This window comes from Balearica regulorum, chromosome 25 (assembly GCF_011004875.1).
Source record: "Balearica regulorum gibbericeps isolate bBalReg1 chromosome 25, bBalReg1.pri, whole genome shotgun sequence".
NCBI lineage: Eukaryota > Metazoa > Chordata > Aves > Gruiformes > Gruidae > Balearica > Balearica regulorum.
The window spans coordinates 379,752-510,733 of NC_046208.1; the positions used below are offsets into that span (position 1 = coordinate 379,752).

General features: G+C 46.7%; 5 protein-coding genes across 11 annotated transcripts in view; 2 read left to right on the forward strand and 3 right to left on the reverse strand.

Moving 5' to 3' along the window:
- MYBPH (myosin binding protein H) overlaps positions 1-10,958 on the reverse strand; it is an 11,109-nt gene extending 151 nt beyond the window's left edge. Inside the window, exons 1-11 of one of the 3 annotated variants that reach the window (XM_075775986.1) lie at positions 10,448-10,958; positions 10,064-10,198; positions 7,961-8,128; positions 5,330-5,418; positions 4,124-4,319; positions 3,660-3,799; positions 3,346-3,505; positions 2,392-2,528; positions 1,774-1,960; positions 604-645; positions 1-43 (exon numbers count right to left, since the gene is read on the reverse strand). The exon at positions 1-43 is cut by the window's left edge and continues 151 nt beyond it. In XM_075775986.1, coding sequence (XP_075632101.1) covers positions 635-645; positions 1,774-1,960; positions 2,392-2,528; positions 3,346-3,505; positions 3,660-3,799; positions 4,124-4,319; positions 5,330-5,418; positions 7,961-8,128; positions 10,064-10,198; positions 10,448-10,730 — 1,506 coding nt within the window. In that variant the 5' untranslated portion in view covers positions 10,731-10,958 and the 3' untranslated portion in view covers positions 1-43; positions 604-634. Of the gene's footprint in view, positions 74-603; positions 646-1,773; positions 1,961-2,391; positions 2,529-3,345; positions 3,506-3,659; positions 3,800-4,123; positions 4,320-5,329; positions 5,419-7,960; positions 8,129-10,063; positions 10,199-10,447 lie in introns of all 3 variants that reach the window. The other 2 variants (XM_075775985.1, XM_075775984.1) reach the window with 2 other exon arrangements.
- Positions 10,959-24,631: 13,673 nt separating this feature from the next.
- DENND2D (DENN domain containing 2D) lies at positions 24,632-38,205 on the forward strand. Its single transcript, XM_075775981.1, has 12 exons — positions 24,632-24,786; positions 28,390-28,574; positions 29,036-29,148; positions 29,262-29,331; positions 30,467-30,544; positions 30,636-30,776; positions 32,686-32,834; positions 32,993-33,170; positions 33,623-33,664; positions 34,045-34,135; positions 35,140-35,379; positions 36,535-38,205. Exons 1-12 carry the CDS (start codon positions 24,732-24,734, stop codon positions 36,594-36,596), a joined length of 1,404 nt encoding a protein of 467 aa, XP_075632096.1. The 5' UTR covers positions 24,632-24,731; the 3' UTR covers positions 36,597-38,205.
- A 3,478-nt stretch (positions 38,206-41,683) lies between these two features.
- On the reverse strand, positions 41,684-72,189 carry CEPT1 (choline/ethanolamine phosphotransferase 1). 2 transcript variants are annotated; one of them, XM_075775979.1, is made up of 9 exons: positions 72,099-72,189; positions 70,065-70,466; positions 66,259-66,406; positions 65,122-65,263; positions 50,166-50,250; positions 45,764-45,895; positions 44,734-44,892; positions 43,392-43,517; positions 41,684-42,613 (listed from the first exon to the last, which is right to left on the reverse strand). In XM_075775979.1, exons 2-9 carry the CDS (start codon positions 70,458-70,460, stop codon positions 42,494-42,496), a joined length of 1,308 nt encoding a protein of 435 aa, XP_075632094.1. In that variant the 5' UTR covers positions 70,461-70,466; positions 72,099-72,189; the 3' UTR covers positions 41,684-42,493. The 2 variants fall into 2 exon arrangements, with proteins under 2 accessions (XP_075632094.1, XP_075632095.1); XM_075775980.1 differs by lacking the exon at positions 50,166-50,250 and adding an exon at positions 57,905-57,989.
- Positions 72,180-88,138, forward strand: DRAM2 (DNA damage regulated autophagy modulator 2). Of its 2 annotated transcripts, XM_075775982.1 has the most exons (9): positions 72,180-72,248; positions 76,614-76,710; positions 79,101-79,258; positions 79,946-80,013; positions 80,578-80,717; positions 83,114-83,291; positions 86,318-86,400; positions 87,362-87,454; positions 87,795-88,138. In XM_075775982.1, exons 3-9 carry the CDS (start codon positions 79,128-79,130, stop codon positions 87,900-87,902), a joined length of 801 nt encoding a protein of 266 aa, XP_075632097.1. In that variant the 5' UTR covers positions 72,180-72,248; positions 76,614-76,710; positions 79,101-79,127; the 3' UTR covers positions 87,903-88,138. The 2 variants fall into 2 exon arrangements, with proteins under 2 accessions (XP_075632097.1, XP_075632098.1); XM_075775983.1 differs by lacking the exon at positions 87,362-87,454.
- Positions 88,139-103,161: 15,023 nt separating this feature from the next.
- LRIF1 (ligand dependent nuclear receptor interacting factor 1) lies at positions 103,162-114,778 on the reverse strand. Of its 3 annotated transcripts, none has more exons than XM_075775664.1 (4): positions 114,643-114,778; positions 107,262-108,777; positions 105,430-105,708; positions 103,162-104,107 (listed from the first exon to the last, which is right to left on the reverse strand). In XM_075775664.1, exons 1-4 carry the CDS (start codon positions 114,705-114,707, stop codon positions 103,640-103,642), a joined length of 2,328 nt encoding a protein of 775 aa, XP_075631779.1. In that variant the 5' UTR covers positions 114,708-114,778; the 3' UTR covers positions 103,162-103,639. The 3 variants fall into 3 exon arrangements, with proteins under 3 accessions (XP_075631779.1, XP_075631781.1, XP_075631780.1); XM_075775666.1 differs by having other exon boundaries at positions 114,474-114,760; XM_075775665.1 differs by lacking the exon at positions 114,643-114,778 and adding an exon at positions 114,474-114,610 and having other exon boundaries at positions 107,262-108,769.
- Positions 114,779-130,982: the final 16,204 nt, after the last annotated feature.

The window sequence follows — 130,982 nt, forward strand, 5'->3', positions numbered from 1 at the left end:
ATCACCATGTGCCATGCTACCCAACAGAAGCTGCAGCATCCACCTGGGGTAAAGGAACAAGATCTGAGTCCTGCTGAGAGACCAGTGGTCAGGGATGAGATAACACATCCCAGTCATGGCTCTAATGCAAGACAAACCCAGCCCAACTCTTCCACCCTTTCCTGCCCCACAAAATTCAAATGCAACCTTTTAGCTCTGCTTTTCCACCCCCAGCTCCATTTCATACTCCTTTATACCTGCCCCCAGTCCCAGTACCTGCCCCCCATGTGCATCCAACCCCTGTGCCCCACATCTCTGAGCCCTGTCTGCAAACTGGGGCTCTGCCCACCCGCTGCCCACACGTCTGCCAGACACATCAGTCTCTCTGCTGCATCTTCTTTCTCTTGTCCATATTTACAATCGTCCCTCCACCTCGCAAAGGGGAAGGTTTCTCTCAGGTATCCCAGCATCCCAACCCACAAGTGCATCTCCAGCCATGGGATGAGGCACCCCCAAATTGGGGCTCCATCATCAGGTGACAAGAGCTTATGCAGGACACTCAACCCACTGCATCCCTGAAGTGATCCACCCTCCCTCCATCCCACAGCCACAATCCAGACCTACCTTGCTCTTCATCTTGCCTTCTCATCTGTCCTCACTGGGGCACTGCAGGAGAGTACAGCAAATATAAACCCCCTGAACTCCCCTCACCTCACTCCCCTTTTGACTTCCAAAAGCAAGCCAGGGCATGATCAACCTGCCTGTGTGCACACACCAACATGCACCTACGCACACCATCCCTGTGCACACATGCTCCGAGCAATCATGCACACCACTGCCTGCTACTGGCCCGCCTGTCCCCAGGATCCCAGCCTGCGCAACTCCCAGGTGCTTTGTGTCCCCAGCACTACAACAAGCTCAGTCTCCTGTCTGCCTTCACCATGCTGCCTGCATGGCTGCACCGACAGTCAGGGCTGGCTGGGTCAGTGATCGCTGCACCGGCTGGAAGCCCTGGCACCAGCTGCTGCAGAGCCAAGCACCGACCCTGTGCCACGCCTTGTAGCTTCAGCAGGGACTGAGGGTGCTGGGTGCCTGCTGGATTGGAGCCCTGCCTGCATGGGAAGTAGGGCAGAGCATGTCTTGGGGCAAGCATGTGCTGGGAAGCCACGGGAGGAGAAATAATAAAAATGACACGTGTCTAAGGGCACACTGCTACTTGAGGAACATGCGTATAGTGTGTGTGGGTGGGCATGCGTCCTCCTGCATGCCGAGGCAGGTCTGCAGCACACAGGAGAGGTGTCTGTGGGGGGAGCAGAGTGGGGCACCTCCATACAGGGTTGGGCTGGGTGCTCTGCTGAGGCAGGGAAATGTGAGCTGGAAAGTCTGGGCAGGATCCCGAAACATAAATCAGAACAACCCAGGTGCAAGTGGAGGGGTTACAGCACAGCCCCCATACACATGGCTTGTGGATGGCTTGGGACACAAGTGCTGGTGGATGCGGTGAGGAGCAAACGACTGTCCCATCCTACACCACCATCCCTGCTCCTTTGGCTCTGCAGCTTCTGGTTTCCTTCCCACTTTTTAGCCAAGAATGAGGGAAGGACATTTCAAGATGCTTTAAGACCATAAATGCAAGAAGCCCAAAGCTCCAGCTCCACATGGCTGCGCAGTGTCTTTGGACTCCTCCATCACCAGGAGTCAACACAAAATGGGACAAACTGCACCACTGTGAGAGTGAGAACAGGAAAAGGCAAGCAAGGAGAACTGCTCCTCTATCTCCTCGGCCAATCTTACTTTTCACATCAAGTTTGCAGTCTACCGAGGCTTCCCCCAAGGGGTTCACAGCTTTGCAGGTGTAGATGCCCCCATCGAAAGGGCTGGGCTTGCGGATTTCCAGGGAGCAGACACCCTGCTCGATCATTGCTATGTATTTAGGGTCTTCCCGTATCTCCATCTGATTTTTCATCCAGATGATTTTGGGCTGGAAAGTAGCAGGATTTATTTATTTGTTTAAAGCAGGGAGACAAATGAGAAATCTAACTGACCCCAAAATTCAGCTACCTCCCTCTGCCTTGGTCTGCCTGAAACTGGTGGCCATGGTGGGATTCATCATCAGAAGCAATTTGAAGGGCTAAATTTCCCGTTCTTGAGCCCTAATCACTGCCCCAGACTTCCTCCCCTAGTGCAGAAGGAAACTGGACATGGCTGACGGAAGACCAGTCTCCCATCTCCATGCAGAAACACCCTCAACTCGCCCCAGTTTGACTCGGAGGGCAGCTGCAGCCGCCTAACCTCATCCAACCCTAACACAACATGACCAACCACCTCCCAACACCTCCAGCCACCTTGCAAAAACCCCACAAGTGGCTGCCTACACATGGAGGCAACGCTGTCCATGGAGGAACCACTGACCTGCGGAAAGCCCCGGACACAGCAGAAGAGATGTGTGTTGTAGCCTCGGGTGGTGGTTCGGTCTGTCAGGGGCTGGGTGAACTTTGGGGGCTCCATCATGTCCCGTTGGGGGATCTTCTCTGGCTGGTAAGCAGTTTCTAAGAAAATAATCAGTTCTAGGTTGAGGCAGAGCTCAGTCTCCTGGGCTGACCAGCATATGGTTACAGGAACTCAGCCCAAGGTACCCTAAATACTTCTGCTCCCTCACAAAATAAACCAGACAGCATCTAGCCTGACCTGAGGACTTGGTCTTCAGCTCAGACCAGCCCTGTCTATAAATCCCTTCTCATCCAACCATGCCACATTAGTGCCCAGTCTCTGCAGGGTTCAGGGGAGATGCCAGTCTGCAAACCAACACCACGATACATGCTACGTGCAGCTTGTCAGATCCAGGCCAGGCACCTCTCTGGATCTCCTAGTCCATCCCCAAAATTCAGTGCACAGAAATAGGAGGTGGAGTTAAGCTCTGCAGGTGGCAGAGACCCAACTCACTGTGTGCTACCAGGGAGCAGGATGGAAATAGATGGAGGGAGAGTGGGGCTAAGGGAGGCTGGATTGGAGATTTGGCCCTGAGATGGACCACTGCAGGGGCCTGAGCTGCAGGGCAAAATCCAGGGCTGTCCTTCACCCCTCCCAGCTCCGGCTTCAATCTCACCCAGCGATATCCCTGCCTTGATCCCTGCAAGGGGGTTGACCATGGCACAGGCCCTTCCCAAAGGAGAAAGAAGGTGTAGAAGGAGGGCAGGGGACCTCTGGATCTCTGCCTTGGGGATGCACAGCCTCACCCCTGCAGGGCTCATCCTGGGGACCAGCAGCATCACCACAACACCGAGGAAGCCCCACTAGCCCCCGTGGGGACAGGACCTCTCTTGCCCACCACCACCCTCAACCCCCAAGACAGGCCCTTGTCCCTACTTGTCTTCTTGATGTGGGCCACCCCAGAGGTGACGGCTGCTTTTTCGCTCAGCCCGCAGGCGTTTTCTGCGAACACCCGGAAGGAGTAGGTATTGCCAATGATGAGGTCAGAGATGGTGCAGCTGGTGCGGGTGCAGCGCTCCAGTGCCGTGAACCATTTCTGGGAGGAAAAAAAAAAAAAGAGTGGTGAGGAAAGGCAGGCTGTCCAAAGAATGGAGAAGGCGTAGGGGGAGACAGGGGTGTGCAGGTCCCACTTGCCCATCAGAGCGTCCCCAGCACCAGGGCACTGGGGGCCCAGGAGTGCCTGGACTCACCCCGCTCTTCTTGTCTGACTTCTGCACCATGTAGCCCTTGATCTCAGAGTTCCCGTTGTCCATCGGTGGGGACCACTCCAGGGCCACATTAAAGCCCCACACATCCAACAGCTTCAGGTTCTGGGGGGGGCCCGGCGGCTCTGCAAATACAAACCCTCACAGGGTGGCATCCTAAATTGGTCCCCCAAAATTCTGTGCCTTAACAATACCTTGCACCTCGCTTCTAATCTCTTCTCACCCTGTTGCAGCACACGAGGGATGAGAAGCTGCGATGGGCATGGGCTGTCAGAAACCCTGCATCCCCAACCAGAGGAGTTCACCTCCCTGATCCTTCACACACTGTAAGAGGGACCCCAGAGTCCCTTGACTTGTTGATGGCTCTGTCCATCCCACACAGAACAGGAGCTACCCCCAACCAAGGGGCAGAAATGAGCCCCAGAGCAGGACCCCATCCCCAGCCTTACCAATCACTCGGATGTCCAGGGTAGCCTTGTCCTCGGCTCCGTTTATCTGCACAGCAAGCTCGTACTTGCCCGAATCGCTGCGCTGTGCCTCACGGATGTAGAAGATGGTGTCCTTCTCTGTGTTGCGGATATTGATGCGGCTGGTGTCCAGGGGCTGGTCACCCTTGGTCCAGATCACCTTGGGCTGAGGCTTTCCCTGGAGCAACCCACACAGGCAGGTTAGGAGCCACTCGAGTGCACGGTCCCAACTGGTCCTTGTGGGAAGGACGGGTGGGCAGAGCCACCCTGTTTTGTCCAGGCAGTGATGGCCTGGATACGGCTTCTCCCATCCAGCAATCCCCAGGGAATAAACAGCCGATCCCTGCCAGCCCCACTGATGGGAAGTCATCAGGCTCCAGGGATGATGCTGGACCATGCTGGTCCCCCAAAGTCCTCATGGACCAAGCCCAGCTTTACTTGCCCAGGGCTTTGCAGGCAGAGCTGTGCTCCTGTTGCCCAGGCACTGAGGCCAGGTTCAAGCCTAACAGCAGGTGCTTGAATTCAGCATCCACAGGCTTGAATTCAGCATGGTGAGTGCAGGCTCCCAACCACCTGTGAGACATGGCATGGACACATCCCTCATTGCAGGGGCAGCTTTCTGCCTCTTGCTTCTTCTAGAGTGTTTAAGGGCTGGTTTTCTCCATCCCAGATGCCATGGTAGAGATGCTTTGGAGATGCCACAGACAGATCAATCGAGGAGAGGAATTCTAGCTTGGCCCACCAGTGCCAGCATTGCTTCCCCCATCACACAGCCCTGGGGCTGCCTTGCTCCAAAGGCAGCTGCTTTCCCCAAGGAGATTCCAACTGTTGTGCTGTGGGCTCCTGTGGTATGTGCCCAGATCTCTGTCTGGCTTGGCCAGGAGCATGAGTTGAACAGGGTTTGTGGGCTGAGACAGCAGCAACAGCTAGCCCATGCCCTGGTGTGTTTGGGGTTGTCCCATTGCCAACACCATCAATAAAGATATAGCAGGAGAAAAATGGGAGCTAGGCAGGAATGGGAGGGGGGGTTCCCACCCCATCTCCCACTCTCAACCCATGAGAGATGGGGATCAGGACATATCAGCCCACGGCTGGCCCCTGGCATGTCATGGTGGCTAGAAAAGTCACTGCCGAAGCCAACCTGCAGTGAAAAATCCTGGCGGATTAAATCCCAAATCACCCACCTACCTGGAAAGGGATCATCACGTTCACAGCATCCCCAACATGCCTGACATAAGTCTGCCGCAGGTAACGAGGCATGCGGATCCTCGGGAGCTCTGGGGACCAGAAAGTCATGCCATGGGGCCAAGGAAATCACATCCCCCAACTCGCTGACCCACCCCACTCATCTGCTTGCTTGGCCATCAAGAAATCCCACCAGAAACACAGTCACCTCTTCCCTCTCGTGTCCTGGACAGTGCTTGCTTCCCTGCAGGGCCATGCTAGCCTACCCATTGCCTGCATCCCAAAATTATATCCATCCTTGAGATACCAGGTCACCAACCCAATAGCACCACCCCAATGGACCATTCACCCCCTTCATTATAGGCAGGTCATGGAGACCAACACGGGCTTAAACAGAAGAGCCACATCACAGCCTACATGGTAGCAGGGCAGAGGAGAGCATCTCCCAGTTGGGAAATATTTCGGCACGCAACCCAGTTTCCAGTAAGGACAAGGCTCTCCAGATCTCCACCTTCACTGTGTGCTCAAGGCCATCGAGAGACCAAGGTGGTGCATGGTTACTCACAGCAGAGCTGTGAAAGCCCCAGGCTTAAAATGAAGGCTAACGTCCCCAAGGGAACATAACAAAGATAAGCAAAAAACCCACTGCAGAATGCTGATGGAGCGTGTGTCTCCTTCCTAGGGTGAAAATAGCAGCCATGTAACCCTACCGGCTCGGTGCCACTCAGTGATCCTTCTGGAGAGGTATTGGGTTTACGTGAGCACCTCATAAAAAGAGCTGTGTGTCTCTGCCCGGATTAAACGTGCTGGAGCTTAGCTCTGGGGAGGGGGCATGGCCAGAATTAAACCGGGACCGAGCAATGCCTAAACAGCTGTGTGTGAAACGCCGGCGGTGGGCTGGGGAGGGCAGGGAGATGCTCAGAGGTCCCAGATGGCCCCACTGACAGCTGAGATGGTCTTTGCTCCACTCATGCTGGTATTTGCTCCAAGGATCCACGCATCGATGCTGCCACTTGGGCTCATCCATCTCAGTGGGGCAGAGAAACCTGACCTCAGCGGAGGAATGTTAATTCATGGGTGTTTTTCCCGGCTCACACATGCCTTGCTCAGCCGGAGAGGACTGGCCGAAGTCGGTGGCCCAGGTGACGTGCTGCCGCGGGTGAGAAGGCATTTTTCCTGCTCCAGCTCCCTGCAAAATGCAACTCCCACACCGAATCTTCATCTGGTTACTCCCTGTCTCTCTCCACTTCCCAAACCCACTCATCCCACCTGTTTTTAAACTCTCTGCTGTCTGTATTGCTGCTATTTAAAATCCCTTGTGATGCCATAAAGGAACCGGTGAGAGGTACAAAATGCAGTCCCAAATAAAATGTGAAGACCAGAAGGTAACAGATGGGGCAAAGAGGAACGGACATGCACACCTGACACACACCAGGGCCGCTGGGGTGGACGCGGGGAGGCAAAGGGGCTTTGAGGGCTAATTTGTTCCTCAGCAAAGCCAGGCAGCGTGCACAGGGCTGTATTTCAAATGAAATGCAAAAATACATAAGCAAGTTTCAATTAGCAAAAAGAAAAGAGAAAAAAAAAAAACAAAACACCATGCTAGCACAGAGCAAGAGCAAGTTGTGCGTGGGTCTTTCAGCTCTCTGGGTTTTACACCTCCGAGCTGGTACCTGTGGCTGGGAGAAAGCTCAGGCAGCAGGGACAGGAGGTTTGAACTGGTGGGTGCAGCATGGGACTGGAGTGGGAAACATGAGCTGTATATTTGGCATCTCATGCCAGTTGCCCCTGCCTCAGTTTGCCCAGTCCCCAAAGGTATGGTGGGATGCCCTTGAGATCAGGAGGTGAACACAGCAGTAGACACCAACCACTAAACCATGTTCACCTCCTCCGAGCACATTGAGACAACAGACCCTGCAGGACAATTTCCAGATGGTGATAGCCTTCTCCAAGCCTTTTCCTATGAAAAGTTGATGGTTCCTGGAATAACTTTTGTTATTATTATTATTACTATTTTTAAGCAGCTGAAAAATTTGAGTTATAGGAAAACTTGTGCATTAATAATGCCTTATAAAAGGAAAATAAGTCTATATTTGCTGTTTGATAAATGAAAACCAGCCTTGCAATCATACATCAGCCTCAGCACATTCACAGCACCCCGGGAGGAATGTGAGTCTTGCTAAGCATGGGAACAAGCCATTCATTAGCGAGTTCAGCATGATTAAAGTTCCCATGCTCCACACTACCAGCTCTTGACTTTCCTTAGCTAAATAAACAAAGCTGTCTAACGTGGTGGCATATTAGAGATGTAAGCATGGCCAAGGAGAGGAGATCTGCTGAAAGTGAGACTGTTTCTGAGGTCTTGCAAAAAAAACCGGGAAAACGTGGCTCTGCATTTTGAGTCCTTCACCCCCAAAGCCTCACCATCTGCAAGATCAGTGTCTTGAGGTCGGGAAGCTACTTCATCATACCCCAAGGGAATTTGACAGAGACATTAAGAATAACATCTTTGTCCAAGGTTGGATTGCGACGTGCGAGAGGGCAGAGGCTGCTGAGGGTACAGGGATGGACTGTGATTTCTTTGTACTGCTGACAAAGCACATGGGAATTATGCACGGCAGGAGCAGTACTTACGGAGGATCTCTCTGATGAGGACTGGCTGCTCCAAAGTAGCTGGGACACTGGCACCACTGGTGCTGACAGCCTTCACCCGTACATGGATCTTGTCACCGGAGTTGAGGTCCTGGATTGCGTACCGGGTGGAAAGAAAAGGCTCCTGGTTCACAGCTGTCCAGTCTGTACCTACGATGAACCCGGCAGAGCAATTCAGGTGTGAAATGGACAGACGGACACACATTCCCAACAGCAGAATCAAGCCACAGGGGGTGAAACCCAGAGGGAAAGAACCCCTTCCTTGCAAAGGCTGAATGATTTGGGGCACGAGCAGAAAAAAGTATCGTATAGGGGAGGTTGGCCACCCTACCCTGCCAAGGAGCATGGGGTACAAAATGCTGGCAGAAGCTCAACTGTTGAGCATGAGGCTATTTGCAAGTAAGAAAAGGCATTAGGCCAACAGACATGGTCCCTGCTGACCTTCCAAGTGCATTTCTGGAAGTAGTTAAGAACCTCTGACCACCCTGCCAGCCAGTCTGCTCCTCTTACTGCTCCAGGAGAACTTGTTGGGGCTCACCATGCTCCCCAGCACATCCTCCACATCAGACAAGTTCTGCTCATCACCTGCCACCACCCAGCTAGACCTCTCCAACCACTCTTCCTGCTTGGAAGGGGCATCTCAAACTCACCCTGCAGCCAAGATGTAGAAGCCCTTCCACATGACCCAGCTAACACAGCCTTGCAACGTGCTGAACCTCGTAAGAAGTTTCTCAGTTAGAAAAGAGACTGCCCCAGTCACCAAGGACTGAGTGTCCCAGGCAAGCAACTAGAGCAACCCACGTTCACCAAGGTTTGCCAAGGCATCATGTGCACCTTCACACCAAGAAGGTTTTCCTGTCAATATTGTCAGACCACCCAAATCCCACCATCTCCTCTTTCCTTTCACCACTGGCATTACTGAAACCAACCCTCACTCAAATCTCACTATATTTTAGCCAACGAGGGTCTTGCACCAGCCCATATGTAGTAGCCACGGAGCCCATGTGGTTGTCACTGAATGACTAGAGCTCTCCTGTCACCCAGCCAAGCCCAGAGCAAACTAGGAGAAGATCCTAAACTGTGACCTTTGGGTGACTGTCAGTCAGCACCCTCAAAGAATGGCTGCATGTTTCCTTGTCCCACGCAAGGGCCTCCTCACACATCCCATCCAGCGGTGGTTACCTCCCCAGTCCCCAGCCCAGTGATGAAAGCCTCCCACAGCCAAGCATGTGTTGATTGTGCCTGTCACAAGCTAAACAGCCAAGGGTCACAGATCAAGTTCCCCAAGGCCCACAGACCACCTGGTTCTCTCAAACCACTCCAGCCTCAAGCAATGCGCAGCCCACCAGCTCCAGCCTCCCCTTGCAGATGCCCCCAGCCACACAGGTCATTCACTCTCACCCCAAAGTCAAGCAGGGCTTCAAAAGAATGCCCAAAACACAAGTCTTATCCACCTACCCCATTCCACTAACCAGCAATGAAATTGGAGAACCACAGATAATTGTTGACACCCACCAGCTCATCTCCATCCCCCATGGCCGACCTCCTTCCAGGCATCTCAAGCCCCATCTTGCTTGGGCAGGGCTTGCCTGCTGATGCATGCCAGCCTCTCTTGCACTGCCAGCATCCTTTCCTCCCTCATCTTCCCACCTTATCCCCATTCCTTCTGCACTTAATTTTGGGCAAACATGGGAGAACTGCATCTTCTTCGTCCTGAGGTTTTGCATCATCATCCCAACCCCAGGTCTCTGCAGAGCTGGAATTCATCAAACACCACCCTCAGTGGGTATGCTAGTCTCTCCTCCACCCTCTAGCTGGACATGACAGCCAGACATGACATTGGACATGACATTAAACCCAGGCCAGACTCCCACTAAAGACATCACTACTATCTGAAGCCAATGGGAAGCCCCTCTCCTCCATGGAAAAAAAAAAAAAAGACCATTTAAAATTAACCCGTTTGGGCAAGGAAAGGGAAATGGTGCCCAGGGAAACATGCTGTCAGGTTCTGCCCAGCTCCATCCCATGCCTCTGCAGCAACACATCAACTCTCCATGCTTACAAGGTAGGAAAGCCCAAGCCTACTTCCATCTTTGCAGATCTCCACAACGTATCCATCCAGACCCGACCGGCCTGTCTGCTCCGGGGCTTTCCAGGTCAGCGTAACCGAGTTTTCACTCACTTCTTCCACAGCCAAGGACAAGGGGGAGCTGGGCGGCTCTGTAACAAACCCACAGTGGTGAGGACAGGCTCTCAAGTACAAGGGCTGTTGGAGGGCAATCAACCAAACTCCATGTTGGTCTTTAGCCCCCCCATCCTCCTAATCCCTCAGCCCTATCCCACTGCAAAAATATCCTTGATGACTCCATCCCTCCGTCCCTTCACTCCACCACCCCACCCCCCCCGCCATGCCCCCTCCCAGCCTTGCATATCTCCTCTCCTCACTTCAGTGTCTGGTCCCATCCTCACCTGCCTTTGGTTTCTCAGGCTTAGGTTCAGGGGCTGGGGCTTGAGGTTCAGCTGGAGGAACCGGAGGACCTTCTTCAGGAGCTGGAGTTGCTTCTGCCGTGGGGACAGGAGCAGGCTCATCTGTGGGGGCTGTGGGCTGCTCCTCAGCAGGGGGATGCTCAGGGGCTGGGGGCTCTTCAGCAGCTGGGGCTGGGGCTGGCTTTTCCTTTGGGGCTGGCGCTGGCTCCTTCTTTGGGGCTGCCGGAGCTGGGTCTGCAGCTGGACGTGTGGTTTTTCCAGTCATTGCTGCAAAGCCTGGGGGCTGGGGAAGAGGATGTTTTGGGGTCTCCGCTCCTGGATATCTGCTCTGTTTTGGGGTCCCTGCTCCAGACCAAAGGTTTCTCCTCCAGATCTGGGATCTTGACTCCGAAGCTGAGGTCTCTGCTCTGCACCAGGCGTCTCCACTCTGGACGGACAGTCTCTGCTCTGGGATGGCTGTGCTGGGAGGGGGGGGAACCAGGTCACTGAGCCAGAACAGGGGCTGGGAGATTTTTATAGGCTTTGGCTGGCACTTGTCACATCCCTGCAAACCAATCTGCCTGCGCAGGCGGGGACCGCCAGGAATAGCCACCCAGGACCTGCACATTCAGCAGCATGCCCCTACCCCCTCCTATGGGACTGCAGCACATGGTCCTGCCCCCCCCTCCTCCCCGCGCCATCCCCCCCAGGCTCGCACGGGACTTGGCAGGCCAGGGCCAGGTCACCTTTCTTTGGGGACATGGCTCCTGTCTTCAGCACCAACACCCCTCTAGCTAAGGGCCTCCCAACCCCACACTGCCACGTCCTCAGCCGCCCACTGCCCCCCAAGTCCTCCCCCTAGCCTCCCATTGATCCTGCACCCCACATGCCTTCCCCCAGCCCCTGCATTAACACCAGACCCCCTCCGCCCCAATCCTCCCTGTTAACCCTGCACTGACCCCCCAAACCCTCCTGCGCCCTCCCATGTCCTCCCATAGTCCCTACTGTAACCCTAGACCCGTCTGCTCCCCCATGTCCCCCCCTACCCTCCGTATCAGTCCCAGAACTGTTGGGGTTGGAAGGCAACTCTTGGGATCACCTGGACCAACCCAGCCACCCATACCCCTGACCCATGCTCCTGGAGAAGACTAATCACTGGCCAGTCCTGCACCATGTCCTCCAGCCTCTGCCCTGCCCATACAACTAGAACCTTGTCCATGGAGTCTGGTCACCCCAGAACTTGTCACCCGCCACCCTTCTGTTAGCCCTCAAAATCAGATTTGCCCCAAAGCCCCCCCACTGACCCAAGAAAGCCCCATTAGAATATAACTCCACTCACCTCCGCCTGTCCTCACTTGCCATGCTATGCATGAGACGCTACTAAAAATGTCTCTGTAACCTATGGTCTAATTCCTTAACTTTCACAGAATCACAGACTGGTAGGGGTTGGAAGGAGGGAGGATCTGGAGATCCTCTAGTCCAACCCCCCTGCTAAAGCAGGATCACCTCAAGCAGGTTGCACAGGATGGCGTCCAGGTGGGTTTTAAATATCTCCATAGGAGATTCCACAACCTTTCTGGGCAGCCTGCTCCAGTGGTCTGTCACCCTCAAAGTGAAGAAGTTACTCAAATTCAGGTTGAGAGAGTGTTTTGTCCTGTTGCCCAGCTACTTGCCTGTCTCCAAGGATGCTGCTATGGAGAAGCCAAGCAAGCCTGGTTCTCCTGGGCGTTGGTCCAAAGGCTCACAGTTTCGTGGTCCCTAGGAAACACCTCCAAGCATGGACATCTTGGGTCAAGACACATCTCTGAGACAGCCAGAGCATGAAGCTATGTATTCTTACAGGGTCAGATGATCTGAGGTGGTTTTCCAGGTGGGGGGAGATGTGGTCACCTAGGAAAGGGAGGGAGAGGAAAAAAAGAGCAAAGCCCCATTGGTCAGGCTGGTCTTTAAAGGGATGGTTACATCCCAAAAAAGAGCCACAGGGCTCTGAGGGATGCATGCCAGCTGTAGTAGAAGTCATGGACCAGGTGGGAAGAGGAGACAGGGAGAAGAGGCCAGGGCAGCAATGCTGGCTCTTTGGTTCATCAGGGTGTCACAAGGGTGCTGGGCTTGGCCAGACACCGGGCTCAGCTCCTGCCTGTAAGACAACAACAGGCAAGCACTGATGGCTGCGTGGAGGCATTGCCCCAAGGAACCCTGCCCATGGTCCTCTACACAGACAAGACAGCGAGACGTGCAATTGCCAATCTCCAGAAAGAGCATGAAGGAGACCCCGCACTTTCTGCTAGCCCTGCTCCTTCTGTAAGCTAAGAAAGCTCATCACAGCCACCAGCCTTGCAAGTCACATGGAGATCAGGTAACATGAGCACAGACCTGGTCCCCTGTGGGCTCTGATCCTGCCTGGAGGCTGCAGCCTGGCAGCAAGACCCTACTGCTCCAGGGAGGGATATTTTTTCTCCTCTGGTCATTTCAGAAACAGCGTTTGGCAGCAGGGTGAAGCCAAGACACCAAGAGATGGTATCAGTATCTCAGGGAGGGCATATTTCCTCCAAAACTATGTGATAACCCAGATGTTCCTCGATTACTTTCACCAGTGAGGAGGAACATGACTAATAAAGGCTCCTCCTTCCCCAAAATACCTTTGGGATGCCTGAGGGATGAGCTCCCTGAGGCAGGAGAGGTGACATGAGGCTCCTGGCCATTTTTGCTGCCTGTGGGCCATGGACGGGACTGGCAGTCCCTCCTACTCCCCAGAGCAGCTTGGAGTGGCTCAGATTTGCCAAGTGGGTTATTAGAAAATTTTCTGCAGCTGCTCTGGCAAAAGAGGAGAATGGCCTCCTTCCCAGCACAGCAATGTAGGGCTAGAGGAGACTGTTCATCTGTCCTACAGCTGCCTTTGGCTCCCTGATGGGTCTGGCACCCAGAGGGGAGGACTGGAGAAGCTCTGGTTTCTCCATATCTTGAACCGCAGGGATTTCATCCTGTCATGGGTGATCTTGGCACCTCCTTGACCCCTCAGCATTCACATGGCCCATGCCTTGATGGCTTTTTCCATCAGCTCACAGGTAGCCTCCTCCAGACTCCCACAACCAGCTACTCTGCTCAGAAGTCTTCTATGTGCCTTTCCCAAAGGCAATCATAATGTCTAATCTAAATCAAAATGCTTTGCAAAAAGAGGGTTTCTTATGATTACATGATAAGAAAAGCAATTTAAAGAGCTCTGGGGAAAAAAAAAAAATCAATACCAAAACTCTAGTTCATAAGGAAATGAGCACTCAGATTTCTCTCCTATTTCAATTTGGGGTTGAAAATTAAACACTTTCCCCTGGAAAAGAACATCAATGCAATTATTTCACTCTAAGTTCTTGATTTGAACAAAACTTGAGTTTTTCAACCTGCTGGATGACGTTTAGATGCTGTTTTCTCTGTTGACTCACAGGATGACTCATAGGTTAAGAGCAAGTGAATCAACATGGTTTATCATCCAGACTTATCTGGGCCACGTTACTGTAGTATATTGGCATCTTGTTTATTCACACATTGCCGGCAAGACCGCCGTACGTTGAGCAAACTCAAGCATGGAAACACTACGCTGCCTGCTGTAGATGACAAAGGCATTGTGGCAGGTGGCCCAAGTCCAAAGTCAAAGGGTTCCCCTTAGGGACCAGACTCAGGAGCCGAAGGTTTCGTTACCCACCACGATGGCTTCACTTGTGGATGCACAGGGAGGGACGAAACTGCTCCCACGGGGTCATTTCACCAACCAGGACAGGAGCGGGGTGTCTCAGCCCCCCAACTTTGGGGTGAGGGAGCTAAAAGAAGTCTGGCATTGGAAACAAAATGAAACACCCACCGCTGCGATTCTTCCACCACGGCATGAAAACAAAGAGCATGCTGAGTGGGCTGTGCTGGCTGTTCCTGCAGGCAACTGGGAGGGTTGAACATTAAAAAGTTAGTGATAATTTAAATATCAACACATTTTTTTTGCCTGAAACTCCACATATTTCAGGATTTAGCTGAAATACTGGGTATTTGTGTTTTCCAGTGAGAAAAGATCTCTTCTCTACAGGAAGCAGATACTCTTTATAAATTCGTTTTGACCCACATTTCCAGCCCACTGCACCATTGATATTTTGCCTTACTTATCTTCCAGGTAAAATATAGGTCTAACTAATGAGAGCTTCATTTCTTCCTTAAAGGATCAGATTGTCCTCACAACACTGTAATTCAAACCCCTCAAAAGATGCAGCATGGTCATCATTCAGCTGGACTCCATTGCAAAGAGATAAATCTGGCTGTACCCCAAAAGTATCAGGTCTATCCATCACCCAGATCTGCCAGTTTAGGAAATCACAGCATCGGGGACCCGCCACGTAGGATGGGGGAAAGCCTCGTCAGCACCATCAACACATCATGACAGCTGATGTGTTGGTGCAGGAAGACAGAAGATGCCTCCGACAGCTGGGGCAAATCCTGGAGGCTTGCAGAGATTAGGACCACCCCCTAAACAGGGCTCCAGGATTAGACAGGAGGTGGCAAGACCTTCCCACTTGCACGTCATAAAGCAAAGCGGAGATGCCAAAAGCCCAGAATAAACAATGGGTCCATGGCATCCTGGTAGGAAGGGCTCCTTGAAACTGTAACATCCTCCATGCTCGTCCCCTTTTGCCCCTACCCTTGTGAACATCTCTGGAAGGCCCGGGTGGGCTCCTTGCACCCCAAGAGGACTCTGAAAGCAGCAGGGTGGATGTCACACGCTGTTACCTGGGCCACCACTGATTTTGAGCATGGTATCATGAGGTCCTTGACACAAGCGATGTGCTTCACTAGAGCAGAGGATGGAGCCAGGTTCCAAGGGATGGTATCATGAGTGCCAAGAAGGAGCTGTCACCCACAGCCTGTATAGCATGGGGAAGGGGACACCCAGGACTGACAGGGTCCCCATTGCCATCCCAGTGGGATTTACTCAAAGCCACCCAATGGGAGAGAGCAGGAGCCATACTCACCTTCCTACAGCCACATCCAGCCCTGCACGCATTGTGTGGAATATGAGTCCACAGGAGACACCACAAATGGCTGGAAAAATGGCCAAACTCCCTGGGACTTCAGTAGAAAGGAGGTGCCCAAACCCCTTTGGGGGAGGATATTGCCACTGGTTACTGATGCAGCTGGAGATGGTTTCTGTGTGGGGCTGTCCCCTCCTTTCAGCTGCTTCTCCCCCCCCATCCTGCCCTTGCCCGTTCCCTCTCCAGGGGGGTTAAGTCAGACCTCCAGAAAACCAGGGAGGTCATAGGGAAAACATACAGTGGCTGACCAAAAATGCCAGCAGTGCTGAGGCTCGGGGCGGCTCAGCGCCCTGCCTGTCGCGTCACATCTCCCGGCTCCCAGCAGCATTTCCAGCCTCCGTGTCACCATGATATTCGCAGCGCGCTGAGTCAAGCAGCCGGGGCAGGCGGCAGGTGGGCTGGGACATAGGCAAGCTTTCCATCTTGTGTATCGCACGCAAGCAGACACTTACTTCACCCCAAAGCAATGACTGCAGGCAGGGGCTCCCAGGGCCGAACCAGCACACGGGCTCGACTCCTCTCCCAAAGCCCTTGGGGTAGTGCCTGCTGTGGTGCCACCCTGGAGCAGGAGTTTTAAGCAAGTATTGTTTTAAAATGTCCTTGTCTGGTCCAGAAATCACAGCCAGGCAATAAAGAGACATCGTCAGTGTGATTCAGGGTATCTCTGAGGTCCCATTGGGCATCCCGTGCTGGGCGCAGAAGTAGGGTTCATGCAGCCCAGCCAAGCGCTCCAGAGTTATCCCCATTGCATGGATGCACATCAGCTCACACCACCAGCACTCAGCATCACCAAAGTTTGATTCATTGAATCATCAAATCATTGATAACCCTTTCTTCACCAAAAGAGTTGTCAGGCACTGGAACAGGCTGCCCAGGGAAGTGGTTGAGTCACCATCCTTGGAGGTATTTAAAAGATGTGTAGATGTGGTGCTTAGGGACATGGGTTAGTCGTGGACCTGGCAGTGCTAGGACAAGGGTCTTTTCCAACCTAAATGATTCTGTGATTCTGTGATCAGTTGGGGCAAGCAACAGGTTCACCCACCACCGGGTTCTGCAGCATCGGCTCACGGAGCAGCACAGTGGGTGCCTGGACCTGCAACCTGCACACTGGGATCAGGAGCTGCCAGATGCGGGCAGGACTCATGGATGCAAACGCTCAGTGCTAACGACCTCTTTGGGGTGTTATTTTGGGCCTGTCATGGGATAATTGTCCTCTGAGCTGTCAGGGGGACAGAAACAGAGAAACCCATGAAAGATGCCCCAATTTTGCCCGGTGCCTGGAGCTGAGCCAGGGAGCTCAGTGCCAGCTCCGTGACCCCTCCAGCCCGGGGACAGCACTGCAGAGGAAAACCACCGTGGAGTGGCATCACCCAGTGCCCTCAGCTGAAGTGGTCCCCGCAGTGCTATCCATGGGGCCATCGCACATCAGAGCGTGTGAAGTGGGCAGCACCCTCCAAATCGGCAGCTGCACCCAGGGCCGGCCGGGACAGGACGTGACGGGGCAGCAGAAGCACTCACACACCTTGGCACCACATCAGTCACTTCCCGTGTCTCCAGCACCCAGAAGCAATGCCAAACCCGGGGCATTGATCTGCCTTTGGTGGGGTTCTTTTTCCAATCCTGCCTTACTTCTGGGGCTGCCAGCAGGAGCTTACCTAGCACGGGGAGGCAGAGAGCCTTCTGGGGCTGAGCCCATGCCAGTCCCGCTGTCCTCAGCCTGCCAGGGGTCACCTCTACCAAGGGTTGGGGACAGCAGCTGGGGACGCCAATAAGGCTCTGTCACCACCTGCCCTGCTCGGTCCCGCTCTGGGGCAGGGAAAGGCTGCAAACAGCAGCTTGGGTTTTCCCTTCTGCATTAAAAGCGGGGTGCTGAGAAAGTCTCAAAACGTTGCAAGCCACCTTTGCTATTTCATTCAGGACATTTACACACAGCAGTTGCACCCGGGGGACGCAGCCACACACCTGACTGCTTCTGTCCCTGAGCCATAGCAACGCTTGCGCCAGCAAGTGGGGAGCTGGGAGGCTCTGCAAGAGAAGGGGGAGGAAACAGCTCAGCCCTGGCCTCCACCAGCACCGAAGGTGAACTTCTTTATCATTTAGTATCAGCAGGGAGGTCAAGTGTTTGCTCTTTACTGCACAGGGGCAAACACCATTACCCAGACCCCCATTTTGCTCCTCTCCATGTCCACAGTCCCAGGCAGCAGTGTCCCAGTTCGCCCAGTAACCACTGGTCCCCAGCAAGGTGTCTAGCCCTGATGTGAAGACTTCAAGGCACTGAAACCCTGCCAGGGTGCACTGCACGGTTGGCCAGTTACACCCCGAGCACACACTTCTGGTCTTACTTGACTTTTGGCATCCCCTTGGGTCCACTTACCTGCATCGAGGACTAAGGCCACCTTAGGTGTCCTCAAGGCCATTGCTCCTCTCCAGCCTCTAGTCCCTCCTGCAGGATCAGCACTGGGGGCTGCTGTCTCCATTACCCTCCCAGCTCCTCCTAATTTTCTCACACCCCTCCTTTCCCTGCCTTAAATGCTTTTACTTGCACCCTCACCTGCCTCCTTTCTGCACCATCCAACCTCCTCCCCACCTCATGGGGAGTCTCTGCCGTGCTCCACCCCACCGCAGCCAGAGCAGCCAACAGCTTGTCCAGCTGAAGGCATCACAGCAGATGGGTACAAGCATGATGTCCTGCAGCCAGACCCATCCCAGCCCTGGTGGCACTGGGACCAGCTGTGTTTTGGATGGGGCAGCCGATATCCCAAGGAGGTCCCCAAGGCCAGCATGGTGGTGGCTGACACCGCAAGGGCTGTCTGTACCCTGCCATGTCCAAGGGGTTTGTGGAGAGCTGTCCCTTCCCTGGATGCTCTGAAGCAAACAGGATCTGCTCCCTTAATTGAGCAGCATGTCCCAGACCCACCCCACATCCCTCTTTTAGCCTCGCACCTTCATTTGGTGCAGCAGCCTCCCTGCTGTGCCCCTCTCCCTGGAGAGTTTGCTGGATTAGAGGGACTGTGAGAGTGGTTGGACCATCCCCAAATCCCAGTGACTCCCTCCATGTCCCAGTAAACTGGGAAGACAAAGCACTTTGGGGTTGTTCAACAATGGCCCAGCTGCACCCTTCCCTGCTGCCACCAGGGAGCATCATGGGGACATTTAATCAGGCTGTCCTCGCCCTGGGTGGAGCTGAAATCCTCCAGATATTGTGCCAAAGCTTTGGGAAGATGCTGTTCCCTTTACACCTGGTCCTTAGTGTCCCTGGTGTCCACACAGCCAGATTTGACCCAGCCCTGCTTTGGATGCATGGGCTCGATTTGCTGCAGGGTGCCTGCTGCCATGGTTGAGGCACCCGGGTGCTGGTCCCTGCCCTGCCCCATCTCTGCTGTCCCCATTCATCTCAGTGTGACAGTCCTGTGCCTTCCCTGGAGGTAGCATCACCCCAAAGCACTTCCGGAGCAGCTGAGCCAGGACATGGGCTTCAGAGATCAAATGGGTTTTGATCTGTTGACCCAATAACCTGCAAGGGAACAGCCATGGAAGAGGATGCTCCATCCTCCTCCTCCTTGTTGATGTGCATGTCAGTGCAGGAGGGACACTTGTATTTTTGCAGGGGAAGGCCACCGCATCCAGCCTGCCATGACCAAGGGCCAGCAAGGGCCAGGGCTGAGGCTCACCGTGGCTTTTGCCACAACGCATGTGATGTGTTAGGAGGTGGCAGAGAGCCCAAGAGATCTAGGGACAAGAGGGAGAGATAGGGGGGTCCCGTGCCTCCCAAAATCTGGCCCTTAGGAAGGAGGAGGACTTCCCCAGCGAGCAGCGAGCTGGATGGAGGGACCCACCTCCAGCTCCATGGAGCAGCTGACACATGGAGACAGCCCATCCCTTCTGCAGGCTGGAAATGCCCCGGGATCCCACTGGGTGACAGTGGCTGGAGGGGTCATTCCTGCCCGGCACCTGTAAAGCCCTCGGGGATCCCACGGGGTGGTAAAATGCTGCAGGAATGTGAAGCGATGTGCAGGGCTCTCGCCCAGCCCTGGGTGCCACTGAAGGTGAGAAGCTGATTTAATTCCACAACCTGCAAAGCCCCTGGGGAGGTGGACACAGCCAGGCCAGGCACCAGGGCTGGTTATTTTCTGTCCCTGGCAGTGTGACTTGCAAAGCAAAGTGTTGGGGCTCTCCATGAGTTCACATCTTTCTGCAAGCCAGTCCATGACCCACATCCCACCCCACCCCCTGACAAGGAAAAACAGCCTTGGTGGTCCCTATTTTTCCATTGCTCATGACTGTGGTCACCTCTTCCTTCCAGGGCACAGGAGAAGCTGATGTCCTTTTGCACCGCGGCATGGCAACCAGGAGGGACGGGGAGGGGGAAGGATGGAGGGAGCCGCCAGCAACTGGTTATCTGATCCCAGCAGCTCCAGTGTAAACTTAGCATGGCCTTTCGGAAAGTACTTGCTGTGGCAAAACACGCAGTAAATCACTGTTCTGAATGCCAACAATATTTTGAGATTAGCAAATCTTACAGAGCTCCTTGGGTTAAAGCTCGTTTTGGGGTCGTGGTTTGCAGCCCTGCCAGTGTAACTCAGGGGCTCTCACCACCCCGGTACCCATCAGCCCCCAGGGATTACACCAAGCTGTAAATGCTTCTTGGTCTATGGAGGAGACGGGGCAAGGTCTGGGGTCAGCACTGGGTGTGGGGCTGCAGGATGCCCATGTTCACATGGCTGCCCACCCTGTGCTGCCGAGGAGCAGGACCAACCCTCTGATTTCCCTGCCCTCCCCTTCCCAGCCTGCTCATCCCAGCTTGGAAAATCCCCAATTTCCTCCTTTTTTTATCAAGTAGCAAAACCAGCTTACTAGTGGCTGCCCTGACCCTCTCCAGCATTGTCCCATGCTCCCCGGGGTGAGCCACCGTGACCCCCAGCACCATCACCCCAGCCCCTGGTCCCCACTGTCCCCAGCACCCCTGGCACTGGCAGGTCACCGAACCACAACACTTTGGGATGAGGATGCCCAGGACTTTGCAAAAGCCCCCCAGAAGGTTAGACCCCGGTGCCACCACCTGCCTCCAGACGTGCCATGAGTTTCCCAAGCTCAGCTGAGGGATAATTCTGCACCAGGACCCTGCCTGTGGGACAAAGAGGAGAGAGGAGAAGTTTGAATTGGGCAGATGAAGGGGCAGCAAGTACCTAGAAGCCACATCCAGGGGCTTCCAGATGGAAAATCAGCCATAGGCTTTGCAGGTGACTAAACCCTGAAACATGCTCCTAAGGCCAAAATGGCCCAAAGCTGGCATTTTAACCCAGGACGAGTCACTGGCTCAGTAGGGACAGACTGGGGAAAATCCTGTACTACACCTGAGGCTGGGCCCTGCGGCTCGACCCTTTCCATCTATGGATGCCCGCTTGCAAACAGCGATGCCAGCCCAGCCAGGAGCCTGTAAACTGAGACGTCTTTGCACCTCCTGACCACTAAATGGCCTCGGAAAGGAGCAGTTTCCCTGCACTATATTTGCAAGGGGGCTGCAGCCCAGCACCCATCCTCCCTGCCCACCCAGCACTGCCCAAGCCCCTCTGCTAAACACCACCTCCACGAAATCCTAAAGGTTGATTGAAATGCTTGGGATTAATACCCTTAGGTGCAAGGAAAAATGGCCAGATTAGCTTTGTTTTCTAATCCCCAGGGGGTTTGCAGCTCCCCTGCAACCACCATGCAAGAAATGGTCCCTAAACCTTTTTTTCATGCAAAAATGTGCAACCTTTGGGGTCTGTGACTTGGACTTGGGCTCTCTGCACCGCAGCAATTGGAGCAGGGGTGGCTTTGGGGGATCAAGGATGCACCTTGTTAAGAAGCCATGATTTTGGTGACCTGTGAGGGTCGACATGTCTTCTCCTTGCCGAGCGTGGGTTTGCTTTGCTTCTGGTCGTGGGCCAGAGTGTCCCAGCTGGCCTTCAGCCTCCCTGTTCTGGCAGGCCCCCTGCACCCACAAGCTTTAAGGGGAAGGGGAGCAGGCAGAGGGTGTTACCTGGCACCCCATTTTGGGGAGGTGGGAGTGATCACCAAGCACTGAACACGGCAGCGAGCAAAGCATCAGTGGCAGAAACGGTACAAACACAAGTGAACTGAACCCACACATCCTCGACCCAAGTGCAAACCTCCCACGAGCCAGATAACCAGAGAGAAAAGTCTCTCCGGAGGAAGGTCCCCTCTCCCACAAGGTCTCCCGGAGATGTTTCTTTGCTCTAATGCTGCCATCCAGTGGGAGAAACTCCCTGGCACGGAAAAGGCTGGAAACAAGGACCGTGGGGTCCCCAGCCCCAGGGGGGGGACACCCACCACCTCCATCAGCCTCGGGCTGCCCTGGGGACCTCCCTGCTAGGGGTGCTGCAGCCAAACCCAACCTTCCATCTCCAAGCCCTGACCTCAGCCTGGCTGCTATGGGCAAAATAAAAACCATTTGCACACCACATGCTCGAGCTGCTCCAGCACCCCAACACTCTCCCAAAACACAGCACCCAGCAAGGGGACAGGGAAGGGGTGAGGATGAACCAGGATGAGGCAAGGGGGAGCAAGCCAAGCCTTCCTCGAGTGGAGGAGGAGGCTGAGGAACTGCGGTGCAAGCAGGGTCCCAGCGGTGAGGACACCCCAGTCCCAGTGCGATGGGGTCCCACGGGATGTTCACAACGGTGTCCCCTGGCCATCGGATATTTGCAGTCCGAACACATCACGCCTGCAGAAAGCCAAAATTCCAGCATGTATTCATCAGCACTGGGGCTGGAAGGAGAAAGAAAAAAAAAAAAAAAAAAAAAAAAAAAAGGAAAAAAAATCAAACACAAAACTGCCCGGGTTTTGTTCAGGAAAGCCGAATGACTTTGGCAGTGGCAATGGAGCAGCGCAACGGCAAGTGTTGCATCCGCAGTGGCCAGCAGCCCCAAGGATCCCACAATGTGCCTGTTTGTTGTCCCGGTGGGTGGCTGGCTTCCCGCAGAAAGGAGCTTTCAGTGGGAATATTCAGAAGTTCAACCTCTTTCAGCAGCGCAAGGTTTGCTGGATTGTGCGATGGGCACAAAGGGACAGTGTTTCCTCGGGAGCGGGGAGGTTTTGTGGCTGGGAACACGGCTCTTTTCTTCCCCGCACAAAGGCCGTCTGAGCGGAGGCAAGGCGTTATCGAGGCGGGATCGTAGTCAGACTCTTGCCTTAAAGGGAGAAAGCAGAAAAGATTTGTGTATATGGGAAAAAATAAAAGAATTTGGGGATTTCTTTTGGCTGAAGGCAGCAGCTGTTTTCCCAAGGTGGCTCCAGTTTCCAGGAAAGCAGGGATTTTCCTCCAAAATCAAGGGGGAAAACCCCTAACTTTTTATTTTCCCTTTGTGCCAAGAGGAAACTTCTCCTGGGAACAAGCCCTGTGCACAAATAAACACACTGCCCTCTCCTCCGGGAAGCACAAGTGCTCTTCCACCCACTCCAGATCAGCCAGAAACCATCCCCCGGACCAGCAGTTCCCTGATAACCCCAGAGAGGCAGCAGCATCCCAGCCAGGTCAGAGGCATGTGCCCTGTGGGGAAGTGTTCCAAAAGCATCTGCCACCTCTCCAAGCCGGCAAAGGCCATTTCTCTCAGCTGCAAACTCACCCTCAAACGCCAGCCCACGCTCCAGGAAGGGGATGGGAGATGTTGCAAAATATGAAAGGAGGATATTTGGTGTAGGAAATCTGGTCTACATCTGCAAACAGCCACAGTCCAGTGTTAGGGCTGAGAACAGTGCACAGCTCATCACACCTTAAAAGCCCCGTAACCCATAGCTGTGCCCAAAGCCCCTTCTGTGTGTTTCATTAGTGCATAAGCACTGCATAAAAATGGCAGAGGAAATATTAGGGATGTGGACAGGCTAAGTAAGGGAAAAAGGGGATTTTTTTTTTTTTAAAGATATCACTGGTTTTAAAGAGACTTTCCTTGTTGGTGGGTCTGGAGTGGTAAAAGCACCCCGCAAAGGTGAGCAGCTCCGCAGGCGTTCCGGCTGCGTGCCCGGGATGGAGCAGCAGTATCACAGTGCTAACGAACTCCTCTCCCTTCCTGTAACGAAGACGGATGGCAACCGACCTCGAGCCCAAGAGTTGGCCGAGGCGCCTCTGAGTCACTCTGAGAGGGGGAATAAATCTCTGCCCGATGGAGAAACACCAGCCCAAGGGAAAGCACAGCCCGGCCGGCGTTCCCAAGCAGAGTCAAGACAAGCTTGCAGCCGATGGCCATGGAAATGAAAGCACGGTGGCATCGTCAGGGCGGCTCGGCTCACTCCCCATCATGGTGCACAGCGGGAGACCTCAAAACCTCTGTCCCCAAGAGGGGATGGTTAAGTGACATCCCTGGCCTACGGCAGCTGCACTGGGCACCATCCCTGGGACCAGGCAGGTTTCTGGGGAGAAAAGGGCTTGGAGGAGGCAGGGAGGCCAGAGCAGGGCTCAGGCAGGGATAGGGAAGCTGGAGATTTGGGGCAGGGCACTTTGTGCCCTGCGATGTAGGGCAAAGCCACCCTTGTCCCCGTGGTCCCTGTCCCGTTTCCCACCCTGTGCCCAGGGGTGCCCCGTGCCCCTGCCTCGGCTGTGCCCGGCTCCCCACCGGGATGCCCAGCCCCGTGTGCGGGGGTGCTCAGCTCCCCCCCACACCCGGTGCTCCTGGAACCCCCGTATCCAGGTCCCTCCCGGGAGCTCCGTGCTTGGTGCTCCTTGCTCCCCCGTGCCCAGTGCTCCCGCTGTCCTCACGCCCGGTTCCTTCTGCTCCCTCATGCCCAGCTCCTCCTGGTATCCTCGTACCCAGGGGTGCTCCTGTCTCCCCCATTCCCGGTGCCCCCGGGACCGCCGTGCCCGGGTGCTCGCGGTGCCCGGTGTTCCCGGCAATTCTGCAATCAGGTGCTCCCGTTCCCCCCCCTTTCCGGATGCTCCCGGGACCCCCATGCCCAGTTCTCCCGGCTCCCCGTGCCCGGCGCTCCCGGGGCTCCCCGTGCCCAGGTGCCCCCGCTCCCGGGGCGGGCTCCCCGTGCCCCGGCCGGTGCCAGGTGCGGCTCGGCCCCCCCCCCCCCCCGCTCCTCCTCTCCTCTCCTCTCCGCCCCGTCCCGTTCCTCCCCTCCCCCGGGAAAGCGAAAGCGCGGCGGAAGAAGCCGAATCTCCTCGCCGGGCCGCACCGCTCCGCACCGGGGCCGCTCCGGGGCCGCTCCGCGCCGGGGTCACCATGGCCTCCATCGGCAACTTCTTCCGACGGAGCCTGCGGCGCTCCCGCCGCAGAGGTGAGGGTCGGGAGCGGACGCCGGGAAGCACAGCCCCGCGTCGGGCTCCGGGAGGTGGCGGTGCTGGTGGCGGTGCGGATATCGGTGCGGGTATGGGTGCGGGTATCGGTGCCGGTGCCAGCCCCCCGGACCGCGGCTGCAGGAGCCGACGGCAGCCGGCGGAGCGGGGACTTTCCCGGGCAGCGCAGCGCGGCCACGCCGGGTGGAACCGCCGGTACGGGGACCGGCACCGGCACCGGCTCGAGGTGCCTCCCCAGCGGAGCCCAGCTCGGGCCGTCTGCCCCCGGGGCTTACCCCACCTCCCGGGGCTTGCTCCATCCTCCAGGGGCTTACCCCAGCCCCCGGCAGTGCACCCCATCTCCCAGGAGCACACCTCATCCCTGGGGGTTCAGCCCATCCCGGGAGCTGCACCCCACCCCCTGGGAGCCTTTCTAGTCCCAAATGAGTCTCCCCCATCCCCGGGTGGGGGTTCCCAATCCCCTGGGGGGTGCCCCATCCCAAGGGCAGCCCCCCAGGCTCCCTATGACCACATCCCCCAAAGCTTTCCCAGCTGTTTGCCCACCGAGCACAGTGTTGCAGGGCATGGAGCGTGGCATCGCGGACATCCGCGGGGGGCACGGTGCCCCCTGAGGCGGGTCAGTGTTGCGGAGCCTTTAGAGGATGGTACAGAAATCGGTCCTTTGGGAATTGTGAGCTTTTCCGAGATACAGGATAGATTGTCGGGGTTTTCTCGACGGCCATATCTCAAACCACAGCACAGCAGGTTGGAACAACCTATGGATTTGGGGGGGCTCACTGCAAGCCGCCCCCTCAGGTCTGTTTTGTGCTGGCTGGCTCTTGCTCAGGGTATGATATATATTTTCCCAAGCTCAGCAGAAAAGGTTTGATAAAGCAAAAGCCATTTCCTCTCTGCTGGGGCAGGTGGGTGGCTGCACGGCGTAGGAAGCAAAGCTCCCCTGCAAACCGTCACAGGGGCCAGGAAAGTTCGGTACGCTGCGGCCTGGGACTTTTCCGGGAGTAAAGAAACTGGTTGTGCTGCATGACGACGTGGGTCAGAGCACAGCCCTCGGCTGATAAGAAAACACAGCCTGGTCAGGGAAGCTGGTTGTGTAGCAAAATGTCTTTTTCTTTTCGTGCTGGTGGCCCCGGTGCCGTTTCCGCATGAGCCAGGATGCACTGCAGCAGCCTTTGCCCTCTCTGTGCCTGGGGAAGGGAGGGGTGAAAATCCACAACACCGGCAGCTGGTTGCCATCCAGGAGCTGTGTGAGCCCCCACAGCTGCCTGGCTCATTCCCTTCCTCGCAGGGGATGCTCCCACTGCTGGGGGGGCTGTGGGCTGGTCCCCAAGTCTTCCCGCTTGGGCTACAGGAGAGTTGTTGGCCAAAGCTCCTGTGACAGTGGCTTGTGTCCCCCGGGGCATGCAAGGGACTGCAAATCCTGCCAGTTTGGGGGAGTGCTGGGACCTCTGATGCCACATTAAACCCATCCAATACTGCTTGATGGTGCCTGGCCCCATCTTCCAGCCCAGAGATGGGGTATTACGGTCTTGGAGGGATTTAGACTCTGCCAGAGAGAGCTTTGCAACCGGATCCAGCACAGGGGAGCCCCGCCAGGTGATGCCACTCTTTCAGCAGGGCTTGCTGTGCCAGGGCGTGCTTTAGACAGGCGCATGGGTCCGTCTATGAGAGGCAAACCCACAGCCTGGCATGACCAGCCTGCCCGGAGCGGTGGGTTTTACTTGGCTGTTTGAAAACGCCATGGACATGATGTAAATCCAGCCCTTGCTTGAGAGCATGTCTTGTATTCTCTGAAATACAGGATGGGACTGGATAGGCAGGATTTAACCAGACTTTCACCTTACCCTGGCAATCTGCGATGGGAAAACAACTGACACCGGTGTCCAGTGAGGCTGGGGGATACCAGCAGCCCTGCCTGCTGCACAGCCCGATTCCCTGGGGTCCCCCCAGCAACAACCTGCCCCAGCCCCGTAGGTGAGATTGGACTGAAGCCATTGCTGGAGCATCCGAAGGAGGAGCAGGAGAAGCAAAGCACGTCTTGTCAACCTTTATTCCCTGACCCAGAGCACTTTGCTGGGCTGTCATCTGAGTGATCCCCATCGAGAACAAACCAGAGGTGTCTGCACCTGGGTCTTATCCTCGAGATGCTCCTGGGCTTCCCCCTGCAGTGAAGGGACCTCTTCTAGATGAATTTCACCTTGCCAAGAGGAAGGGCTTTGCATGTGGAGGTGGAGTGGCCTCAGGGTGCACATGGGGGGGGGGGTGGCTTCGTGCATCTCCCTGTCCCAATCTGGGAAAGATGTTTCTGGTCTCTGGGAAAGGACATCCCATGATGGGACTGCGAGTGTCACCTCTTCAGATGAGCTTTCTGCTCCTCTTGGCTTCCAATGACCTAGAGCAAAGGCTGGAAAGGTGTTTCCAAACTAAAGGAGGCGGCTACGGAGCCAGGGGGGGATACACGGGATGGGATATCCACCAGCACTGCTTTCAGAGGAGGATGTCATGCACAGGGGAGAAGGATGATGGAAGCAGCCACCCATGGTCATGCCTTACCCTGCTGAGCTGCGGGAGAACCAAAAGAGCCCAGGTTAAACTCTGGGATGCAGGGACAAATTGCAAGAGTCAGTTGTTTCATCAAGCCATGTGTTTATTTTCCTGGCTGTTATTCCTAGGAGCAGCTCAAGCATTTTTGTTACAGCTCCCCACTGTAATCAGAGCCGAGACCAAGCCCGGGCCAGTTTTGGTGCCAGGAACCTGGGATTTAGAGTTGCAAGTGGCTTCTGGGAGAGGGAAGAGCTGTGGCATGGCCTGGCTGCAGCCTCCTGATGGCATTTAACTCCTCTCCTTCCCATCCCTCAGATCTCACTGCCCTGCTACGATCATCCTAGGGCCCTTGGAGATGTCGGTTTGGGCACTTTTCACTCTTATTTCTAGTTTTTCAGGTTGTGGCAGCTGATGCTCCCCAGCTGTGCTCCCCAACCAGCCAAACAAGAAATGGGATGTAATCTCAGGGAATTGCTTTGCTTTGGGAGCTGTGGTTTAGGGAAAACCCTCGAGTATCTCATTTGCAAACAGCAGTTCCCAGGACTGAGGACATCTGGCTGGGAGAGGTTGGGATTCATCTTGGTGGGCCTTTGGAGGTGCTCAGACAAGATCTGTGCTGTTTGTTTGCTGTTTTTTCCCCTAAGGGAATAAAATTAACTGCTACAAAAGCATTCACACTCCTTTCTGCAGATGCTTTCTGCAGAGACTGTCTGCTCTCCGCCATCCCACATGCCAGCTTTGCTCTGGGTGGCCATCTGCCCTCGCTGGGATGGGGCAAAGGAGCGCTGGGGGTGTCTGATGGCATTTCAATTTTTCCAAAAGATTCATAAAAGCCATTTCTCTTTCCTTTCCATGTCCTGTGCCCACATGTCCCCAGCTGTTCACTGTCAGGGACCAAAACACGCTGTGCACCAGGTCCTGGTTCCCTCCAGCCACTTTGGCCAGTTCATGTGTAGCTCTGCATCTCCTCTCCAGCCATCAGGACACCTCCTGGCCTTTCATTTCACTCTGCTCTGGTTTTTGGGCTTTATTTTTGGCTACAGAAGGAAAAGAGGAGGCCTCTGCTGCAGAGAACAACCCCTCACGGGTGCCGCAGGGGAAACCAAGAGAGCGGATCTCCATCCTCTATTCTCCTGGACAGTTTTTCTTCGAGTACCTGGTGGTGGTGTCGCTGAAGAAGATGTCAGATGGAGGTTATGAACCCAAGATCACCTACCAGTTCCCAAAGGTATTTAGTCCCGTGTTTCCAGGAAGATGAGTTTTCTGAATTTAGATGAAAAGGGGATGTTGCTCCTTCCCCATCACTAGAGCCAGGGGAGGAGAACAGAAGAATACCCCCGTGCCCTGGAGCTGCAAACCCAAACCCCAGGAGAAAAATCCCAGGGGTGCTCCCTGGTCTTCCGTCCCAAAAGGGGAGACCAGGGCAGCAAAATCACACCTTGGGGAGGTGGCACAGGAGAAGACCCCATGTTTGCAGAGCGGTCCCTGGCTGCCTCTGCTTTGCCCCTCTATCCATGGAGTAAAAGAGTCAAAAATTGGATTTTTGGGAGATGCTTGTCCAGGGCTGTGCAGGCACCCTCTGCATCAATCTAAGCAGGGGGTTGCTTTCAGACACACCCCATCCCACCCCATCCCCTGGGGCTCTGGGCACCCTCCATCACCCTGACTCTTCGCATCACTTTGTTCCAGCGTGAGAACCTGCTGAAGGGCCAGAAGGAGGAGGAGGAACGTCTCTTGCAAGCCATCCCCCTCTTCTGCTTCCCCGATGGCAACAACTGGGCCCCTGTCACTGAGTTCACCAGGTAAGTGCCCCACCGTGGGGTCTTGTCCGTGGTTTCTCACCTTGTGCTGTCACACCCCTGAGGGCTGTGGGCTGGAAAAGCCATCTGTCCCCATGTGTTGTCTCTCCTTGCAGCGAAACCTTTTCTTTCGTCCTGACCAATGTGGATGGCAGCAGGAAGATCGGGTACTGCAGGCGGCTGCTGGTGAGCATCCCATCGCCCGTACACCCATCGCTGGGTTGGTGGTGGCTGTGCCACCCCATCCCCATGGTGGGACACAGTGCCTTCTGCCATCCCCAAAGTACAGCTCTCAGGGACGTGCCTTAGAAAGCCACTTGCCTTGATAAAGATGATGACAAGCAGCAAGGGGGTGCCCAAAGGGATATTTTTTTTTTTTTAGCTTTGTTTCTGCTGGGGCATCAGTTGGACGCTGGATGGAGGAAAGCAGCCTTTGCTGTAGCCCAGGGCTGGCCTGAAATGCAACCAGGAGATGGGACGGTTGGGAGGTGCTGTTCCCCATACTGGTGGTCGCTGCCTCCCCACCTATCTCCCACAGCTTCCCCGGCTCCTTTCTCTTGGCTGCAGCGGTCAGGACAGCTGCAAATCCCACTTGGGATCAAGATGGGGACACGCCTGTGCCCATCCAGGTGCCAAGGAGCCGGGTGCCCTCAGCCCTGTCCCCAAAAATTGCTTCTGAACAATGGCTGCTTTCTCAACTCATGGATTTGGCCAGTTCGGGGGCTGCGAGGTGCGATGGAGATCTTCCTTGGCTGCTGACTTACACACAGCCTGCTTAGATAGGGACATAAAGCCACAGGGCCATACGGCACGGCTTGGTGATGTGCTGGATCCCACCACCCTTCCATTCCCTGGCAAACCTGCCCACTGCTGCATCCAGGGCTGAGCTCTGGCTTTGAACTGGGTGTCGGGAGGGCTGAAAGCACAGAGAGCAAACAGACCCAGGATAGTCCAGTTGGAAGGGGAAAAAAACCACCTGGGCGCTCATCCTGCTGGTCCCTCGTTTAGCAGGAGGTAGGATTAGCCCCAGGGATGGTGGGGCAGGACGTCTCGGAGGACGCATGTCTGGAGGGGAGGAAAGTTTGGGAATATGCCAAAGGGCTTCGCACCAAAATTATTAACAGCTTTGGCATATGAAGTGCCTTCTCCTGGCACCCTCGGCTTTTACAGCATCAGCTGCACCCTTGGCCTGAGCCCCAGCTCTGAGAATCCCCCAGCGAGTGATTGGGTATCCTGGGGGGAGCGAGTGGGGTCAGGGGGGATCTCTGGGGAGAGCACGGAGGTGGTGAGATGCTCAAACCCTTTTCCCACCCTCTTCCAGCCATCTGGCCGCGGTGTCCGCCTCCCTGAGGTCTTCTGCATCATCAGCTGCCTGGGCTGCTTCGGGCTCTTCTCCAAGGTAGGGATGTGGCTCTGTCTGGCACGGTGGTGGCCCAGGCAGCAACTGCGTTGCCTTCCAGGGTTTCACACCTCACTTTTTTGTCTCCCAGATCCTGGATGAGGTGGAGAAGAGGCGCCAGATCTCTATGGCCGTGATTTACCCCTTCATGCAGGGCCTTCGGGAATCACCCTTCCCAGCTCCAGGGAAAACTGTCACCATTAAAAGCTTCATCCCAGAGTCGGGCACAGAGGTTGGTGGGGGTCTTGGGGGCTCAGTGGCACCTCCTGGACTGCTCCGACATGGGGAGCCTGGGATATCTCTGGAAGCATCCTCCACACCTGCAGCACACATGGGTGCTCGCTGGAGCAGTGGGTGGTGGGTTGGGCTGCCGGGGGCCTCGTGCCCTGGGAATACGGGTGTCACCTCCCTCCTCGTCTAGGAGGAGAGCAGCAAGCAGTGAGGATGAGGATGGAGCCCGTCTACAGGTGATGCTGCCCCATTCTTGCAAGCAGCATCTTTGCAGCTCCATCAGCCTCGAGCTGGAGCTGCCAGCACAAAACCTCCCCGGACGCCATTTAACACGTCGGTGCTTGCACAGCCTTTATGTCAGGACGGTGCATCACACCGGGGTTCATGGAGCGGGGCTGGCTGCACCCCGCTCATCAGCCAGCGTTCGTACCTCTGGGTGCAACACGTGGGGCTGTTGGGGTGCGCAGTGGTGCTGGGGCCATTGTGGGGTGTCACAGGCTGCAGCTTCCCCTCCGCACCGCAGCGCTCAGCTCTCAGCATCGACACCCGCCCTGGTTTAGCATCATGAGCAGGCAGCAGCATGGCGCAGGCGTGCAGCAAGCCCAGCCCTTACCTGTGGAAAGGAGATCTGATACGGGCACGGTGCCCACGGGGCTCATCTCACCCACACACGGCCCAGGCTCGCACAGGCAGAGCCTTTTCTTTTGCTTTTTTCTTTCTCTTGTGGCAAAGCTGGGGGTGGGAAAAGGGGGAGGATCTGCCTTGGCACCGGGCAAAATAACCTCAGTGCTGAGCATCCCAGGGATGTGTCCTGCCAGAGTGGGTCTGAGAGCAAGATCTCTCCTCTGTAGTGCAATTTAGCAGCTGGCTATCAAATTGCAAGAGATTTCTTCATCCAGGAAGGCTTGTGCAAGGGCTTTGCAGGTTGCTCAATGCTCTGGCTACGGGCCGTGGGCCAGGCTGCAGGGAGTGCTGCTGGGAGTGACGGGGAGGGAGGATATACGAGGACGTTCTTCGAAAGAGCTGCACTTTAGGGCTCCAGGCAGGGGCTGGAGCAAGTCAGAGAGATCAGTGAGAAAACAGGGAAGGGGGTGAAAAATAAATTCTGGGTGCTGCGCAGGCTGGGAGCTGGGGATTGTGCAGGATTTGTCCTGGAAAGGGGCTGCAGAGCCCAGCCAAGCCCTATGCTGCTGGCTGGGAAGATGCTGCTTTGCTGGAAAGGCAGCCTGGCACAGGGAGGAGGGGGATTTCCCCCCTGCAAAGCTGGGGAGACGGGCCAGGACTGTGTCATGAGCTGCACGGTCCTGTTAACCCTTCTGTGGTCACCGTCTCGGGGCTGTCCCCAGCAGGGCAGATGTATCGACCAGGTTTGGGAGCCTGTTGTCTGGGGCAAAGCCAGCAGAATAGACAGACCACCTGCAAATATCCATTAGATAATTCACTTTTGGGCCATCCTAGCTAGGAATAGACGAGCTGGTCCTCCCAGAGAGACTTTTGAGGAAGCTTTTGTGGTTTTTATAGCAAAGTCCTACCCTCTTCCCTCCTCCCTTTCCTGGAAGCTGCTGCTCTCAGACAAGCTGTCAGATACTGAGATGGGGGCAGTCCCTGCCTGTCTCCTACCAGGGACTTGTGAGCACTGGAGAAAAGAGGCATTTTGGTTAAAAATCCAGTGCCCCAATAAATAAACCCCACAGCGCACATCACCGATGGCTTCCCCTGCATCCTCAGCGCTGTACAGCTCAAATCCCCAGGCAGAACAAGATGAGGTTTGTCCCTTGCAGGAGGACATGATGCAGATCCTGCAAACTCTGGGTCATTAATTGCTCCCAAATCACCTTCTCGGGGGGTCAGGGTGGTGTGGGGGACTGTTGCACCTCCTAAGCCAGGGTTTGGTGGCTCTCCCTTGGCAGCTCATCGAGCTCACGCGGCCCGTGGATGCCCATCTGGAGCACGTGGAGTTTCAGGCTCTGCTCCAGCGGCTCAGCCCCCACCTCATCCTGCACATCTTTGCCTCTGCCGTGTTGGAGCGACGGCTCATTTTCCTGGCGGAGGAGCTGAGGTGAGTCCTCATCTGTTTATTTAAAAATAAAACCAAACCAAAACAAAAAGCCTTGAAGCAGCACAGGATGCAGCTGAGCTCAGGGTGGGGTGTTCCCTCTGAGCAGTGAAGTTCCCTTTCCTCATGCAATGCCACCGTGATGGCTCCTTGTCCTGCAGTGTCCTGTCACAGTGCATCCACGCAGTGGCTGCTCTCCTCTACCCCTTCACCTGGGCTCACACCTACATCCCCGTGGTCCCCGAGTGCCTGCTCGACACCGTCTGCTGCCCCACGCCCTTCATGGTCGGCATCCAGATGCGGCACCTGGAGCGGGTCCTGGACCAGCCGATGGAGGAGGTATTTCATCTGGGCAGGGAAAAGCATCTGGATGGAGGCATTGGTTAGTCCGTGACCCTAGGTTTGGGTTGGTTCTGGAGCTGAAGGCTCTGGTTGTACCCTTTTCCCATCCAGGGAGGCTGGAGATTGGGGCTTCTTCCCTGTCCCCTCCTGTTGGTACCTGGGGCAACACCTCCACGTCCCCCTGGGTGCTGCCGGCCACCCCAGGACACGCAGCCCTGACCCTGGGGGTGCAGGGACCTGCTGTTGGCTGGGCCAACCATTGGCATCATCCCAACCTTGCAGAAGCAGAGAAAAGCTGTGTGGGGACAAGCCACCAAGCCTGCATCAAACATGGTCCCTCTCCTGCCACCCTCATGGGCTACAGACACACTGGTCTGATCCCAGAATGGGTGGGAGGAACGTGGCTGCCTTGGTAGGGCTAAACTTGGTTGCCCTCTGCTCTCTTTCAGGCTCTGATAGTTGACCTCTGTGAAGGGAAGATCCTCCGAGCGGTAGGTCCCCCCGTGCAGGGGGTGGGGTTGGGTTCACCTGGCCTGGGTCACCCTGGGAAGGGCCCCTTTCCACCCCTCAGTCCCAGCTACCTGGCTGCTTTCACATTTCGGGGGCAGAGACATCTTGGTGTTGCCCATGCAGGGATAATGTCCCATGAAGGGAAGTCTCCATCAGCTGCACCTCTCCTGCCATGAGCCGGAGCGGCAGGGTCCATGTGTTGGGCATCCCACTCCCAGCATCACTGCAGCACCCCACAATGATAATTAATTAATGAGCTCTGCAGAAAGCGCCACTGATGGGCTGCACTAACTGCTGCCTGTGACCATCTGAGATGGGTTCCCACTGGTGCCATGTGTTTCACAGCCCCGTTGCCTTCCAGGTCGGCGATGAGGAGGAGATCTTGCCCATCAAGCTGCAGAATGAGATGCTGACGTCTCTGAACAGGCACAACAACAACAACAACATACAGAGTAAGGATGTCTTTTTATATACAGTAAAATGGATGCAAGCTGCCTTCCACAGATGGCCAGAGTCCTCAGTGAAATGGTTTTCCTAGAGACCTGGCCTGGGATGTTTCTGCCCCAATTTGCAATAAAATGCAGCCACAGGAGACAAATCCCTTGGCCTTTCCACTGTCCTGTGAAACATGAGAGCAGGAACAATTGATTCTGCTGAAAAAATCAGGTCTTGCCAAAATTTGGCCTGCAAAGATGCTGCCACCCTGAAAAGCAAACACAGCCAGTGCTCCCTCAGCAAAATTATCACAGAACGGTTTGGGTTGGAAGGGACCTCACAGCCCATCTAGTCCCAACCCCCCTGCCATGGGCAGGGACACCTTCCACTAGCCCAGGTTGCCCAAAGCCCCATCCAGCCTGGCCTTGAACACTGCCAGGGAGCCAGGGGCAGCCACAGCTTCTCTGGGCAACCTGTGCCAGGGCCTCACCACCCTCACAGGGAAGGATTTCTGCCTCAGATCCCATCTCTATCTGCCCTCCTGCAGCTTCAGGCCATTCCCCTTGGCCTGTCACTCCCTGCCCTTGTCACCAGCCCCTCTCCAGCTTTCCTGTAGCCCCTTTAGGTACTGGAAGGGGCTCTAAGGTCTCCCCGCAGCCTTGTCTTCTCCAGGCTGAACAATCCCAACTCTCTCAGCCTGTCTCCATAGCAGAGGTGCTCCAGCCCTCGGATCATCTCCGTGGCCTCCTCTGGACTCGCTCCAACAGCTCCATGTCCTTCTTCTCCTGGGGACTGCAGAGCTGGATGCAACACTGCAGGGGGGGTCTCACCAGAGCGGAGCAGAGGGGCAGAATCCCCTCCCTTGACCCAAGATCCTCCGATCTTGGTTTACTGGTACACGGAGGTTTTAAGTCTAATTTCTAAGGATGCAAACAGATGAACCAGCCACGTTAAAATAGGACCGTCCTTTCTGTGTCCAGAGGTCCCATCCCCACCTCTCGTGCTCCTTGTCCTCTTCCAGCATCTGAGCAGGTGAACACACTCGTTTCCGAAGCCTTTGTGCAATTCTTCGTCCGAATTGTTGGCCACTATGCCTCGCACATCAAGTGGAGTAAAAACGGCTCGGGCACGTTCCAGGAGCGAGCTTTCTACAAAGCCATCACCTCCAAGAACAACCGCAAGTTTGTGAAGAAGTTTGTGAAGACAAACATGTTTTCCCTATTTATTGAGGAAGCAGAAAAGAGCAGGATCCCACCGGAAGGTAAACGTCCCCATCTCTCCTTCCCTCTCCGGTCAGGTGAGCTCTGCAAAGCCCTGGGCTGTTCGGTTAAGGGAAAGAGATGCCCCGTGTCCAGAGAGGGATGCAGCTCGAGGCTGAGGATGCTCAGTGCAGTGAGTAGCACCCATTTGCTCTCAACGGCTGCATTTTTCTACTCCTGTCAAGCAAAAAAACAAAAAAAAATAAATCCCAGGGCTCATTTTAGATCTCATCGCTTAACTGGGGATGGGGCAGGCTTACTGAGAGCTCAGTGTTTAGGCAAACATACCAGTAGCAGCACAAATATTTGGCTTGGATGCAGGCAGCAGCTGGGAGCTGGCTCCTGGCTGCGCCGCCTGTGAGCCCTGACTCATCTCTGCCACCAGCTCTGGCGCAGACCCGTGGTGGCTGGGTTGGTCCTTTTCTCTTCTTGAGGATTTATGGGGCGCTGGGCAGAGCTCAGTCTCCTCCCAGCCTAGGACGAGGACAAACAGGGGAGATGGAGGTTGAAGAAGCCACCCAAAACACTTGCCAGTGGCCAGAGACATCCTGGCCTGGGACTTGCCACCCCCAAGGTCTTGCTGCACTTGGAGAGTGCAGGAGGGCGCAGGCATCGCGCTCTATCAGTGACTGCCGTGTCGGTGCAAAGCAAATGTCCCCTCAGATGGCACCATGTGGCAGTGAGTGGCAGATGGTGCCCATGGTGGGTCCCTCTCCAGCCCATCTCCAGCCTGCCCAGGGGACTCGGGGACCGGCACTACCTCGGTTGCTGCTTTCTCTGCCCTTTATAGGGCAGGCATGGACCTGGGTCTGCCTCGGGATGGGAGAGAGGGATGGCACAGTCCCAGCTTTCCCGTTACATTCCCGGTTTAGGTCAGCTTTTTGCGTATTTGCATTCCCAGGGTCTCACGCTTTCTCTCTTCTTTGCCGGTTGGAGAGAAAGCACAAAAACTGAACAGGAGAGAACATGTGGGTTAGAAACTTACCCTAACCCAGCATAATAAAGCCCATTTTGGGTGGGTCAGAGGGATGGGTGGAATTGCAACAACCCCAATTTCGCCTGGGTCCTCACCTGGGTGCAGCTGGTGGTGGTGCAGCCCTGTATCCTCCCCAGCCCAAACGCTTGCATTTCACTAACTGACCTTTTCTCATCCACAGCATATTTCCAGCAGAAAATAACAGAGTACCACGAACAGAAGAAGCACCGAAGGGACTCCTGAAGTCCAGCCTGAGAACACAGGAGCATGGCTGGGACCAAGCAGTTTCCTGGCAGCAGCACCACGCTGTGCAGACTCGATCCATGCCCTGTCCAAGGACAGAGCACGCTGGACTCTGCTGGATCGGTCCACTGGTTCCTACCCATCTGTGACTTATGAGATGCGTGGGCAGCACTGAACACCAGTTTCTCCCCTTTCTTTTTTCCTCAGGGCATCATTGCACTGGAAAACTCTTTTGCACAGAGCTAGAGCAGGCTGTGATTTCTTTTCCAATCTTGCTAGCAACAGGGACAAACTGTGACTCACAGTGCCCGACCCTGTGCAGAGTCTTTGGCCCTATCTGGACCTCACACAGGGAGGGAAGGAAGTCAGGGAGCTGGCTGCAGGACAACAGAGGTTGTAGAGTAATTGTTAGAGAAAAAAAAAAAATATGAGTAGGAAATAGCGCTATTTCTAATTAAAACAAACTTAGGTTTTGCAAATAAGTAACATCCTATCGATTAAGTTTCTGAGGTTTCTATTATTAACAACTGTTTCACTTTATTTTCTATCAAGATGTGTTCATTGTTAAGTACCGGCAGGAACAGTTGCGGTGGATTTCAGCGGTTTCCTCTATAGCAGCTATCTGCTTCATCAGTACCACTTTAGAGCCCAGTTTAGCTCTTTAAAGAAACAGAAATATTCTTTTCCAACAGGTTATTTATTTGTTCTGGAAGCAAACTGTGAAGGCCACAGGGCTGTGCTTTGTAGCGGAGGGAAACAGCCGATCAACAGCTTTGGATAGGGAGGAAGTATTTGTTAAACTCAGTAGTAAAGCATGTCGACATCCTCCTTGTTTCTGGTTTTGATGACAACTTCTTTTAAAACCTTGCAGTTCATTGAAGCACCGTTGCTTAAATGTGATGCCTGCAGGAGATTTAAAGCTAAATTACAGTTCTCCCCCTTTCCCAGCGCACTCATCCGGGGAATAGATATTGCAGCAGGGAAAGCTGGTGCTGGCTCCAGATCTGCCTGGTTCCTTCCCAGACAAACCAGGGCTACATACTTCTCCCAGCAAGGGCTGGGGTTGAAGGCAGAGCTTCATCCTTCTGGCTGGGACGTTCTAGCCAAGCTGCTGTATCACTCGGTACCCACTAGACACATGCAGATGTTATAAAAAATACGGTTTAACACAACTTTTGCAGTGGCATTGAATATCACAGTGAGAGACTTTACATGAACACTAAAAAATAAGCAGGCTGACTGCCAGACAGCTTTTGCTTTCAGAGCTGTTGAACATCTAACGAAAATGAGACGAGTTAGAAGGGTTGGTGCTACCTTGTGCAACTGCTGAACAAAGAATAGATTGAAATAGGATCTTAAGTTACTTAAAGCACTTTTCCTTTTAGTATTGTTATGGAAAAAGGGACCTAGATCCATTCCCAGTGACCAGCCCAGAAAAGCATCCTTTGGGAAGCACATCAGCTCTCAGCTCAGCTTCTCAGTTGGCTACAGGACAACAAAAGGGGACAGCAGGAACAGGAGCAACCAGGCACTTTTCTGGCACTACCTTCTCTCCCCACCATCCAGCAGCAGCTTCAGAGCTACAGGTGGTGGCTGGAAAGAAAGAAAAACAAGCCCAGGGGCGTAATCTGTCCCAGGACCCCCAAATCTCCCCCCCATTCCTCTTCTATCTTTTCCCTTTCGGTATGCTGTTCCTCTTCCCAACAGCTCTGTTCTTGTTTCTTAAGCCTGCATTACCAATGTCGTTCCTGATCAACAAGTTTTAAGGGTTTCTTGACTTGGGTTGGCCTGAACATTGAAAAGCAGCGTGATATTATCACGCTTGCTTACTCACCTGACCGGTGCAATCTGGCAAAAGCTTTAACGCCCTCCCTTTAATGCCCGGAGGGTGGGCACACTGCCTATTGCAAGAAGTATGTGCATCCCTATGATCAAGATCGGTGCAGAAAGAAGACGCTGTGCTGAAAGGGCAGATGCTGAATAAAACACCCAGTTTCTTTCTTTGAACTCAGTCTGCCTCTCTTAAACCACCTGCTTGTGGGTGGGGGCACTGTGTTTGCTGCTAGAGACACTGGGGTAAACTCAGCTGCTGTTTGCCAGGAGCACGGACACATCCAGCTGGGCTCAGGTCACACTGCAGCCTATCAGCAAAACTCCCAGCATATTTTTAAATCCTTCTTCCCGCTCAAGATTTGTCTAACACTTGATCTAAATCTACAACAGTAAATAAAACAGTGCCAAGAAATGTTTCCCTGAACTGGAAAGTGCTCATCTATTCTGCTAAATTGTTAACATAGTTCCCAGCACAGTATTAGCCAACTCACGCTTGTACAAACAACTCCCAGGCACGGTTTGGGAGTCAGCTCAGGAATGGCTCCTGATTTGCGTTTCAATTCCTGCTACGCAGCTTCCCTGCTTGGAAGATAAGTTTCATGTTATGGCATGTGTCACCCTCCGCCAGCTGGCCTCGGTGCCAGCAAATAGTCCTGGGCGTATTTAACCTCCCAGAGTCAACACAGTTGTTATTGTTCAGCACTTTTGGATTGCTCCAGTACAGTAATAGACACAGCTCCTACCTCTGATCACTTCCCACCTGGCTATAACCTCTGAAAATCGCTGCAGCCTTCACCTTCTACTCTCTGGAAATGACTGAACTTCTCTGCAACGCCATTCCAAACTCAAAGACGGGGCACAGCAGCACTAGATGTACCTGGTGTATGCGGGGTAGGAAGGAAAGAGCAGAAAAATACTAGTGTGAAACAAAACTGAGACTCAGATGAAACAGCACCAGGCCCCGAGATATCTTGACCTGTCTCTTTCTGTGTTAAACTCCTTACCAAGGCAAGGGAATTCCTTTACCAGTTCTTAGAAGAGGCAACACTCCAAGTAGAAATTTTCAGCTTGCCTTTACAGTTTTAGGGGAAAACTTGCTTATCAGAGAACAGTTTGTATTTGTTTTGAAGGAAGTACACTCGGGCACAGGTGTTCCAGGAAGCTCAACAGGCTGCTCTTGCAAAAGCTCTTCCTTCTAAGTGTCTTCTGAACGCAACAGAAAGTGAAAAAGCATGTCACAAGATCAGGCTGAGCCCACAAAACTTCTGTCGCCCTTCTCAACGCCTTGAGCAGCCCTAAGTAACCTATGATCAGCGACAGTCCATAATGTACAAGTGCCAGGGGTAAAGTTCATTTATTCCATTATTTATTACAGGCCTATGGTACCTGTATCCATAGCAACACTTTACATGGCTTGGACTACCAGCAGTAGCTATTCCCTGGTAACACTGAAACTTTAACAGGATAGAAAGGGGAATTTTTTTCGTGGCTGATCACAGAGGGCATTCAAACTTCCAAGCATGAAAAGCTGAGGAAAAGGTGCCCTATTGCATTTCCTGAACATCAACAGACTTTAGCTTAGACATGTTTTGTAAACAAAAGTTTGGTCCTAGACAACCCTTTAAAGACTTCAATTCTTCAGTCTCAAGCATCAGTGACAAATTATTTGGAGCAGCTTAATCATAAAGCCCTGAAGACTGACACCATGATTCTCCTTGTTTGCATGTCTAGAAAACCGCTTGCACACCAGGGAGGGACTTTCCAAGCGACCAAGTTTTGCACCCACTTCATCCTGATGAAAAGAAACACATGGTTTGTGAATGGGGAGACAGGCTCTCAGCACCTTAAAATCCTTCCAGTCTTTTGCCTTGCAGACTTTGTCTTGCTCACCTCTTGAAGGGCAGCAGCAGAGCCTGGACTATCTAGATCAAACCTTCACCCAGCTGAATATGGTTAAAACTAAACAAAGTAGTTACCTAAATTTCAGTTGTATCTAAAACTGCGATACTAGAGAGACAGCTGCCACCTTACACACTGGAGATGCTCCCAGTAGCAAGGCACTTGGACCGTAATCTATGCAGGACATGTAAAGAGCTATGCCCCAGGTATGTGGTCAGGGTGTAGGAACCAAACTCTCCCCCAGGCTTCAGCCTGGCAGGGACCCTGTGCGGACCCCCAAAGAGCCCTCAGCTGTGCTTGCTGTAAAATAGCCACTCACAAGCATGCACATGCCTGGGAGTTCAAGGGCCAAGCAGGAAAGCCTACATTAGTTCCCTCCTCGTCCTGAGGATGTTCCTCCTTTCCCCAGTGCCCCAAACCCGAGGCATGACCTCCAACTCACTTGCTGAAACAGCATCACGCCACGTGAAGGAACCAAGGCTCTTCTTGGTTGACAAGACAGAGCATGTCCACGTGCTGAACACTCAGCTGAAGAAGTCGGCATCTCAGTTCCACTTCCTGCAGCATCTCAAACAGGGGCCAGCCCATTCTTTCCTTGCAAACACTTCAACAACCAAACTGGAGCCATGCTCCTCCTGTGCTCTCTCTAGCTCAAGCAGTCTCATGTCTCTGCACGGACACAACTCGGGGAGACTGCTCCCTCTGTCCAGGATAGCTCCCAGTGAGATGGAAGCAGATTAAAGCTCTCCAGTCACTGAAGGAACCAAGTTTTCTCTCCACTTCCTGAGCACATTTTCTAATCACAAGGGTATCACAGGAAATATATGTCATCACTTCCTGTAGCCAAGTGGTTTGATTTATTGGTGGTGGTGTTTTCAAGTGAGCTGTGCTTAATTCCTTCAAAGAAGAGACACATGCAGTTGTCTTCAGGTACTGCTGTGGCTGAGTAGACAGAGGCATTTTCCAGACATCTTCAGCAAGATGCTTCATGGCCAGAGGGTTAGAATTGCAACCACCACGTTCCTAGAATTCCCCACCAACCGTCTCCCAAGCAGCTTCCTGATAGCCATGGCAGATCCTGCTCTGGAAACCCTCCCTTCGCTCCATACAGCAAGCCGAGGCACTCCATTCAGGGTCATTACATCTAACTTAGCCTCCCTGATGCAGTTCATCACATTAAAAAAGGTATTAGAACAACAGCAACAAAAAACCCCACCCACCCCAATCTTACTGCACTATGTAGCAGAAAAAGCTCAGAGAACACAAAGCATTAGAAATCTGCTTTCTCAGTAACAAGCAGCATTGTGCTTTATAAGTCTACGTAGGACAGAGCAACACACACATCTGAAGACAACTGTTGCTCTCAGAATTTTTCTTTATTAAGAGCAGAAAGGAAATTTTGCTTAAGTTTTATACATAAAAAAGTAAACAGTAAAATTTTCTTTTTATAGTCTTTCCACTGAAGAAAATTGAGAAATAAGTTGTCTTTTTAGATAATGTTTATTTAAAAAAATAAAATTGACAAAGATACCACACTATTTTGCATGCTGGTCATCCCTTCTGCTTGCAGAACCCTGTTCAATGCATTATTCTTTAGCAAGAAACTGCTTTATCAGCAATGCATAAGCAAAAGAACCACACCAGTCTAGACTCAAACCTTGACAGCTGCTTCAGCTACACAAGCTAGTGCGATATCTCTGTTTTTACCAGCTCAGGTCTTTAGTAAATAAATTTCAAGTGGACACTAAACAAGTATTTCACTAAGAGATGATGAAATATTAAAATTAAAAGCAAGTCGTATTGCAGCTGTAATTATACTACATTAGAAACTTCAGTTGTTGGGGATCCATTCACCATATATAGATTATTTTGTAATCAAGGTAATTACAAAGACAGAGCGTTACTCCCTGCATGCTTTCCCGGGCTTTGAACCAACAGAGTTGACTACATGTAGAGTTGACTAGGGTGTACTTGGAATTCACTCTCTCAGGCAGGAGACTAGTTAAGGAGTGTTACTGATAACAGAATAAAAGTTATAGAACATTTATTATTATAAATTACTTTGTTCTTATCTGCTTTTTGCCTTAGTCTCCTAAGTATCTCCACATCCATTCATGTAGAAAACCAACTCTTTCTTACTTCTCCTTATGGCAACTCCCTGTTTACTAATGGTGGTTAGAATGCGCGGAGGAGGACTTGATTCGGAATACATAGATGTGCAGGTGGGCAGCAATCTGATTGCACACACTGACACAGTATCGCAGCAAATCAAAGAGAGAAAAGATCTGCCAAGAGAAAAAAATCACAGACATTTAGATTTCTGTTTTCATGGAGTATAACACAAAAGTCTAACACCACCTGCATAATGCAGAATAAAAGCACTGGGGTCTTTTTAAGAACTAGATCTCCAACTGTGTAGAAAAAAAAAAATCACTCAGTGAATAAAGACAGGTTCTAGACATGCTGGACTTTCTTCCAGCTTTGTAAGAATACAGGATACTCTCAATTCTAGAGTCAGAGAGGGGAACACAGATACAGTAGCTATACAGATACTGTCAAATACCCCATTAACTCTGAGTGACAATAGCCAGACAGAAAATATCAATTTTATTAAAAGGTTAACAGTGCGTTTTGGTAGATAACCCTTGAGTGCTCAATAAGTACATACAAGTTTAACTTCAGATATTTTTTCCTAATGGGTGCTGCTAGTATTGACAGGCATACATGCTTTCAATAAATTAAGGCATAGCCATACTACACTTGCACTGCACATAATGTATTCCCTTGCTAACAAGACAGCAACACAAATCTTCAAAATGTTCTGTTCTAAGCTTTGACTTTTTGCTACGTTGCTTTAAAACAGTGTAAGCTATGCACCAAGCAAACCATGATTACCTCTGTTTGCATGAGCTCTATTTAAAAATCAACTCAGCAATGTAGGTTCCCAGTCCCATCAATCTCTAGGTGAGTCAGTCAAGCTCAACCCACACAAACAGTATTTGTGAAAGAGTGCGCAAAGGCTTGCGTGCTCATTACCAACAAGGAAAGTGAGCCCATACTTACCAGGGCAATCCAGAGTACAATATACTCATCAATAAAGCTGTTAAAATACTGGTCCAGAAACAATAGTGCTGGGCCTATGAATGCTGTGTCGTGCAGGTGCATTTCACTTTTGGTCATGTGTGCAACCTACGTTTAAAAAAAAGGAAGTTTAAGAAATAAGCATATGCCAGTCAAGGTAGAGTGATTTCAGAATAAACAAAACCAAAAAAGTTACAGTTCAAGCCACATTACTGTAAGATATATCAAGCACTTAAGTAGCAGCAGCAATACTGTTTCAACCATGAAAGTCTACAGCTATGAGACAAGGTTTGCAGAGAAGTACCTTTTACTAGAACAAAGAAAGTAGCTGTAGGAAAAAAAAAAACAAACCCTAACACATTTTCCAGCCCACAAACTCTCTCTCCTGCCAGAAACAAAACAGTAAAGCGGAAGTACGCTGGTAAATTTTAAGCCTGGAAACAAAAATTCACTGCTGCTAGATCTTAAAAAAGAAAAAGTCAGAGACACTTGGTGTTCCCCTCATTCCACCTATTAGTTCCCATCCCATAAGGGCCACCTCCTCTCCCTGGTTACAATTCAAAGATTATGCCTTTTCTTGCCCAAGAGTGGCCTTCCCACCCTCCCTCACACACACCGAGGCTGTCCTACAACACATCCTCACTTTCGCCAGCACAACTGTTGATGTGACTACGTAGTAAACTGGTCTTGGGAAGAAAAACTTTTTGTGTGTTATGTCCAACACTGATCCAGTTCACGTGGCAATGCAAGATATGTCCACAGAACTGAGATGCTGTGGGGCAACAGTTGTTTTGCCCCTCAGTCACTCTGTTCAACAGGGGCTCCTCTCCTGATAGCATTGCCATCTGTTCCCTGGTACAAACCTGTTAATAATTTTAATTACTATTTCTCTCCAATCATTGAATTTAAACCCTGAGCATCTGGTTCCAAACCTTAACAGCTGTCACCTTCTCTCCCTCTCCCAAACCTTCCTCCCCTCTGCGCCAGCCACCTCTGTTCCAGCCCAGCTCACGACACACATGTGCAAATACACTGCAAAAGTGTGAATAAACAGCTGGGAAAGAGGGAGAAACAGAACTCTGGCAACTGTAAGCTGTTCTGGCACTGACAGCATAACCATGGCATTAGCTTAAGGTTTACCACTCCCCTTTCAAAGAGGGGAAAGGCTCTGCTGCACCCCAAGCTACTGAAAATAAGTAAAGCACAAGTATCACTTCAGTACACAAACAGATGCAAGTTAGTCAATGGAATAACCAGAGAACTTTAAAGTCTACAAAAAGTTTTACTGCAATAACAAGAAACTCCAAGGTTCTGGTCCACTTACCACTAGTTTATTTGTTATCTTGGCAGATACAAAACCAAAAGTAAGTATATATAAGCAGGGATGCCTCTCAAAGAGCTGCACAGCAGATTTCTTGTAGATCATTGCAGCTAACACGATCACTGACCCAATATGAAGAAAAGGTGAAAGGACGCTCGTTCCCTAGAGCAAGATTAAAGTTAAAACACTAGGTTAACAAAACATGCACATTGCAAAGAAACCTCAATAAGCCAAACATGTTTTATGCAACGAGTGGTTTCTAACTAAAAATCACATTAAAAACATGCCGTTCTGAACACTGGTACTAACAGGAACAAAGTGTGGTGAAACCTGAGCAAGCATCAGCTGAGAATGTGGTTGAACCTTCCTCGTGCTGGGGGAGAAAATCAGGTTTTAGGCAGCAAGGAGTGCACAGTTCTGATACCTGGCACACAGGCAGTGGCTAACACTGTTAGCAAATGACAGAAGACGTATTTTATCACTTTTTCTGTGCCCGCTAGAAAGCGCAAAAACAGCCTTCCAGGCAGCAAATACTTACTAGGCCAGTACAGAATTGCTTTTTTGGAAAATTCCTTGGGGTCCAGAATCAATTGTTATCTTCACTGAAACAGAAAGTATTTGTGCAGATACTTCCACCTGCACTTTTTCACCAGTAGTATGAGTAACACAGATCCCTCAGAAGGATCAAAGCCATAACCATTTTCTTGACAAATTTCCTTCTGAATGGATTTTTGCACTGGAGTTTTCAATGAACTGTTTGGCAGGGGTGGGGGGAAGTGTATTTGTATAACCTGTTTTATATGATTAATTCAAAAGCAAATATCAAAGTACCAGGAATATTTTTAATCACTCAATTTTAAAAAACTCTTGACTCCTAAAGCTACTATTCTCACGCAGACAATATTAACTTGTTTTTTCCAAGTCAGCAAGGAACTGAAAGGAAAATATTTTACATGCAGGAGGTGTTATGTTAAATAAAAACTACAGGCATGGCTGGAAAGCCACAGAGTGCTGAAGAGTAACTAGTACTTACTGCTATAGTGGATCCATTTTTGCCAACTCCGCCTGTGAAGATCACACCAAAGTAGTTTGTACAGGAGAAGATGGTTCCTGCGACAGTACAGAGAGCTGGGAATATTTTCACCTGAATATTCAGTATTGGAATCTTAACGGAAGAGAGACAAGAAGTTAAAATATGCACAAGCAAACTAAAATTGGGCTTAATACTTCTGGTGCACTCAAACACTCCACTTTCCAACACCACGTTTGCTTTTCTTTCTCTGCTATACAGAGATTTGAATCTTTAGAAGGCACAAAGAAATATGTATTTTTCCAATAATCCTTCCATCAAGCTTCCCGTATCTTCAGTTACCTGAAAAGAGCCATCAAAAGCAGAGAAGTGGACAGAAACCAAGAACTTGCTAGCTAAATCACCCAGCTATCACGTGGAAGAGAAATGCGTCAGTCATCTTGTCTGAAGCTGGTTGTAAAACTAAACTGCAACCCAAGATCAAACTGGGCAAAGCAAGAGCCATTGGAGTGGATTACAGAAAGGCTCTTAAACTGGATACCACCTTATGGGCAAGATAAGGGAAGCAAACAGATCAGACACGTCATCTCAGAGTCAGTGAGCCTGAGAGCAAGCGTTAAGGTTCCTAAAGAAGTGAAAAATGAGCACTGGCAGCTTTGAAAGAAAGTCAGTGGTTTCTTCAGTTTTTAACAGCAGTGTTTCAAGCAGAACAGGAGAAACTGGAAGTGAAGAAAGAGTTCAAAATAAACCACAGCAAATATGTTATGGAAGCAAGTGTTTAGAGAGAACTACCTAAAGCTTCCCAACTTTATCTATACAACTACAAAAAATCTTCACTTCACTAATTCAGGAACTGCAGTCACAGCACTCAGCTGCATAAAAACACTTGGCTCCGCAACAGCCAGGAGTCCAGCTACACAGAGGAGCCCAAATGAGGTCAAGCTGTTTCTATTTTTCTTCAATTACACTCTCAGTGTAGCTTTCGCCAGGTAAAGAACATTAGTTTTCTATCGCATTCAATAACTTAACCTCTCAGTCTTTTCAGGGCACAATTCAGAGGCAGAGGTGGCTTTAAGTCTTCACGCCTCACCCTAAGGCAGCCTACAGATGAGCACCCAGACCACCTCTTCAAATCACTGCCCTGCAGGCTTCTGGCCAGCTGGTATAGTTTCATGATACTCGAACATATTTCTCCCTTGCTTAGGCTGCACCAATAAGTCAAAAAACATTTTCTGGAAGACAGTAAAGAAAGAATAACAACAAGCAAACAAGAGGCAGACATCGCCATAGACTGGAGAGCTAACTGTATTCATTCATTAACATTACGAGGCACAGGACTTCTCAAGGTCTCTCCTCAGCCTTATGATGGAAGGTGCCTGTACTGCCCTCTGCTTCAGTAACAATACTTTGGTATTTAAAGAACAGGGTGAATTTGCTCTTCTACAGGAAGAGGAAGACGATGGCAAGCTTCACATAGGAATCAAAAGACATTATGTTTGACATTTCCCAAAGACAAGGGGAGTTTGCTTGAAAAAACACCCCATGAACTCCCAACTACTACTACTACTAACACATCTGAGAATGACGCTCAGGAAAGGCAGAAGGATGAGACCACACTGTTATAGCATCCAGTTTGGCTAGTTATGCTTCATTGACACTCTTCATTTTGCTTATACAGCGATAGGTATTAGACTGCACTTATCTGGCAGAACTAAACTAATGGGAAACAAAGCTCCATACAGAAATTTGGCAGAGGATAGTCAAAGGAGAGGTATAAAAAGGCAGCACCTGCTAAATTGCTTTGCATACAAAATGGAAGCAGCAAGGCCAAAGCGGGAAGCAGCAAAGGCAAGCAAATAGCATGGAGAGAAAAAAGAAAAAAAAGTATCCAAGTAAAGGGAGAAAGGGAGTAGTTGTACCCAGAAATCTTCATACAAAATGGCATTGCATTCCCTGACTTTTTAAATAAGAGGACGCTACAGGGCACGGCACAAGACTTCCTTGTCTGGTATCCCATATGTTACTACAGGCCATGCAATTATTCTAACCTTGCTGGTAATTGCCTGGTTTCACCAGAAGTCAGATGCATGCAGAACTTCACAAGACTACATCAATAAAGCAGAAAAATATCACAAGACAAATCTTTTGCAGGCAAATTACGTTCTCTGTTAAACCCTTTGAAGTTGATTACAAGAGAAAGGCTACACTGCACAGAAAGCTTCTGAATACAAGTACATCCTGGTAAAGGGAGCATTCCAAATTTTGTTGAGAAAAAAAACCTATGCATGTTAATAAAAACAAGCGGCAGCGGGCAAAGAATGGATTAACAAGTGCTTGCCAGAGCCTGGATTAAAGTCCAGAATCATTTGCCAGAAAATTGATGTCAGGCCTCCAGACTAGAAGCCAGAGTTTCATGTAGCATGAATTGGGATTTTAAAAAAATATAATGAAGAAACAGAGAGGATGAGAGCACAGCTAAGGGCTCATGGAAGCAGCAGCAAGGAGCACATAAGAGACTCCCTCCAGAAACTCTTCTTGGCTCACTCCTAGTCACAAATACCACAACCAGAACTCGTAGTATCTGTTCCCAGTTGTAGTTTAGAGCTGTACATATGTGTGCTTCAGTCACATCTGCAAGAGGAACAACAACTCATACCAGGCCAAAACCAAGTTTGCTTTATATTAATGAAGTGTTTTTGCTTTTAAAGATGATGTTGTGGAATAAAACTCTAGCAATTGCAGCACTTTTCTCACTTTAAACAGAAAAAACCCTCTATATAATCAATGCATCAAACAAGTTGCACCTAAGCTTGCTCACTTTACTCACATTTTCCAAATGAGGATCTCAGCTGCAGTTATACTCACCATCCACCAGAAATTACCGAGCTCCCGGAGCCTTGCAGAACAGCATTTTAACACGCTTTAAAGAGAATCTACACTGACAGAAAGAAGGAAGCCAGTACAGGTACACACCGTTTCACAGAAAAAAAAAAAGAAAGCTAATGAAAGCATTGACAAAATACACAATTCTGCATTTACTCTATTCAGATTGTTTTGCTTTCCACATGTTAGCATAAGAAAGTGGAATGTTTGAGTATACAACCACATTTTATTATTTCCACACACACACCCCCCCCCCCCGGTAGAAACGAACCGAAAATACCAAACCACCAATTCTGCTGTCACAAAAATATTAAAGGATTTGGGGGGGAGGGGTAAGGAGAGGTTGTGTGATATATTTTGCTCTGCAAGTAGTAAATAACATTTCTCTCTAAATAAACACAAAATCCCACAAGTTGAATAAAAAAGCAAAAATTCCTAATTGTGATGGGAAACCTGATCAAGTTTGTTCTCTGGAGAAATCCCTCCATTAATCCAACATCAGACTTCAAAATAGTCTAATGTTTTGGGACCCGACTTAGCTAAATGCTGCTGCAACCCACAACTTCTATTAGATTTCAAGATTTTGCTGAAAAGGGTTATTTAATATGTCATTTTAAAGGGTTAAGTTATTTAGTAACACAAGAGAACCGTTTCTAAGCTTACATAAACATCACCTTGCACCAAATCGTGCTAATGCTGTGACAGCATTATTTTTTGTTTTGTTTTTTTTTTAAAAAAGGGAAAAAGAAAACTAGTAACATAAATTGGGAAATCCCCATTTGTAATGCAGAATAATAGCTGCATGGGGATGTTGGTCACACTAATCTCTCTGGAGAAGTTTGGCACCAATAAGCTGACTTGTAGGCTTTTTTTTTTTTTTGTTTAGAATTACTTCTATCCACACTCATTCTCTTTAGATGGTATTTACTTTGCAGTTTATACATAATTAATTGAGGGGAGTTGGTTTTTTAAGCCTGAAAGCACATGTAGCAAAATTGGGGTAGCCAAGGTTAGTTCATTTATCTAGATATTCTCTACAATATTAGAGGGTTCATTTCTCTAATTATATGAAGCAGATTAGAATTTCATCAATTTGGGTTGACATATTTCAGTTATTTTTGGACCATCTCTTGGTTTTATTGCAAATCAAGATTTCTTTGTCCACCTTAAGAAGTGCATTTATCCAGCACACAAACAAGATCAATACTCAGGAAGGAAAATCTTCCAGGAAATCAGTGCTTTGAATGTTATTTCCAGAAACGTGTTGTATTTATGCATGCACATATATGCTTTTCTCTGGGCAGTGCTATTTCAACAGCCCAACATGACTTCAGTAACACAAAGTCAACTTAACTGCCAAGCTGACAGTTACTGCCATGTGACCTATACCCAAAGATATTTATTTCCATTTATGAGGAAAAGCAAGACCTCGAATTAAACTGTGCTATTATTCACAGGTAGTTCTTCCAAGTTGCCTACTAGACTATTAAAAAGGATAAAATAAGAACATGAACAAAATTACCAGAGATTGCCAAAAAGGTGGTCCTCCAATCACTGCCAGTAAATGCATTATTATTATGAAGATTTGTACTTCAGTCACATCAATTCTGATTAGGTACAAAAAGCCAAAAAAAAAAAGGAGCAAAATTATTCAAAGCAATTTCAAGTCAATTATTTGCAAGCTCAGCAGCTCTCTATCATGCACATTATAAAAACTCCAAAATATTGAGGAAGACAAGAGGCAAAGTTTATAAATAATTTAGAAAGGAAAAATATTTTTTAGTTTTATTGTTAAAATTAAGAGCCATGCTGTGCTATACTTTTTATTTCACAGTGCAATAACAATCCATTTTGTCAAAAGGAACAGTTGAAAATCTTTTAACTGACCACTGCCGGTTGCAGAAATAAATATTCAGTTTTAACCTTGCCCACCAAAAAAATGAATTTATTTCAGATGATAAAATTCAGAAAAGATTTTTAATCTGTATTATATTCCCTAACTTTTTTTTAAACATGAATAGTCTCTCTGAATAGCATGAAAATGTACAGAGAAACAGAAATCCCTGAAGAGTATGCAAATGTAAAGGGTACAGTCAGCTGCATTGCTAACGATTACACAATTCAGTCTCTAGCATGCAGCAAGAGGAGAAACCACTTCTGGTGCTAGCACAGCGAGTCTGTTTTGCAGAAGGGCAAGAAGGAAAGGCTCACAGAAAAGACTCAACTTAAGCCTTTGTTTTAAAGAGCATGCAAAAGTCTTGGAGCTAGCAAAAGCAAAAAAGGGCTATACAAATGAATTCCAGAAACAGAAGAAAAATACAAGTGAAACAAAGGAGAAGAGGCTTGCTGGTGTATTATATGAAGTGATATAATACTCTCTCATACTGGAGTACCGTATCAAAAATAATCCTTCGAGTCAGTCTGAAATATTTATGGCATATTCCTTATCTCTAATTATACAGTTCTGCCTAAAAGACTCAAAAATCACTTCTTGCAAATACATGCTTTGCTGTGACAAAAATAGCATTGATACTATCACCTGCATAGGCATGAGGGAGTAACGATTCAGGGGTGGGTTTTTGTCTGTCTGCCTCAAATGAGCTACAAGACCATATAATTAAGTTTACCATCAGATCACTGTGCTACCTCAAGTTTTCTCTACAGCCTTTGTTCCACTTTTGGAGTGGATCCTCTCATCTGAGAATCTCCAGTCTGGCCCAAGTATAATTTTGTTTCAGCAACAGATCAATATGCACAAGGGATAATTACAAGGCTGTATCTAATTCCCATGTAGAATGTCCCCCAAAAGCATAAGAAAGCAGCAGGGCAACAGAACATGGCATTCAATGCAATCTCTTCTCTGACTATGGATTCTCTAAGCACTGGCCGCTGCTTTCAGCGGGCTGTAAACACACTGCATCCATGTCCCACTGAGCAACCTCACCTTTCCAGCAGCTAAGAGATTTTTCTGAACAACTCCCTAAGAGCAGGACACACACCTATGGAACAAACAGCAGAATCAGCACGCAGCAGCTCTGTCGATAGTAGGCAAACAGGATATGAGGCACCCAACTCGTGACTATCGTCGTTGCAAGCTACCTCTGCTCCCTCCCAAAGTCATGAGTAAATAAACAGTGAAGGAGCAGAGAGGAGCACATACGATAGATAAGATGGGAAAGCAGCAGTACGACAAACTAGCCAGACTCTTAGCATATAACGGGAAAGTTCAGCCAAAGCTGTCGGAGGAAAGCTAGAGAAGATGACAATAAGATGACAGTTTCCTTTAGATGTCTTTGTAAGTTTTCTTTTCACTACACCAAGCGTGGAGATGAGATACTCAGGAAATAATCTCAGGGGTTTTCCTATATTCTGATTTGTTCAATAACAATCCTGTAAGGCAATCAGAACTGGCTTGGGGAAAAAAATAATTTCCACAAAGAAGAAAGACTGTTCCAAAATCCATATTTTCAGGCCACATACAAACAAATCAAACCATTGAGCTACCTTGCAAGACAAAGTAACAGTGCTCAGCCGTGCAAGAAGAGAGATACACAAAACATCTGATTAAATGCAAATTGCTTCCTCCTAGATTTTGGAGTCAGCATGGAAATGTGTTTTCAGTGTGTCCAACTGAGGAAGGGCTGAAGAAACTCCATGAACCCGTGCACAGGTTAAACAGAATGTGTTGTAGCCTATTTCACTGCTTCTGTCAATGACCTAAAAGGATACAAAGCAACTGAGGAAGCTTCACAAAAATCAGTGACTAATAACTAACATACGTAACTCAAGTTTATAGCTTTCCTTAGACAGTAAAACAGGTTTCTTTTGGCAGCAGTACTCTCAAGGCAAAAAAAAAAGTCATATACTCAAAAAAAATAATTTCAGATCATAAAAGATAAGGTATTCTGAAAGACAAAGTCTTACACAGAACTGGGATCCCAACCAAATCCATGGAACCAGTGCCTGGATGCAGCATTATCATTTACACAGCCACGTACCACCTTTGCTCTGTTGCCTGTAGTTCTGCCTTCCCCACCTCAAATAAAAACTGCATCAGGCAGCTGGAAAGGGTTCAGCAATGAACTGTGAGTATATTTGGTTAAAAACTCCTCCCTGACTTATTACAAGAATTTCATATTGCAGAACAAATTGAGTCTTACCTTCCACATAAAGAGAAGATTTTTAACACTAAATGGCTCCTTAAGACAGAAGACAAAAACGTAAGACCAAATGAGGAGAAACTAAACACCTAAACTATCACCTAAAGTGAAGCGTAAGTTGTTAATAGTAAGGATGAAAAAGGATTGGGAACATCTTACACAGGATTCTCTTGTCACCTATGCTTGTCAAAATCACCGTTGGATAACTTTAAGAGACATGTTCCATAACTGCAAAGGACATACCTGGCGCTAGAATTATCCAGTGATATTTTTTCTTGCAGAATGTCAAATGGCCACTAAGAAATCCAAGAATACAAGGATCCAGACAGGCAGCTCCTCAAAGCTAGACCACAAAAGGGAACAACTTTTGGAAATAGAAGCTGGGTGAAAGGGAAGGAAGTACCCCATTCCTCTGTTCATTTAACTTGAATTTAAAACAACTGTGCAACTACAGCATAAACTAAATCCATGCTGCTGCTGCTAAAAGGCGTAGCCATCCCGATTCCTCTAAAGACCAACCACTTTCTCCGCCAAAAAACATCTGCTCAGTCCCACTTTCTCCCTTGTGCCACTACAGCTGAAGCACTACAGCTTCATGCCATCAACTGGATTGAGAGATTGGCTTAACTAAAATGACCTAACTGAAAAAAGAAAAAAGGAGAAAAAGAAACATTCCTGTCCCAATTTCTAGCATATCGGCTTTTCTTACCCATTTTGTGTGGCCTCCTGACTACTGGAAGCACAAAGGAGAGGCCACGGGAAGGTCTGCACTGCCTCTTTTGGCAGCTGAGCAAAACTGTGCTGAGTCAAAGTTGACTGTGCAGCTACAGACTTAGACAAAGGAGTAAGAGGAGGAATAAACAGGAACAAGTTAAAGCTTCCAATTGCGACACAAGTGAAAGGCTACCAGCATTTGTAAAAGCACTAAACAGCCCTTAGAATGCAATTAGAAAACAAAGCAACAATGGTTTTGTCAAGAAATACACTGAGCAAAGTAACGTATGGCAATACCTGGGCAACGTTAACGCGTCAGGCAATCTAGAGGACATTCATTCCTACGCTTTAATGATTAACTTGTATTTATTAATTGCTTCAAGATAAAATATTCTAGTAATAAAAAAAAAATCCATAAATAGCCTCAGTCTCCATACTGTTTTTAAACTCTGGTAGAACTGAGAAGGTACCCAATAAAATGGCAAGACAAAAGCAGGGCTGCAGGGAAAGTGGCTCAGTTGGGATACAGACCAACTAAAACCTTTTTGTACCCCCCACACTGGCTTTTTAAGGAAAGATTTATATATAGCTTGCTTTACTGGCTAGGGAAATTATTTGCAAAGCAAGGTGATAACATTCCTGCTTAAATATCACATAAATAGTACTATTTTTGTTCCATATAAAGTTCCATTGCACACTGGAGCGCCTCTTCCTACGATAAGGACTACAGAAAACACAAACTGGAGTAGCTGATCATTTATCAGCTATAGTAGAAAAATATTTTAGCTCCAATGCGAAAAGATAGGTACCACAAGGAGAAAAAAAAACGCCACAACATTAGGAAATAAAAAATGGGGAACGGCTGCAGATCCTCTGATTTAATTACTGCCCACAACCAGTAGCCTGGTACCACAGCCAGACCTGTATTAAAACAAAACCATTTCAAAGCAAGAAGGGAATCAGCCAGTTCAAAGTCTGATTCTATTTTCTCCTTGTGTTTGTATTTATTTACTTGTTTAAATGCTACAGTGGACATCCTAAGGAAAAACAAATGGAAAGAGCGAGCAGCATGAATTCTGCAGCTGAAGTGAGGGGGTTTCTTAAAGCCTCTTAACTGGGATATTTTCAGCAATCACTTGAGCCACACTTCCCCTAACCTGACAGGTTTTTTTGCCTGATGTTTCCTGACAAATTGAGTCACATCAGCATTGCCCAAACAGCTTACGTTGCTATGATGATGCAGAGACATAGCACACAGTGTGTGGCGGATCCCCAATACCTATGAAATGAAGAAAATGAAACAAATGGTTTCCCCCAGGACATGCCCACACTACAATAGATGGACATAAAGTTATTGTAACAGTTCCTCAGCAGACACAAAGCAGTCCAGTTCCAAAGATCACATCTTCAAATAAACCAAGGACTCTCATCTTATAGAAAATAAACAGAAGACCCTGCATTGAGTTTTTAAGTTCACCAGGAACATCCAGGCAAAGAAGTGAGGAACAAAGATCAGACACTGAAGACAAAGCAACAAAGAACCTAGACTCAATAGTTTGTTAAACTAAAAATGCCAAGACAGAACATCTAATTGCAAGGCTGGGAAAGACATTGAAAATGACCCTGAAAAATACTGATTCTGCAGCAAACTGATGTTAGGAAAGAAATAACAAACAGCAGCTCTGCAGAACTGAGGATGGCAAGCAGGGACTAGGTCAAACAATGTCAATGCTGCACCAGCTACCTTTGTGAACTAAAGGCTGCAAACAAGACTATCTAAGTGCTTTAATTCAGATAAAGTCAGGGAACCATAAGAGTTGTGAGTTTGTAAATGCCCATTTCATCCCTCACTCCCTGTGTGCCTAAACTCACCAGACAGCAGAATGCCTATAGAGCCTCAAAAGGATTTTCCAATTCTTGCCCTGAGACTGCAATGGATTTTACTGCACCAGTCCCTCTATAGGGTTGTGCTAAACTGTATTAAAACTGCCCAGTTCTGGTCTTTGACAAAACACCAAAGTGTAAGGTAAAACATTACAAACACAAGTTACATTCCAGAGCTGCAGGAAGAGGGATGTGGGCTGAAGCTTTTTAGGATTCTGCACATTTACACTTCACGTCAGAGTAAACCTGTTTGAATTTGATTTCCAAAATCTTTTTGTTTTCCATTGTTTAAAGCCTTCAGGCTCTTTTAAATAACTTCTCCACAAGCTAAAGACATAAGCAAACTTCCTTAACAATTTAAGAATTTTTCCCCCCTCCTTGATGAATGAAAAGCTTTACTGCCCAGCACATGCAAGTACAAGGTTTATCTGTGTTGCAAGAATTGTAAGCTATTCACTTTGTATTTCGCCAGAACTTGTAGTATTTTCAAGACCAGGCTATGTTACTATACTTTCTCAAACGTTTGTCACACGAAACGGCTATCAGATGAAAAATAGCACGAATATGTATTTCCTGTAGCTCAACCATCTCAGAGATGGTGCAATACTGAACTAAAAATCTATACCACCTGACCTCAAACTGTAAAAATAAGCACGATGCTCTGTGCATTCTGAGTAAGTGACTTAGAAGCAGCAGCATCTTTACTTACTAGTTAAGACTAAAGATGCCAGAAGGCATCTGAAACTACATATGCAAGAATTTAAGATGATTAAGTCTATTCTGTAATTCAGTATGCCTGAAAATTGCCTAGAATTAGCGTGCATGAGGGGACTCGTCACAGGCAAAATTCTGTTACTGGAGCCAGAGGGACCAAATGCTCTGCCTGGCTCAGCCACTACACACACCACTCCTACCAGCCACTGCGTTTATTTGTAAAACAAATTGCTTCTTGAATGGCAAAGGCATCCTTTCCAAGAGGGGAGACCACAGGTAGGGTCTACAGACTGACACCTCCATCAGCTCCAGATGACCTGTGCAGAGAAGCCAAACTCCTCCCTCTCTCCTCCATGAGATGGCAATTTGTCCTCATCCGTTTTAAACAATTCACTTTCATTACAGAATTTGAGTTGCTTCCTCTCACATAACTATCATACCAATGGGGGACTTCAGAAGTCTCTGAATGTGTCGGTAATAAGGGATTTTTTTTTTTTTTTATTCCCTGAAGTGACTTTTTGGGCAGCATCATAATGCTGTTATCACAACAGCCTAAAATCTTGATTAAGCTCTTCCTTCCTTCAAGTTATTGCTTGCTACATTACCATTTCCTGACATTAAGTGTTTCCAGCCTTTCAGACTGTCAACAAAGTCTTTAAAAATTACGTCATCTGACTACCTTGGGAGCACGCCTAACTGGCACTTGGCTTAAACTGTCAGATGCAGCCAGTGGAGATGACATACACCATGATTTAGCAGATTGCTGATACTGTTGGATCTAAAGCAGAGCTGGTAATTAAAGACTCTTTCTAATAGCCCCATGAAAGCAGAGACAGTGCTGAACCACTACATAAAAAAAAAAAACACAAAAGAACAGCGTAATTTGCATCAATAGAAATTTAACAAAGGGAATGTAAACAAGCCACCAAAAAAATAATCTCAGTTTTATTCAAAATCTGATGCAGTTCCAAGGCAGCTATCAAAAAGCTATCTTATATCCTCAAATACTTCAAAGGAAATGCCTGGTTAATAATCCAACAATTATGAGAAATTTCAAGGAACCCAACTTACTTTCAATGACAACATTGAAAACCCCACCTGTATATACTGTATTAAAAGAGCTGAAATAAGGAAGAGAAAGTCCTTTCTAAAGAGTAGCACAGACATAAGGAAAAGCATTTTGAAATTAAAGACAGTCTGAAAATGAAATTACTTAATGATGAAGCTACAAGCAGAGTTAAGCGACTAGACTACGCGGATGAAGTGGCATAGTTCAAAACCTGCATTTTTAACCAGTAGCTAATGACTTTTTAAGCTGTTGCACAGCATAAAGGTCTGAATTAGCCAAGCAATTCTTTTTTCTGGTGGAAAGGTATTTAAACAGCAACAAAAAAAAAAAATTCTACAACTTTAAAAAGCAGTTCCAACAAATTACTCTACACCCACACTTACAGAGCTGCTTCCACAACCCTGATTATCTTTTAGGAAAAGCCAGAACTGTGATAAAATAAAAGTAAATGTTTAAAGCAAATTTTTCTGCTTAACAGTCAGGGTTTTCCTTTGTTTTCAAGTAAAGTACAAAGCTTTAAAACAAATTTATTTTCAGTTAGATCATATTTTTACTACACATTCATACTTTGCAAACATTTTATTCCCCACATATTAAAGCACTTGTGAAATACCCTTAGTAACTGGAATACGAAAAGCATCTTTCTATGTGCATGACAAAGGTGCTGTCTCTGTTTAGTCCATGCCATTGTTTGCCAGGTAGCATTAACGTTTGCTTTACCGTGTAGTTCCAGAACCAGGGCCCCAGAGTTCCTGTGAGAAGCTGGATTGCTATTGTACAGAGCATAGACTCTGTAACATCAAATCTATGTGTGAGGGAGAGAAACATTTTAAAACATTTTCCTGAGCACTTCAGTTAAGTGGAACCATTAAAATGGATCTCGAGTCACGGCGTAAAGAACAAAATCCAGACAACTGCTGTGCGGCATTGAGATAATTTAAAGGTTAAAAGGAAGGGAATTAATGAGCACAAAAAAATTAGACTATTAATGAATTAAGAAAAATATTGTAACCCACATGGAATTTTACACATTCAGAGCTTCTACAATTTACAGTACCACTCCAACACACAGGCAATAATGTGTGCATGAGGAAACAAAATTAAATTCCTTGCTCCAAGTCACAGCAAAGAAAATTCATAATCAAACATAATCTAGAACCTCTCCCCTCCCTACCCCACGCTCATATCTCCAAATGACACTGAATATACCAATTCCTCATCTAAAGATGCTACTGCATAATTTTTGTAGAGTAGAAGCACAGACAGCATCTTCAGTTTGCTGCCTCTAAGGGAAAACAAGGACTTACACCTCGCTACTCACACCACTCCTTGGCAAATACTGCTAAAGGAAGTCAAGTGAGCTCTGGACCTCTATTCGGGGCAACCCAACTCCATTATGTATACATTTATTTTTCATCCCTGCCAAAAGAATGAAAGAATATGCTGTGGCCAGAGCCACAACTACTATACATACTCCTTATGTTAAAATGCAGATTTAGAGCATTTTATAACTAAAATATTTTAAGGTGAGATCAAACTAAAGTTACATCAAACCATCTAGTTAAAAACAAAAATATTTCAGCAATAACAGATTCAGCCATAACAGAGATCCTGTTATTGCAGTGCTTATCAAAGTATGCCAGGATCAGAAGCATGCAGACTGCCATCCGGTGACACGTCAATTGATTACAAAGGTACATCAGAGAAACAAAGTTCATGGTGATCACTGACAAATGTGCAGTCCCATGCCTGGCAATAGGGCACACTGGAATTCAGTCTGATAAGCATTTTCAGTTTCATTAGCACAGCACATAATACAGAATAAGTTAGAAGAGGTAACATTTGGTATGTTAGGGAATGTAAGAGAAAGTCACATAAACACCACACCTAACATGGGTCCTTTTGGACAACTGCAGTTTCTTTTCCTTTTTTTCCTATGTTATGAAGGGGTATTTGTAATTCAGACATGGATTCATTTTTTAAATATTATCTGGGAAAGCTTAAGAGGGGGCCATCGACCTCGGCATGTGCTTAACTCTTAGGTGTTGGCAGCAATAATTTATTTTGTATGCTGTCTGCTCTGCTGGGTTCCCTCGTCAAGCTGGTGAGAGTCTTGAGCCAATTAACAGACAATTGATTAGTCATGCATCCAGAATATACTCTTGTCAGTGCTAATTTACTGAGCATATTCCATGTGCCATTCTTAAAAGTTTGATTAAACAAGCCATTAGACTTTACAAGGGCCACCACTGAATCAAGTTTCAAAGTTTAAAGACAGCTGCAGTCAATTATTTCCTTGTCCAGCATGGTGAGCCTAAACGATTTAAATCAAAGTTGAGAGATTTCCTGAGAAAGTGAACCAACCAAGAACAACAGGAAACAGATACTTACACTGGAGATTGCTCTGAAATCAAAGTCAATCACTACCAGTACAGCTTCTCTTTAACACTGTGTGAAAATAAGGGCGGACATTTATGTACCATCCTCCTCAACACACAGAAGTCCTTCAACAGTCCTGTGTAGCAAAACACTCTTGCCTCCTCAGAACACAGAAGTTAAGAGGCTGGGAAACTCAAGGGGATACGTCCACTATTTAATACTCTGCGCAGCAGCACTCTGGTCTGAAAAGTGATGATTCTTCCATCTGTCTTATCCGTATCTACCAAGCGTGCAAGTGGGATTACTCAGGCTGGGCAATGAACTACGAATCTGAGCATGACACAAAGGATTGTTTTCTTAAGGGAACCACCGCAGCAAGAAAAGAATGTTCAACATCACAACATGAGAGGAAAAAAGGCTGTCACATGCTAGAAGTCCAAATGCTTAGTTTCAAAGGTTATTATAGAGTTAAGATTAAACTCATTCCAACCCAGCATCTTTCTTGGATGCAATTAAGTACAAATAGCATGAATAAAGCAAACCACACAGAAGAACAAACAGCATTTAAGCAAATTAAAACTATTCCCAGCTACAGGAAATTAATCTTGAGGTAAAAATAATATTTGAAAAAGTGAGCCATAAGCTTTTCTCCTTTCCTTGTCACAATGTATTTAAGATAATACATGAATTTTTCCTTTTGGTCCTCATAAACATAGATTAAAAATTGCACAGGTCAGATAATGAGGTGAAGCACGTGGCTATTATGTTGAAGCTCACTGCTCTGTGAAACATTTCCACAATAAAGACAGAAAGATCAGCAGCAGCATCTCTGCACGTGACTACACTGTTAAGGGACTTGCGAGAGGGAAAGGAGGAGGAGCAGCAGAATCATGATGTGGAAAACCTCCCTCATCATTTACGTCAGCACTCAGCAATTTCAGCTGTATGTATTAATGCTGTAGCAAGGCACTTAACACTTATTTATATGATACACACCAAGCACTAGAGAAATGCTGACAGGTGGCAATGATAGACTGAAGTACACACAAGGTTGCAAGCAGCAAACTTCACACCTACCATGATATCTCAACATAAATTTCTTGTAAGTGTAGAGAAACTAATTCCCCCCGACATCAAGAGAGACTCTATTGAGCTTCAAACTTCTCTCTGCAAACACCCAAGGTGTTAAAGTTCAAAAAGTCTTGCAAAAAAACCTCAGAAGATGGAAAGTTTTAACCCCTATAATCACAGAGATTACTGCCTTATCTCCTACCATAATCCTGAGATCCTAAAGCTGTTCTCAAGAGCAAGAACTCAGTGTGCTAACTTTGACTTGGAAGGCTTCCATCTCTGTATTTTGATATTTGGTGTGAACTGTCTATCCAAGACAACACACCAACTCCTTTTCTGCTAGCTGCTGAAGAGGAAGGCTTCATTTTAGCTGCTGTCTAGAATACAGCCTCATTTACTGATCTCTCCCTTAAACCTCAGTGGTAGTATTGGCAAGGAGGCTCAGAAGGTTAACCAAATTAACCTTCTTCCCTTCCTAAACCAACCCATTATCAAATGGGCTCTTGCTTATATACAACTGCTACAGTGTCACTGAACAAGAATATTCCCCCAAATTCTCCAACATTCCTCAATAATGGCTGTTTTGTTTGACAGCCTGAATGCTTTTGCTTTCTCTAGGGACTATTATTCAAACAGTGAAGTAACATTTTTAACTTTTCAGTTATATGAAAGCTGGTAAGAACTGATTCTTCCTCTCAGCGTTTACCAATATCCCTTTCTGAAGCATCCTTAGAAACTAATTTCCATCTCATGGGTTAAGTGCATATATATTTACACGTATATACACGCACACCCCTCCTTATAATTTCTACTGTCACCAACTTTCCATATTTCAATTAAGAAAGGTTGTGATAAAACAGATAATGCAATAACTTGTAGGAGAAATGCTGGAGACCACGGTGCAGTAACATCCTCATGTATCTGGGTGTTGGACCCTTACGAGTACCCACTGGGATTTTAAAATATGACTTAGCACTTCCCCCAGTCCAGCACAGCCAAGTACAAGGTCTTCTTCTACCATGCTGTGTCTCGTGTCTCTAAGACACCCAAGTTGCAATGCAGAACCCAGCTCGGATCTGACTGAGACTAATAGCTCTAGCTTCACTTCTAACTACCCTGGACTTGAGACAGCTCTTGCAGAGCCAGACTGCGCACTGACCTTGTGAGGTTAGATATAGCACCAAACCTACATAAACACACACATCTCTCAGATACTTCTCGAAGCCTGAACAGCGAGCAGGTGCAGTACTGAATCCAAGTGGAACAAGTTTGAGTCTGGAAGAAGCTGAGCTAGTGGTTACAACTGGGCTCCAGCTAAAGGCAGGGAAATTCCTTTCAGAGTTCAGGCACCATATTCCCTAATGCTTCTGGTTTCTGCAGCATATTCCAAAAATCCTAGATCTGTTTCACCATGGATGTGTGGAAGTCCATTGGGGCTTGCCAGCTTGATTTTTGTGATATGCAGAAGAAAAATGCACTTCTTCCAGACCAGAGATGCCCCAGTTATGGCACAGCTGTACCCACACAAGACTCAGCCTGAAACATAGCTTGTTCTGTGCTGCAGCACAGCAAGTCCACAATCCGGATAAAACAGTTACTGTGCTGAAAAACAGGACAGGAGAACAAAATAATTACTTGGACTGCTTCAATATTGAATGTTTTCCTGCAATTCAGAATCATCTTTTTGTTTCTTTAAATGTGCAGTATATTTCTGCTCTTTCACAAGCCCATTCCTAGGTTGGGTGTTTGTTCTGGAACAAAACCTCTGCATACAACTATCTACGCTCTTCCTGCTGCCTTTGCACTGTTGATGTTACTTATAGATACTCTTACCATAACGAACCCAACTTGCTTTGAGACACTTCCTGCTTCCTCACAGGGAATTTTTAAGCAATACTGACCTCTAGCTATTTTTTGGAGCTATTTAACCAACTCAATCAGCCTTTTGAAAAGTCTGCATCAGCTGCCAGTATCTAGGAAAACTGTACGATCATTTAAAGATGGAGACAGATCACTGGGACCTATCTCAACTGATTATTCTACAATCCTGGTGCAGTGCAGGGCACCTCCCCGCAGCTGTCAGCGGAAAGAAAAAGAACCAGCACAGTTGATGTATTCAATAATTGGCCACAATTAAACTAATAGCTTTCCTACTCCACCTGCAATCTTCCATAGGAATTTAGCAGAAGTGATTCCATTTCCTCCTCCCTCAGGATGAACACTCCTGCTCTGCAGAGTCTGACACGAAGCACACTCTGCACAGCCTCAGTGAACTGTCAAGGCTGGTACAGTGACAGCATATACGAATCAGACATTCTGTTCCACAAGCATACACTTGATTTGACGCACTAATTTTTTTTTTTTAAGACAATGGACTTTTTCAGCAAGCCAAGATGGTTATACATTTAACTGTTCAAGTTTCAGCTGTGTGTAAGGAATAAAATATTAATTTCACCCTTTAGCAGTTGGCTGCTCTTCTCTGTTTCCAATTTGCTTATTGAGTTGATCTCTAATAAAATACAATTTCTTAGACATAATCTCACAGAAATACAATTAGCAATTGAACTTCGTGCTCTTTCCTGCTTCTTTGGAATGGAAGGCAAGTTAGAAATGCTGACACGCTTCCTAGAACATCACTACTGTTCACAGCCCCCTCAGTGTATTTTTTGGCATGGAGTTACTACATAGGATACAGACAGGAAAAAGCTACTGCGCACTAAGACCTTTTCGGCTCCTTTCAACAGCTGTCTCCGATTCCACTTATTCAGGAGTAAGAACCTAAGCCTGCATGTTCCAGTGAATCTGAAAGGGTAGATAAAATATAGACTTTTTCAGTGTTATGACTGGTGAAATGAAAGCATCAGAAAAACCCCAGTATGAAACAGTGAGAATCAGTTAACTGGATAAATAATCTCAGTGTTTTTGTCATAGAAATGAACATCAGCTTACAGCAGTCTATTAACCTTACGACACAGGGCAAATGAAGAAACAAATGTGCCATCCATTATCTAAAATAACAATACACATACATTTGTGTGCTTATTGCCTTCTCTAAATTACCTACATATTGATGGATCATCAAATTTTCATAATATAAGGCCATGCAGAACAATAGTATCTGCTACAAAATGCTGCCTCCAAAATATAAAGACTCCTCAAAAGCAAAAAGCAAAAGTTACAGTGAATACCAGGAGTAATGAGCACATTTGTCTGGAGCACAAAAGCAAATTGGGTGGGTTTGATACTTGCATCTGTAAAGTCAAGCACATGCCAAGGTTGGGGGTTTTGGCGGGGGGGTGTGTCTGAATGATAACAGGAAAGCTTTAATTATCAGGGCCCCATAAAGTTCAAAAGGGAGCTAAAAGCATTCAGTATCGAGACTTTCAATACAGCACAAAAGTAAGAAGCCTAAAACAGAACAAGATTTGAGCCAGATATCATATTTTAAGGATTTAATTATCACAGAATTGACTGAAACTATTCTATCTGCTTTGGTGTAGTCAGGATTAGAATAGGGATATACATTTTTTCTTTTCTTCCTCCAGTAGACATAGAAAACTGCTCTGTCATCTTACATTTTTGAACAGAAACACAGAAGTTTCTCAAGAGAATCCGCATTAGTATTCTGTCAATAGGAGCTGTTATAGGCAAGAGATCCATAGTTTTAGTAATGTTTTAGCAGTCTCTGGGTATCCATAGATCAATAACAACAGGCTGTAAATAAACAGTGCATGTTGTAGCATTCTTTCAAAACCCTACACAAAATAAGGGCAAATTTCAGAGGTTTCCAGGTACGAAATCATTCCACAGTGTTTTTACTTGAAATTATGTTAGATCTATGAGTGCAAACGTAGGGCAAAGGTACAGTTCTACATTAAGGCCGGTGAATCCCACAGCTCACCGAGTCCTTGTGTACTCTTTCCCCACCTACCCTCACCCACCAGTGAACGGGATTTCAGCTCTTGACTTTCTCAGCATTGCAATTTTCGTCCCATTATTGACAGAAATATGCTCTACACTAAGAGGGATTCAAATCTTTAAATTGTAGACACAATGTGCATTAATACATTTATTTAAAGAGTTATGGTTAATAGCGAAGATTAGCTATACATCATCACAAGTCAAGCAATAGCAAGAGATCGGTAATTAACTGAATACTAAAGTCAGACTGCCACCATCTGACAAAAGCATTCCATTCTTGAGGATGAAACACCAGGTACTTTCCCTTATTTATTTGGATTTAAATCACACCAGAAACTCCTAATTAACTAATATGGCAAAAGGATATTTTACCATTCCTAAAACAAGATGAGTAACAGTCAGTTTAATTGCAGATCTAACAGGTCATAGCTGCCACAAGCTCTAAGTGTATAGATGAATATAAACAATTTCCTACTGCTCTAAGGTTCTGACCTACAATCACATAAAACACAGCTAAACAGGAAAGCAGCCTAACTTTCAGTTTTATGTTCAGCCAAGGTACTTACATGCCAAAACGCAACGTTCCAGAGACGTACGTCTGCCAATGTGCACAGTAAAACATGAATGTTCCAGCAAAACAACAAAAGAACATCCAGTCAGGGTTCGTTCCCAGCTGCACAGCAATACAAGTTCCCAAAACCACAAAGACTGCAGAAGAAAATCAGTCACATAGTGAAAAGATAAAGTGTGTGTGTAAAGATCCTTATCAAAAACAAATCTAACAAAAGGACCCAGAAAAGGAGAGACAGTGTGAAGGTATCCTGAAGTGTTTTATTTCAGACATAAGAGATTAACACTTCCATTTTTTAAAAAAGTACAGACTGTAAAATGTATATTTAAATTCGTATCAGTTATCAGAAGTCCTCAGTATTGAGGGTTTCTTTGTCTCCTACATTTTTATTGAACTTAATGGGATTAGACACCAAGGGACTCAAGTGATTTAGGCACTTACAGCCTGCAGCCAGAGTTTTGGGGTTTTCTCATGTATCCAAGATTCGCTGAACATATTTTTTTCCCCCATTTTCTGAATTTTTATGATGCCATTGAGAAAATCCAAGGTCTGTCATTCAAGATTCATGCTCCCCCCCACACCCTTAAATACACAACTTGGATAAAGTATTCATAAAAATGTAAAGCATAAGACCTTTAGAATTTAAGCAACCAAAAGCATCTGATCATTCTTTTACAAAGAGGTTAAACTTCAGGCTGGCTCAATGAACCCTACCTACCTAGAAAGGAACTGATCTTGCTGATTCTAATCTTAAACTCAGACTTCTACCGTCCCATTGTTTAGGCTTCATACCTGTCTTGCAATCGCTCTATATAGATTCGATCTAAAAATATAGAAGAGCATTTTGACAGCTTCTCACAGAAAACTTTTTAGAACCAAGATCTGATAAAGCATAGACAGAAGACTGCTGGCTCAGACTGAATTAGTCACATGCTTAATTTTTTTTCAGTGTAATACAAGACATTCAGTTGATCAAAAGTACTGTCTATGGAAAGAAGGTTGACTGAAAAGCTATACATTCAGCAATATCAATTGTCCTCCTCTTCAGTAAAGAAGCATTTTTCTGTATTCCAGATTTAATCCCTGTAATAGAGTCATTTAATCCTCATACTTCAATTAAAAATGACAATACCTGTGGAAAGCGAATCACAGCCATGATCAAAAAGTTCTCCTAACGGAGTACTGCTATTTGTCCTTCTTGCTTGTTTTCCATCTATAGCATCCAGAGACTGGTAGATGAAAAGGCCACATGCACAAGCAATGTATGCCCAGGGAGGTGCCTACAAAAGAAACAGTCAGTAAGAGTAAAAGCTTTTTTTTAAACCTTAAAAAAAAAAAAAAGAAGCCTTAACTTAAAACTATCTTACACTCTCACACAGTAGTTTTTCATTTGCACGTACTTCCTCATCACATGCCTGGAGCTTAGGACAGTAGCTGGTCCTTGCAGGGAGAGGCAGAGGGGGTTATGACATGCGAAACGTAAATAAAACAGTGACAAGAATTACTACCTTAGATTAATAAGTAAAGCACATTTTCTAAAGCAGGAAGCTGCACTGTACATCTGAAATAAATTGTAGTTTTACATTTGCAAAGCAGTGTGCAATTAAGCTCTTGTCTTGCTTCTCTTTCCTGTAGGGGTATTTGTAAGTTGTCCAAGTGATTTAGAAACTGGAAAGCTTTCTTAGCCCCCAAAACATGCAAGTGTGTCACAAATACTGAGCTCATCTTCACAAGGCTCAGTGAGGCTGCCAGTACAGCATATTACCAGGTTGCAGTGGCCTTTGAGAACTATGTCATTGCAAAGCGCTCAAACTTTTAGAGTTCAAGTTTAGCTATTATGTTTTCTGAGATCTGTAAAGCTTCAGTGCTCTGCAGTACAGCACCTCCACCAACAACTGTTTTTTCTATTACAAGGTAACAGCAGCTTTGCCACATATATGTTAATAACCCTTAATATTCACATCCTTTACGGCAATTTTTATTTCTACAGAAATACAAACGATACCAAATCCCTGCTAGACCAAAGACTACAATTCAAGCTTTTTTCAGTATTTGAAACACAAACCATTATTACCACAAAAGCCCAGAGGGTTGCCATTAGTCTGTCTCAGTTTACGCATTGATAAACCAAATACTATTAGATATTTTGCAATATTCATATTTGACACACTTTATAAAAGTGAGCATTTATAAGCAGCTCTGTTTGACAGACCACGCCAATAAAGTCCAAGTACAGCTAAGTAGCTTAATCGAGCTGACTTGCCTCTCATGAAGCCCTGGAGTCCAGTGTCTTTTGGTCAACAGAACCATGACTCATTCGTAGCACCTCAACTTAAATATACTTCTTTCTACAGCTTACATTGTGCCTGCTACTGCATTTTACTAAAAGAGTTCATTCTGCCTCAAATTTGGCACCATGCTCTACTGTTTAGCAGTGTATCCATAAACCAGCACAAGAAGAGAAGTAAGGGAGAAATGTGTCATCCAAAAAGCAGAGGGCCACATTTAGACAAGGTTTTGATGCCACAAATTCCATCCCATAATAACATTTCTATTTTTCAAATATAGATTTCATATGCAATGTTTAGTTATCTTCAGTGTCATGCAATTTTTCTCTATAAACTTAAAAAAAATCAGATTGCTGGCTCTTCTGTCTTTAACGCTACTTTCATTACCACTGTAGGTGTTTCCTCTTAGATGTTATTTTCATCTACATAAGATTTCACAGCTCCCTCTTATCCAAATCTTGCCTTTTTTTTTTTTTTTTTTAAATTCAGGTACCATTCCATTGCTCAGCACTTTGCTAGCTGGGGTCCCTCCAACTAAGCAGGCAATAGAACTCTCTGTATCGCATTTTCTTGTTGGCTACCAGGGAGGCTGTGATAGCTACATTCCCTTGGCTACACCTTTCATCAACAGGAAGAGACAAGTCGCTTTTCAAAAAAGCAGAACTAAGACTGAGCTACAAGGAAGATATAATTTACATCTGAAAGCAGCAGTGCTTTTGGAAAAAAATAAAATCTGTTTCTAGAATTTCAAAGCCCCATTTTCTTCCCAGACAGCTACTTGACACTTAAAAAAGCACACGCTTACAGCTCCAGCACCGAGATGGCATCCTCCCTGTCGTGCCAGCACACGAGGCTGCAGTGCCATATGGCAAATCAGATCAGGCTGAAAGCTGCCTCAGCAGAAAGTTATTTTTCAGCTAAAGTGAGAAGACAGTCTCATTCACGTTGCAGAAAGTAACTCTCAAATTGTTAAACACGAAACGGTGTTTTAATACAGCAGACTACAGCTAACACTATGACTTTCTGACACTCTGAGTGTAGCTTAGTACTTACGTTAGAAGTTTAATTACCAACCAAAAATACAACTGTACTCTAAATTATGCTCTGGTTCAGCAGCCATGCTAAATGCTGAAACAGACAGGTTTAAGTCTCTCAAACTGGATTTCAGAGACTCAGACCCATATAATACTGTTATCAGAATAAATGGCAAGTTAAAACCAAGTCATACGACAATGCCATAGTCTGAAAAAGGAAGGAGCTGCTCAAAGTATTCCCTGCTCAAACTTAATACTCACTTTTTAATCTTACACCTGCTAAATTCTGCAAGTTATTGTGAAAATATTTCAACACATCTCTAGAAGAGGCAAACACCCCTTTACTACGTCATATGTGGAACAGGAATGCAGAGTGTTAAATGTACCATCTTACACGGGTTTACATTTGTTTCTGTCCAGACTCTGACTACAAAGCAACCTCCCAACCTCAGTTTGGAGGCTTAGTTACGAAGGAGTTCAGATATTTTAAAAGCTAAAACTCACAAAACATTCTCCAGCTATTTGGTATGTTTTTTCTGTACCAAGTTATTCCCTTTTTCAGTGCTTATAGATATGAGCAGCTTTTAAGATTCAACATGCAAGTGACAAAACTTTTTCAGTGCATAAAAACAAAAGTCTTCAAGTACCTTACGAGGCAAGTCTAGTAAGAGAGAAGTCTTTGAAACTAGTAACTTGAAATGACTTGTAAAGACTTTTGTAGCGCTGAAACCAGGAATTACAGGAAGTTAAGACAGTTCTTCTGAGGTCAGAACCTTTCAGCGCATTCAGAACAAAGAGTAAAACCACTGACTTTTATCCAGCATTCTCACAGCACAGACTACTCAAGCAGCAGGCTGCTCAAGACGACAACTTTGTGTTCCCACAGCTGATCACACACTGTACCCACAATCCTGATCTGAGCTGCCCAGTAATATGAACTGCCAGGGCCCACACGGTATGAAGAAAGTGTTCTTTATTTTAATAAGCGGGGTTTAGTCACACCAGCCGTGGAGGAAGCAGCCAGCCTTAATCTCTCAAGCTGCAGCACTCTGGAGCTCAGTCCCTTGTCTGAGCTCAAGTTCCTCGCTGTGTTGCAACTCTAGCTGGGCCCGCAGGCAGACTCAGCTCACTGCCAATGGAGTCACCTTGTTGTGTGGTAACTCCCGATCAGAAAGCTGAAGGGGATTAACCCAGTCACAAGCAGAGAAAGTAAACAGACAAAAACTCCACGTCATGCAAGCAAGATAGCTGAGAAATCCATTTCTTAATCATCTGCACATGCACCCAAGCCTTGTGGAGCTGCAACTTTCATGCAGTAGGTCCTTCACAGCTGCGACCAGAACAGTTATTTTGGTACTAGATCTTATTTCATACAGTGCACACTGGCCAGAGAAACCGCTGTTTCACTCAGCAAGCGGCACGCTAACCCCAAAATCCATATGTGCTCTTTTTGGCATGCAAGAACTCACACAGAGAATAGCGTAAATGTATGAAAACTGTGGGCTGGTCAATGAGAAACAGTTCTCTTCAAAGACAAGAGCCCACCAGAAAATGGTGCCAGCTGCTATTAAATGACAGTAACTATGAACAAAGATTGTCAGAGGTCCGTAACTTACCTGTTCTGTAGCTGTCGGGCAGTAATATACTAATAGCAGAGTTGTAAATATGTTTATTAACAGTCCAATTATGGTGATCAGATTTGGGGCAATCCAGGCTGGAACTCTTCCAACTAACCATTCCCAGTAACCTTGCATTAGGGGTTCAAGCAGGGATCGTCCAGCACTCTGATATTTGTGTTCTTCTAACCGTTTCAGTTGATGCTTTGACAAGGGAGGTGTAGGCAACTGAACTAGTTTGCTTAACACGCATCCAGCGGTGGGACCGTGACCGCAGCCCGCAGGGGATTCCAGGTGCGACTCCCCACATCGCCGCTTTATATTTCGATGCCCGCTCATGGATTGGGCAGTCTCAGAATTTTTATTTGGCAGGTAGCAGCTGTTACGGAGAATCATAAGATCCTGCAACATAAAGGGTTGAGACATACTGAAGGCAAAGAGCACAAATGAGATTAAGATATCAAAAGTTTCTAGGAGCTGCTCTAAGGAACATTTCATTTGCCATCAGCAAACAAGGAAGCTTTTATAAGAGTTCTAAAAGAAAGATATTTGGAGAATTGCTGAGAGAAAAAACAGGAAACAAGTGTTCTCAATGCAGTTATAAAATGGCAAGTTGCACTTGTTTACTTTCCTTGCTGCTTACTGAAGCAAATATCCTGCAGCCACCCGCCTAAATTTCAGTAGCAGTAGAAACTTACACCACACCGACTTATGTTACAGACTAAGGCACAGCCAGTCCCCTCGCATCTCTCTCGTAGGAGAGCTAGCTGTACGTATGAGGTGTACACTACTTCAGCTTATCAACTGATGGCACTAAAGATTCCTCTGTATTTCTGATGGTTTTAGTTTAACTGGTTTGAAGAAGCTTTGCGATTTCAGTGGCCTAAAGGCAGTTATAAGCATTTTTTTCAGATGGCTATTACTTATTCCAGTTTTGCTGTGGCTTTTTTCTTCTCCAAATTTAACCCAGTTCAGGTGAAAGCTCACTGTCTATTCAACTTTTAAGCTATGCAAGAAACACGCAGGAGCTACAGAGCTTTGGCTGGTCACAGACAGCCTACAGACACCAGCATGAGGCAGCTGTGAAAAGAAAATATGGGGTCAGGAACAGCATTTCCACTGCAAACAAGGACCCTCACACACACACAAAAAAACCCCACAAAAACCAAACCACAAAAACCTAGTTGCAAAGTCTAGCAGAATGAAGCTAGAGAGGGGAAGATGACAGCCATCTCTAAAGCCATCAGCAACACACATACCAGGTAGGGAAAATAAGACATGTAAATCAAAGGTCAATACTGGCATAAGAACAAGTACTTTCACTTCCAGTCTCCACAGCTTAATTAAGGCAACTTGCAACAGTAATAACCAAGCCTCAGAAAGCCCTGTCAGTGGGAGGAGAGGAGAAAGCAAGCAAACAGGGCCTTGCTTATGCAGGAACTCGATAAGTTTGGGAGCAGGCAGACTTGCACCCATTCACTTATCAGGAAACCTGACTTAGTCACCTATAAGGTCCCTGTGGGTGTTGCTCTGGAAAACCAGAAAAATTAGCTCCAATGCAGAAAACTACACACGGTTCCCCTCTTCCTGAGAGGCTGATCCCCCCCCGAGCCTGAGACAGAAGAGAAAACAACCAAAGACTGCCTCATCCTCCAAAACAAACAACCCCACACTACTCGGCTTCCGCAGGACTTTCACCCGGGCCTGGCTGCTGGCCGGCAAACACCTGGGGGAGGGGAGCGACGACAAGGGCACCTCTCGGCCCAACCAACCGCTTCGCCCCCAGCCCGACGGAGGCAGCCCCCGGCACGGCCAGGACCCACCCGCACCCAGGCCAGACGGGTACACCACAGCCCCCGGCCCAGCCCGCAGCACAGGCCCAGGCCCGACCTCAAGGACCTCCCCCCTCACCCATACGGCGCCCCTCTCCCTCAAGGGCCTCGCCTCACCCCACCCGGGGGAACACACGGAACCAGAAGAACGGACCCCACACCCCGGCCTACCACCCACCACCAAGAGAAACCCGGCATTTACCTCAACCTCCCTGCACCGAGCGACGCTTTTACGCCCCTTTTGCGACGGCCGGAAAGGAGGTGGGAGGTGGCAGCGGCACGCTCCGGAGGCGGGGCGGACAGGGGCGGGGCGGCGCGAGGCCGCCGCGGGGACGGCGCGGGAGCGGCTGAGGTAAATTGGGGGGCGGGGGGAGAACGACACACCCACCGCGCACGGCACCCCCCACCCCGGCCCCCGGCCCTCCCCGGTTCTCCCCTCAGCCCACCCTCCGGCCTCCTTTCGCCTCCCCGGTCACCTCCTCAGCCACCTCCTCAGCCACCCTCTGGTGTACCGTGGTCTCCTCGGTGTCATCCCCGGCCTTCTCCTTCCTGACCCCCTGTCAGCCCTGACCGCCCTCACCGCTGCCGTCCCTAACGACCCGACGGCCGCCCTGGAAGCCCCCAGCACCCCTAGAGACCCCCAGTTACCTCAGGTGCCCCCTCCCTGCCTAACAAATCCCCCGCCATGCCGGTCACACCCCCCCCGTGCCCCCCCGTCAGCTATAGTCACCCCCCATCACTCTCCCTACTGCCCCTGTGACCCCCAACCACCATCCCCCATGGTCCCCCATCGCTTCCAGTGACTCCCGTGCCCCGAGGACCCCACTGAGCCCCTCTGCCCTTTCACGTCCCTGCCCCCAGGCCTCCATCTCCCCTTCCTCCCTGCCCAGCTGCTCCTGAACCTTCCCTCCATCCCGGCCCTTTTCCCTCTGTTAGAGCTGCCCCCCTGCACCAGGCACCACCAGTCCCTCTCCCTGACCTTGCAGTAGCTTCAATTCCCCAGCCATAACACGGAACACTGTCTCCCATGCTCCGCTTCAAGTACTCATGTATTTTTAGCTGTTTTTCTCTGGTCAGACAGGTTGGACTGACAGGTAGCGTGCATTCATTCTGGACACTGAGCTCCTCAGTCAGCTGTAGTGACAGGCCAGTATGGTGGTATGCCAGGTTTCTAAGACAGGCATTGTTACATTCTTGTGTCATGGTGTCTTGTGCCTGGCTGTATTTGGTTTGGCACCATGCCGTTCTGCTGCTTCCCCAGCTGAGTAACAGGGGCTTATGAGGGCATAAAGATCCTCGCCTCAACTCTCTGAAGGCTGACCCCCATATCTAAAAGATTTAATAGCAACTGTTTGGGTGTCTGTACTGAGAAAACACTCAAAACGAGCGATCTGTTATTACCCTGCAGTGGGAACAACAAAGGTGACACATTTCCTACCTTCTTACTTATAGCCCTTTGAGGATTAGCAACCTTTAACCGTTGTTATCAGTTTGACCCTGCCAATAGGTTGCGCAAATGAACATGTTCAATCCCTTTCTGACTCATCCCCATCCAACCTTTGTGTTTACTCAGGAACGCAGACGGCAAATTGCTTTGTCTTCCTTCAACACAGTGTCTGTTGGAGTATTTTGATGGAGAGAAAAAGGAGTATCCCTTCGTACAGTTTTATCTCTGCCTGTCTTGCTGAGACAGCAGGGAAAAGGCAGATTGACAATCATGGTATCTGCATTAATTTAGAAATTTCTCTTGTCCACACATACTTTCAACCATCTTCTCAGCTTTATCATTCTAGGTAACATTAACTTTCTGACGTTAATGGCCTTGGCCACCTTTCATTTTCATTTGTAGTTTCTATTCCGTATGCTCAAGCATGTGCAGAATGCTGCTGCCCACTTCCTGCATTTAAAGAAAAACCTGAGAGATGGTTAAAATCTCCTTTGTTTTTGAAACACTGCCTTGACTTGCTCTTGATGATGATTTGACAATGTCTATCGAAGGAAAGATGTGTGATACTTAATCAGGGGCTTAAAAACCCACCACCTTAGGACAGGAAAGTGCCTACAGATCCAGATAAATGTTTAAGAAAATCAAAGTTATGTTGAAAAGAGAGGCTAGGCATTGCCATTGTATAATCAGTTGGCAAAGGACCTTGTGAAAAAACAAGGAGGTTGAGTGTGTTTTCTTTGTCACTGTTGAAAACAATAGGAGAAGATGAGGTGTTAATAATAATTTATTTCAGGACTTTCCAGCTGGCAAATTGTGAGGTGATTCCATCCTGCCTCCCAGTGATTTGAGATGCCTCATTATGTGCCTGCACTTGCCCAGACGCTCCACGTTCGGAGCCCTGTGAGCTGGCAGAGACACAGTGTATCTGCAGCAGTGCGGAGTTTGGACAGTCTCGAGTAGACGGTGCCATAAATGTACACAGCGCTTTGCCACAGAACAAAGCTTGTGTTTGGTATATACAGTCTGTCTGCATAACAGCAGGAAAAATGATTTGATTTCACTGGAAAAGTCTAAACAAGAAGGAAGGTGAAGGGAGATGATAAGAATTATGGGAAGATCTTGACAGAGCTAAGAAAGAGAATTTAGTGGGGATAAAATTTACAAAACAGTTTTAAGTGTAAGGAGAGGTTGTCAGGGGTTTATGTCTGTGAAAGAAAGAGGACCAAAGCTGCGGTTTTCTGACAGAGCCCAAACTCGCTCTAATCCTCGTGCCGTCGGGATGTACCAGCCTGCAGCTATATTCACAGTAAGAAGTCATGCCTCTCCAGAGCTCTCAGGTTGCAACTGAAGCTACAACACTTCTTTTTACACCTGACCACAAGAAAACAAGCATAATTTGTGTCCAGGCCTTAGCTTTGGGCTAAGTGACAGCATAGGTTGCAGGGATGCCCAGTCTTTGGCTGCATCTGACCAGCACCTGAACGTTGCAAACACCTGTGCAAGCTTATGGATATCACCAGCTAACAGGAACGCAGCACAGCATCTCCTCTCTGATGACTTCTCCGGTGTATGAAAATGGCAGCTGCTCATGTGAAGAGAAGACAGGAGTGGTGAGGTGTCTGATTAAATCCACATTGCTTCCGCACCTATCCTGCCACATATTTAGCGTGGCACCGGCATCACATTGGGATGCCCATCTACAATGAAACGGGAAGACTCCATGTCCCATCCTCTTTCAGCAGTGATCGTAGGCACTGGTTTTAATTGCATTAAAACAATTGCATTCGTGGGTTGTTTTTTTTCTTGAAAGCTTCTCAGTTCAAGTTAAATCTTTCACAGATTCACAGAATGCCAGACTGGAGATCATCTGGTCCAACCCCCCTGCTCGAGCAGGATCACCCAGAGCAGGTCACACAGGATCGTGTCCAGGCAGGTTTTGAATCTCTCCAGAGAAGGAGACTCCACAACCTCTCTGGGCAGCCTGTCCCAGTGCTCGGTCACCCTCAGAGGGAAGAAGTTTTTCCTCATGTTGAGATGGAACTTCCTGTGTTCCAGTTTGTGCCCATTGCACCTTGTCCTCTCACTGGGCACCATAGAGAAGAGTCTGGCCCCTTCCTCTAGACATCCACCCTTTAGATATTTATAAGCATTAATAAGATCCCTTCTCGGTCTTCTCTTCTCCAGGCTAAACAGCCCCAGCTCTCTCAGCCTTTCCTCATACAAGACATGCTCTGGGCCCTTCATCATCCTCGCAGCCCTCCACTGGACTCCCACCAGTAGTTCCCTGTCTGTCTTGTACTGGGGAGTCCAGAACTGGACAGGATATTCCAGATGTGGCCTCACCAGGGCAGAGCAGAGGGGGGAAGAGAACCTCCCTCGACCTGCTGGCCACGCTCTTCTCAATGCACCCCAGGACACCATTGGCCTTCTTGGCCACGAGGGCACGCTGCTGGTCATGGAGAGCTTGTTGTCCACCAGGACTCCCAGGTCCTTCTCCGCAGCGCTGCTTCCCAGCAGGTCACCCCCTGACCTGTACTGGTGTTGGGTTATTCCTCCCTGGGTGCAGGACCCTACGCTTGCCCTTGTTGAATTTCATATGGTTCCCCTTTGCCCAATTATTTAGTTTGTCCAGATCTCACTGAACAGCAGCGGAGCCTTTCGGTGTGTCAGCCACTCCTCCCAGTTCTGTATCATCAGCAAACTTGCTGAGGGTGCACTCTGTCCCCTCATCCAGGTGACTGATGAATATGTTAAATAGGACCGAACCCAGCACTGACCCCTGGGGCACACCACTAGCTACAGGCCTCCAAGTGGACTCTGCGCCGCTTATCACAACCCTCTGGGCTCTGCCATTCAGCCAGCTCTCAACCCACCTCACTGTCCACTCATGCAACCCACACTTCCTAAGCTTACCTATGAGGATGTTATGGGAGACGGTGTCATAAGCCTTGCTGAAGTCAAGGTATACAACATCCACTGCTCTCCCTTCGTCCACCCAGCTGGTCATGCCATCATAGGCTTCGTGTAGACAAGTCCTGTAAATCAAAAAGTCTTAACCAGTCTTTTTTCTGTATTTCTACCATCCCACCGTACACAAGCTTCACTCCTTAAACCACTTGGAACATACGAAGAACATACTGTGTCAGGCCAACAGTTCACCTAATCCAATGTCCAGTCAGCAGCAATGACTAATAAAAGGAGAATAAATACTATAGAGGAAAAGGTGTAGAAGTACCTCACATCTTGATTATTTTCCTTTATATCTCAAAGATTTAGGAAAAAAAATGAAGCTAATGTGGAACTTCACCAGAAAGATGACTTTGGATTCCCCTTGAGGTGACATTTCTTTTGATGCCCTTGTTCTCAGGTATGTAGCATATTGTTTGTTTGTTTTCAGGCAAAAATCTATTAGCTCAGAAATAAAGTTAAGGCACTATTAACATTGAAATGCTAAAGGAAAAGTAAAATCTAAGCATCAGACCGACTGCTTGAAGTTTTGAATTACATGCCCAAGCAGGTAACATCTATAACAGAGAATGCCATGCAAAATATGCATTTCTTTTTCAAATTCCCAATTTACTCATACAAGAGATGGGATTGTGAAGTTTTATTCATTACTATTTGTACTGCATTACAGTCTTAAAATGAAAGTCAACATTAGAGGTTAATGTTATACTTAGCTTAAAAATGAAAGCTTAAGGGTAAGAAAGCAAGCAACTTTAATTCTTTGACTCTGTTCTTATTCTCCTGTTAGACACCTTCATCTGCTTCATCTTCTTCACAAGCAGCTGAACCTTTAATTTTACAAGGATGTAATTGTACATTCTTTTCAAGGGTTATCAGTTAGAGTTGGCTTTTGTTACCTCCCAGGAGAATGCCAGAGCTCATTTGAGCTCTGAGCCACTGATACTCTAGGCTTAAAAGCAGCACAAACACAAGTCACCAGTTTCTGGTAAATGAGTAATTCTCATTATGCATTGTTATGCATTATGTGATGAATCTATCCACCTGGCTTTCTGCAGGCTCTCCTAGACATGCCTGCTGGCAAAGGTCAGCAAAAAGATATGACCAGGGTCTGCCTGAGACCACATACCTGCCCTGTGCAGTAAGTCCATGTCTGAAGAGTGCTGAGGTCTCCTAAGTGAAATGCAAAGGAGTCGATCAGCTCTGATGTGTTGCAAGATTCACCCACTTTTGTTTCAACTTCTTTTTTCCTCCCATGAAACTTTCTAGTCTTGGTGCTTCCTATCTCTTCCTTCCTTTTCTCTCTCTCCTTTCTTTCAGTCTCTCACACCCTAGGCAATGCCCACCTCCTCAAACCTCTCAGTGCTGCACTCCTTCCTATTTTGTCTCAACTTTATTTTGCTTTTCTCACATACTTTGCCTGGACGCGCTTGCATCTGTACTCTTTATTATTTGCTCTTCACCTTTCTCCTGTTTCATATTCCATTTACAACTATACTTATACACTTTCTGTACTCTTCTCACCAGTCTAAATGTAAGGGAATGCCATCAGTAAAATGGCATAAAACACGGCCAAGTATAGCCTAGAGAAGAGAAGGCTCCGGTGGGATCTCATCAACATGTACAAATACCTGAAGGGAGGGTGCAAAGAGGATGGAGCTGGGCTCTTTCCAGCAGTGCCCAGTGATAGACCCAGAGGCATTTTGTCTGAACAAAATGGAATGCATTTTCAACTGTGAGGATGACACAGCACTGGCACAGGTTGCCCTAAGAGGTTGGAGTATCTCCATCTTTGCAGATATTCAAAAGCTGTCCTGCATAACTGGCTCTGGGTGGCCCTGCTTGTACAGGAGGGTTGGACAAGATGACTTCCGGAGACCCCTTCCACCTCAGCCATTCTGGGATTCTGAAGTCAGCTCTGCTTGACTTTGTATTTGAAGCCAATAGAAAATTACTTCCCTCTAGCACCGAGAGAGGAGTCACACTTCTTTCTGTGTGAGCTCACCAGGGTGACACAGCTGCACATTATTGCTCTTAGAGAGCTGGAGGTAGAGACACAGATTTGCTGTCAGGCTGCGACTTACGGAGCTGTATAGCGTGAGTACAGAATTAGCCATTTCACTCCACTGTAAATGGACTTTGTCCTCCCACCTGTAAAATCTCAGTAGCTGCTACGCTGCCACCAGGAATAAGTAGCCCTTGAGCTTGAAGGTTGTGGCTGGTTGCAGTCAGCTCTTGCTCATAGATATCTGTGAGCTTATTTAAGGGATGCTTATACCAGATGTTGAGTCACACAGTGTGACAGGTAGTAAATGAGTGCAGATATTAAAGTAATTTTAGGTCATTTTCTCCACGTTTGCCCAGTGGATTGTAAATGGAAATTAGGGGGCCCACAACAGCCACTCTCAGTTAAACTGTCACTTTTGGGACACTTTCTCTGTCAGCCTCACTAATTCTAACATGGTATTATGACACAAGGGTAAGAAGAAAATAGAGTCAGTTATTCACAGTGACCCATTTGACTTTGTTCTGGCAGCAGCAAATGCTGAGACGTAGTAAAGTGACACCACTGGTTTCTTTTCTCGTGATCTTCTGAAAATTTCAGAATGAACATTCCAGATGTTATTTCTGCTTATTTATGATTGCTTCTGTGCCGTGAAGTCAAATGTTCACTTTGGGTTTGCAGGACAGTACTGAGAGCAATATCAAATTGCTGTATTTGAGGCAGCTTGCCTCAAGAAAAGCAAAACCTCTGAGAAATCTTAGTAAACCTTTGTATTTGATTCCTCACAGTGTTGGGAGGTAGAAGTCAGCACTGAAATGTGGTGGTTTCAGCAAGGCCTCTCTGTCTTGCCTGTGGCTTTGGTCGTTTGGTCAGCTGCATCTTTTGTGTTTTCATACATTACTGCAATTGTCCTACACCACGTCGACCCTTTGGTGCCCTACATCAGGTCAGTAACATTCAAACTGTCTCATAGTATTGAACTGGCCTCTCACTCCTGTGAATTCTTCCCCAACTCCAAACTTTAAACAGCAGTTCTTACCTAACAGCTCCAGTTGTAAAGTTAATAGCTGTTTATAGTTATTTGTGTGTAACTGTGTCTCTTTTTGTGCAAAAGTCTAACCTTTAAGCTGTGGCTCTGTGAACATATTGTTAAAATGACGATGAACAAGAAAACTGAGGGTGCATCTCCAACCCTCTGTTCAGAGTACAGCATCTTCCAGTTTTAGTTGTATCAGTAAATCCATTCTATAATCTATATTCCCAACTGCATTGCATCAAGGCTGTACATATGACCTTAGTTTTGTTTTTTTCAGTTTTCCACGTTCTTAATTTTTCCAGTTTTAATATTCTTTGTTCACCTTTTATGGAATCAAGATCAATATAAAAGGAATAGTTATACCAAGTATGTTTGTTCCTTGTTCTAAGGATAGCGTGTCTTTACCATGCTTATTTCTGCAGCTCTAAAACTAGTACAGTATACTTTGAGTAAAGAAAAATTCAGTGAAAAATATCTGGGAGGGTTTTTTTTACAAACCTGTTTCTTACAGTTCCTTTGTAGACTGAAAGAAGTAAAGTTGTGTTGCAAGTATTTTTAGTATACATAGATATGTATTGCTCCATTTATCTCTTCCAGTGATACAGGGACAATACCACCTGAAAGATGCGTATTTGGGATCATGTTAAATATTTCAGCTTTCTTGGGTGAGTATAGAAAGCTGTCCTTGGTGATCTGCAGGCAGTTCTGGAATGCATACAGCTTTAAACTATTTAATTTCCTTATTCAGATCATTAAACAGCCCATAATTCTCAGTCAAAAATTAAATTCTAAGCAAGCAATCTTAATTCTCTTAAGCAATTCAGAGGAAAGTGTATGTCAGGGATATTCTCCACAAAGCCAGCATGATAATTGCAGATTCCAGAAGGCAAAAAATGCATTAAAAAAACCCAACAGACTAGTAAAAGAAATGGAAATGCAAATTCAGGGCAGTCACCTTACTTGGGCTGCAATTATGGGGGGAGGGAGAGGGAAACAACCTAGTATGTCTTTCAAATGAAAGAGATCAGAAAAATCCAGTAAGTTGACTTGTTTACCATTATATTATTTCAGTTTTGAGTTCCAGATTTTCAGCTTTCCTATTTCAGTGTACCATAAGACAGTTTTGGTATTTTAAATAGTTGCCTCTGTCACTCAGCATCTTCCCAGTTAAACAGGACAGCCTACTCATCAGCTGAAAATCTTACTGCATTTGCGTTCTCCATTAACAGGTATGGCTACCATGTATGTGCGATACAAACAAGTTTACGCTTTGAATCCAGAAAAATCCAAGATTATCATGCTTAATAAGACTGGCCTTACACTAGGATTGATGAGCTGTTTTGGTCTTTGCATTATTGCAAATTTCCAGGTTTGTGTTTTGCTTGCAATGTCCCAAAGCTGTCCAGGGTTGTGTGTGTTTGGTTACTGAGATATCTGATAAAATGGGGGGTTTACTGAAACAAAACTTTTTAGGGCAAACCTGGTTTTTTTGTCAAATTCCCTACAGAAAACCATTACAAAAATAAGTTTGTGTTTAGAAATTCTTACTCATTTCTTATTTGCTTTATCCACTGGGATTTGTGAGCAGCCATTCATGAAGTTCCAAACCATTAAGAAACCCTCAAGTTCTGCAGAAAGCAAACTCATCTTGTATCTCCTTCTAGGAGATTTGAAAGCATTAGCTCCAGGTTAAAAGACCACAACTATTTTGTATTTTGACTCAAGAGAATCAAGTGTCAAATAGTCAAAAATTATTAGAACTAAAAGTAAAGCCAACAAAAACACCCAACCCCACAAGAAGTCCAGCTCTGAAAAATCTGCCTTCTTAGGTAGATTTCCCTTCAAACCTGCCTAATTCTTGAAAATACTGCAGTGTCAACCAGCTTTTGAATTTCTCCCTCCTGGTGTCTCTATTTTTTCCCCTCCTCAATACTTTGTTTTTCCAAAATCTGCTGTTCTCACATATTGCACCATCAGCAGGACCACATTCTACATCATTGGCTGTTACATGCAAGATAGTTTTGCATTTACCAGCCTCATCATATTAATGAGCAGCTGGATTTTTCAGGGGTCTGTAGTGGTGCCTTTAGCCACTAGAGGCTGCAGCGTCACCTTGGTCTCCTGCTGGATTAGGGCCAGGGAAAAGCAAAGAGGAAAAGCTCCTGGAAACCTCCACCTTTCTCCTTTCCTTGTAGCACAGCTCTCCAGTTGCTTCAGCAACCCCTGTCTTAGAAACCTCAGCACGCTCATTTTTGGGGGTTTTTTCGGAGGTCTACCCCTACCACAGCCACCAAGAAAGAGCCTTCAAGCTGTGTTCAACTCCATGATTTCCCTCCATCGCTTGTCAGGAGAGGGTACTTCTACTTTCTGTAGCTTTCAAGATAATCAAAGTATAGAAGGTGCATGTTAATTTGTAAACTAGCTTGTGTAACATTTAATCTTGAGCAACACAAAAATTGGAAGTGATGTCCCTGCATATCCAAGCAATGCTGAGGAGTGGTTGAGGGCCACTCCAGAGGCAAAATGAACTAGCCCCCCCTGGAATCCACTAGTTACTGAAGACAACTGAAGTTTGAAAATACATGAAGACAAACAAAGGGGATATGGAAGCAGCCATCACGCAGAGAGCTCCAGACAGCTCTCACTGCTGGGAGCCAAAGCAATAGCACAGGGCTCATCCTCATGGGAGCTTTAATTCATGCTGTTCAGCCAGTACTGTTGCTTTTTTGTAGTTGTGGCTATTGATTTCCTCCCATATAGGACAAAGATTTTTCTCTGGAGACACCTCATTGCTGAGCAGCACATGATTTTGGAGCACACACCTTTGCAACTTGGTTATTCACTATTTAAATACAAATTCCCACCTCTGTTATACTGTGAATGTAACACTTCCAATTCATTTGTGCACATAAGATGCACCTGGAGATTGTCAGGAAAGGGTGACTCCAATTCCTGATCTTAATAGTTACTCAGTAACACAGAGTCTCATGCTTTAGGGCACAAACCATCACCTGCACGACTGGAGTGCAGGGAGGCTGCCAGGCATTGCCTTGCACAATCAGCACCACAACGTCATTTTTCAGGGCATAAATTTTAAGTTGGGTTATTTTTCTTGGAATAACTTCCAATTTAAATGATGTTTATTATTTGTCAGTTGATTCTTCTATAATGTTTTTTAAGTTAAGAAGTATTACTGCTTGATTCAACCCTGTTCCCTCTGAGTATTCAAAGATACTAATTTGACAAACAGGGCTTATTCAAACCAGAGTAATTCAGAGAAGCACTAAACCTCGTTATTTTTAATTCCATTTTGGGTACTAGAACTGTGTCGTGTTTATCCTGCATTATCTTTCATAGATGTACAGATTCCTGGGATAGAAATGCTCAGTAGATAGCCTGTTGTCACTCTTGTTACCTGCCCGACTGCAGAGATTCCTTCATCCAGTTTCTGTGTTACTGACCGTTATGGCTAATGAGAACAGCTCTTAAAAATCCATGTAGTTAAGATATAGCTGTGACCTGTGCCTTAGCCACAAGAACTTAACAAAAGCAGCAATCCAGAGGGCTGGCAGGTGCTGGCTTCCAGCTAAGTCTGTATGGGGTTTCCAAGAAAAATCTTTTAAGTACTAGCACATTGCTAACTGTTTAGCTTCGGATGTGAGAAGGTAATTGAGTGGGTGGTATGCCAAATGTCTACAGAAGAAAATTGTCCTCAGAGTTTAAAATGAAATCAGGTACTCTACAAGTAGTGCTTTCTTTTCCTAGAAATGTATTCTGTACTACATACACGTGGTTGGAGCCTGCCTGACATTCGGCGTAGGGGCCATTTATATGCTGGTTCAGACCATTCTATCCTACCTGATGCAGCCAGAAGTTCACAGCAAAGACATCTTTTGGATCCGTCTGACCGTGTTACTCTGGTGTTGTTCAAGCATTGTGAGCAGTATCCTTTTGCTACGCAGTGTCGCCCTAAGACAGAGCAGCCTTCACAAATGACAGTATTTGCATCCACGTTAATTTAACTTACTAATAGGAAAGGCTACGCCGCAGAAGGCCTGTCATCTTTACCCATACAGCTTGTATCATGGTAACCATTTGTAGCCTCTATTGCAACCTGGGAACTTTAGGAAAAAGGGAACCATCAGGTTAAGCCCACAAGTGAGTCACTGCATAAGAAAAGGTAAGAGGGATGGTTACCACCCCTTCTCTTCTCATTTCCTCCTGCACACAAGAGCCTGAAAGTGGCAAAATAAGAGTTTATCACAGAGGTCTGTAGACAATGAAAGATGGGGAGAAAGGGAAGTGTGCTAAAGAGATGGGTGGTTTTAATGGGGGGGGTAAAAAGCCAGGTAAGAAGCAAAAGCATCTGTTCCCTGGTGACAGGAATGCTGCAGCAAGTTTTATAGTTGGATACAACTAAAAGAGAACTACAGAATGTAGCATAAGAGAAAATACTACTAACCTAACCATGCACAGCAGTACTGTACTGTGCCAGCTGGCTCCCGGAGCAGGTTCAAAGTGCTGGCATTTGTCAGAGACACAATTCTGGAGCATATTGCCAAGGTTGAGTCAGAAGAGCCTTTCGACCTCTGATCTCCTCCCCTGCCCATCCTACAGTTCAAAAGACAAAATATTTCTGACCAGCATTCCCTATGACTTTCCCATGGCTCTGGAATCCATCATCTCCCTTAACTTTGAATTCTGAGTGCTGGAAGCAGCTGTGGATTTTACAGAAATATGGGCAAACCCCTCCAGAAAAAGAGGCCTTTTGCCTGTTCCGAGTCACTTAACAGTCAGGAAACTGAACCACAGCAGTTCCTCTGCTCACCCTGATGGACCTAAACATTGTTATTTTGAACATCATGACCCAGTTTTGTGTCAAACAGGACTACAACACTAAAGCTTTTGAATTTACATTCCAAAGACACGAGTGCAAAAATCATTGCTTACATGCTGTCCCTTCTGCAGCTGAATCAAGGCCACCAATTTAATCCCCATCAATTCCACTTATTTCCAGGCTGGCAGCCAAAACCAACTCTAAACCATACACCCCGTTTCCCAATGATGGAGCATCTCGCTGAACTCCCATTCCTGCTACTGCAAGATGATATAATCTGTACTAGTTGGATGAGAAGCAATAGTTGGGGCGCAGGCTGGTTAGAAAGAAGTGAGAAGGACCCTTTCCTGCTGAGGAGGATTGACACCGAGCAAGGAAGTCACCTGTGAGACTTGCCATCCCTAGCAGAAGTTTTTGGTGTTAGCAAAGAACAAGATTTTCAGCTCTGAAGAGTTAGGAGGCAAGTACAATTGCGGAAGACTAAAATGGAACAATATGATCTGCTGCAAGTTAAGAGCCTTTTACAGATGTCAAAAACCCACAAACCTCAAATCTGTAGAGGTTTTTGAACCAGCATGGTCACACCAGAATTAGAGGGAAGTAAAGCTGTAGAAATAATGATATATACATAGATATATATGGAAGGGGAAGAAAAGGGAAGTTGTCAGAGTATTTTCTAAATTAACCGCTCATAATGTAATAACAGTTGTAGCAAAGTTGATGTCGGTCTCTTCTCCCAAGTAACAAGTGACAGGACAAGAGGAAACAGCCTCAAGTTGTGCCAGGGGAGGTTTAGATTGGATATTAGGAAAAATTTCTTCACCCAAAGGGTTGTCAAGCACTGAACAGGCTGCCCAGGGACATGGTGGAGTCACCATCCCTGGAGGTATTTAAGACACATAGATGTGGTGCTTAGGGACATGATTTAGTGGTTGCACTTGGCAGTGCTGGGTTAACAGTTGGATTCAATATTAAATGCCTTTTCCAACCTAAATGATTTTCTGATTCTATAAAAATACTCCTGATCCTCTGCTGGACTGAAACAGCAGAATTGCCAACACAGAAAGAACAAAGCAGTTAATTACCCACTCTGTAATGAGGGGAGGATGGGAGCCAGTTATTCTTATGTCACAATGATTAAATTATTTCCATTGCAGGAGTAACTCAGGCAGGTAACTAACAGCTGCTAAAGCCGTACATTTTAATTAGCAGACAGTTGGGTATCTTGCATTCAGATCAGTAACCAGAGCTCCATGGACCACTCACATCAATTTTTTAATAAGCTTTGGAAGTCTGGGTGTTCAAAGACATGTTTGTGCCAGTAAATTCAGCCTTGTTCACCATCAAAATTAATCTTCCACATCAGGAGGCTCTTGATGTTCGATCTCAGTAACGATTGAAGAAGTTAGTATCTTAATCCTATGAAAATCAGATCTATAAGTTAATGCTGCAAGTTTCATTTATAAAGGCAGTAGCACTGTTGTAGCGTACCTTTCTTCTGCAAGATGTTGAAAAAGTGACATCTCAGTCACTCTGGAAAGAGCCCAGGTCTCTGATCAAATGAGGAATCATTGTCATGTGGGGTTTTTCCTTGGCTCCAGTTATCAAACCTCGAGTGAAGAGGGAAACAGAAAAGCTGATAACCCTCTCTGCTGCAAATGGTACAGTATTCCAACCTGTAACCCACATATCAAGAATTCAAGGCAGTTGAAAAGTGGAAAAGCAATCAGAGAAAGATGTCCAGACACTATTAGCCTGGAAAATATGGCTAAAAATGATCATTCAAAATGCTAAGTAAGTATTTGCATTTGATCATAGTTTAAATGCTTTCATAAGGATGCTATGTTTGATCAAGGAGGTATAACAAGATGCAGCATACAGAGAACAAAGATGATCCATTTAGATTAGAATTAACTTTTTCATGTGACAGTAATTAGTTAGTTGAAACAACCTACAAGTTAAGGGAATGATGTGAAGCAGTCCATGTCACTGTGACTGTTCATTATGCTAAGGAGACTGCATGGACAACACGCAGAGATCTCCTCAGCGTGACACAATCCAGAGCTGAGTCTGAAATTTCTAAAAGTTGCTCATTCTTGGTCTTGAATCTTCCTTAACATCTTTCTTTACAGTGTTTGTTTCCTCAGTTGTCTTATACAGTGGCCTCTATGGAACAAATCTAGTGCAGAAATTGCACTGGGACCCACAGGAAAAAGTAAGTGACTAAGTGGAGAAAATAAACAGAGACCAAAACCCAGTGACAAATGCATCTGGGAACTTCCTGCAGTTGTGTATGTGTGCTTGAGATGGGAGAGGACAAGTGAGCCTTACCAGTTGAGCCAGTATGCAGCTACTTGCTGAAGTTCCTCTCTGAGCAAAACAGTTGCATCTTCAAGCGTTATTTTAAATTAATCTCGCTCATGGGCAGTAATTGAACTGCCTCAACGAGCTGTCAAACTACCAGGTCTGTGCTGGTCAGCAATTCCCAGTCACTGTTAGACGGTAACTAGAAATAATGAATCTCACATGCCAGCTGGTTGCAGCAAAGCAGAGCTCCTGACTGCAGCCAGGTGGGTGTCTGGTGGAGTCAGGAGGAGAAAAAGGCCAAAGGATACAAGTGACAGAGCTGCCAGGGAAGTGATAAGTGCTGGGGTGGGACAGGGAGAGGGCCCGTAGGTCTTAACAGCTCTGCCTGTCTCCCTGGCCCTCCCCATCCTCTCTAGGTACTGCTGGAGGTGTGGCACTTACTGGAGGAAATACTACACAAGCTGGTTTTGAGGGCTTTTCCCACCCCTCCCTTTATTTAAAGCATAAGGAGCCTCTCAGAAGTCTGCTTACATCTGAAGGAGGGCCCTGAACCTTACTTTTGTGAAGAGGTTTTGCTGTTAGTCATGCCAAGCTCTTGATTGAGCCTTCAGGTTTTGTAGGTGGATATTAAATTCCCAGTGGGGGTCATCCAGTTGCATGGAGGAGGTGTTTTCCTGGTCATTCTCGCTCTTCTGCTGAGTTCAGCACTTCATTCTCAAAGACTCCAGATATGCTAAGAAATTTTGCTCTCCAAAGGGAATAGTTGTGGATGTGGGGTGCCGTATGTGCAAGCCATCTTTGTGCCATTGCAGGTTCAAGAGGAGCTTCTCACACTGATTTTTTTTTTCCCCCCTCTCACTATCACACAGGGCTACACAGCTCACATCATCAGTACCGTCTCAGAGTGGTCATTAGCATTCTCCTTCCTCAGCTTTTTTCTCACCTATATCCGTGACTTTCAGGTAAAATGAAGTTAAGTTCTCTGCTTCTCCAAGCTCTAAATAGCTTGACATGATGCATGATGGGCTGCGTTTACCTGCTTCTAAGCTAAACAGCATATTAAACAGTCCTCTCTTCCTCAGTAGGATCTACCCCTACGGTGTTAACACACAGACCACAGGGGACGTTTGCTGTAGGATTGCAGGGCAAATGATGGTGTCAGTCCAGGAGAACAGCTTGGGAGTCAGGCTTGTAGTTCTGGAGCCATCTGCATTTTGGTCTTTCATCCAACTATTGAAATTGCCCGTGTTGAACAAGTGATGAGCCTGTTAACTTGAATTTTCCTTCCTTTTTCCTATATAGAAAATTTCCCTGCGCGCAGTTGTCAGCTTGTATGGACAAACGCTTTATAACACACCACAGAGCTTTGTGACTGATGAGCAGACGCTGCTGATAGCGGGGAGCATCTAATGAAGGTGAAGAGAACATGTTCTCAGCATAACTCAGGAATTTAATAGCAATAATGGTTGGTATTTCTAAGCATTTATTTTATATAAAGAAATTTATGAAGTGATTGTATTGTACTTGACATAAAGGCCTTTGCTATTAACCCACACAGCAATGCAAATGTTATCAGTATTGTAAACAACCCTGTAACATTTCTATACATGCCAATGTCATGAAGGAATTAAATGAAGGTTATTGAAGAGCTGTGACTCCTTATCACTTCCACCACTCCCAGTTTCACCTCCCTCATCCCCTCACCCTCCTCTCTCCAGTGTCCTCAGGCCAAAGCTTTCAGTGCCAGATGCTGCGGGTGCGTGCCAGGGTCTTTACACTGAGTGTTTTCACAGGGACAGCTTCCCACACACAATAGCCATGTCCAGACCAAGCCAGAAGCCTTAAAAATACACATTTGCTCTAGTTCTTCCGAAGCATAGCAAAGAAATTTGATATTTGATTACAGACCGACCTATGGAAAACATTACAAACAGCTGCCTTTGAGCCCTATTTAGCAGGAATAGCTCAGCTTCCTTCCTAAATTATTGCTCAAGTCTACAGCTACGTAAGCTCTAGCATGTGTTTCCTCCCACACCAAAATAGCTAATGCTGGCATCTTTCCTTCCCTGAGGGGCAGGTAAAGCACCAGGAGAGGAATTTAAGCTGGAGGCCTCCTGGAAATCCCAGCAGCTGCCCTGGGCGACTCTTTCTCCCAGATTAAAATAGGATGTGTCTGTCACAGTCATGCTTTATTTGCGCTTGCAGCCTGGTTCAGCCCAGCATTCAGACAACTCACGTGGTGAAAACAAGCTTTGGAGCCAAAAATCTGTCAAAATACTTACGTCAGAGGAGTAAGAGGACAAGTAGACCCAAGTGACATGGAGGCACAAAGACCCAAAGGCTCTACGGCTTGGGGAAGATTTCCCCAAATACTGTATTTTAGCTGCTGATAAATCCTTAGCGATCAGGGCCTCCCTGGGGAGTTGCACACTTGGCCGCACACTCTCCAACGAGGCAATATGTAAACCCCAGTTTCTGGTTAACTGCTACGTCAAAAATACGATGTTTCAGCTCACAGAACTCTGTGCCTCATTTAAGTATCATTAGGCCAATGGTTTAACCAGGAGATTGTCGCACCAGTGACGTACTGCCCTGGGCTTGCAGAGCCTGATCCCTGCTGGGAGGGAGGTGAGAGCCCTTTTCCTGGCATGGAATGGGGAAAAGCAAAACCCCCAGTCGGTCATTCATCACGATCCCTTCCCCTCTCTCCCCCACGGATTACTGTCAAGCACAGAGAGGTTGTTCCTGACAACAACGATCAGCTAGGATGTTCCCGGGAGCAATTCCTGCTCCAGAGTGCCCTGAATTTCTCTGTAGTAACAGCACTCTGATGAACCAGCCAAGATAGACTGTGGGCAATCAGGAGTCTGAGCTCTGGGAGGAGTTTGAGTTCTACCTAACCCAGCACATTCCTGAGTTTGCAGTTAAAATCCCACAACGCCCCCCAGCCACCCCAAGGCTCCCACACCCAGCCAGCACCACTCTCTGGGTTTCTTGCTCATTTGCAGATCCACGGAAGTTCAACCTCAGAGCACCAAACTCCTGTTTAACAACCCCCTCAGCACTAGGAAAACCTTCTTCCTCCTCTCCCACCCTTTACCACAGGGACAGGGATGAACAGCACCCAGGAACAGCTCCGTACTCCTGACTGACTGCTCCAGAGCTGCACGACCCCACGGCACCACTGCCCCCCCTTCTCCCCCTTCCCTGCAGTCCCACCAACACAGAAGGGAGCTCCTGGGGGCTGGGCCAGGTCTTATCTCTCCTGCAAAAGACTTCTAATGGCCAGTGTTCCTGCTGGAAGTTGGGCACAGTCCGACTGTGCTCCCTAAGGAAAGGCTGAAGCCTCAAGCAGTCAACCCAAGGATCTGCTTCCCTCACTGCTACAAGACTCACAGACACCTGAGGGCACTGATACAACTTAATTGTGCCGACCAGCCTCCCTGGGGCCTCCTCACACACTTTCTGCCCATGGCCCAGGAGCTCCACGTCAGCCCAGGCTTGAGCACCCAGTCCCAGCCCGAGCTATGTTGTAGGTAGACACCTTCAGTTCTGCCCCTGGTTTTATTTTGCCCCTCAGACCTAGATCGCAGGTAACTTTCCTCCAACCTCATCTCCTCAAACGTGCAGTCAGTCCTGTCTCCAGTCCCATCTCCTGCTGCTCCTGACAGACCCAGAACTTCATTCACCATGTCACCACGCCTGGGGGTCTCCATGGACCCTGTTACCACCAACCTGCTCTGCCCTACCTGGCCCAGCTCCCCGGCTGCTGAGGGCACTGCCCATGCCCAACTGACCCCCAGCTCATCCTTCCTTGGGGACCAGCCCCACTCCTGCTGCTCCCTGACAAGGTGAGATGTTTCAGTCAACTCCCAGTGAGTTCATCAGCATTTCCTCGTTAAGGAGTGGCATTCATACTTCTTGTCTTTGTCAGTTCCTGTGAACTTGTTCTTCCTTTGCTCCTGGCTGACTGCAGTAAACTTACAGGCTTGGGCTAGAGAAACTGCCACCTAAATGACACCAGTGACTTCTTGTGAGACCATAACTGACAACAGGGCTGATTTTCTCATCCGCTTGGTGGGCAAGGTGGCTCTATAGCGTTACTCATGAGTGAGCCCCACACCCTGCAGCAAGGACAGCAAGGATGGAGGCATCTGTCAGCAGCTAAACGTTGGAGATGAAGCATACCAAGAAATCACAGCCCACTGTGACAGGAGTGCTAACATAAGACATCTATTAAAAATGGAGAAAAACCTGCTAAAATGGCAACATCCAGCCATCACTCAAATTCTCCGTGAATCCTCATCCTACCACTTGGCCAGCTCAGGGTTGTCAGATCGCATTAAGCTTAAACACCACGTGTCACGTGTGGGAGGTGTAGTGGCTCTGGCTGAGATGGAGTTCATTTTCCCCAGAGCAGCCCTCATAGTGCTGTGCTGTGCATCGGTAGCACCAAGGTGTTGGTAACACACCAGTGTTTTGGCTGCTGCTGAGCAGTGCTGGCACAGCACCGAGCCTGTCGCTCCAACATCCCCCCTCACCAGTAGGCTGCGCTGGGCAAGATCTTGGGAGGGGACACGGCCAGGACAGCTGACCCAGACTGACCCAAGGGATATTCCATACTATATGGCGTCTGCTCAGCAATAAAAGCTGAGGGAAGGAAGAAGGTGGGGAATTTGTTATTTATGACATTTGTCTTCCGGAGCAACCGCTACGCGTACTGAAGCCCAGAAAGTGGCCGGACATTGCCTGCTAATGGGAAGTGGAGAATAAATCTTTTGTTTTCCTTTGCTTCTGCATACAGCCTTTGCTTTTGCTTTATCAAACTGCCTTTATCTTGACCCATGAGATTTTTTTCATGTTATTTTCTCCCTCCCTGTCCTGATGAGGAGGGCAGTGACAGAGTGGCTTGGTGGGCACCTGACGTCCAGCCAAGGTCAACCCACCACATGGAGTACAAAAATAAGCATGTATTTCCACACAAAGCCAAATGGGAGGCTGCCAGCTTGGGGGGGCGGTTTTGGTGAGAGAGAACGATGTGGAAGAAAGATGTGGTGAACATGCCAAGAAAAAAAAAAATCAGAACATGCCAAGTACTCAGCATTATCTTCAGAGAAGCACGAGAAGATGGGGCAGGAGCTCACTAGGAGCTTGTAGTGTTACAGAAGGAAACCGTTCCAGTTGACTCATCCTTTATGCATTGAAACAAGGTCTTTACAGTTTGGTTCTTTTTATTGTTGTTATTATTTAAAGAAAAATTATTAGCAAGTGAGGTCATCAGCAACTAAAAAAAAAAATAATTAAAAAGGTTAGCCTAAAGGGCAAAATCTATACAAGGCGATGGAGACTGTTTAGGCAGCAAATGTGTCCCACCTAGCCCAAAAAGACTTGGGCGTGAGGGGGACAGCCAGCATTGCTAAACTGGGTTAAGGCAGCCATTAAGTGTGGGGGGGAAAAGCCTTGGATAAATTGAACTTGCATCCAAATGAGCCAGTGACCTACAGGACAAGAAATGTGTTTTCAAGCATCAGGAGGAAGTTGGCCAGAAGTTTTAAAGATCAAGATATAAAATGAGTCTTCAGAGAAAAGTCTATCAGAAAAAAAATTAAGATATTGGTATCCATGACCGCCACAGAAGAGCCCAGAAAGGTTCCCATCCTTTCGTCAGAGGGAACCAACAGATGTGTCCAATACTGAGATATGGGTAAGAAGTTTCAAAACAAAACTGATGAACAGTAATGAGTTTATGAATGAACAGGATTATACTCTCACGTTCAAACAGGAACTTTAAAGGAATAAAAGATGAAACAGCTGAAATTAGTTCCCATGAGAACTGCTTCAGCACTAGAGGATAGGAGAGTGGCAAATACAACACCAAATTTTTTTTAAGTGTCCCCAGGGATGTCTATGGAGCCATAAGAGCAGACTTTCTTGTCCATACCAATAAAATAGGTAGAAATTATAATAAAAACAGAATGATGGAATACCAATGCTAGACTGGAAAATATGACATTGCAGCAATGATGTAGTAAATTTCACTGGAAAATCTTATTTGAGATGTTATTGTTTAAAATTAAAACCCTCTCTCACTCTCATAACCACAGGCAGGTACCAAGGCAGGTGTCAACATCATCTGGCCAGTAGCTCGGTACCAAGACACCTATATCCAGCCAGCTTGTCCAGTGTCACTTGCTGTGACATGGAGAATGACAGCAGCTTCCAAATCCTCCCCACACCTCCTGGGTGGTTCTGATTTTGGCAACTACTTACTGGCTTTGAAAGTACCTTTTCCTGCCCTTTAGGAGCTGACAGATTGATCTTTTTGTCAGTCCGTCCTTCCCCACTTGTGTGAACCATCTGGACTTACTTACTAACCTTTCCCTTCTTATCTGGGTGTCTTGTGAGTCCTACTCTCTTCCCACCATCATCTCTTAAAGACCTGAATTTTCATTTTATCTGTTGCTTTTTTTTAGACTGTCATTGGTTTCCTGAGCTGGAGGTCCTCAGCAGCTACAAACAGATGTGCTGGGATCTTGATGACCTGCTAATTTCAGTGCCATCGACTCCTGCCATTCTCACAGCCCTCCTGCCACTTGTTTCTTCTGTTGCTCCCATGGCTTTTCATTCTCTCTCCAGACTGGTCTTCTCTATTGCGTTACAATTCTTTCTACCACAGAAAAGTCTCTGTAGACTGAGTTAAGACAAGACCTGCCTCACAAATCCAGTAGTGTTTACAAAAGGAACTGGTGTTCCTGTGAACAGGGATCTATGTTCAATCATCTACCTGGACTTCCTTCACCATAGTTTTACAGAAACCAGGCTGCTATGGCAAAAGATGGACTGTCCTCAGCTGTGTAAATAGCTGATTTAAAGAGAAGAAAGGCTGACCCACAGTCAGTTTCTCAATGAAAGGAAGAAGTCCCAGATACTCCCGTTGGAGCTTGTACTCTTCAACATTCACAAATTATTCAGAAAAGCTGGTGGAGAGCAAGATGTCAGAGTTTGCCAGCGGCATAGCTCTCAAGAAAATTGAAAAATGCTTCAGAGGGTTCTTATAATGCCAAATAACTGAGGAATAAAATTATGCAATTCAGTGCAGATGAATGAAACCCCTTGTGTTTCTATACACAATGATGAGCTCTGAATGAGCTGTTATGTTCAAATAGATCAACAAATTCAGTAAATCAGTCCACGAAAATATCAGCTTAATAGTAAAGAGCCCTGGAATATAAGAAATTATTAGGGAGGTATAGAGAGCAAAACAAAAACCATCAAAATGCCACTGTAACTCCATGATGCAATGACATTTTCATCAGTACAGCAGTTCTGGTCCATCCATCTGAAAAAGGCTATGATGCAACTGGAAAGTTATGGAGAAGGGCAAGAAAAATGGTCCAAAGTTTGAAGTAGTTTCTGTTCAGAGGATGCCTACACAGAATTTCCTAGTCTAGGAAAAGAAAGACTGAAGAGTAAGATGAAAAAAATCTACAAAATAATTTTTTGCTTGGACATAGTTACACTCACCTCAAAAAGTTAAAAGAAAAATGTAACAGGCAAAGAAAAAAAAAATCAAAGGGTATTAAACATAAAGACACCACATCCGATTAAGAGCTGGAAAATGAAAAGCAACAGTGAAGTCTTGTGTATGATTATTATGTTTGTGTACTCTTTTCTAGACATCCACTATTGGTCTCCATTCTGATCTCCTTCCCCATGTTGGTCTCTGCTGGAGACATCATGATGGGCTGGATGGATCTTCAGACTAATCCAGCACTGACCACTTATCCTTTTATGTCTTGCTTTTGAAAGCAGTGCCATCTTCCTTCCCATTTGCCAGAAGCTGTCTTTGGATGCACTGTAACTGCTCTACACTTCCCAGATCCACAAGAGGAGGACAAGTGGGGCTCTGCCAAATTCAGCCTTGGTATATGCTCCTACTGCCAACTGTGCCATTGGAAATTGGTCACAATTTGTCCGCTCACATCACACAACTGTAGGAAATTCAGGGTCAGTTCCATACTGTCCAAAACAGTTTGAAAGCTGAACCTGCACATCCCTGATGACAAGTATCTGCAGATTAACTAATTGTATAGTATTTCTCACACCTCCACCTCCAGCAGTTGACTGCTGGCTTGCCAGGGAGAAACCGGACCTGATGGACTGTAGGGTACCCAGCTTCCAGGTGGCTTCTCACACTACACATGGTTGAGTCACCATCCCTGGAGGTATTTAAAATATGAGTAGACATGGCGCCTAGGACATGGTTTTGTGGTGGACTTGGCAGCGTTAGATTTACAGTTGGACTCAATGATCTCAAGTTTCTTTTCCAATCAAAATGATTCTATGATTCTGTAAATGGCTGGGACAGACCTCTGTGAAGAATTGTGTCCTTATACAGGAACGCTGGTGCTGTGGTGGGTTGTCCTCTAGCTGAAAAGTAACATCTTTGCACATGGATAGTTCTGGCCAGATACTCCAAGTCACCAGGTTAGGCTGATGCTGGCAACTGGCCCACTATCATCTTTGCTTCCCAATCTGCTTTGTCCAGCACTTACTGCCACCTTTGCTCTTTGGACCCAGAAACTCCTCTGAGATCTTCCATTGATTCTTCCTGAATATTTGCTTGAAAGTAATAATTTTAATTCATAGCCTAAATCCATGGGTTTCATATTGCTATGTAGTTAACCCAGCAAACATGGTGTGTAACTGCAATGTCTCCTGCCAGCCAAGGCTGCACACAGGGATGGCTGCCAATAACTTTCACTCCTGTGGCTACAGCCAGCATTCCCAGGACTCTAGTTTTTCTGTCACAAACAAACTCAACAGATCACAGGACTTCAAGGATGAACACTGCAGAAAAATAGAATCTTTGCTACAGATGATGTGTCTGGATGAGGAGCAGTTCCAACAACCTGCAAGGTCCTTGGCTGTTGGAAGTCCCTTTCCTCCTGCTGTTGCTGCAACTATCCCACATCAGCACACCAAGGGGCTTCTCTTGGCTCTCAGTGATCCTTTCAACATTGCATTGATGTTGTTCCAAGACAGACATCCCTTTCTCTTCCACAGATGGCTGGGCTTCTTCTTTCTGAATTGCACCAAGTGTCTTCCATTATTAGATTGCAAGGAAATAGCCCATTCACTTTTTTCCATCAAATCCTACTATTCACATTTTTTCAAAACCTTGCAGTGAGGATTCTTCTCCAAATTTTCAGTATCTTCTCATTATCTCTAGAGAAAACTTAGGCCAACAGGCTACTTTGCTAGGGTAAAAGAGGTTCTGGAAGAAAGACGGTGGTGTATAGTAGAATGTCAAACCTGGAATCCTCCCAGCCAAAGGAGAGGATAAGTGAACTCGGCTTCATTAATTTCTTTGGAGATCGTTGGAAAATAGAGGAAGGACTTTTGTGAGAAGATAATTGGATAGGTGAGTGATGTCTGTTGGAAAAGTATCACATCAGGTCACTGCAGCACCAGACACAAGACAAAAGGCTGGTTCTATCTCCTTTCTATCGTCCCGTCATACTGGGTCTGGCTTGGATGGAGTTAATTTTCTTCATAGCAGCCCATGTGGTGCTGTGTTTTGGATTTGTGAGGGAGACAGTTGTGAGGGAGACAGTGTTGATAACACACCAGTGTTTTGGCTATTGCTGAACAGTGCTTGCATGACATCAAGGCTTTTTCGTTTTCGTCAGTCAGCATCCCTCCCCGCAAGTAGGCTGGAGATGGGCAAGAAGTTGGGAACAAATAAAAGCTTAATCATCATAGAATCATAGAATGGTTTGGGTTTGAAGGGACCTTAAAGACCATCTAGTTCCAACTCCCCTGCCATGGACAGGGACACCGTCCACTAGCCCAGGTTGCCCAAAGCCCCATCCAACCTGCCTTGAACACTGCCAGGGAGCCAGGGGCAGCCACAGCTTCTCTGGGCAACCTGTGCCAGGGCCTCACCACCCTCACAGGGAAGGATTTCTGCCTCACATCTCATCTCCATCTCCCCTCCTGCAGCTTCAGGCCATGCCCTCTTGTCCTGTCACTCCCTGCCCTTGTCACCAGCCCCTCTCCAGCTTTCCTGTAGCCCCTTTAGGTACTGGAAGGTGCTCTAAGGTCTCCCCAGAGCCTTTTCTTCTCCAGGCTGAACAAGCCCAACTCTCTCAGCCTGTCTCCATACGAGAGGTGCTCCAGCCCTCTGATTAGCTTCGTGGCCTCCTCTGGACTTGCTCCAACAGCTCCATGTCCTTCTTCTCCTGGGGACTGCAGAGCTGAATGCAGTACTGCAGGGGAGTCTCACCAGAGTGGAGGGGCAGAATCCCCTCCCTTGACCTGCTGGTCACGCTGCTGGTGATGCAGCCCGGGACATTGTTGGCTTTCTAGGTTGCAAGCGCACATTGCCATCTCATGTGGAGCATCTTGTCCACCAACACCCCCAAGTCCTTCTTCTCAGGGCTCCTCTCAATCCATTCTCTGCCTAGTCTTTGTGGTTGGGATTGCCCCGACCCATGTACAGGACCTTGCACTTGGCCTTGTTGAACTTCACGAGGTTCACAAGGGCCCAACTCTTGAGGCTGTCAAGGTCCCTCTCGATGGCATCCCTTCCCTCCAGTGTGTTGACCACACCACACAGTTTGGTGTCATTGGCAGACTTACTGAGGGTGCACTTGATCTCACTGTCCATGTCGCCAACAAAGATGTTAAACAGTGCCAGTCCCAGTACCGACCCCTGAGCAACGGCACTCATCACTGGTCTCTACTTGGATATGGAGCCATTGGCCACGGAGCCATTGGCCACAACCCTTTGAGTGTGACCATCCAGCCAATTCCTTATACACTGAGCGGTCCATCTGTCAAATCCATGTCTCTCCAATTTAGAGATAAGGATGTCCTGCGGGACAGTGTCAAATGCTTTGCACAAGTCCAGGTAGTATCCCCGTTGTAGGCCACTGAATTTTTCAGGCACAGTTTGCCCTTAGTGAAGCCATGCAGGCTGTCACCAACCACCTCCTTATTTTCCATCTGCCTGAACATAGTTTCCAGGAGGATCTCCTCCATAATCTTGCCAGGCATGGAGGTGAGACTGACCAGCCTGTAGTTCCCTGGGTCTTCCTTTTTTTCCTCTTTAAAAATGGGGGTTATGTTTCCCCTTTTCCAGTCAGTGGGAACTTCGCCGGACTGCCAGGACTTCTCAAATATGATGGACAGTGGCTTAGCAACTTCATCTGCCACTTCCCTCAGGATCCGCAGATGCAACTCATCAGGTCCCATGGACTTGTGCACCTTCAGGTTCCTTAGATATTCTCAAACCTGATCTTCTCCTACAGTGGGCGGTTCTGCATTCTCCCAGTCCCTGCCTTTGCCTTCTGTGACTTGGGTGGTGTGGCTGGAGCACATGCTGGTCACAACTGAGGCAAAATGGTCATTGAGTACCTCAGCCTTCTCCATATCCTGGGGTAACCAGGTCTCCCATTTCCTTCCCGAGAGGGCCCACATTCTCCCTAGTCTTCCTTTTATCACTAACGTACCTATAGAAGCTTTTCTTGTTGCCCTTGATGTCCTTGGCCAGATTTAATTCTATCAGGGCTTTAGTTTTCCTAACCTGATCCCTGGCTGCTCGGACAGTTTCTCTGTATTTCTCCCAGGCTACCTGCCCTTGCTTCCACCCTCTCTAGGCTTCCTTTTTGTGTTTGACTTTGCCCAGGAGCTCCTTGTTCATCCAAGCAGGCCTCCGGGCGTTTTTGCCTGACTTCCTCTTTGTTGGGATGCATCGCTCCTGAGCTTGGAGGAGGTCACCCTTGAATATTAGCCAGCTGTCTTGGGCCCTTCTTCCTTCCAGGGCTTTGTCCCATGGTCCTCTACCAAGCAGATCTCTGAAGAGGCCAAAGTCTGCTCTCCTGAAGTCCAGGGTAGTGAGCTTGCTGTGTGCCCTCCTCGCTGCCCTGAGGATCTTGAACTCCACCATTTCGTGGTCACTGCAGCCAAGGCTGCCCTTGAGCTTCATATTCCCCTGCCAGGCCCTCCTTATTGGTGAGAATAAGGTCCAGCATGGCACCTCTCCTCGTGGGCTCCTCTATCACTTGGAGGAGAAAGTTGTCATCAACACATTCCAGGAACTTCCTGGATTGCTTGTGCTCTGCTGCATTGTCCCTCCAACAGATGTCGGGGTGGTTGAAGTCCCCCATAAGGACCAGGGCTTGTGAACGTGAGGCTGCTCCTGTCTGCCTATAGAGGGCTTCATCTGCTCGGTCTCCCTGGTCAGGTGGCCTCTCACAGAACCCAGCTATGATGTCCCCTGCCCCAGCGCTCCCTTTAATCCTGACCCATAAGCTCCAGCATGGCACCTCTCCTCATTGGCTCCTCTATCACTTGGAGAAGGACCTTATAATCAATGCATTCCAGGAACCTCCTGGATTGCTTGTGCCCTGCTCTGTTGTCCCTCCAACAGATATTGGGGTGGTTGAAGTCCCCAGTGAGGACTAGGGCTTGTGAACATGAGGCTGCTCCTATCTGTCCTCATCCATTCATTCTTCCCAGTTGGGTGGCCTGTAGCAGACCCCCACTACAGTGTCACCTGTCCCTGCTCTCCCTTTGATCCTGACCCACAAGCTCTCAGTGGCTCCTCATCCATCCCCAAGCAGAGCACCATGCACTCCACCTGGTCACTGACATAGACGGCAACACCCCCTCCTCATCTCCCCTGCCTGTCCTTCCTGAATAGCCTGTATCCTTCCATCCCAACACTCCAGTCATAGGAGCTATCCACCACGTCTCCATGATGCCAATGAGATCATAGCGCAGGCGTGGGCACATCTCCAACTCCTCATTTACTCCCCATGCTATGTGCATTTGCATAGAGTCATTTCAGCTGGGCCCCTGATGAAGCTGACTGGCTGGAATTCCTTTGTGCTGCACTCCAGGTGCTCTCCTGCTGACGTGCAATCCTTTTCCTGGCTCTAAGTATCTATAGCTTGCACTGGCATCAAACTGGTAGGAGTGGGATGGATTGAGGTTGCCCTCCCCTGGCAACATTAGTTTAAAGCCCTGTTCACCAGCCTGGCAAGCCTATGACTGAAGATGCTCCTCCCCTTCTCTGACAGATGGATCCCATCAGCCCCCAGTAGACCAGGTTTCTCAAAGCGAGTCCCATGGTCTAAGTAGCCAAACTGCTGGCTGTGGCAGCAGTCCTGTAGCCATTTGTTGACTCGCCAGATTCAACTGGGTCTTTCAAACCCCTTCCCTTTGACCAGGAGGATTGATGAGAAAACTACTTGCCCTCCAGAGTCCCTTACTGCTGCTCCCAGGGCTCTGTCGTCCTTCTTGATGCTCCTCAGACTGCTCCTGGCTGTGTCACTGGTGCCCACGTGAAACAACAGCAGCAGATAATAGTCAGTGGACTGTATGAGGTTTGGTAGTATCTCAGTGACATCCCTGATTGGAGGTCCCGGTAAGCAGCACACCTCTCTAGAAAAGTGCATCAGGTCTGCAGATGAGTGCCCCTACACCTCTCAGGAAAGAGTCGCCTACTGCTATCACCCATCATCTTTTCTTAGTTGCGCTGGCTGTTATATGGGGAGCAGACTAGGCTACCTTACTCAAGCTCCAGCTTCTCTCCTGATATGGCAGGTTTTCAGTCTGCAGAGTGGTGCAGCAGTTCTGCAAGGGCCCCTCAGGCTTCGGGGGAAGTCTCTTGCTCCCGCCGGTCCTTGCCATCACAAGCTTCCATTCTTCTGCATTATTGGCCCCCCTCCCTTCTGTGCGCGCTGTAGAGGGACATTTTAGCTGCTTGGCTATGGGTCCACTGCAGACTGTGCTTGGAACCAGCTAATTCCTTTTCAGCCTCCCTGGTGTTACGCAGCCTTCACGCTGCCTCCTGCAGCTCAGTCACCACTGCATGAGGTCCTCCACCTGGGCACACCTTTTGCAGGCATGTCTGCCACCTGTCCCTGCCCCAGGAGAAAGGTCTGGGCACGTCCTGCAGCTGGAGGTCTGCACTGCAGCCTCTGCCTTCAGCAGTTCCATATGGACAGAGGCATCAGCCACCGCTGGGGTAGATGGTGCAGATCCCCCACCGGAGCTCTCAGACAAGCGCCCACCATTCTGCCTCAAGAGCCAAGTAGGATGGGTGTCCTTGACCTTCACAGAACAGCGCCCGCTTGCTGGGTTACGTACTTCGAGTCTCCCACTCGGCCAGTGGAATGCTCCTCCTTCGAAGAGGCGCCCTTCCTACGCACCTTCTGGCATGAACTGGCACACGAAGCGCCATGCTGTGCCCTGGCTGACATGCCACGCCCTGTTTGCCCACTCTGGTCACTCGCACTCCCTGGGCTGTAAATTGCAAAATTGCGATATGCTCTGGCAACACCCAGGATGCGTCAGCGCTTCCCATAAGAGCTGCTGGCTCCCGGTACATCGCTCCTCTGGCGTTTCTCTGGCTCAGGAAAACCCTCCATGCGCTGAGATCTGCGGCTCCACTGTGGGTCAGGCCAGGTCCGGAGCAGCTCCTCTCAGCATCTCAATGAACAACTTGAAATGAAGAGGATGCAGGGATGTTTATGGTTACAGTATCTGTCTTCCCAAGTAAACATTATGCACATTGAGACCCAGGAAATGGCTAAACATCTGCCTGCTGATGGGACACAGTAATTACATTCCTCATTGTTCTGGTTTTTGGCTGGGATAGTGTTAATTTTCACAAGAAGCTGGGAGGGGACACAGCCAGGACAGCTGGCCCAAACCAGCCAAAGGGATATTTGATACCATATTATGTCACGCTCGGTATATAAAGGGGAGAACTGGCCAGGGAGGGCAAATCGCTGCTCAGGGACAGGCTGGGCATCAAGTTCTGGGTGGTGAGCAATTGCATTGTCTATCACCCACTTGGTATATCTTGGTATATCCTGTTATAAGTACTGTTGTTATCCTCTTCCTTTGCTGTCCCAGTAAACTGTCCTTATCCCAACCCATAAGTTTTACCTTTTTCTTCCCATTCTCCTCCCCATCCTACCACAGCGGGAGGAGTGAGGGAGCAGCCACATGGTTCTCAGCTGCTGGCTGGGGCTAAACCACAAAACTTTATCTTGCTTTGCCTGCATGCAGCTTTTGCTTAACCCGTTAAACTGTCTTTATCTCAATTAACAAGTTTTGCCTGCCTTCTATTTTCTCCCTGTTCTGCAGGAGGGAGTAGCAAGTGAGCAGGTGGGTAGGTGCATGGCAGTTGGCCAGGGTCAACCCATCACCCCCACATACATGTGGGGAATATTCCCACTTTTCACACAAAACGATTGTCTCCTCACTACTGCTTATATTTGACAGGCAGGCTTGGCCAAACGTACGCTTCCTCTGCACTTTCTGAAACAAGCACAGATGAGACTGCAGAGAGTTCCTCACCGGTATCACTGGTTGCTCAAAAAAATCATCCCCCATAAATTAGCCTCTTTGCTTTGCACACTTACCAATAAAGGACAAACAACATCTATGCACACCTGCTCCATAAGTAACTCAGCCTCACTGTCTGGCTACAGGATGCAGGTCACTGGTCCAATCAACACAGTCCTTTCCTGCCCATGATAACATCACCCTTACTTGCTTGCTCTATCACAGGCACTTGCCTCTTACACAGTAATCTCAATCATTAAAGAGTTCAGTTCCATTATGTACCTTCCTTCTTCACCCACCATTATGTGTTTGGTGTATCATCTTCTCCTACACTTGGTCTATCTCAAGCTCTTCAGAGCAGGGACCATCTTTTCCTTCCCTTGTAAAAGGCTGTCCTGCCTCTCTAATCCACTTGAGTTTTTCATATTGTCAAGATGCATATTAATAAGAAACAGAGAGTGATACAGTCTGTTAGGGTCTCCAAAGATACATCTCCAAAGCAACATCCTTCCCCAAAACTCTACACATCCACTAGGCATCCACGTCATAATAAAGAAAAACCTTGCAGATGAAAATTTGATTAAAATACAGAAAATAAGAATAGTAGCAAATAGTCTACTGTGAAAAGAAATCAGCAATGGAGTTCTACAGGGATCAGTGATGTTGAATATAACCATAAATGGACAAGAAAAAAACAATGACAAATTCTGTTGGCAAAAGAGTTATTCATGGCTGTAACAATAAAGACTGAAGAACTGCAGAAGGGCCTTACAAGATTCAATGACATGGACAACAGAGCGTAGTGAAAGGCATCCGTACAACACATGACAGAATATGCTGGGAAAATACACTACAAAGATCTATAAAAATTATGATTGCAAAGACAGTTTGAGTGAACATTCCATCCTACAATGCAAAACTAAGGTAGCATCAACTGAAGGTAGCAAGAGACATGTTCAAATAACGACTGAACAAACTAATGGAAAAGATACGCATCAAGAATTATTAAAGATACAACCCCAGGATAAAGAAATATGCCATTTTTGTTTCAACAAGTTATTATTCAATTATTCATAGTTTCTATGATTCTATGATAATTCTGTTTAAAAAAAAAATACAACTCCCCCCCAAAAAATAACCCCACAACCAAACTCCAACATTGCACAGCTGGCAAAGGCCTTATAAAGGCTTACAATTATAACAGTAAGAGACACTTAGCTAGATAACTGTCCGCAGAGGTTTCTACTGCTTTTGTCTTCACAGTTTTATATAAATATCTGCATTATTACTGCCTAAAGTCTAATTCTGAGATCACTTAAATAGCATTTATTAAACACTGACCATTGACCTTTTATGACAATTGATAGTTCTCAGGAATTCACAAAAGTTGTCATGCACTATAAAACATTAGGAAAACAAAAAAATATCTACAATTGGGGTTTGCAATTTACATTCAGTTTCTAAGAGACAGGCCATGAAATTCCAAACTGGAAAAGTTTATTTGCTAGGACTAATACAGAAACTCTTTAATTCAAAATATAGAGAATACACTAATAAAAATGCCTATATTCTGTGTTCTCCCAGAAGCAAGATTTTATGGTCCAAGTCTTTCATTTCTGGTATTTAATGAAAAACTTATACTTTTCTAAATACACACATACTGTAAATCTCGTTAAGATCTTCCATCTACCAGAAATATTCATGTTTGTTTAAACAAGGAATTTCTTCTTGAAGTCACTGAAATGAAGATGAATATGGTCCAGATCACCAGCTTCAGTATTTCAGCTTTGCTGCATTTTTCTACGCATCTCTTCAAGCGCCGCTTCTCGTTCTCTTAAGAGCTGTTTAAGTCGTTTTATTTTTTCATCCCGTATTGTTTCATCCAAGTCTGGGGGAGTCAAAGGGAAAGCATCATCTCTGAAAGAACCTTCAAGAAGTGAAGTATCATCTTCACAAGACACTAAAACTGGAATACTTGAGTCTGTAACGTCACTATATTGAGAGCATGAGTCTTGCTCAGAGTCCCTCCCTATAGGCGATATAACAAAGTCTGTGGAAATACTTTGCTGCAATAAGACCGGTGGAGGTGAAACACTTCTGTTAAGTACACTGGAACTTGAGCTGCTATTTCCTGAACTTGGACTTGTGGTTGATTTGACTGAAGTTTTCCTTCTCTTTCCACTGTCTGACAGTGGTGAGGACTTTATTTTTCTTTTCTTAGTCAAATCCTCTTCCAGATCTACAATTATCTGTAGAGTCAAGAAACATACAAAATATACTTCTGTTAAATTGAGCATCACTCTACATTATAACATCACAGTTCAGTAAGCACAAATTACAAGTTATTTGTTGCAAGCTTCTTGGAATTAATATATGGAAGATAATTCTTTTAGCAATTTGAGTAAACATACTTCCATGTACAATATTTTTCTAGCCAATTAACAAGTGAACAACACTGAATTCCTTCCCCAGTCAACAGTGCACCTCTGCCTTTCCTGTGCATACCTATCATCTCCTGTTGCTGTTTAAGTTCTTTAACTGTAGCATAAGACAAAAAACTTCCTATTTAACTTGACAGGAAAATTCAAAACATAGAAGAATTCATCATGCTTACATCTCCAAAACGCTCAAACATTAGCAATAATGTCCATTACAAGGCTGCATTCCTCCCAGCTGTTTGGTTATTTAAATGTTAATGTACTTTACTAAGAGCAGCCAGTAGGTCTGCTGAAAGCAAGGCTCTAAACACAGAATTATTAAAACCTGAGAAAACCTTTGACTGGGTGGAGTAGAATCATACAAAAGAAAATTTGGAACACTGTGGCTGAACAGAATGACTTTGGATGGATAAAATCATTTTAATGCATTAAGATGGAAGTCCTTACATCGAGGGAGCCTTTCCAGAAGCACCAAGCAAGTTCCTAGCCAATGACAAAGGACTAAGTTTATAAAGAAGTTTGTAATTCTAAAGATTAGCCAGTTGCACAGGTAAATTTATTTTAATAAAGCCACACATAACTAAGTGGACACCATTCGTTGGAAGTCAGCCACACCTAGTCATTCACTGACTGACTGCAGTGCCTTGAAATAATGGCATTTGACTGATTCAAACTCAAGGGTAAAGCCTCACAAGAAATTATTCTTCTATTATTCTGCTTATATCCATTGCACTACTAAACACAACTGTTTGCAGAAGGCTAAATATAAATCAGGATATAGAGGTGTGGTTTCTATTCCAATAAAGACTATCCCTTTGACTGTTCAGCCACCACTAGAGGGTCCAGTCTTCTTCAAAGCATTTGTTCTTCAAATTTCCTCCAGCGGAACCCAGAAATGAGGATAAAAATTCTTAGATGTTACTCAAGTTGTACTGAAATCATACAACTCTGTTGCAGTACACAAACAAGATCTAGGAACAATTCTCACAGGGACCATAACAATTACTGACTTGCCCTGATGAATCCAGAAGTGGAAGGGTCCAAATAAACATGCAGCTCTGCATTGACTATACATGTGCTGCTTTCTGAATGTGTTGCAGTACAGATTTTAGCACTGAAAAATTTCAAGATACCTTTTCCTCTTTAACATATTCCTGATGTTGATTTGTTATTTCCACATCTAACGACGATGAACTGCAAGAATCATTTTTCCTTTTCAAGCTGTTACTGGAACAAACCCTTTCTTCTGGTTTCTCACAGGAGGTCCTTAATGGTATTCTCTTAAGGTACACTCTCTCCTCCTTAGAAAGACCAAATTTTTTCCTTAATTCCAAAAATTGTTTCCAATGTGGCTTCTCTTGTTGTCTGATTTGAATGACCTTTCCCGGTGAATCCATCTTTTCACACTGGATCTGAAATACAGAAACAGTGAGAGAGCCATCAATCACACTCTCTCACTCTCTCTCTCCATACATATAAACTAAAACCTAGTTACTAGAAAGACAGGTGAACATCTGTTTTGTCTGCCATTCACCAAGAGTTACATTTAACACAGGTAAGCCAATTTTGAGAAATTATATACAAATTATAGGTCTAACACTCTTGTTATTTAAAACCCCAAGCACATTGTGGAACATCCAGAAAATGCACAGTCCAACTAGTAAACCACAGAAGTAAAAGAAGCAACAAGGGAATCACCTGTTCTAAAACTTCAAAGTTACAAAGGAAGATGGATGGAAGATCAGATAGTGTCTTTACAGCATCATTTTCAGACTGTTGAATGCATTTCATATTTGCATTGTGGTTAATGCTAACAAAGCGCTATTAGCCATCTCTCATATCTAACCTCATTGTAACCGGAGCTGCTTCTGATCTTCAAGTTCAATCTCACATCAGTATGCCTGGCAATCCATGCACTTGCAAATTTACGGATTAAAAGCAGCAAACATTTGCTATGCTATTTTTCACAGAGGTTAAAGAGAATGAGAATGCTAACACTTGACATCACACGACACTGAAGAAAAAAAAAAGTCTTTTTTAACCATTTTTTAGGTGAGGACAACAAAAAAAAGAGGCCCTACAGTCTGTTGCAATGATTAAATATCTAAATTTGCACAAATATGCTTAGCTGACATTTTTCTTCTGCCTGGTTAACACAAACAAGTATAAACTAGCTTCAGAATGATTTTTTTTTATCTGGAGGCAAATTCATTCTGGCCTCTTGAGCAACTGAAAACTTGACCTACAATCCTTCATGGGTAGAGTTTATTTAAGGCTAAGAACTTTTTACATATTTTTCACATTATGAATTTAAAAGAATATGTAGGTCTAGCCTGAAGAGGGAAAGCCATTAAAGATCTCAAGAGTTTCTTCTGCCTGCCATGAAACCATGAGTCAAAGAAGGTGGATCCCTCCCCTTCATGGCATGAAAGGAAGGAAATGCAACTCCTGCCTTTGGCTGTGAGCTAGTAGAGACTGGAGCTGACTTAGTGCAACATCAGTTTGTCTCTGGATGACAAACCCTGCTCTTCTACCTTGTTTTCCTCTTGTGTAGCTGCAAACTTCTCTACTTTACATCACATCTACAACACAATCAATAGCTATGCTGTGAGAATGTGGCACCAACAACATTAGAAAGCAGATAGCTCCCAGAGCTCAAAAAATGAACAACTTTCCTATAGTTTCACTTGTTACCAACAATTTATCTTGTGAGGAAATAAAGTCATCTTTTCCCTGCCCTTTTCTTTATGCATTTTCTCACTTGCATAGTGCAATCATATTGAAAAAAGGAAAAAAAAAAATTGTTTCTTGATTAGAAACACACTTTAGACCAGCATTTCCAGTGACAGGATACCTGGCTACAAAAATCTGTGAACTTATTAATAGCCGTTTTATTCAACTAGAACCAGGACCATATAACAATTTAGCAGAGACTGAGATCGGCATGTTTATTGGAGAGAGTTACCTTTTGCCAGTCTTCACTGAAAGCACATTCTTGCTTAGACTGAGGTAAAACAGCACTCGCTGCTTTGGGGGAATGAATCTTTTCTTTGCCATTTTGGCGTACATTTTCCTGTGTCCCTACTGCTGTAATAGGGGTCACTCCACTTGAAATGGTCTCGGTGAAGGGCAAACTCTTTCTCTGGTTTACAGTGGAATTCTGCTGATTAGCACTTGGTGTCACCAGAGCTGCAGGTGCAGATTTTAAGTCATTTCTTAAGCCAGTTGGTGAAGAATTTTTGGAGTTTGTACATGGTTTTGGATCTTTCTGAGACAGCACCATTCCTTTGCTCTTTGACAATACCAGATTCACTACTTTATTGGTTATTTTATTGACTGCAGTAGAATCAATTAGCTTGGATGTCTCCTTCTTAAGCGAAGCATCAGAAGAGGAAGATGCTTGTTTGTCAGCTTGTGCTGACAAAACATCAGAGCCTCTTTTGGTCAACAAATAGACTTTCCCATTGTACATGACCAGAGCATTATCTTTAATAGGTGTGATTTTTGTTTGGCTTCCACCAGGACCACTAGAACAGAGTGGTAAAATATTTGCAGAGTTAACTTCTACGTTCTTCGTGTCTGACAAAGTTTTCAAGATCTTGGAAGCCATATTATTTGATGACTTTACAGGAATAAGGCAAGGTGCTGATGACTGTGGACTTTCTTGCACAATCCATTTCATTGGAGTTTGCTGGCACTGCTGGCCATCAGATGTTACTGTCTCAGGAGAAGAACTATTTCCCTTTTGTGTAGCTGTCATTATTAATGTTTTTGAAACTTCTGTGGCAGGTTTTGGGCAAATGGCTTGCAAACGCTTGGGAAGTACTGTTTTCACTGTGTTCACTGGTGACACGTAAATAACAGTTGGCATTTTTGTACTGTCAGCTCCTCCAGACACATTTGTTGCTGCAGCGGCAAGTATTTTTTGCTGTATTGCTGGTGGTAAAAAAGAAGCTGGGACAGATTTCACTTCTGCATCAGCTGGTATTTGGAGGTGGTGGCCAGAGGGCAGTACCGGAGACTTCACAGTAACTGGAAGACTTTTCGTGTTTACCAGCATGTATGCAGTGTTACTCTGGTTAGATGAACTTGTTACAGCAATGTTCTGCAAAGACAGTCTATCAACTGAAACACAACTGCTCTGGATGTTAGCAGCTGATTTCGGAATTAAGCTTTCTTTTTCAGAACCTGTCCTAACACTTTCCTGTTTGTCTAATGTCCTTGTAAGAATAATCTTTCCAGGATTAGGAGACTGAAAAACAGGTATCTTAACAGATGAAGGTGCTGTAGTATTGGCAAGTTGTGTCTTAAAAGTAAGATGGACTGGACTAGAAATATTCGCTTTAGAATTATTTGGCATGGCTGAAGACTGAACTATTGGCACAAAGCTTCCAGAAGACTTAGAAATTGGAAGTAATTTCAGAAGGTTTTTTCCATCTGGTCCCGTCGTCTGAACTACTCGGTACATACAGCCTGCAATGCTTAACAAAACAAAGAAAAGAGAAAAGAAAAAGAAAAACGAAAGATAGCATAAGTGAACACAGCATAGATATTTTAATTAATGTGCATCAGTGAATTGTATACCCAGTGCTGCTAAGCCTTAGAAGCAGATTTACTACCAAAAAATGCCAGATCTAATCTTCAAGAACTTCACTGGCAAAACTCATACTGATCTACTCAGTGTTCATTTTGGGTTAGCGTTTCAGAATACCACAGACTATCTGAAAATAATGTCCAACTTTTACACCACAGAGTAGCAAGAAATGGCATCCTTTTCAGATAAAAATGAGTTAAAAGACCCAAGAAAACACCTTACATTATCCTCCTCTTCTACTTATAGGGCCTTTCATTCTGAAAAAGAAACACATTCTCTCCAAATTTCATAGAGAAGCCATATTTTTTTGCTTTTCTATCTCCTTGTTATAATTTATATCCCTACCCAGTGCTATGAAGTATGAATTTCAGGAAAATACAAGCAGATTAGTCGCATGGCAAGATGGAAGCAGAAATTACTTCAGACATATACATACCAAAAAAAAAAAAAAAAGAAACTAAGATGCAGAATACATTTACTTTGTGGAACAGGATGTAGGGTGACCAACTCATATGCGTACATCTCACCAGTCTGCTCATTCCTTAGGCAGCTAAAGGCTACAAAAGTGGTCATCTTCAAAGAGATGAAAAAAAAAACCCCACCTCAAATGCTATCAAGGTACATACATTTAAGAGAACAGAAGTCTAAGTCTAGGAAGGCAAAAGGCTTCAAAAACCAGGAGGAATACATGGAAGCAGCACCATTGAAATCTGAAGAGTAAATACAGATTTTTTTGCAGGTGAAGATAGGAACTCAGAACAGCAGACAGACAGATAGAACCTTGTCAAGCCAAAAATTAGTTGTGACTGCTTCAAATGCCAAGATTTTTCAAGTCCATTGCAAGACAGAGAATCTTTCCCACTTCAAGTGAGTTTGCCCGAATGCGGGCATCTTCCCCAAAGAACTCTTGGACTCTCAGAAGAACAATCTCATGCCCAAAGCACTGCAAAAGCAACATGGCACGTCAAGATATATATGATCAAAACAGAGTTTCCCTCACTAGTAAAGAAGAGACCAAATGAACTGGAAGTAGGTTTCATGATCTTGACATCAGATCCAGAATGCTCAAAAGGCAAAGCTCCCAACTCCACTTTCAGTCACCAACAGCATTCTAGCTCTGTCCCATTGACTTTCTACATCAATAAATGCACTGAGAACATGGACATGAGATGATTTCCCAGTCCCAGTCCAGATGACATCAGTACTGTGTTCTGTTTACTGTCAAGTAGTTTTGAAACACTGGCATTTTTTCTGGCGGTGAGGCATTACAGTTTGGGTTTCCAACTCAGCCTGGAACAGAGCGACTAGGAGATATCATTCATGCGTCCCACCGTTGTATCTGTTCAAGTCAGTCTAGACATTGCCTTTTCCCATCAAGTGAGAAGTCACAAGAATGGTCTTCACTCCCAGAGTTGGACAGTTCCTGCTACAGTCTGAGGAGTCACATTCCCCTTGGTGGTTGACATAAATAACCATGCTATTGTTTGTCTAAAACATAAAGGCTTAGACACGCAGAGCGTTCCTCGCTGTAACCTTAGAATTAACTCCCATGTCCAATATTTTGGTACGTTGCCTCATTTCTAGGCATACTGTGCGAAAAAGCAGACATTTACGTGATTTATCAGTGCAGTGGGCAGGAAATTCTGCAACACTTTCGTTTTTAAAATAATATACTGAAAATGAAAACATGGGCAATAGACCACATGGTTTCTAGTGGAAGCTGCCATCGAGGTTTTAGTAGTAAAATGGAGCTGGATGTTTTGGAATTGGAAATGATAGTTGAGAAGGACTGGCACTGAAGGGTAATGTAACCTTACAGAAATGTTTTTGCTTAAACAAAGAGCAACTAGAATTATTTGTATGTTTGAACTTCATTAAAGCAGAAAAGGCTCACTTTTAGAGCCACTTTAAACCTCCTAGCACTACTGATAATGCAATTAGGATGACCAGCACTGAGCTCCTGGACAGCTTTTTGCATCTGTATCTGTTATATGCTGTGAATTTCTCAATGCTTCTTTAATAACCCCATGATCTACAGTCTCAACTTCTCTTCTCTTCTGTAAATAAGAATTCATATTCCAAAGGCAAATTCAGAAAATTTTCAGCAAGTTCTACAGATACAGAACTGCTGAACCACTACACCTTTTACAGAGCAAACAGGCACTTAGTTCCACTCTAACTAGCACTGCAAATGGGCAAAGGGCAGAAGAAACCTCCGAAAAGGCACGTTCCTTCACCTGTCAAGGCAAGGAGATACCTCTGACTTTTGGGCAAGAGTAGGAACAGTAGATCAGAGAGAGAGGAAGCAAGAAAAACAGATATAGAAAAAGAGAGATGAGAGAGAGAATGCATTTGCATGAGTATTTCCTTCAGTAGCAATGCCAGTTTCCAGTGCTTACCTCCACTCTTCTCATTTCTATCTTGAGTCACTGTTCACCTCCCTTTCGATGGACTTAAAAAACCTGGTTTTGACACTGTGCTACAAACAGGATCTTTTAAGTAGGCTGAGGAAGAAACCTCCTTCAAAAAAATCCAGTTTGTGTGAACTCCAGATCATTCTCCTTTTCATTACAGAAGACAAGTGCAGCTTTTTATCTTCACACTCAATGCAAAAAGAGTAGGAAACCCCCAAAATTACAGTTTTCTGGAAAATAACATTCTTATACTTGAAACAAATAGCAGGTACTTACAGGATTGCGGAATTAGAAAAAGCTAAAAGATAGACAAGAAAGAAGGAAAGGAAATGTTCAGGTAAGATATTGAGAAGTTGCACTGACACACATTTACTCAAACACCTATGGAAGACGAAGGAAAGATGTCACTGTCAAAGTTTTTAGACGCTTTTGCTATTTCAGACATAAGTTGAAAAGGCTTCACCATATAAATCTCACATCACTAAAGACTTTTCCAGGCGATACAAAGAAATCAGGACTGACATTTTGTGTTATCAAAATAAAATAAAGCATTTTCAGCTTTTTCATACGTTAGTAAATGATGAAGAGGAGAGCTAGAAGCTATTTTAATTCATTCTGCAGGCCACTGTTTCTTTTAAGAATATGTTCTAAGAATACCTTAAGCAGAGTGAAAAAATCCCCCTTTAAGTGTGTCAGATTAATTTAGTTTAAGAACAGGCTAATCTCTTTCCCTAAAAAAAATAATAGTAGGAATTCTGTAAATCATGTCAACTTGTACTTGGGAATTTTTCATAATTATGAAAATAATAATAATAATTTCATAATTACTGAAGTAGAGTTTTCTTTCTCCTCTTCATCCTCCTTCACTTCCCTACCCCACAGATATAAACCCTCTCAAATCTCATATATTAACACTCAGAAATACTTCTACTGTTATAACACTTTAGCATGGCCCAAGGCCTGAATATAAGGCAGATCCCTGATCAAATCTTGAGGACAATAAGCTCGTAGAAGAAAAATAAAAAAAGTGGCAGTCTGGTAGAAATCTTATCTAATGTCACCACAGAAACCATCAAATTCAGGTAGTTGACTTTCTTAAAAAAAAAATAAAAATCTGTGACATTCACAGAGGGAACTGTCAATTAGATGCCATTTTTCTTGACCAAAAAAGGTCATTATTTCTTTAGGTAAATAGTCTGCACAGCAATATTGAAAGCTTCCTAGTCAACAACGGAAATGGCATTAAGCAAGTTATGAAAGCAGCAATAACAGAAAGAAACAGGAAGTTTGACTGATCCATTGATTTCTACCAAGCTAGAAAAATAAAAAGAATAGCCTACATTTCCCTCAGTCGAAACAGAATTCCTGTTTTCTTCACTTATATGATCAGTCACACCAATTTTATTGTCTAAAGTTCTCACCCCATATTGTTTATTACTCCTACTAAGCAGCAGGCTCAAATAACAAAATACTGAGTATTTAAAAATTCATCTTCTGTCCCTAATTTTTGGATTAACACAAATACTCTCAGAATATTTTCAGTAAATAAACCCATTCACCAAATCCATTGTAACCACCAGGGCATCCCAACACATTACTGCAACACAAATCATGATCATGCCATCTAAAAATATGTCAGTGGAGATAAAGAAAAGACAGAAAGACTTGCTCAAACTTCAATTATTCTTTAAATTTGTCAGAAGAAACATTCCCTTTCAGCAGAAGCAAGCTACTTTCTAGTCTGCCTTTACTCCCAGCTATTACTTTAGAGACAAGTTTCATCTTCTATGAATATGAGTAAATCAAACAGGGACTACAAGCCACTATAACCTTCAGAGAACCAACTTCATTTATTTTAATGACTTCAGTTGAATCTAGGAAGAGGCAAAATAACATTTATAATAAATTGGAAGCATACATCAAGGGACAAACCAAAATTAATTGATTGTAGTCTATATTTATTTTATGTAGCCATATCCCATCCATGTATTAGCTGAATATTGTAACAAAATACTTTTTGTTATTATTATCTGAAGGAAACATGGAAATTTATGTTGAGTTTGCATACAAAACTGGGAATCCTGTCCAGAATTTAGGTCCAAGCCACTCCTAATGGCTTGGGGTTTTATCATAATCCAGAAACTTTCAAAAATGACAGAAGAAACATTTTCTGTTTGACAATAATTTTGCATGGAAACACTTTCACACATTGTGGAATATTCCTTGGAGTACAAATAATACTATTAGGATGTGCTAACTGCCGGGAAATAGTCCCTGTGCCTTATTATAAAGCACAGCTCTACCGATCAATGACCGGGTCCTCCTTCAGCCATAAAACCTTTAGCAGAATTGCAAAGAACGTCAGCAGCGCCAAAGCTATAGCCCACAGCCACAGCAACCCCGTGGCTCTAACAAGCTAACCCGAAACTCTTCACCGAATAGATGCAGCAATCTGAGAACTCTCCAGAGAGATGAGCAAAACGCATCAGGAACCAAACCACAACGCGAGCAGTCTGCCCCTGCTGAGCTCCTGCCAATTTAAAGCAGGAATGTAAACACAGAGTCTTAGGCAGCTAGAAAATTTCCTTGGCATGACCAGAGCCAGTATCACCCAGCTCACATCAGGTCTACGGCTGCATGTTTATGTTGTAGTTGAACTAACAGGTCAGCATAAAGCCGTTCTACTACTGTAAAAAGTTAAATCCCAGTATCTCAGATCCCTCTTCCTTTTCCCAATTTCCTGGCTGCCGCCAGCACAATCGAACCACACCGCCACTTCACTGCCCTCGCGCAAACGCAAATTCCTGACAACGAAGAGGCAAGCGACGTCGTGCCAGGCGAGCTGGGCGACCGCAGTGCGCGCTGGGGCGGAGGCGTGAAGAAGAGCCCAGAAGGACGCAGGCGCAGCAGGAGGAGGAACCGGGACATTCCCTCCGCCCCCTTCCCCCGCCCGTCCCCCTCTTGCCCCCGTCCCCTCGTTCCGCCTGACGGGTGGCGCTCCCCCAACCAACGCCCCGACACTGGCAACACCTCGTCCCTTCCCCGCCCCGCGAAGGGGGCGGATGGCGGCGCCGCTCCCCTCCTTCACCGCCGCTTCGCACCCCGCTGCGTCCCGAGGCGCACGGTGGGGCTCCGCCGAGGGGCGGGAGGGAGGGCGGCGGGACCGTACCTTGCGGGTGTCTCCCTGCTCGGCCGTGCTGCCCGGGAGAACAGCGGTACCGGGGCGGCAGCGGCCCGTCTGCGGAGGCGCTGCTCGCCTAACCTCTGCCCGACGCCGGGAGGGGGCGAGCGCTGGGCCGGCCCGCGCCGCACCGCGCCGCCCGGGGCCCGGTACTCACAACTGCGTGGCGCTGCCCGGCCGCTCCTCTCGGCTCCGCGGGGCCCCCAGCGGGCGGCTGGACATGGCGCGGCGGCGGTGGGAGGGGCCGGGCAGCCCCCGCCGCGGTGGGGGGGGCCCGAGCGCAGAACCACCGGCGGACAAGGGCCGCGGCGGGCGCGTGGGGTGGGGCACGCGCGAGGCGTCACTTCCGTTGGCCCCGCCTCACCGCCCCACCGCTCGTAAGCGCTCCGGCACCAATCGACGGTCACTTCCGCCCCGGCTACTTCCGGGAGAGGGAGGAAGTGGAGAGCGGCGCCGCCGGGCGGTCGCAAATGGTGCAGCGAGTGGCCGCGGCGCTTCCGGCGGTTACCGGAAGTAGTTGGAGGCAGTGAGGGACTGCTTCCTGCTGGGCCGGTTTTGAGGCTGGAAATGGCCGGTTTCAAGGCTGGAAATGGCCGCTTTTGTTGCCAGCGATGGCCCCGATGGGGGGATGGGGCAGCCTTGGGCCGGGTCTCCCCCCACCATCACCCTGTCAGGCCCTGGGGATGGATTGGGCCAAGCCGCCAGGCCAGGCCAGGGGCAGCCCCAGCAGTGGGCCCCAGCCTAGGCAGGAGGCGACGCTGCTGCAGGCCCTTCCACACGGAGACCCTGTCTTTGTCCCCACAGAGACCCCAGCCACCACACCCGTCCTCACACGTTTGGCCAAGGCGTTCCTCTGCCCTGGCAGCCAGCACTGGATGGCACTTCATGGGACCCATCATCAACCTATGTCGCCTTCCTCAGAGCCGTGCACTGCTGTCATGGTTTTATGCATCCAGCAGCTAAAACAACCACACAGCCGTTCACTCACACACACCCACACACAGTGGGATGGGGGAGAGAATTGAAAATGGAAAAAAAGTAAAACTTGTAGGTTGAGATAAAGACAGTAAAATAGAACAGGAAAGGAAAATAATAATAACAACAATAATAATAGAAGATACAAAACAACAACAATAACAGCAATAATAGAAGATACAAAACAATTGCTCACCACCCAAAGCTGATGCTTAGCTAGTTCCCAAGCTGCCCCACCTCCGAGCCAACCCCACAGTCATCTATGGAACATCACATCGTAAGGTATGGAATATCCCTTTGGCCAGTTTGGGTCAGCTGTCCTGGCCATGTCCCCTCCCAGATTCTTGGTCACCCCCCGCCTTCCTGTTGGCAGGGCAGTGTCAGAAGCTGAAAAGTCCATGGCTGCTTGGCAACAACTAAAACATCAGTGTGTTATCAACATTATTCTCATGCTAAATCCAAACCACAGCACTATACCCGCTGCTAAAAAGAAAATTATCTCAGCCGAAACCAGGACAACTGCACATGTGGACTGTCCAGGTTGCAGTTGCCCCCAATGTCACTCTTCTGACCAAAACCAGCGAGTGCAACCATTGCAATTTTCTGCTGTGAAGTCACACAATCACAGACCCACAGAATGGCTGAGGCTGGAAGGGATTTCTGGAGGACATCTGGTCCAACGTCCCTGCTCAAGCAGGGCCACCCAGAGCTAGTTTTCCAGCACTGTATCCAGACATTTTTTTAATATCTCTAAGGACGGAGACTCCACAACCACCCTGGACAACCTGTGCCAGTGCTCCATCGCCCTCACAGTGAAAAAAGTGTTTCCTGATGTTCAGAGGGAACCTCCTGTGTTTCAGTTTGTACCTCTTGCCTCTTGTCCTGGCACTGGGTCCCACTGATGAGAGCCTGGCACTCTCATCTTTGTACTCTCCCTCCAGGAGACTCCCCTGAGCCTTCTCTTCTCCAGGACCAAACAGTTCCAGCTCTTTCAGTCTTTCCTCATGAGAACGATTATCAAGTCAATTCATCATCTTCATGGCTTTTCATTGGACTCTCTCCAGCGTGTCTCTCTTGTACTGGGGAGCCCAGAACTGGACACAGCACTCCAGGTGTGACCTCACCAGTGCTGAGTAGAGAGAGGGGAAGGCTCACCTCCCTCGACCTGCTGGCAATACTTTACCTAATACAGCCCAGGATACCAATCGTCTTCTGTAGAGCAAGGGCACATTGCTGGCTTCATGTTCAACCTGGTCTCCACCAGGACCCCCAGGTCCCTTTTTGCCAGGCTGCTTTCCAGCCGGGTGGCCCCCAACATATACTGGTGCAGGGGGAGTTTCTTTCCCAGGTGCATGACTTTGCACTTCTCCTTGCTGAACTTCATGAGGTTCCTCTCAGCCCATTTCTCCATCCATATTGAGCTCAACTCCAACACATTTTCCGAAGCGTCATGGTCTGTTTGGATCTCTCAAATCTACAGGACAACATACTCTGTGATTTGAACTTTATTCATGAGCTCATTAAGAAATACAACAAGCAAATATGACAAACAGGACTCAGTCCCCTTTGCTCATACTACTATATCGCGTGCATTCACTTATTCACCACCGGAGTCATAAGGTTTCATAACTTATAACCCATACCTTTTAATTCATGCACTTATGAGAAAAAAAAAATAATTAGTTACCTAGCCAACTTCGTCCTCCTCCACGTGGGCATCCCCTGTATCACACCAGAAAGCATGAAAGCCTCAGCAGTCCAGCCGCTGTTGGATTCGCTTCAAAAGCTTTTTGGGGGTAAGCTGATGTTTTACACCTTCCAGCTTGGAGGTTTGGTCTATACCATTTCCATAAGTTAGCAATTCTGATGAAACTTCCAGACAAAAGATGACGGCTGCAGGAGATAGCAATCTGCAGGTGATAATGGCTGCATCATAGCCCTTTAGCTCTTTCTGGCCACCTGTCCTGCCTACATGGCACTCTCACCTTGATCTAATGGTGTTGCTGCCAGCATACATCAGGTCTTATCATGAGTAGCGTTAGCCAAAATCTGAGCAGGACTTGAGTGAACAGTCATATGAAAGCAGAACAGAGCTGCCAGGCTCCAGTGTATTTCCAACCATTCCTTTGGCACAGGAAGATTATCAAAGTAGCTGCTCCCAACAGAGCATCTAGATAGGCTTTCTCACACAGTTCATCTTCCACTCCAGACATGATGGTGGCAGCAAAGCTTTCAAAGCAGTACCAACTCCATGGCACTTACTCATCCTGCCATGGGTGGCACTGTGCACAGGACGCTATAGCTCTAATGGCCTGGCTTCCCTCAGCCTTCTCACATGCTCCATCTGTCGTCCCCACCCACTAAAAGTGCCCACACTTTTTCCTCGCTGGGAATCCCTTTGTATGGATATCTTATTCCCAGTTACTGCTCTGGAAGCAACTCTGCTTGTTCCTCAGTGCTTACATCTCCTTGCTGCTAGCTCTGATATTCCTTAATTGCCTCGAACTAATTCAACTGAACCTACTTCTTCCAAGCCATGTCATTAACAGGCATCCTCAGTTACTGCCCACTTATATCAGCTCTGCCTCTGCCATTGAATAAGCTCCACCTGCACTTGGACAAGACTTCTATTAGGTATCCCTGAGCAAACAAACTACAGCATCCTCAGGAAATCCCCAACCTGCAAATCATTAAAATCTGGGAGAGCATTACAAAGGAGGAATTATACACACTCATGGGAAATGTGACTTTCCAGCTTTCACTGGATCTCAGTGGCTCCCTCTTCTCTCTTTCCCCATGATGTCACCACATCACACCCAGAGTCTTCCCTTCTCCGCCCAAGTTCATCCCAGTTTATCACTTCCCCTCAAAGTCCACCACATCAGTTGCCAACTGACTTCTTCAGCCTGCTACATCTTTGACCGGTGCTTACTCCAATTTTCTAGCCTCCTTCTTCTAATGAGTTTTCACACTTTCACTGGCATCCATCCCCTACATTCACAATCTTTGTAGATGTTGTCTGCCTTTTCACCCCTACTTCATTTTCTGCAACATGAGGCACCAGCTTCTCTCATTAGCTCATCCAAATAAAATTCCACGGTGGGTTAGCTCTCAGTGCTTCATCCATCTACACCTTCATTGACTCCTTTCCATCTCACCTTATCCACGGCACTTACTTTTCTTTCTCTCATCCTTTTTTCTCTATCCCCTATCTCCCCTTCAATTCCCTAGAGGAATCTTGCCACATAAACTACTTTATATGACATGTCCTTATAAATCAGGCTCAAAGGGGGAGGGGGATAACATCAGGCCGGCCAGCAACATGTTGTGGGACGATGTGCCCAGGTTGGAGGGATGGGGTGCTGGTGAGGGCCCTCAGCCTGCTGCTCAGAGACGTGCTGGATGCACTGCAGCACGCTCAAATCCTAGAGGAGATAAGCCAGGGGCTCCAGATGCAACAGGAACCAACGGGGAAACACTGGGAACATACATCAAAAGAATTCCAGCCACTCCAGCCAATAAGTCAGCCTCATCGGGGGCACAACTGAAATGCCTCTACGCGAATGCACGGAGCAGGGGAATAAACAAGAGGAGCTGGAGACGTGTGTGTGCCTGCAAGGCTATGACCCTTATTGGCATTACAGAGACATGGTGGGATAGCTCCCATGACTGGAGCGTTGGGATGGAAGGATACAGGCTATTTAGGAAGGACAGGCAGGGCAGACAAGGAGGGGGGTGTCGCCCTCCACATCAATGACCAGCTGGAGTGCATGGAGCTCCATCTGGGGATGGACGACAAGCCGACCAAGAGCTTATGGGTCAGGATTAAAGGGAGCACTGGGGCAGGGGACATCATAGCTGGGTTCTGTGAGAGGCCACCTGACCAGGGAGACCGAGCAGATGAAGCCCTCTATAGGCAGACAGGAGCAGCCTCACGTTCACAAGCCCTGGTCCTTATGGGGGACTTCAACCACCCCGACATCTGTTGGAGGGACAATGCAGCAGAGCACAAGCAATCCAGGAAGTTCCTGGAATGTGTTGATGACAACTTTCTCCTCCAAGTGATAGAGGAGCCCACGAGGAGAGGTGCCATGCTGGACCTTATTCTCACCAATAAGGAGGGCCTGGCAGGGGAATATGAAGCTCAAGGGCAGCCTTGGCTGCAGTGACCACGAAATGGTGGAGTTCAAGATCCTCAGGGCAGCGAGGAGGGCACACAGCAAGCTCACTACCCTGGACTTCAGGAGAGCAGACTTTGGCCTCTTCAGAGATCTGCTTGGTAGAGGACCATGGGACAAAGCCCTGGAAGGAAGAAGGGCCCAAGACAGCTGGCTAATATTCAAGGGTGACCTCCTCCAAGCTCAGGAGCAATGCATCCCAACAAAGAGGAAGTCAGGCAAAAACGCCCGGAGGCCTGCTTGGATGAACAAGGAGCTCCTGGGCAAAGTCAAACACAAAAAGGAAGCCTAGAGAGGGTGGAAGCAAGGGCAGGTAGCCTGGGAGAAATACAGAGAAACTGTCCGAGCAGCCAGGGATCAGGTTAGGAAAACTAAAGCCCTGATAGAATTAAATCTGGCCAAGGACATCAAGGGCAACAAGAAAAGCTTCTATAGGTACGTTAGTGATAAAAGGAAGACTAGGGAGAATGTGGGCCCTCTCGGGAAGGAAATGGGAGACCTGGTTACCCCAGGATATGGAGAAGGCTGAGGTACTCAATGACCATTTTGCCTCAGTTGTGACCAGCATGTGCTCCAGCCACACCACCCAAGTCACAGAAGGCAAAGGCAGGGACTGGGAGAATGCAGAACCGCCCACTGTAGGAGAAGATCAGGTTTGAGAATATCTAAGGAACCTGAAGGTGCACAAGTCCATGGGACCTGATGAGTTGCATCTGCGGATCCTGAGGGAAGTGCCAGATGAAGTTGCTAAGCCACTGTCCATCATATTTGAGAAGTCCTGGCAGTCCGGCGAAGTTCCCACTGACTGGAAAAGGGGAAACATAACCCCCATTTTTAAAGAGGAAAAAAAGGAAGACCCAGGGAACTACAGGCTGGTCAGTCTCACCTCCATGCCTGGCAAGATTATGGAGGAGATCCTCCTGGAAACTATGTTCAGGCAGATGGAAAATAAGGAGGTGTTGGTGACAGCCAACACGGCTTCACTAAGGGCAAATCATAGAATCATAGAATGGTTTGGGTCGGAAGGGACATCAAAGATCACCTAGTTCCAACCCCCTGCCATGGGCAGGGACACCCTCCACTAGACCACATTGCCCAAAACCTCATCCAACCTGGTCTTAAACACTTCCAGGGATGGGGCCTCCACAACCTCTCTGGGCAACCTGTGCCAGTGCCTCACCACTCTAACAGTAAAGAATTTCTTTCTAACATCTGATCTAAATTGACCCTCCTTCAGCTCAAACCCATTCCCTCCTTGACCTGTCACTACACTCCCTGATAAACAGTCCCTCACCATCTTTCCTGTAGGCCCCTTCAGGTACTGGTAAGCCGCAATTAGATCTCCCTGGAGTCTTCTTTTCTCCAGGCTGAACAATCCCAACTCTCTCGGCCTGTCCTCATAGGAGAGGTGCTCCAGCCCTCTGATCAGCTTCGTGGCCCTCCTCTGGATTTGAAATCATGCTTGACAAATTTGGTGGCCCTCTATGATGAGGTCACAGCATTGGTGGACAAGGGAAGGGCAACTGACATCATCTACCTGGACTTGTGCAAGGCATTTGACACTGTCCTGCACGACATCCTTGTCTCTAAATTGGAGAGACATGGATTCGATGGATGGAACACTCGGTGGATAAGGAATTGGCTGGATGGTCACATTCAAAGAGTTGTGGTCAACGGCTCAATGTCCAAGTGGAGAACAGTGACAAGTGGCGTTCCTCAGAGGTCGGTACTGGGACTGGCACTGTTTAACATCTTTGTCGGCAACATGGACAGTGGGATCAAGTGCACCCTCAGGAAGTTTGCCAACGACACCAAGCTGTGTGGTGTGGTCGACACGCTGGAGGGAAGGGATGTTATCCAGAGGGATCTTGACACGCTGGAGACGTGGGCCTGTGCGAACCTCATGAAGTTCAACAAGGCCAAGTGCAAGGTTCTGCACATGGGTCGGCGCAATCCCAAGCACAACTATAGGCTGGGCAAGGAATGGATTGAAAGCAGTCCTGAGGAGAAGGACTTGGGGGTGTTGATTGATGAGAAGCTCAACATGAGCCAGCAGTGTGCGCTTGCAGCCCAGAAAGCCAACGGTGTCCTGGGCTGTATCAAGAGGCGTGACCAGCAGGTTGAGGGAGGTGATCCTGCCCCTCTACTCTGCTCTGGTGAGACCCCACCTGCAGTACTGCGTCCAGCTCTGGGGGCCCCAGTACAAGAGAGACATTGAGCTGTTGGAGAGAGTCCAGAGGAGGGCCACGAAGGTGATCGGAGGGCTGGAGCACCTCTCCTATGAGGACAGGCTGAGAGACTTGGGATTGTTCAGCCTGGAGAAAAGAAGGCTCCAGGGAGATCTAATTGCGGCTTACCAGTACCTGAAGGGGCCTACAGGAAAGATGGTGAGGGACTGTTTATTAGGGAGTGTAGTGACAGGTCAAGGAGGGAATGGGTTCAAGCTGAAGGAGGGTCAATTTAGATCAGATGTTAGAAAGAAATTCTTTACTGTTAGAGTGGTGAGGCCCTGGCACAGGTTGCCCAGAGAGGTTGTGGAGGCCCCATCCCTGGAAGTGTTTAAGACCAGGTTGGATGAGGTTTTGGGCAATGTGGTCTAGTGGAGGGTGTCCCTGCCCATGGCAGGGGGTTGGAACTAGGTGATCTTTGATGTCCCTTCCAACCCAAACCATTCTATGATTCTATGATTCTATCAATTCACACAGATTCCAAGAGTTGCAGTGCCTGTATTTCATGGAGGGGAAAACTTTCAAAATAATCTGTTAAAATTTTGCTTTTACAAACCATAAATTGTCAAAGTGACATGAAACTTTGAGCACATGTTGGCCTCCTCTCCATTTTATGGAGGAACAGCTTGCTAAAGCTATTTTCTTCCATCTGTGTTCACAGGCTCTTTGCCTCTCTTTGATGGGGACTTAACTTGTATGGCTAGTATTAAGCAAAAAACAGGAGTGACTCATTCAATCCCTCTCCAGATACCTGCAGTGTAGATGTCCATATCTGTTAATTGTCCTGTGTAGCCAGTCTAGGAAAATAGACTGTTTTCAAGTTTGCTGATCTATTTTAGATGCCCATTTTAAGATTAACTCAGTCAGAGTTAATGGTCATTAGAGTTAATGGTCAGCAGAAGCCTTGGGTGAGACAGAGACTGACCTCTAATTTAGGACCTCAGAGCTAGGCCTTTGCATTTAGTTAGATTTTAAGAAAACCCTTGGGTATGGACTAAAGGTCTCAGCAGCATGAAATACAACCTGCTTCATGTCAACCCAAATTCCAACTTCCCAATGCTTCAGCTGCTTCACCAGCTCCCAGCCAAAAAGCTAACAATCACTAGTGTTGCCAAACATAGTACTTGATACCATATTATCAATGAAGATTTAAAAAAAAAAAATGCTTGAGAGATTCTTGTTACTAATTTTGAAGTTCTTCTTTGGGAACAGACTGAAAGACTCTCTTGTATTCTGTCCTCTCTCTTTTGCTCCATGACCATAATCTCCCATTAATCCCCTCCACCCTAAGCAATAGAATGAGTCAAAACTGTCCAGATTTGTGAATCAGAAGGCAAAATTTCCCCTGGCAGTATTGTATGTGTCCAGACTGTGGTAGCGGGAGGGCTGCAGGGGTGGAGGACCTGACATAGGAGCAGGTGGATGTTACCTGAAGAAACCACTGCCCATGGAGGACCCATGCTGGAGAAGGAGAGAAGTGTGAGGAGGAAGGAGTGGCAGAGAGGAGCTGTTACAGGCTGACCACAACCCCCCATTCCCCATCACCCCTGTGCTGCTCAGGGCGGAGGGTAGGTAGAGGAGTTGAGGATGAAGCAGTGAAGTTGAACCTGGGAACAAAGGGTGAGCGAGGAGAAGGTGGCGGTTTATTTCTTGTCTTTGTTTCTTACCATCCAAATCTATTTTAATTTGCAATAAACAAATTAATTTTCCTAAAGTTGAATGTTTCGCCCATGATGCTAATTGGTAAGTGATCTCCCTGTTTTTTTCCACAACAAATGAGCTTTTTCATCTTTTTTTTCTCCCCTTGTGTTGTTGAGGAGTGAGAGAGCAGCTCAGCAGGCATCTGGCAGCCAGCCGTGGTCAAGCCACCACAATGACATTTGTGAGGGCTCACCTGGAGCACTACATCCACTTTTGGGCAGCGTCCCCACCCTACCATACAAAAAAGACATAAGCCAACTGGCAGTGGAGAGCCACAAATATTGTCTAGGGCTGGAACACTTGATATACAAGGGGAGACTGAGAAACGTGAGTTTGCGTAGCTTCGAGGAGAGAAGGTAAGGGGGACTTAAGGGTCAGCCACCCAACTGAGGATCAGTAGAGAAGACAGAGCCGACTCTTCTCATAGGTGTGCAGTGAAAGGGCAGGAGGCACAAGGTGTAGCAAAGGGAATCCTGGCTGGATAGAAGAAAAATATTTCACTACACAGGTGGCTAAGCACTGGTGTGGGGGCCCAGAGAAGTTGTGGGATCTCTTTCCTAGGAAATATTCCAGACTTAACTCACTAAAGCTCTGAACAACCTGGCCTACCTTTGATGTTGGCTCTGCTTTGAGGAAGGGTTGGACGTTCAACTTAAACTATTCTATTATTTTGTTAGAATGATCATGAGCAGCATCACCTTCAGCTCCGAACGGAGAGTTCCCTTCTCTGACTTACTGACTCACAAAGCAACCTGCCAAGGGGTTGGAAAATGAAAGAAATAACCTTTGTGGTAATTTTATTTTTTTTTTTTAAATTATGAATAAACACTCCTTTCTTCCCTCCCTCTTGTCTGGGATAGCTCAAGGCACATCGCCACAGAGATTGAGACCATCTTCTGATCTATACGGTTCCTGATAGACCTGAGAAATAATAATCTTTAAAAACTATCATTTCTTTATAACGTAAGACTGACTTTGGAACCTGCCATGATTGTATACATGAAACAAATGGTGTGCTTACATGGAGACATGGAGCATCAGGGGACACTTGAGGACAGAAACTTTCTGGAATAGCTCTGGCAGGTGAAGCCAGGCAGAAGCACCATGATCAGTCACAGTCTATCCATATCACCTCTCTGAGAAGGACCTGCACTGATCTAACCCCTGAACTGTTTCAGGAGCTTGTCTGGAGAAAGCCCTTGTCATTTCAGCCCAGAAGGAAGCCTGTATCATCTCTCATGTATACTTCCTGACTAGCAACTCATGAATGGGATCTGTTTATACCACAGCTGGTGCTTGTGAATCTCTTTCAATTTTTCTACAAGCCCTATAATCTTTACTGAATTTTCTTTAAAGCTCCAGAAGCCCTATCATTAGAGCTGATTTTTCACTTCAAAAGTTAATTTTCATAGAACTAGAGAATCGTAGAATGGTTTGGGTTGGAAGGGACCTCAAAGCCCATCCAGTTCCAACCCACTGCCATGGGCAGGGACACCCTCCACTAGCCCAGGTTGCCCAAAGCCCCATCCAACCTGGCCTTGAACACTTCCAGGGATCCAGGGGCAGCCACAGCTTCTCTAAGCAGCCTGTTCTAGTGTCTCACCACCCTCACATTGGAGAATTTCTTCCTAATATCGAATTTAAATCTACCTTCTTTCAGTTTAAAACCATTGCCCCTTGTCCTATCACTACATGCCCTTGTAATCAGTCCCTCTCCAGCTTTTTTTTTTTGAGTCTTCCTGTTTTCTGAGGATGACCTGAGAATATAAACTATGATTGTTAAAATTGTATAAGGTATTGTGCAATTGAAATTAAAAAAAAAAAAAAAAAAAAAAAGAAATAACATTTTATGCTATTGGGGGATTTGCTTTTTAAAATATTGATGATGCAGTTCATTCACTGCTTGGAGACAGTGAAATAACTATCACTTCAGGAAACAAAAGAGATGGTCTAGATTAGATAGAATAAATTTTCTAGTTCCAAATTCATCAGCAATGCTATTCATTGGAGGCTGGAAGCCAGAAAAAAACAACCAACCAAGGGTGAAATGAAAGAAGTTGCCTTGGACACAGAGTTTTTGGGGGGGGCCAGCTTGTAAAATCTAAAGAACTCCGTGTGTGTAGAGAAACAAGAATCAGTGCACAATTCTGTATTAATCTATAATTAATACAGGTGCTGTCCTGGAAATTCACCTAACCCATAAAGTTGATTTTCTACCCTAATGAAAATAACCCCAGTAGATCCCAAACTTCCATCACATATTCAGGCTGAAGTGGGAATACCCCCACATCTGAATATATTCAATGGGGTGGATGTATTCTAACCCAAAGAAGGGGCAAAGCTCTTGGCTCTTCCTGTCCTGCTGTGCCATAAAAATAGCAGGACTTCACCTGAAGCTACTTACAGTGATTCCTACATGCCTGTATGTCCCCAAACAAGAGTTTGGAGAATTTCTAATCACCAATGGGTTCACCAGAAGTCACCACTCTACCCAGTCAAAAGGTTTTTCTCCTTATTTCCTTCCCTTCTCACCTGGATATCCCAAGGAATGAAGTCTGGGGTCTGACTGAATTGGAAATATTGCATCTGACATGTTCTGGACATTATCTGTTCCAAGGCAGCCAGGTAAAAGCTCTGTGGGTAAGTTTTCACTATTTCACAGCAGACTGGTGATGTTCTGGCCAGTACATTGAAATCACACATTTAGACAGAAGCTGGCCTCTAATCTAGAATGTATCAAAGACACACATCATTAGGACTAACACTATTTTTTATTTCTTAAAAGCAAAGAAAGTTAGTCTCTGAAAAGTGATTTAAAATTTACCAATCATTCCAGTAGCCTGAGTGCCCTGTAGATATTTTGTTCCATTAGATGGGAGCTGATCTGAGCCACTTGTTTTCTCTGCAGTCAGTTCTTACCACAACAGGATCACCATTTCCAAGCAGTATTTACTGTACAGTTTTTATTGTGAGAGGATGCCAGCTGGGCTTCTGGGAAATGTGGGTTACTTCAGATTTGGGCAATTCTTGTCAAGCCTTTCAAGCTCCCTTTGAAGTGGCAAAGTACTCCGGCCTCTGTTAATGGTTAGGTGGATCTTTGCCTTTTTTATATATAAGAAGCTAGACTAAAAATTTCTCTAAGGTTCTTTCATAGTCATAACTTTTTCCTCATGTTAAATTCGAACATGTTGAGTGAGGTGTAGCAGCTTCCTCTAAATTGCAAAACAGACCCATGGACTTCACACAAACATCAATTTTGATGCAATCCTTGGGGAAAATAATTTCAGGTGCCTGTCTCCTTTTCCTGCCTGTTCATCTGGCATCATTTGTTTTTTACTTTGAGTTCACTGTGTGTCTAATGAAAGTGAACACTTGTGTGCAGAACTCACAAGCTGTTTATTTATCAAATGCTAGTCCAGTCTTCAAGAAGATTATCTGGTTTTTTGGTCTGACACTTCAATTAGACAAGCAGGCAGACGCATCCTCTGCCTGTCAATATGGATATGGTAAACACTTGCTCTTATCAAACTTGATGCCACTGAGATGTCACAAGATGGCAAATTTAGCTGACTAACATAACTGCTCTGGAGTCTTGCAGCACTCATGACAGCACTAAATGATGCTGCACTAGAGTTTACCATGTTCTCCCTATTCAATCCATGCTACATGAATTATAAACTGTTTTATAGTTCTCAATGCAATTTTTGGTGGTGAGTCATCAAAGGTGTACATGTCCTCCAAAGGCTGGGTTCCACCTCTACAGTAATGCATGCCAAATTAATATTTTCAACCATGTAAAGCACATTTGCAAGTATAAAGTAGTAAGACTGCCTAAAGTCACTGCCAATTATACAGCCTGAAAAAGTGAACTTGGTGTTAGACATCGTAGAACCTTATTGTATTTAAAATAGGACTTCACAAGTTGAGGGTTCACAAGAATTTTGCATTCCACTTCTGATTTCTAGACATTAAACAAATGAATGTTTGAAATCCTATTAGAGGTTCACCAAATCCTAGCTAATATTGCTTATTTTGTTAAAGATATTTCTTTGTACAAAATACAAATAAACCATAAAGAATTAAAATTCAAAACTCATCTGAAGTTTGAAATGCCAATGGGCTGTTCGAGGATCCATTACCTTCATGTTTATAACCAGTGGTTGCTTTGTTGTTTTAAAACAGGTGAACAGCTTATTAAAAATTTGATTAATTTAAAGAGTAATATTTTCTAATGAGACCAAATATAGAAAGTTTCAGGATTAAAGAAAAACAGTTGAGTAAGAAAGGAGATGTAAGTTACAACTTTAACAGGACAATTCGGAGCATGAGGGGAATAAATCTTGCACAAAAGCTGCATTTTCTACCTTGGAGAGCACACTCCGCCACCTCCTACCAGTGTTTACCACACATAGGAGGGTAATTATTGTTCCTGCTAATAAATCCAATAAAATAACTCAAGAAGTAATCTACTTAGAATTCTAAATCTCATTTTTTACAGTGACATATCCCTTATCAATATAATATAATGAAAGACATTAGGATACAGATTTCTATGTTCGTGGAGTCTAGATCTAGGACAGGATTTAGATTTAACTCAGACACCACAATTTCTGAGTTTTTATATCAAAGTTTGATACCCAGAACTTCTCCCATCAGCAGAAGCTGGAGAAATCATAGGTTAGTTCTCCAGAAAAACCCAATCAGTCTAGAAATCACATATTTCTCCCCTAAACATCCATCCAAAACAAGACAGTATTGTCTAGGGAACAGGCAGGTTGTTCTTCACGCTCCCCAGCCTGTGAAGTTTCCAACAAACAGCACCCAGCCCAGAGGAACTCGGCCCTTAACTTGCAGTCATGCTGACCTGAAGCTGTGACCCAGTGCATGCTGTGAAACTAAAGTGCGTCAGGCTTGCAGTGAATAAGTTTCTTCCACGAAGTATTGTCCATAGGAAGCATGGACAGGTGACTCCAAGTTCAGTGTCAGCTCCAGGCTCACATCAAACATCTCCCTGATGGTTCTTTGCTGCATAGTCCTCAGCCAGCTAGGACTGTTTGCACTTTCTGCTTTGCTGAAGTGAAGATGTTGGAACACAAATGCTTCAGCACTGAAAATACAAGACTAATAGGGTCAGTTGCAGCAGTACTTCCTAGGCAAGTTTCACTCCAGCAGACCCCAAGCCTTGGAGATCACCTTATTGCGGTGAGGCGTGGAACTGCCCTCTCCTGTCACTCCTGGCAAAGACCCACCCGTCACCATCCAGGAGGGAGTCCTCCAGGATAAGGTTATACCATCACTCCTGTTTTCAGCTAGTGATTTCAGTCCTTCAAGCCAACCAATGAAGTTCATTGAACTCTGAACACTATTAGCAGCAAAGGTTTCTTCAACAGCAAGGAATGAAGCTGTCTCATCAACTCAACTGTTGTCAAAATACTAAAGCAGCTCTGAAAGCTCTGCATCTGGTTGGGAAAGGACCCCTGAAGCAGAAGTCACTACAGGCAGATGACATAACGTGGCAACCTACCTATGGCATGATTCACCACAGCGTAAGTGCCTGTTTCCATCAACTGTGACACAAACCAAAGGAAATGAGATCAGAAAAGACACCTCAAGCCCTAACTCACAACCCCCAAAATGTAAACTTAAAAAGTTAAGCCTCAGAAAGAAGGAAGAATGAGGAAAAATGCCACCTGGACATACAGAGAAGCTTTCTGCATGTTGGAAAAGAGTGAGGGAGCCAAGGGAGGGGCAGGAGTGGCCAGAAAAAAAAAAAAAAATCAAGCAAGATCAGTCATCATCAGACACCTTTCCCTGCTGTATTAAATGCACTCAAGGTGAGCCAAATTCAGTATGACCACTGCCAAGCTGGAGCGGCTATGCCTCACACCAGGCATGCACAGAAGATGCCATCACTCATCTCCATGCCCCAGAACTCGAGCTGCATCAGCAGAAAGCTACATGCATTTTGTTGGCTCAAAATCTGACCAATTCCACGTGCAAATACTGTTGCCTCCAAGATCAGTCGTCCTGTTTTCAGCTGAGAGTTAATTTTCTTCTTAGCAGCAGGTATACTGCTGTGGTTTGAATTTAGCATGAGAATAATGTTGATAACACACTGATGTTTTAGTTGTTGCCAAGCAGCCAAGGACTTTTCAGCTTCTGACACTGCCCTGCCAACAAGAAGGTGAGGGGCGACCAAGAAGCTGGGAGGGGACATGGCCAGGACAGCTGACCCAAACTGGCCAATGGGATATTCCATACCATATGACATCATGTTCCATATATAACTGGGGGGTTGGCCAGGAGGCGGGGCAGTTCTGGGACTAGCTGAGCATGAGCTTCGGGTGGTGGGCGATTATGCTGTTCATCATTTGTTTTGTATATTATGACTATTATCTTTCTTTTCTGTCTTATTAAACTGTCTTTATCTCTACCCATGAGTTTTAATTTTTTTTTCCATTTTCAATTCCCTCCCCCATCCCACTGTTGGGGGAGTGAACGAACAGCTGTGTGGTTGTTTTAGCTGCTGGCCAGGTTAAACCATGACAGTCAGGTTCCCCACAGCAGAGAAAAAGATGCAGAGACAAATACTCTCTTTCAGTCATCCATTTTTACTGAGCAAGTCTTTCTGCCATGAGGTCACAAACTAAACCTCAGTCGTCCTGCTTCACAGGAACTTCTCCATTGCTACTTTGTCAGCCAGAAGCAGCTGTCAGAGTTCAATTGCCCTTGCTGCCTCTTGCTCAAACATTGCTACTACTCCTAATCTACTCCTTAGCAGGCACAAGCCCTACTCCTTCAAACTAAAGACCAGACCATGCAGCTGCTTTGCAACAAAGGGAGTCCCAAAGAGGCCTTGATCGTCCTGACCAGGGCCACCTGCATGGTTGAAAGTCTCTCCTCCTAGGGTGGATGCCACTCTGGCTGCATAGACATTGATGACCATTGAGCATCCAAAATCATCTCCTGCAGCACAAGGTTAGAGGCAATGCTGAACAGCAGAAGACATTCAACAGCTGCTGATGGTCCTGTCTTCTGCTGTACTAGGCAGTTCGCAGGACTCACAATGAAGCTCAGGTGACACAAAGCACTCCAAGGTAGAGATGTTTTAGGTAATCAAAGACCAGCCCATTTAGGGCTTGAAGGCAATGACTATGCCTTGAAACATGAGGCAAGAACCAGCTCTGCATTCCTGTGGCCACCTGCACTGCAGACACAAATGCAATAAATCCCTTTAAGCGCAGGAAGGAACCCAATTAATAAAATTATGGATGCCAGGAGGCTTCAGAGCAGCGTCATCTTCCCCGAAGTCACAAGCACTGCATTGGCCTTCCTCTCATAAAGGGTTTGGCAACTGCCTTTCCTTCTGGTCATCCTTGCAAATCGTTAGGTTTGCTGAAGAGCTAAAATGTCAA

Bases quoted from the DNA above. Each gene is read 5' to 3' on its own strand.
- DENND2D (XM_075775981.1), top strand. From the start codon at position 24,732: ATGGCCTCCATCGGCAACTTCTTCCGACGGAGCCTGCGGCGCTCCCGC. The intron at 29,149-29,261 runs GTAAGTGCCCCA...CTCTCCTTGCAG, and splicing joins CCTGTCACTGAGTTCACCAG to CGAAACCTTTTCTTTCGTCC. The intron at 35,380-36,534 runs GTAAACGTCCCC...TCTCATCCACAG, and splicing joins GAGCAGGATCCCACCGGAAG to CATATTTCCAGCAGAAAATA.
- CEPT1 (XM_075775979.1), bottom strand. From the start codon at position 70,460: ATGATTCTCCGTAACAGCTGCTACCTGCCAAATAAAAATTCTGAGACT. The intron at 66,407-70,064 runs GTAAGTTACGGA...TTTCTTTTGTAG, and splicing joins GCCCGACAGCTACAGAACAG to GCACCTCCCTGGGCATACAT. The intron at 50,251-65,121 runs GTAAGTACCTTG...GTACCTAATCAG, and splicing joins GGAACGTTGCGTTTTGGCAT to AATTGATGTGACTGAAGTAC.
- DRAM2 (XM_075775982.1), top strand. From the start codon at position 79,128: ATGTGGTGGTTTCAGCAAGGCCTCTCTGTCTTGCCTGTGGCTTTGGTC. The intron at 80,014-80,577 runs GTGAGTATAGAA...CTCCATTAACAG, and splicing joins AAATATTTCAGCTTTCTTGG to GTATGGCTACCATGTATGTG. The intron at 87,455-87,794 runs GTAAAATGAAGT...TTTCCTATATAG, and splicing joins CCTATATCCGTGACTTTCAG to AAAATTTCCCTGCGCGCAGT.
- LRIF1 (XM_075775664.1), bottom strand. From the start codon at position 114,707: ATGTCCAGCCGCCCGCTGGGGGCCCCGCGGAGCCGAGAGGAGCGGCCG. The intron at 108,778-114,642 runs GTGAGTACCGGG...TGTTTTGTTAAG, and splicing joins CCGGGCAGCGCCACGCAGTT to CATTGCAGGCTGTATGTACC. The intron at 105,709-107,261 runs GTAACTCTCTCC...TCTGTATTTCAG, and splicing joins TCAGTGAAGACTGGCAAAAG to ATCCAGTGTGAAAAGATGGA.